Genomic DNA, 144179 nt, shown 5'->3' with positions numbered 1-144179 from the left:
GAATACCAGTATGACCTTTGATTCTTCTAATGCGAATATTTCTTTAAATATAGATCAGATTAACATGAAATTTTCTCATTATGAAAGTAGACTTAAATAAATTTCATCTAAGTATAACTTCTCTTCATAATATAATTATTATAAGATAAATAATCTGAAAATTTTCGGTCTCTGTCATCTGGCCGAACTAAGTGTTGTTTCTCATTTGTTTCCAGAATGACCATCGACTCTTCCAAGAACAATATCTCCATATAAAATTTTTTTATAGAGAATTGGTTGAGTAGGTAAGAAAATAGACTTACGTGTGTTTCTTTTGATATATAATTCTCCATATAAAGTCTCTTTTTTAATAGCATAAAATACTTCGAAAGTTGAGGCTTTCTACTGCAGCTCGAACCTCTTTTTCAATCTGATATTTGCTGCTTCAAATATCGATTTCTCTTTACAGATAACTCAGATAAAAAATTGGTTGAATAGGTAAAAGAGTAGACTTACAGATATTTCTTTTGATATATCTTTATCCATACAAAGTCTAGTTCTTTATAGCAAAAAATACCTCAAAATCTGAAGATTTCTACTGCTGCTCAAACCTTATCACAATCTGACCTTCACTCATTCAAATATAGACATCTCTCTGTAGATAACTCCGATTGGAACAAATAGTTTTTTTTTGGAAATTAGACTCAAATATATTTCCATAAGTATATAATTTTCAATATTAAAAACTCCTTATAGAGGCAAAAAACGAAAATTAATCTTTGAATATATGGACTAAAATAATAACTACAAACCTAGACTTAGGGTTTAGGGTTTAGAGAAAAGGATCACATTACCTCCGTGATTTGACCAAGTCAACTCATAGAACCTGCTCTGATACCATGTTGAATTTATTGAAAAGTAAAATACTTCATTGACATCAATAACTTGTTGCAATCAGAGTACATGAACCTCTATTTATAATTGAAGAAGGTAGTTGAGTCCAATTACAATAAAAGTACCCTTGTCCCATTTACACCCAAACTCTAACACTTAAAGATAAGTCCTATCATAATTAAATAACTCAATATAGATAAAAGACAAACATAACTCAAACTAAAACTCTTCTTTGACGTGACTATAAGATAAGATACATTTGTGAGTCCTTCTTGATCTTCCAACTGATGTGATAAGGATGTCAGCTCATGGTAATCATTGTGGGTCCTACTTGTTATAGGCTTGGGCCCATCTTGTGGGCCTTCCTTGGTCATGTGGGCCTTCCTTGGTCGTGAGGGCTTGAGCTTATCTTCCAACACTAGTCACACTGGTAAAGGTGGTGTGTTGGTTTAGGATCATCGTGTGGTGGTTCTTGACCATCAAACCCATCAAAAGAGGCTCATGAACTGATCAAGATCTGAACCAACCCTCCAGTAGTTCCCACTCAGTTGAATCAGGTGGAAATACTTCAACAAAAACTGCAAATTTGATGTTCTGCCGAGTTCAATCAGCTGAACAAGGACTGGACTCATATTAATTTGATGAACTCTGCTTCTTGTATAAGTTGAAATAATCTCATCCTTCGTAAAACTGTCAACTTGTCTAATGGAGAGAGCTCGCCAATGATTGGTTCTATGGGTCAACTCAGATTGGACTGGATAATTTGAAGAGAAAAAAATTGAGAATTCAAAAAACATTAGGAGACGATGTGAAGGCATGCAGCCAATATAAAAAATTGGGAATTCTAAACACCATAGCTACGAGTCCTAAAAATCAATGTTCTGATACCATGTTGATTTTCAGGACTCCATGGATTTAGCTCATGGAGAAAAAGAGAGAGAGACACATTGGGAGAAAATGGGAGGAAGAAAAAGGGTTATGGATGTTAAGTTGTGGAGCCTAATCAATGCCTTGCATTGACTCGGTACGTGGGTTGACCTTCATAGTAAGGTCGCCATGGGGGTTGGTCGAGGGGCAGAGCCCCAGATCCACTATATATTGACTGTTATTTCATTAAGGGTAGTTTAGGGATTTTTACACTTGGAATTCGGTTCCCCTAATTTTATCTTTATATTTGTGGGTGCCGTCGTTAGGGTTTTATAACTTGGAAGAGGATCATTAGTTGCGACTGAGAGAGGTTAGAGAAAAAAACACATGTGAGTGTGTGCAATTTCTCTTGTAAACTATTTCATCTTTATAGTGGATTACTGCAGCGGCGGAAGACAAGACGTAGTCTCTCCTTGAGGCGAACCTGTATAAACCTTGTTTGTTCTCATGCTTGTTTTTTCCTTCTTCTATGTTTATTATTATTTCTCTTGCTAGTTTGGAATTAGGGCATCTAACTCCTAACAATGGACTTGTATCCTAACCCTCCCTCTGATGCTCAATTTATAGATGAATAAAATTACAATAATACAATAATACCCCTAAAACTTAAATTAATTACATTAATGTCATCTTTATGAGATGACTCTTTATTTACCATCAATCCATCACTATGTGGGCATGTGGACCTTCTTCTTGGTATGTGGCCCTTGAGTCCATCTTCCACCTCTCTTGGATGTGTGGGCCTTGTTCTTATGGGCTTGAGCCCATCTTCTAACACACTTGGACGTGTGGGTTGGACCCATCTTCCAACACTTTTGATAAAAAAAATAGTCTTTTAATTCAAAAAAACCTTAAATTTGCATACCATGTTTAATTTCATTGGTTTGTTATCATTAAAATTAGGGTCAAGAAAGAATCTTCTTTGGACTCCTAAAAATAAGAGATGTCATCAAGTCAATGAACGACCGTTGCACTTGAGATTAGAGACATGGACTTGCATCTCATTGAATGTTGTACAACAACCAAGGAGATTTTGGAAGCATTGAGCAACATATTTGACTCAAGTCCTCTTCTTATTCAAGAAGATAAATAAATTGAAAATGTGGTTTTCAAGGAGATCCTTTCGTCAAGGTATGAAAGAGATGTGGCCATCCAAGTCCCTTAAGAATCTACTTCATCAAAGAGATGATGAAAGTGAGATCCTTCAAATGTTTTCTTCCTCCAATGATGAAGAAGAAGTAGCTTTGTGCCCCTTAACCAGCTTGAAACAAAAATTTTAAATCGATTCTAGATGGTTCAAAATGAAAGCGAGGGTCACAAGCAAGAAATCAACCCACCTTAGGGGGGGTTAGTCCACAATGAAGTGGAATGAATTCCCCCCGCATTACCTAGTTCATCCCACTTATGGCGTTAGTCCAGAATGACTTGAATTGAAGTGAGATAATACCATTTCATCTCCTCAGGCAAAAACGACGGAAATATGATTCTGCCCTTTTTTTCAAGTCATCCAATTACTGCGAGTGACAGCGTCGCTTCTTCCCCCCCCCCCCGAAACTAAAAAATCACGCTCATTTCCTCTTCTTCTCTCCTCTCGCTCAGCCTTTGTCTCTGGACGAAATTTTTCGCCCGACTTCTTCTCTCTTTTTCGTTGTCTCTGCTCGCTCTGCTCCTCTCGCTCGGCTCTCGTCTGCTCGCTCTGCTCCTCTTGCTCGGCGCTCGTCTTCGTTCTCTGCTCCCTCTGCTGTATTTGCTCCCTCTCTCTTGTTATCTCTCATTTTCGCCCCATCTCCCTCTCTCGTCTCTTTCTCTCTCGACCTTTCTCTTCCCTCTCCCTCTCTCGTCTCCCTCTCTCTTTTCCCTCTAGGCCTCCATCTCTTTTCACTCTTAGCCTCCCTCTTCCTTCTCGTTCTCGCTCTTCTCTTTTCCTCCTCCCCCGATTTCATTTGATTTAACCTATTCCGGTTTCGATATCCTTCAATTTCCTTCAATCTTCTTCGATTTTCGACAGTAGGCATCGATTTCTTCCATTGGGCTTACATTTCCCCATTCGGCGGTGATTTCCCCCAAATTTCAGAAGGTAATCCGAAACCCAAATTTTTTTTCAACTAATTTAGTGTTGTGTTTGAGTTAATTTGAATTTTTGTGCGTAATTTATCTTGATTTTTTTTGCGTAATTTATCTGGATTTGATCATCCGTTGTTAACTTTACGCATATACATTGTAGAAAAGTCTTATTTTGTTGGAATCCCCCCTCTTTCTCTAGAATCTTGCCCAATTTCTTTTGTTAAGGTGCTAGAGAAACAGGTCCCTCTTCGAGCTCGATTTCCTCTCTTTGGTCCCATGCTGTGTTTAAATTAAAAACCCACCTCCCTGAACAAGCTACCTTCAGTCTCTCTAGTTGCTGTGTCACTGATAGATTTTGTGTAATATGCTTTATTCAAAGGGAATCAAATTACATGGTTGTGGGAACATGGAGAAGTTCATCTCTAGAACGAAGGACATATAGAAAAACTAAAAAAAAAAATGGATGAGTAAAAAATGATTGGCTCTTGGAGTGGTTAGTGTCGTTGACGATTATATAAATGAGAGCTTTCATCAATGGTGAGAACTACATCGGGCACTTCTGATTAATTCTTCCAACAACTAGAAGCCTTTCCACACCTCCTTGGTAAGATGACACCAGTGATTATCTCACCTTCTTGATGATTTTCAGCCATAACTATCTATTTCTCCTCATTCCACTACTCAATGTTGTAATTCCATTCTTCTGGAAGTCCTTTGCAGTAGTCTGGTCTGCAGATACTGTTGCCTTCTTCTTGATGTACGCATGGAAGGTATGCTTTTGCTTTCTTGATATGTCTACTTAATTCTAATATTAAAAACTTAAATCTTGTGTGATCTATTTTACATCTATATAGATTGGGAGGCTTCAAAATTTGGAGTAAGTTTACATCCAGCGTGCAGTTTTTTATCATGAAAAATCTTTTTGAGAATGCTGAAATGAATTCGTTTTTTGGTGGCTTCTTAATTGAAAAGTTTGAATAAGCTTTGCAGAATGGTGTGCTAGAAGCTAATGGATTAAGGCCAAATTGTATAGCGTATTACTAGATTAGCTGGATTTATGCAAGATGAACATTATTCAACAAAGAATGATGAATGGATATGTATTTTCCATCTGTTTTCTCATGTACTCAGTTATGAATTAGAAATTCTATAACAAAATTTTTGCAGACCAGTCTGACGCCAAGGATGAACCTTGCTTGAATATTTTAACACTTCCCAGTACTCAAGTTCACTGCAATATGTTTATTTCTGAGACAAACTATGTTTTGATCTTTCATGGTTCGTGGAGTCACATGCTTGTTGAGGTTTATAAAAAAATTAGAACTCCAAATATTCTTTCAATTTCGTTCTTCAATGTTGTATAATAGAAATTAAACAACTCTTTTGGATTTTACGAAAGAATATTGTTATACTTTCAAATGATATAAAAAATCCTACACGGGCGTCCATTAGCAAATCCTTTTTGATTTAATTTTATTTATTAAGTATTTTTATACTATATATTATGTTATTACAAAATAATTTATTTATTAATTATATTCATTTATGTTATTTTTAACTACTTTATGTAATTTAAATAATTTATTCTACTCACACGTAATTAGTTTAATAATTTATAATAAACTGTAATCATTAATTGGTTTAATTATGTAATTGCTATAATTAATTAAACAATTAGGTTTATTTATTATATTCCCTTATGTTATTTTTAATTTTTTATTAATTTTAAATAATTTATTCTACTCACACGTAATTAGTATAATAATTTATAATAAATTGTAATCATTAATTGGTTTAATTATGCAATTGCTATAATTAATTAAACAATTAGGTTTATTTATTATATTCCCTTATGTTATTTTTTAATTTTTTTAAAATTTTATATAATTTATTCATGTCACACGTAATTATTGTTTTAATTTATAATAAACTATAATCATTAATTGGTTTAACTATCCATAGAGCGATTTTCCCCTTGCCATAGAGCGATTTGCTATATGTAAGTCCATCCCTCAAGAAAAACTAAACTTTAGAAAAAGCGACATAAGAAGAAGAATATTGAGGGATGTTAAAGGACTTGTGTTGCAAAGGAAACAAAGGAGTCATTACATAGTGATGCATTCCATTATTGAGGATGCCATTGTCACTTCACATTTGAATATGAAGAATTTTGATGTAAAATTAAAGTACAAAATAAGAACTAAGAGGTGATTATTCTAGCTGTTGAATTTAGGACCCTATGAATAATACCTCAAGCAAGGGGAGAGAGAAAGAAAAAAAGGAAAAGAGGAGCACTCATGTAGAGAGAGAAGAGAAGGAAAATAAAGGAGAGTAGAGAGAGAACACTTCACAGGAGAGAGAAGAAAAAAATAAGAAACGTGTTTGATTATTTCCGAGTTACAATTTCCTCTATTTATAGTTGATGAGGTGATAGAGTCCATGTACAAGTAATCTTAGGACTCCTAATTACATTCTAACCAGAACTCTCTAAGATAAACCTATCATGATAAGATTACATTATCTATTTAAGAGACTACTTTAACTCAACTTCTAACTCTTCTTTAATCATGTGAACCAAGATAGAAAGCCAACTCGCGATCTTATCTTTGTGGGTCCTACATGATCTTCCAAATCATGTTGATAGAGATACCAGCTCGTGGTATCTTTGTGGGTCCTACTTGATCTTCAAATCTTCTATTTAATTCTAACACATGTTCCTTATCTCTTAGCTAGAACCAATTTGTATGAGGACTCTTGTTGACACCTCTCGAGCTCATGGTGGGTCCCACCACCTTGTGTAGCCATGGTGATTCCCACATTGTATCACTCCCCCTCAAGTTGGGGGTGAGAAAACATTGTAGATGCCCAACTTTCTGCAAATGTTGGACAAAATTTTGTGAGTGACTGGTTTGGTGAGAATATTTGCAACCTGGTTCTATGAAGATACATGCTGGAGATATAAGATGTTGGCAGTGAATATTTCTCATATGAAGTAGCAGTCTATTTCTATATGCTTTGTTCTCTCATGGAAGACTGGATTTGATGTGATGTGAATTGCAGCCTGATTATCGCACTATAGATTCAAAGGAGCTTCTTTGTAAAAACCCAGTTCAATTAGGAGAGATCTAATCCATAGGAGTTCACTGACTGTGTGTGTCATGGCTCTATACTCAACTTTTGCACTAGTCCTTGCAACTACATTCTGTTTTTTGCTCCTCCATGTAACCAAGTTTCCTCCAACCATCGTACAATATCCCGAAGTAGATTTTTGTCATCCGGGGATCCGGCCCAATCTACATCTAAGAATCCTTCAATGTTGAAGTGTCCATGATTTTTATAGAGGAGCCCTCTTCTTGGTGCTCCTTTTAGATATCGTAATATCCATTTGAGTGATTGCCAATGATTGAGTTGTGGTTTTTTCTTATATTGACTTACCACATTAACTGCATATGAAATATCTGGTCTCGTTATGCACAAATAAATAAGTTTTCCCACAAATCTTTGATACTTTTCAACAGATACTTCTTCTCCAATACCTGCACTTATAATTTTGTATTCGAGTCCATAGGAGTTTCTATTTGTCTACATCCCAGCATTTCGGTCTCCTCCAGTATGTCAAGGACATGCTTCCTTTGAGATAATATAATTCCATGTCTGGATTGTAGTACTTCAATACCCAAAAAATATTTGAGCAATCCGAGATCCTTTGTCTGAATTCAGTACATATCCTTTCTTTTGTCTTTTGGATGCCCTTAAGATCACTGCCAGTTATATTAATGTCATCCACACATACGACTAGAATTACCTTGCCCTTCGATGTGTCTTTAATAAAGACAAAGTGATAGCATCTGTGAAATCCGGCCCGTATGAGTGCTTGGCTAAAATTTTCAAACCATGCACGAGGCGATTGTTTAAGACCATAAATAGATTTTTGTAGTCGACATACGGACTCCCCCTCAACCACATACCCAGGTGGTTGCTGCATATAAATGTCCTCCTTTCTATCCCCATTCAAACAAGCATTTTTGACATCAAGTTGATAGACCTACCATGAAGAGTTAGCTGCCAGAGATAATAACAAACGTACCGAGTTTAATTTAGCCACTGAAGAGAAGGTTTCTTCATAATCAATTCCATAATATTGTGTATAGCTTTTAGCAACAAGGCAAGCTTTAAATCGAGCCACAGACCCATCCGAATTGTGTTTCACAGTAAATACTCATTTGCAACCGATGGGTTTCTTATATGAAGGAAGGGGGACTAGAGCCTATGTCTGATTTTCATAATGGGCCTGCATTTCTTCATCCATAGCTGCCTTCCACCCTGGATGTTTGAGAGTGTCCTGATAGGATTGTGGTATAATTATGGAGGAAATAGCCAATAGAAATTGACAAAAAATAGGGCATAGACGATGATGAGACACAAAGTTTGTTATAGGATGATAAGTAGAAGGCATGGTGCAAGATCTGGACTCTTTCCTAACTGCAATAGGATGAGTATCATATTCTGGGCCAAAATACTTACCTCGGTAGGATCCGACAACTCAGTAGATGTGGTGTCAACATGTGTTTCTAGGGGCTGAGTAGTTTCTGCAGCATGGGGCACAATAGGTTGTGGAGAAATTGGTACTAAAGATAAACCTGGAGCATTATTAGAATAATATGGAGAGTCTTAAAAAAATGTGACATCCGTAGACACAAGTAAACGCTGAAGAGAGGGATTATAGCAACCATAACCCTTTTGTGTGCGAGAATATCCTAAGAAGATACACTTTACATATTTGGGATCAAGTTTACTGTGTTTTGGGGATGAAATATGGACAAAACATTGACAGCCGAAGACTCTCAAGGGGAGTGAAAAGGGATTGTCATCAGGTAATAATAGAGAGTAGGTATATTTTTTACCAAGAAAGGAAGATGGTATCCGGTTTACAAGAAAACATGCGGTAAGAACTGCATGACATATAGTAAACCACGAGCTACCTCAAGAATATGACGGTTCTTCCGCTCAGCTACAACCTTTTGTTGAGGGGTGTAGGCACATGATGTCTGATGAATAATGCCATGTTCATGACAAAACGAGTCAAGATCTTTGGATGTGTATTCTTTGGCATTATCCGATTCAAGGACTTTAATTTTCTATCCAAACCGAGTGAGTACAATTGCATGAAAAGATTTAAATATCAATGGTATTTCTGAACACTCTTTAAAAATAATAACTAAGTGGTATAAGTGAAGTCATCAATGAATGTAATAAAATATTTCATTTGAGAAATGTTGGAGACACTCAAGGGTCCCCATACATCAGTATGAATTGACGAAAAAGGAGAGACACTTTTAATTTCTAAACGAGGTGAGTATGTTGACCTCTGATGTTTACTCATTTGCATGCTTCACAATGAAGGTCCGAACATGCTTTAGAAAAAATATGATGGTGAAATTGGGTGCACAGATGTCCCAACTAGTTGTGCCATAACCTAGTTTTAGTGTCACAGGTGGATGCACTATTTATTTGTAGCACATCTAGGTAGTAGATCCCCCCTTGTTCACGGCCTCCACCAATCACCCCCTTCATGGTAAGATCTTGAAACACACATGAAGTGGGTGAGAAAGTGATAGAGCAATTAAAATATTTGGTGAGTTGACTAATCGATAAAAGATTCGAAGGGAAAGTAGGAACGAAAAGGATATCAGTGAGCGAAAGTATTGGTGTAACAGAAGTGGATAATTTCCCTTGAATTTTATTTTGTGAACCATCAGCAATGGTAACAAATTTATGTGAAAGACATGGAGAAACTGAGTATAGTAGATATCTTTTACCTATAAGATGCTCGAAGGCTCCTGAGTCAATTATCCAGGATGAAGAGGAGGCAGAAAACATACCTTAAGCGGTGGTGGCAATAGTTGGTGAAGAAGTACTTGGGGAGGACCCCATCATGGTCTTTATTTTCTGGAATAGTTCATAGTCTTCATCAGTAAAAGTGTGCTTCGGAGTCGTTGCGGTAGGTTGCTATACCTTTGTATCACTCACTAATGCTTGGTTAGCCTTATTCTCATTAGCTTTATAACATCTTTCAAGAGAGTGGCCCAATCTAACATATAGAGTATTCTTTCAGGTGAAAGCATGTGTCTCTAGTGTGGCCATATCCCTAACAATGGGTGCATTCCTTACCATATGTTCGGTCAAAACCAGTCCTTCCACCTCTTCCTCTTCCTCCTCTATAAAATCTGCCTCAACCTCGGCCTTGGTCAGATGGTGTTCCCCTATGTCCAGAGTACATAGAGGATGGTATTTTAGTAGAGGGAGAAGCGTATGGAATATAGAGAAGTATAGCACATACATCATCAAAAGTGGGAACTGCGAAAGAACTAAGAAGGTGAATCTTAGCAACTTCAAGATGCGGTTTAATGTTAGCAAGGCATATGGTAGTTATCAAGGCCTCTTTCTGTTTATCTTGGACAAAGATATCTGTAGAGATTGGCTGGACAAGTTTCCATTCTTGAAGAAAACCTCGAAAGTGGGCCAAATATTCATGTATATTGTCTCCTTGTATGGTAGTAAGCATCTGTTGTAAAATATCATATGGACTTTATAAGTTGTCAGAGCTTGATTACAACTTGACACATGTCTCCCAAATTTTTTTAGCCATCTCTAGATGATTAACATTATTGGAGAGATGTTCTTCCATACTACTGATAAGCCAACTAATAACCAATGTATCCCCCTTTAACCATTTGGTATAGAATATATCATCTTCATCAATATGTGGTTCACGGTTTGTGAGATGACCAACTAGGTCCTTTGTGATAAGAAACCAACGAACCGAAGTGGACCAGGGTACAATGGTGATTCTGAGTAGGTCACTCTTGTGACTCATATTATCTTCAGCCATAGTAGGCAAATCAAGTAAAATTGTTCTCCAATCAAGTAATCAAAATATGACCATGTGGAAGGCTATAACCAACTCTATTAATGGAGATGCTTAGCATAAATGCCAAGTAATTAATTTTAATGGATAATGACTCATAAAAGGCTCAAAATAATCCTTATTTATCCAGGAATCTTTTTCCCATAGATTTATAAAAAAATCCAATATGCACTGGTCTCGGTCAAAGTATTGTGCTAACCGACAAAAACTGCCTTGATAATCTCTTCTAATCAAAGATAACCCAAGATGCATATATTCTCATAATTTTATAAGATAAAAACATGCACAAGGAAATTTCCAAACCATCTCTTAATATCTTAAACCAGTAGCATAAAATTAATAATATCATAAATAAATACTTATCTCTTGAGCTTCAATCTTGCTTCATTTGGAGCCTTCTGTGAGCAGCTTTTAATCATATCTTCATAGAGCATAATGGGGATCCTAAATTGGTAGCTCTGATACCATTTTGAATTTAGGACCCCATGAATAATACCTCTATTAAGGGAATAGAGGAAAAAAAAAAAAAAAAAGAGAAGAGCTCTCGGGTAGAGAGAGAAGAGAAGGAAAATAAAGGAGAGTAGAGAGAGAGCACTTCACAGGAGAGAAGAAAAAAAATAAGAAGCTTGCTTGATTATTTCCGAGTTACAATCTCCTATATTTATACTTGAGGAGGTGATCGAATCCATGTACAAGTAATCTTAGGACTCCTAATTATATTCCAACTAGAACTCTCTAAGATAAACCTATCATAATAAGATTACGTTATCTATTTAAGAGACTACTTTAACTCAACTTCTAACTCTTCTTTAATTGAGTGAACCAAGATAGAAAGCCAAATCGTGATCATATCTTCGTGGGTCCCACATGATCTTGCAGCTCATGTTGATAGAGATACCAGCTCGTGGTATCTTTATGGGTCCCACTTGATCTTCAAATCTTCTATTTAATTCCAGCACATGTTCCTTATCTCTAAGCTAGAGCCACTTTGTACGAGGACTCTTGTTGACACCTCTCGAGCTCATGGTGGGTCCCACCATCTTGTGTAGCCATGGTGGGTCCCACATTGTAACACTATTTAACAAGAGAGATGAAAAGAAGGAAGAGAAGAAGATGAACAAGAGTCGAGCTTTAGAATATCCGCCAAAAGAAGAGTAGGGCTTATCCACCTCTCGTGTTTCATTATCTTATGAAATGAAGAAAATTAAAAAAAAGGACAATAAGTCCATTAATTAGATACAATAGGAAATATATTCTCAAAACAAAAAATTACATCTTATGCTATGCTCTATAAGCTATAAATTAAAGACTTCAACCTTTATTCTAGCACTCCCCCTCAAGCTAAGGATGAACCATAAAAAACACCCAACTTGGAAATCGAATTAGAAATATAGTTCCATGTAGAACATCAGCAAAGATATCCCAAAGTTGATTCTCTGTCCTCACATGACTAGTAGTAATTTTCCAATTCAAAACTTGATCTTTGATAAGGTGATGATCACCTACGTATGTTTAGTTTGCTTGCAAAAAATTCATATTTATTAGCTAAAATTATGGTTTCTTGATTGTCGCATTTCATCACCATTGATAATTTCACTTCCACACCTAACTCACATAAGATTGAATGCACCCAAATTAGCTCAGATGTGGTATGTGCCATTGATCTATACTCGAATTCTGCACTAGACTTTGCTGCTGTATTTCCTTTTTAAATTCTATGTGTCATGAGATTTCCTCCAAGTAAATTACAAAAAGTAGAAGTAAACTTTCGGTCAATTTTGGACCCTACATAATCAGCATCAGAATAACCTTGTACCTCAGTGTGGCCATAACACTTATACAACAATTCCTTTACCTGGTGCACCTTTTAATCATCTATGAATCCTATGAACTATTCTAAATGAAGTTTTCAATGAGTCTTCTCAAATCTGCTTACCATTCCAAGACTATACAATATATCTAGTCTAGTGATTGTAGCATATACAAAATTTTCAACTAGGAAACTATGCCAAATTTATTTATATCAAAAGTTCCCCCTTAATTTGTGCATAGCTTGCTTTAATCCTTTTAATCCTTCTGATAATGAATTTAAACAAAAATTATAGAACAAAAAGTGGCCCAAAGGTCATATCATAAAGGATGTTACAATAATTAAAAAATGTGTACAAGTATAAAATAAAAACATACATAAAAATCATGTATATTGGGAGTAAAAAAATATGTGGATGCTAAGGTCAACTAAGTTGGAGGCGGAAGTCGGCTAAGAACAATGTCGAATAGCTACTCAATCCTACGTCGTCGTGCCTTCACCTCGTCAATGCTGGACATGATTGCTACTTGAGTAGCCTAAACATCATCTATGACTTCTTTGATAGTGGAGAGCCGATTAGTAGATGATGAAGTACTTTCTTCTATTATTCTCCTCTTTACGAATCCGTATTGATCTATGGGAGGCTCTAGATTCATCTTATCTCCGGAAGCAGCTGCGTGGGACTATTCCCTTAGGTTTCTTATCATTTTGAATCCAATGACAACACCACTTCGAAAAAAAAAATTCCAACCTATATTTCTCTTGTCGACATTTTCCTTGTCATGTCCATGGAAACTTCATCTTAGAGGGCCATGCCACAATGGAGATGGATAACAGTAATCTCTTGTGCAAATAGTAGATAGTCCGCCTTTGAGCTTACAACTATATTAGCCATCCTACTAGCCATGAAATATCCATAATCGAGAGGGAACTTATGGAAGTTAGCCATTGTTGGAAAATGAGCTCAAGCCCACAAGCTCAAGGCTAGAAGCCCACATGTCAAAGGAGTGGCAAAGTGGTTATTTATGGTATGTTCCATAAGGATGGCATGAAGATGTAAATATATTGTTTTAGTATGTCTTTTAATCTATTGAGTTGTAGCCCTAAGGGCTTTGTAACACTATAAATAAGAGCATTGGCTAAGAGATTAGGCATTCAAGCATTTTTCGCTCTTTGGAAAAACGTCCAACCACCCTCTCTTCTCCCTTGACGCATTCTCTCCTTACCTTAATCCAAACTCTCCTCTCTAACGTCCTTCTCCTTTTTACCTCTTCTCTTTCTTCTCTCCATCTTCTTCCACGTTAACCCAGAGTCATTGTTATGGGGTCCTAACTTCTACATAGTATCAGAGCTTGGAGGTTAGGATCCCTATTAAAGTAGTTATGTCATCCATTCAAGAAGTTATCTATAGAAGGAGTTCTACCATGAAGGGATAGGAAATATCTTTCTTTTTTTTTTTTTTTTTGCATATTCTCTCTTTACAGTTTCATTTTTTTTCTCTTCTTGAACTCTTGATTCATGTCAAGGCAAGATAATCTTCATCAACATTGTGAAGATCTATCTTGTATGACGAAAAGAATATTGTAGTCTTGATCATCTTGTAGCAAAATTACATGATTGATCAACGGTTGCTTTTTTCTATTTGTTATTTGGATTCAGTTACCTTTATGCAACGGGAGTCACACATTGTTGATATGGGATTCCAGCTATGTTGTTGTCAATTCTATAATCTAATGTTACTCATGGGAGTGTGTTATGTTGTTGGATGCCCGTTATATGTTTGATGAAATTCCAACACTCACTTATCCCTATTATTTTTTGCGTTTGAACTTTAGCAATTGAATCTTTTTTTGTGTTGAAGTATTCCCATGAGTTGGAATTTATTTTGCCAAGAAATTTCTCTCGATTTACCAAGAAAGTCCTTGTCTAAAGTTGCTCTCAGTTTTGTCGTTGAGTTTGGATTTAGGATAAGAGTTTCATCTATTCTCTTCTCTATATTTTTTTTGATAAATATAAAAGAAGTTGAGTAGTGGCTGGTTCTTGCTATCACTTGATAAAAGCACCAATTTTTCCATGATTTAGTGCTTATTCTCGTGAAAATAATCTCTACTTAGTTTTGGTGGCTAACTTGGTCTATGGTTGCTTCAAATTACGTTGTGTAATTTCTATTTGAGCACCTTTGATAATTGACCTTACTAGTTGATTTGCGTCAACATGGAGAGTGGACATATGAGTAATAAGAGTGACATACTCCGAATTACTACAATTCAACTAAGAGGTCTTTCCAATTACCTCAGTTAGTCACAATCGGTACGGAGGGTTCTCATTACTGGTGACCTTCTCAGTCATGTCATCAAAATCCCTCCTCCGATTGATGAAGAAGATGAAGTCTACCGTAATAGGGTAAAAAATGATAACATTGTTATCAATTGGCTTATTAATAGCATGGAAGAGCATGTCACTAACAATGTGGTCCACTTGGAAACTTCCAAGGATATTTGGGACACATATGTTAATCTCTATTCTTGTACCGCCTCCTTGCAAACAGTATATGATGTTTTCCAAAGTATGTTGGCTACCAAACAAGGAGATAATATTCATGAGTTTCTCGCCCGATTTCGTGACCTTCTCCAAGAATGGAAAATTGCTCAACCATACTCTACCGACATTGTTGTCCAAGAAAAATAGTGCGAGGCCCTGGCAGCGGCTATTTGATTTACCAATATTAAGTCGTATCTAGAGGTGGCTAAGACACAACTTCTTAGTTCCTCTGGCCTTCCCTCTTTTGATGACATCAGTGCTACGTTGTTACGGATTCCTGATTCATCTCCTCCTTCTTCGATTGATGCTCCATCAGTTATGTTCTCTGGTAATCGGGGTACATCATCCCCATTTCAAGGATACTGTAGAAATACAAGAGGAGGCCGCAATAGAGGTGGTCGAACGAGTCCAACCCATTCCCGTACTGAGCCTCGATAGTGCACTTACTGTGGTGGTCAGAACCACCTTGTGGATTCATGCTGGAAACTCCATGGTAAGCCTGATTAGGCGGCAGCCAATCCAGCCTCAGTTAATATTGAGAAAAAGGAGGATAGGAGTGATTCTTATTTCGGGAATGTGAATATTTCTGCGGAAGACTATGCTGTAATTCAAAAGCAAAAATCCTTATTGGATTAGTCCTCTACTCTACCAGGCCCTACTGCTGCCACTACCATTGCCTCAAGTATGTTTTCTTCCGCTTCAACCCCTTCATCTTGGATCATTGACTCTGGGGCTTCCAAACACTTGTCAGGTAACAAACACATGCTTCATTCATTGTCTCCATGTCTTCCTCATAAATTGGTCACTATTGCTAATGGTTCCCAAACCAAGGTACTTGGCAAGGGTTCCTCCTCTCTTACCACATCTATTCCTCTCCAAGATGTGTTATTTGTTCCTCAATTTCAGTTAAATTTTCTCTCCATTAGTCAATTAACCAAACAATTGAATTATTGTGTCACCTTCTCACCATCTTCGTGTATATTTCAGGATCTAACTACGAAACAGGTGATTGGTGGCGGCCATGAAAAAGGGGGTTTATACTATTTTACTCTTCCAACAGTAGCTGCTATTTCATCCACTATATTTGAGGCTCAATTGTGGCACAACCGGCTTGGTCATCCGTCTACCTCGTCACTTCATTCTTTAGTTCCATCTCTTAAATCTTTGTCTAATTTTAATTGTGAGGTATGTCAATTAAGTAAGCATGTTAGGAGTACATATTCTCCTCATCTTACAACTACTAGTACTGCTCCGTTTGCATTAATACATTCTGATGTATGGGGCCCTATAAAGGTCTCTAACATTTCTAAGGTTCAATATTTTGTTACTTTTGTGGATGATTTTACCCAAGTGACTTGGTTGTTTCTATTTAATGAACAATAAAAAATTCTTTCTATTTTTAAAAAAAATTCATGCAATGGTTCTTACACAATTTGGAAAAAAAAAATCAAATCCTTAGATCCAATAATGTTAAGGAATATTTGTTTAATGAGTTTAAATTATTTTGTGAGGGTAATGGGCTTCTGCATCAAACATCTTGTGCCTATACCCCACAACAAAATGGTGTTGCTGAAAGAAAGAATCGTCACCTCCTTGAACTTGCTCGAGGCTTCCTCTACTCCATGTAAGTACCCTACTTTTATTGGCCTCATGCTATTCTTACATCATGCTCTCTCATCAATACGTTGCCTTCATCAGTACTTATAAATCAAACTCCATTTTCTGTTTTGTTTCATGGTGAAGATCCTTTTTCTTTTCCTCTTAAATTATTTGGTTGCACATGTTGTGTTCATGATACTTCAACACATAAAAGTAAACTTGATCCTCGGTCTCTGAGGTGTATTTTTTTGGGGTATTCTCGAACTCAGAAAGGATATATTTGGTATAATCCTACACTTTGGAGGTTGATGATTTCTTGGGATGTGACTTTCTTTGAAGACACTTCCTTCGACTCCTCACATGAGGCTCCTCTAGGGTTTAGATTTCCTCCTACCACTCCATGCCCACTTGTGCCATTTCAAGAAGATATTACTCAACCCCCTGAAGCACCAGTCATCCCCTCACCTATGGGTTGTCCGATCCACCTGAAGTAAGTCTTTCTCCTCCTCCTATGTTTGGGCCTGAATTTGATACTCAGCCTATTGCATTACGAAAGGAATCCCGTTCTTGCACTACGTCTCATCCAATTGCCAATTTTATGTCTTCTCATCGTTTATTTTCTGAGTGTGTTCAGTTTCTTGCTTCTCTTTCGTCTGTTTCCATACCACAATCCTATTAGGAGGCCCTGAAGCATTCAAGATGGAAAGCAGCTATGGATGAAGAAATGTATGCATTATATGAAAATCAAACATGGACATTGACATCACTCCCAAAAAGGAAAAGACCGGTTGGTTGTAGATGGCGTTTTTTGGTGAAACACAACCCAGATGGGTCGGTTGCTCGCCTTCAAACACGCCTGGTTGCAAAAGGTTATACTCAGTGTTATGGGATAGATTACGAAGAGACTTTTTCTCCAGTTGCAAAACTAAACTCGATACGTATCATCCTCTCTATTGTTGCTAACTCATCTTGGCCAGTATATCAACTCGATGTAAAAAATACATGTTAAATGGTGATATATGCGACGAAATTTATATGGTACAACCACTAGGATATGTGGTTGAGGGGGAGTCTGTATGCCGGTTAAAGAAATCTTATATGGGCATAAACTGTCCCCTCTGGCCTGGTTTGATAAATTCAATCAAGCGTTTCTACGATTTGGCTTTCATAGGTGCTCGGTTGATCACTCAGTATATGTTAAAGATACTATCAAGGGAAGATATTATTGGTCATGTATGTTGATGATATTATCTTGACTGGAAATGATGCTCATAGTATACAAGAAGTGAAGAATATGATATGTAAAGATTTCAAGACTAAAGATTTGGGTAAACTCAAATATTTTCTTGGTATAGAAGTCCTTCAGTCAAATCATGGAATAGTATTGTCTCAAAAAAATACGTCTTGGATCTTCTTGAAGAAACAGGAATGAAGGGTTGTAGACCAGTTGATACACAGATGGATGCGAATGAAAAATTGTGTGCCACAACTGGAGAAGATGTTGACACTAGCAAATATCAAAGACTTGTGGGAAAATTTATCTATCTCACGGTAACTGGCCAAATATATCATATGTTGTGAGTGTGGTAAGCCAATTCATGCACAAACCACAAATTACTCATTGGTAGGCACTGGAGAGAATACTACGATACTTAAAAGGTGCTCCAAGAAGAGGGTTACTATATAAACAACATGGTCACTTGAATATAGAAGGCTTCTCATATGTAGATTGGGTTGGATCACCCGATGATAGAAAATCTACGTCTGGGTATTGTACCCTTGTTGGGGGGAACTTGGTCACATGGAAAAGAAAAAAGTAAAACTTAGTTGCAAGATCTAGTGCTGAAGCAGAATACCGAGCAATGGCCCACACTATAAGTGAACTTTTATGGATAAAGACTCTTCTTACCGAATTGGGATTTTATAAAGGAGGCTCTATGGGCATACATTGTGATAATCAAGCAGCTATTCACATTACGTCAAATCCAGTCTTCCATGAAAGAACTAAACATATCGAAGTGGATTGTCATTTTATATGAGAAAAGTTTCAAGCAGGAATAATTTCTCTTAAGTATGTTTCATCTCAAGTGCAATTAGCTGATATCTTCACCAAACCGGTAACATCCAAAATTTTATCTTATATAGGTGGCAAGCTGGGTATTTATGATGTATTTTCTCCTCCAGCTTGAGGGGAGTGTTGGAAGATGGGCTCAAGCCCACAAGCTCAAGGCTAGAAGCCCACAAGTCAGAGTGACAAAGTGGTTATTTATGGTATGTTCCCTAAGGATGACATGAAGATGTAAATACATTTTTTTTGTATATATTTTAATCTATTGAGTTGTAACCCTAAGGACTTTGTAACACTATAAATAAGAGCATTGGCTAAGAGGTTGGGCAATCAAGCCTTTTCCTCTCTTTGGAAAAATGTCCAGCCAGCCTCTCTTCTCCCTTGACACATTCTCTCCTTCCCTTAATCCAAACTCTCCTCTCTAACGTCCTTCACCTTTCTCACTCTTTTTTCTCTTCTCTCCTTCTTCTTCCACGTTAACCTAGAGTCATTCCCATGGGGTCCTAAATTCTACAGCCATCAACTAGAGAATATAGGTTGTGATGAGCCGACAGAAAGTTCCTTAGGATTCAAAACATGAGTCACTATTTCCATGGCGACTCTTTGTGGCATGGTGAGGTCCCATATACTCACCTAGTAGAAACTCCTTATTGTCTTGTTACAATGCGGGGCCCACCATGGTGCTCGAGCTAGTGGGACCCACCATGTGGACGTAGGCCATCAAGAAGAATCCTAGAGGACTTGGGACACCAATAAGAGTCCTCTCACAAAGCAAGCACGAGTTATGGAATCTAGAAGACTTGAAGATCAAGTGGGACCCACAAAGATCTCACGAGCTGGCACTCTTATCAAGGTGGGCTGGAGGATCATGGGGGTCCCACAAGGATAAGGCCACGCGCTGGCTTATCCATTATGTGCACGTGAATAATAAAGGACTCCTAGTTCTACTCAAGTTAATCTTCTAGTTGTTTAGTTTAAATAGACTTACTTATATTGAAGAGTTAGAGTTGGAATGTAATTAGGATTGAATAATAAGTTGTGTAAGGACTCTACCTCCTCCTCTACTATAAATAGAGGTCTTATAAGTTTAAATAAATCAAGTCACACATTCAATCCCGAGTTGGTTCTCTCTCTCCCTCTCCTTGCTTGAAGCAGCTCACTCTTTTCCTCTTTATTTTCTGCTCTACCCGAGAGCTTCTCCCCTTTTCTCTTTTTTCCTTTCTTCTTTCTCTTGTCCGTGATCATGGAAAAGGGATCCTAAATTCAACATGGTATCAGAGCAACATATTTAGGATCCCTCGACAAAAGAATGCTTCAGAGAAGTGATGATCAACACCACTCAAAGAAGGCTCTTGTACGAAGGAAGAACACTAGCCGAGTGATAAGTGTTCAAAAAAAAATTATGCTACTAGTTCTCGAATTAAATGATGATTTAAGGATGAATATGTGAATACTTTTATCTTATTATGTTATGGATATGCATGCCCCTCTATCTGGAAGGAGCTATCAAAACAGTTTTATCGGTTTGGAAATTCTATTTGTCGAGACCAGTCCAATTCTGTTTGCCGAGACCAGTCCATACTCAGATTATTGAATTTTTTTCTCTCATGGGATAAGAGTTCCCTGATATAGAAGATTTCTATGGAACCTCTTATGATTGGTTTCCTGAAGAAAAAAAAATTATAATTTAGCATTGATGCTATATTACATATACTAAGTTGATTGAAGAAGTGCTACTTGATGTTATTATTTGAAGTCTTTGAAGAGCCTATCATGGCTAATGATAATATGAATATCAAAGGTAATATACTAAAAATCACCACCATATGCTTACGTGGGGTATCAAATTCTATGAGTTGGTCCACCTCGGTTAGGAGGTTTCTCATAACCAAAGACCTACTTGGTCACCTCACTACCCGATGACCACCAGTTGATGAAGATGATATTTTTTATATGAAATGGTTGAAGAATGATACTTTGGTAATTGGTTGGCTGATAAATAGCATGGAAGAACATGTCTCTAGTAATGTTATTCATCTTGACACTGCTAAACATATTTGGGAGACATGTACTAAACTATATTCATGCCTTGACACAAAGGTTTTATTAGCTTTTGTCAAGTCTAAGTTTCCGTTGGCAGTATAACATATTTCTCCATAGTGACCATTTTTTCCATAGTAACTCCTTTCCTTGTAATAGCATGTATCGATGGTGTGGTCATATCTCTCACAATGACTGCATTCTTTCCATAATTTTTCCATGCTTTTGATTAGCAACTAATCTCAATGGTATCATTTTTTAACCATTTGTTATAAAAAAAATTTCTTCTGCATCAATTGGTGGTCCACGGTTGGTGAGATGACCGAGTAGATCCTTTGTTATAAGAAACCTCCAAACCGATGTGGGCCAACTCATAAAATTTGATAGCTTTCATAAGGGTATTATGGTAATTCTGAGTATAGCACCTTTGCTACTCACATTTTCTTTAGCCATAATAGGCACTTCAACGAAAATAATTCTTCAAAAAATTGTAATCAAAATATCCAAGTATTATTCTTTAAACAACTTGGTGCATGGAGAAATTTAGCATTGACGCTAAACAATCATTATTCTGATTTTTTCTGAGTAAATAACCACTCATAATAAGCTTAATATCAATCTTCTATATCAAGGGAAAAAATTTCCCACGAAAAAAAAAAATCAACAATCTAATCATGGACTGGTCTCGATTAGCGGAAATTTCAAACCGACAAAACTGCTTTGATAACTTCTTCTAGATCGAGAGGCACTCATATCCACAATCTCATAAGATGAAAACATTCACGTACTCATCTATAAATTATCTACTAAAAATGGAAACCAGTAACATGAAGTAATAAAAAAATAATGAAGGAACTTATCTCATGCTTTTTAATCTTCCTTCACAAGGAGCCTTCTATGAGTGGTGTTGATCATATCTTCTTAGAGCATTCCTTTTGATGTAGGGATCCTAAATTTAATGCTTTGATACCATGTTGAATTTAGGATCCCTTTTCCAATATTCTAAGCAAGGGAAGAGAGAAAGAAAAAGGAGAAAAGGAGAAGAAGGCTCTCGGGTAAAGAGAAGAAGAGAAGAGGAACAAGGTGTGCACCAAGCAAAGAGAGAGAGATTTACTCAAGAGAGGATTATATAACTTGATTAATTTTGAATTACAACACCTCTATTTATAGTAGAGGAAGTTATAGAGTCCTTATACAATTAACCTTTAAATCTCCTAATTACATTCCAATTCTAACTCTCTAAGATAAGTTTATCATGAAAGGAAAACACAATCTAATAGAGTTCTAATATAAGATGAACTATAACTTTTCTTCAATAACATAGAAATAAGGGAGGAGGCCAGCTCGTGGCCTTATCCTTGTGGGTCCCACATGATCTTTCAGCTCATATTGATAAGATTCTAACTTGTGGTATCTTTGTGGTCCCACTTGATCTTCAAGTCTTCTAACTCATTTCATCTTGTGCTTCTTAACTCATGCTAGCTAGGGTGAGGACTCTTCTTGGCATCCCACATCCTCATGGTGAGTCCCACTAGCTCGTGCACCATAATGGGTTCCACATTGTAACAACCCTCAAGGTAAAATTAAAACTGGGAGAGAAACTCATGAAACTATGGCAAATAGTGCTTACGTCTCTCAAGTAGATCCCAAAAGCTTTGTCGAGGCCGAAAAGGATTATTTTTGAATCATGACCATACAAGACGAATTAAATAAATTTGAAAGAAACAAAGTTTGGACTTTTGTTCCTAGACCCAAAAATCAATAAGTCATAGGAACAAAATGGGTCTTTAGGAACAAATAAAAGAAGAAGATCAAGTAGTGGGAAACAAAGATAGATTAGTTGCCGAAGGATATAACCAAGAAAAAGGTATTGACTTCGAAGAAACCTATGCACCCATGGCAAGAGTAGAGGCAATTCGAATCCTTTCTACCTATGTTTGTCACATGATGTACAAACTATTCCACATGGATGTAAAGAGTGCATTCTTAAACAGATACATTCAACAAGAAGTATATGTCAACCCAGAGGTTTTGAAGATTTGGGCAAGCTTGACCATGTATAAAAATTACATAAAGCTTTATATCGGTTAAACCAACATGCTAGAGTGTGGTATGGAAGATTAAGCAACTTATTAGAGAAGAATGGCTATAAGAGAGGAAGCGTAGATTCTTCACTATTCACTAAGAACCATTATCAAAACTTAATTATCATTGGTTCTACAAAACCCTCTCAATGGCTAGAATTTTCTAGTGTTATGAAGAATGAGTTCGAAATTAGTTTAATGGGTGAACTCACATTCTTCCTTGAACTTCAAGTAATGTAAACCAAAAATGGCACATTTATAATACACTAAGGGATTTCTTAAGAGATTCAACATTGAAAATCTTAAGTCAATTAGCACATGCATGAGTTCACCCTTGAAATTTGACTCAAACAACTCCAGTAGAGCAATAGATCAAAAATTGTATATAAGCATGATAGGAACGCTACGATATCTTTAAGCGAGTAGGCTAGGCACAATGTTCTCGATATGCCTATGTGCTAGAATTCAATCCAATCCTAGAGAATCGCACTTAGTGGCAATGAAAATAATTTTCTATTATCTACTTGGGACACCGAACTTAGATCTTTGGAACTCAAATTGTTAAACCATTGATCTAGTAGGATACTCGGATGCTAATTTTTTTGGTTGAAAAATTGATAGAAATAGTACAAGTGGTACTTGCCAATTACTAGGAAATATGCTTCTCTTGGTCTTCCAAGAAACAACATTTGGTTGCACTATCTACTACCGATGTTGAATACATCGCATGCGGAAGTTGGTATGTTCAAGTTCTCTGGATGAAACAACAACTAGATGACTACGACTTAGGGTAACAAGAAATTATAGTCTATTGTGACAACATGAGCGCCATAAGTCTCAGTAAGAACCCGGTACACCACTCTCAATCAAAACACATAGATATTTGACATCACTTGATCAGATAGTTGGTTCAAACTAAGGTTATTAAAATTGAGTTTGTCCCCATTGAAAATCAGTTAGCAGATATTTTTGCAAAGCCATTAGGACTTAATAGTTTCTCCAAGCTTTGGACAAAACTAGGCATAAGAAACCCGCCTTAGTTCACTTAGGCTGAAAAATATTAGCTTAATGAACACATCCCACCATAATAGTACTAAAAGAGTGAAGTGGAAATCAAAGATTACATTTTTGTCACTTTACTTAGGTCATTGATCGATCAATGCCTATTGGTTGATAGATCAACTTGAAGGATTGGGCGATCGATCTACATGGAATGATCAAATGATTCACGGCATGGATAGAGAAGTTGAAAAAACACAAACGATTTCTAACCTAATGTTTTCACTCCAAATCATTCCAAACCCCATTTCAATGATTTCCCAGAACTCCAGAGCCCTATCCTCCCTTCCATTCTATTTGTGATTATTCCCAATCAAATCTGATGTTAAAATATCTTTTCACCCTCTTCTCTCTCAAAACCGATTTCTACAGTGTTGAGGACGAAGGTTATGGCAACCTGAAAATTGTGAGGAAATGCCCAATTGCAGGGAGCACTTCTGGACAAAAGAACACTGGGGTAAGTACTTTACAAGTTTCACCTCCAAAAGTATCGTAGTGCCTTGTCAGATTGATCTGGCTTTTTGTGAAAGAGAAATCTATGATTTTGAAAGATTATTTAGGGCATGCATGGGCCTTTTGACTAGTGATGAAGGCATTTACCCACTTTTGGTGAAGGTCCTCTACACTGATCTTGAGGTTGTGGAAGTCACCGCCTATAACTTGGGGCTCACTAGCTATGTTAAAAAGAAAGCTATCTCCATTGAGACTAGTGAGATCAATACGATACTTCGGATGACATCTTCAAGATTCGCCAAATTTTTCAATGAGGGATGGCCTATGGACTTCCATAGCGACAGCCCTAACAATATTCAAGACACCATCCAAATTATCTTTGGTTAAAATGCCAAAAGCTCCTATGAAGTAAAGATAAAAGATCTCAGTATGGAGTAGTGTTTCTTCATGGAGATTGTTTCTCATATCCTCAATCGTGGAAAGAAACATCCTCCTGCCTCACCACCACAAACATCTTTTGGCTATGGGTGACCATTCGAAAGTTCGACTTGGATTATGGTTATTTTATGGTGAGCCATATGAAGGATAAGTTCCTAGTTCCTAAGCCGACGGCCTCTCGTTCACTCAAGAGATCACTACTATCCTACTTCACTATGGAGTTGATTAGTAGGATGAGGAGACAATGGATATCACCAAAAAGATGTCCATTGTGGAGACAAAGGTTGGAAAGTTTGACTTTGCCAAGTGGCGAAGTCAATCAGTTAAAAAAACATCATTCAGAGGGAAGTCATCCCATAGCCAGTTGCATCTGGAGATGAGTTGAGTCTGAAGCCTCAAACGGATTAGTTTGAATTCATGAAGAGGAGACATAGTAAAGAAGACACCTCTTCATTCACCGATCATCTCTCGGCACTTGAAGAAGCATTGGATGACATTCGGGCAACTCAAGTAGTTGTTCTTCCTAAATAAGAACAATTGAAAGCAGGACAAATAGACCTTTAGCAGAGCTAGGATAGGATTAAAAGGCTTCCTGAGACTATCCTCGGCCACCTATTGCCTCCAGCCCATCTACCCCTCTCTTTAGTCCTTTCTATGAACTTCCTCCGCGAGAATGGTATCCCAAACATCATTAAAGATCAACTTCTCATTGCCTACAGAATTGCTAACCACATCCCTTATAGGCTCCCAACAATTTGGAAGAGATGCCAAAAGAATTAAAGTACAAACTTCATCATCAAATCTAATTTGAGCAGGTGTCAATTGATTGACAATCGTACTAAACTCATTCAAATGTGATGCAATTGATGTATTTTTTGTCATTTTTAAATTGAAGAGTTTTTTCATGAGATGTACTTTATTATTTGCAGAAGGCTTCTCATACATGTCGGACAGAATCTTCATCATCCCCACTGTGGTTTTCTCTGATGCCACGTTATGAGCAACTTTCTTTGACAGTGTTAATCGGACTACTCCCAACACTTGTCTATCGAGGAGATTCCACTCATCATCTTTCATACCTTCCGATTTCATATCCAAAAGTAGTGAGTGCAACTTTTTACTGTACAGATAATCTTCGATTTGAATCCTCTAGAACGCAAAATCCATACCATCAAAATTATTGATCTCTAGTGCCAATCCTTCTCCGCTAGCCGTTGCTCTCATTTACGAACCAAAGCTTTGATACCACTTGTTAGGAATTAAATGCCCTAAATCCAAAATAACAAGAACAATAATAATAATCGTGGAAGAAAGGAAAAGCAAGCACAAAAACAAAGAACAAGATTTATACAGGTTTGCCTCAAGGTGAGACAACGTCTTGTCTTCTTACATTGCAGTAATCACTATGAAGATGAAATAGTTTACAAGAGAAATTGCACATTTTCAGGTGTTTCTCTCTAACCTCTCGGGCTGCAACTCGAGATGCTCCTCCAAAACATACCTAACAGGTCTTCTTCCGTGTTTATTATTATTGCTCTCGTTAGTTTGGAATTAGGGTGTCCAATGTTAGATTTATGGTCTGGGTTAAGTACTTGGCTTTCCGCTCCCTAGCAGACTAGTCTATTGGGTTGTATTGGCTACGCGTTTGACATGGTATCAGAGTTGGGCACCACGTTTCACGTTTGAATCCCGGGTGAACCGGTAGGGAATGGGAACGGTGGGTGTCAGAGCTGGATGGTTCCGTTGTTATGGACTCCATACCATATAGAGTAATTAGTAGACGCAGGGGTTAAATTATGTAATTTCCATGTTTTTTCCAATTAGCAGGTTTAGATGTAATTTCCTTCAAATTAGTGGCCCTTTGTTTGGGCTTTGCTGGTGTGCGTCAACCCTAATCCTCTTATATGGATGACGGGTTCTAGAATGAAGTTAAGCGATTGATCATTAGTCTAAAGTCTGAGAATGGATTCTCTCTCTAATGAGGTCCAAGGTGCAAGCTTCCTTCAAAGCTTGATCTCTCTCTCTCAAATCATTGGTCGTTCGAAAACTCCCAACACCTCAAAATGGATTACAATCTAGAAGCCAGAGGAGATCGTGGGGTGACTCGATCCATGGCAAGGGAGCTTAACAACGTGGTATCAGATAGGACCACTATCAGCGATTCCTCTTCTCCCAATGACTTGCGTAATCTCATTGAAGAAGTTCAGATTGAAGGCCAAAATTGGACAGATGCACTCCGAAACAAAATGCTGGAAATGAAGGAGACTCTTCTTCAAATAAATCTTCGAATGGGGGAATGGTTTGCTAGGGATGCTGCTCTACCGGGAAGCTCCAATAGACCTACCGATCAGTCACCTCTTCATCCACCTCCTCCTCATATGCCAATGTGTCAACCACACCCATCAGTAGGGGGTGTCCACACCACCGTTACCAGGTATACCAAATTAGATTTTCCAACTTATGATGGGTCCTCCAACCCTCTGGTATGGTTACATAGGTGTGACCAATTTTTTTTTAACCAAAGAACACAAGCCGATGACAGAGTTCCTTTAGCCACCTTCCACATACTCGACGAAGCATAGCTATGGTAGCATCAGTTTCATTCGGAGCACCATATCCACAATTGGAATATTTTTAAGGATTATTGCATACTGAGATTCAGTTCCCTAGCCCGCAGTAACCCTTTGGGTGATTTGGTCAACTTAAAACAGACTGATTTCATCAAGGTATATCAGAAACAATTTTAGGAACACCTAGCATGCGCCAGTAGGTATGTGCGTCCTACACAATATGTGCCTTTATTTACTACGGGACTAATGGAGGCATTTCGTCTGGAAGTGGAATTACATGACCCACTGGACCTAGTACATGCCATGAATCTTGCCTGTAGTCTAGATGCTAAACAACAGGTCTTGAAAGAGTCCCTCGGGTGTAGGCCTCCATGGCCAGGCCAGGTAGCCACTGCTTCACCACCCACCTACCCCCCCCCCCCCCCCCCCCCCCCCCCCCCCCCCCCCCCCCCTCCAACCAATGCACCAAGGAAACAATACTTATCACATATCCAAACCACCCAAGGCACCACCGCCACAATTCATTCATCACCTTTCTAAACCAGAGATGGAACAGAGGAGAGCCAAAAACCTCTATTATAATTGTGATGAGACATACACACAGGGTCACATATGCAAAAGCCTGTTTTGGTTAGAGGTGGATGATTCCGAGGAGACCCCACCATTGGAAGAAGAGCTTGAGATGGATGAACTAGCTATTTCCCTCCATTCTATGTCAAGGTTGCATAGCACAAACACCATGCAGGTCCGAGATGGCCTCCGACACCTACAGTTGCTGGCCTTAGTGGATTTAGGTAGTACCCACAACTTTATTAACCAACCAGCAATACAAAAACTCGGCTTACCAATTCAGCAGAACACTGGCCTTTTGATATTGAAGGCAACACATTTGTGACGGACTTCTTAGTCATTCCACTCGCTGGATTTGACTTGGTGTTGGGTATTAAATGATTGCAGCAGTTGGGTCCAATTTTATAGGATTTCAAGTCCCTCACTATGAGTTTTACGTAAGACCAGCAACAAATCACCCTTCATGGGACTCAAGCTCCGTTACCGTGCTCTCTCCAGAATATCCAACTGATGGACTCCGATTGTTGTAAATTAAACTCACTCCTTACAGAATTTGTTGATTTATTTCAAGAGTCTGATGCGCTCCCACCGATCCGAACTTATGATCATCGGATACGTTTAAAGTTAGGCATTGAGCCTGTAGTGGTGCGCCCATACCGCTCCCCCATTTTCAGAAAGATCAGATAGAGCGCCAATGTCAGCTTATGTTAGCACAAGGCATTCTTCAGCCCAGCGGTCTCCATTTTCTTCCCCAGTGTTGTTGGTGCAAAAACATGACCACTCTTGGCGATTTTGTGTTGACTACAGAGAGCTCAATGCTCGTACGGTTAAGGATAAATTTCCAATACCCGTGGTAGACGAACTCTTGGATGAATTGCATGGGACAGAATTATTTACTAAGCTGGATTTGAAATCTGGGTACCACCATATTCGGGTACACCTTGCAGATGTGGAGAAAACTGTCTTCCGCACGCATCATGGCCATTTTGAATTCTTAGTCATGCCATTTGGGATCTCCAACGCCCCTTCCACTTTTCAGGCCCTGATGAACGAGGTCTTTCACCTTCTCTTACGAAAAAATATTATGGTATTCTTTGATGATATTATGATTTATAGCAAGCACTGGGAAGACCATATTCAGCATTTATGCCAGGTATTTAACCTCCTGCGTTCCCATCATTTGTTTCTCAACCAAACCAAATGCTCTTTGGGTACCTCAGAGGTAGCTTATCTGGGTCATGTCATCTCAGCCTTTGGTGTTAAAGTAGACAGTAGCAAAATACAGGCAGTGGTTGACTGGCCCACTCCACATTCAGTCACTGCTTTATGGAGATTTGTAGGCCTAGCCGGGTATTACTGGAAGTTCATTCGCGATTATGGCCAAATCACGGCTCCGCTCAATAGCTTACTTAAGCGTAACACCTTCACATGGCCAGACATTGCGGCTTCATCCTTTGAGTAGTTGAAACACGCCTTAACCTTTACCTCGGTTCTCCAACTCCCCAATTTTGAAGAATCGTTTGTTATTGAATGTGATGCTTCCGGAGGGGGCATTGGCGCAGTCTTACAACAGCAGGGCCATCCCATTGCATATTTCAACAGGCACCTCACCCCGCACCAACTCAAATTAGCTGCTTATAAAAAGGAACTTATCGGCTTAGCCAAAGCCATTCAGCATTGGCGGCCCTATCTTTGGGGTCGACACTTCGTGATCCGGACAGACCACTGCAGTTTGAAATATTTATTGGAGCAATGTATCACTACTTCACCACAATAGCATTGGTTGAGTAAATTGATGTGTTTTGATTTTAAGGTGGGGTATAAACTAGGCCACCTTAATATTGGGGTTGATGCCTTGTCTCGCCGGGACATGTCAGAACCACAACTACACGCAATCAATCAACCACGGTTTCATTTGCTCGATTCAATTAGGGATGAAATTCAGCAACATCCCGAGCTCATTGCCTTGTATCACAGCATTGAGCAAATCACCATGGACAGCAATTGGGCACTTCAGGACTGTCTCATATTGTATAAGAATCAGATTTATCTCCATCCTACTTCAGCCCTACTCAACAGCATCCTATCCACATTTCACGACAACACTCATGAAGGCCAACAAAAGACATATTTCCGGCTAAGTCGTGACTTCTATTGGAGGGGCATGAAACGTATGGTGGTTGACTATGTATCTGCGTGCCAGGTTTGCCAATGAAACAAGGCGGAGACATTAAACCCAATAGGCCTTCTTCAACCTCTTCAACTCCCTTCACAGGTAATGGTAGATATATCCATGGACTTTATAGATGGCCTCCCAACGTCTTCAGGCAAATCTATTATTTTTTGTAGTGGTGGATCGGTTCTCTAAATATGGGCACTTCCTACCCCTGGCTCATCCTTAGACAGCAACACATGTGGCTCAGATCTTCATGGACCAGATTGTCCGCCTCCATGGCTTACCGGAGTCCATCACCAGTGACAGAGATGCGGTATTCACAAGTACCTTTTGGAAAGAGCTCTTCAAATTACAGGGCACAAAATTGGCTTTCTCATCAGCCTACCACCCTCAGACATATGGGCAAATGGAAGTAGTCAACCGCACTATTGAGATGTACTTACGCTATTTCGTGGGGGATACTCCCAAAAGTTGGGTCCGCTGGCTTGCCTGGGCGGAGTTTTGTTATAATACCTCCTACCACACTGCACTTTGCACTACACCCTTCAAGGTGGTGTATGGGCAAGACCCCCCTCATCTCTTATCTTACGAGCCTGGCTCATCTCGGGTGGCGGTGCTAGACCAGGCTTTGCGGGAATGGGATACTATGCTCGCACAGGTCAAAGCTCACTTGTAGAAAGCTCATGACACTATCAAGAGCACCTACGACGAGGGTCATCGTGACCTTTCATTTGCTCCGGGATATTATGTATGGCTTCGACTTCAACATTACTGCCAGCTTTCCCTTACGGCCTCCAAACGTCACAAAATTTCACAGAAGTTCTATGGGCCATTTCAGGTGTTGCATCGTATTAGTAGTGTGGCTTATCGCCTGCAACTCCCACAAGACGCCAAAATCCATGATGTCTTCCATGTCTCCCTATTGAAGTCGTTAAGGGGAGACTTGCCTATGCTCCACATGTCGTTGCCACTAGTACAAGATGGTTGTGTTCTACCTACTCCAGAGAAGGTTTTTCAAGTTTGTCGGGTCCAAGGGTCGTGGGAGATTTCAGTCCAGTGGGCCGACACAAATCCTGTTGAAGTTTCCTGGGAATCCTTAGAGGCTTTCAGTGCCCTCTACCCTACCTTTGAGCTTGAGAACAAGCACTTTCTCCAGGAGGGGGGTGATGTTATGGACTCCATAGCATCTAGAGTAATTATGTTATGGACTCAATAACACTGAGTCATCTACTTTACTTTTATTATTTATGTTGCTTTTAATTTCAAATTTTATTGATTTGTAATAAGACTTAAAGGTTGGGGTAGAATTGGGTTTTATAACCCTAACCTATGTTGATATTAATTACCCTATTTAAGGCGTAAGGATGGAGAAATAAAGCAAGTTCGAAATTAGCATAATCTAGGGTAATTTAGGTTCCTTCTAGGCTCTCTATTCTAGGGTTCTTGGTGTGAACTCTCTTGGGGGTTTGCTGCATCCATTGGGGAGTCTTTGAGGAGATCTTGGAAGGAAAAGGAGAAGGAATCAGCCTTCTCTTCCATACTGCAATAGTCATCCATCTCTTCCACGAACCAGCAGTGAGGGAAGGAGGATTTGCGTGAGCCGTAGCATCAAGAAAGGGATTTTCGAGTTGCTGAATTGAAGGAGGTCTTCAAGAGGTATTTTTATCTATCTTTTCCGAGTTTAGAAGAGCTAGAGACTGCCCTCTTTACATTCAGCATTGGTAGTTGCATGAATTTAGAAACCCTATTCATTGACGTGAGGAATAAAGTGGGGTTTCATAATTGGATCATTAAAACAGTCTCTTGATTGAATTGGTGCATCTATAATTGAGAAAAGGAAACTTCTTTTCAATTAGAACGTGAAAGGAGAAGTATAAGAGAGTTCTTTTCAAAAAAACGTGATAAGAAACCCTCAAACAGGGCTGGATTCATAATCAACTCGCCGAATTACTAGATCCATGGCTAGGGACCATAACAAATTAGTAGACGCAGGGGTTAAATTATGTAATTTCCAGGTTTTTGCAATTAACAAGTTTACATGTAATTTCCTTCAAATTAGTGGGCCTTTTTTTGGCCTTTGCTGGTGTGTGTCAACCCTAATCCTCTTATATGGATGGCGGGTTTTGGAATGAAGTTAAGCAATTGATCATTAGTTTAAAGTCTGAGATCGGATTCTCTCTCTAACGAGGTCCAAGGTGCAAGCTTCCTTCAAAGCTTGATCTCTCTCTCTCTCAAATCATTGGTCGTTCGAAAAATCTGAAACACCTCAAAACGGATGACAATCTGGAAGTCAAAGGAGATAGTCGGGTGACTCGATCCATGGCAAGGGAGCATAAAATCCGTCCACCTGGGTAGTTACGTCCACCACTGATGGGTAGGTACTTGGCTTTTCGCACTTAACAGACAGGTTTTTTTGGTTGTATTGGTTAGGCGTTTGACATCTAATTCCTAACAAGTGATATCAGAGCTTTGGTTCATGATTGAGAGTAATGGCTAGCGGAGAAGGATCGGCAGTAGGAATCAACAAGTTTGACGGTATGGATTTTGCATTCTGGAGGATGCAAATCAAAGATTAATTGTACAGTAAAAAGCTACACACGCCACTTCTGGATATGAAACTAGAGGTATGAACGATGATGAGTAGAATCTTCTCGATAGACAAGTGTTGGGAGTAGTCCGATTAACATTGTCAAAGAACGTTGCTCACAACGTGGCATCGGAGAAACCCACGACGGGGATGATGAAGTTTCTGTCTGACATGTATAAGAAGCCTTCCACAAATAATAAGGTACATCTCATGAAAAAAACTCTTCAATTTAAAGATGACATAAAATACATCAGTTGCATCGCATTTGAATGAATTTAGCATGATTTTCAATCAATTGACATTTTTTCAAATTAAATTTAACGATGAAGTTCGTGCTTTAATTCTTTTGGCATCTCTGCTAAATTTTTGGAAACCTAGAGGGTTGCGGTCAAAAACTCTGTAGGCAATGGGAAGTTGATCTTTAATGATTCTCGGGATACCATTCTCGTGGAGGAAATTCGTAGAAAGGACTCTGGAGAATCGTTGACATCTAATTTTTCCCTAAGTGTGATATTAGGGACAGGAACTTCGAGAGGAATTCCAATAAGGGCAATGGTAGAAGGAAGTCAAGGAATGGTAGAAGCAAGTCCAAATTTGGAAGGAATGTGAAATGCTGGAATTGTGGCAAGTTTGGTCACATAAAGAAGAATTACAGAGCACTGAAGAAGGATGAAAAGAAAATTGATGCTGCAAATGCAGTGACTAAAGAGGTACAAGATTATTTACACTTCTTGGTTGATAGCCCTATTAACTCTTGGGTGTTAGATTCAGGAGTTTCTTCTCACACCACCACACATCATGAGATCTTGGAAAATTATGTTGTTGGAGATCACAGGAAGGTGCATCTTGTTGATGGAGAATCTTTAGATATTTTTGGTATTTGTAATGTCAGTTTGAGGATGTCAAAGGGGACGAAGTGGAAAATTCATAAGGTGTGACATGTACCAAAACTTATGCATAATCTTATCTCAGTAGGGCAACTTGATGATGAAGGTCATAATGGGACTTTTAATGGGGCTACCTAGAAAGTCACAAAGGGATCCATGGTTGTTGCATGAGGAGTTAAAACTGCAACTCTTTCTGTTGGAAGATAGGGCCCAAGCCCACACGACCAAAGAAGACCCACATATCAAAGAGTATTATAAGATGGACCACACAACCAAAGAAGACCCACAAGATGGGCCCAAGCACAAAAGAAGTAAGACCCTCAATGATTACCATGAGCTGACATCCTTATCACATCAGTTGGAAGATCAAGAAGGACTCACAAAAGTATCTTTATCTTAGGGTCACACCAAAGAAGACTTTGAGTTTGAGTTATGTTTGTCTTTTATCTATATTGTGTTATTTAATTATACTAGGACTTATCTTTAAGTGTTAGAGTTTGGGTGTAATTGAGACAAAGGTAGTTTTATTGTAATTGGAATCTACTACCTTCCTCTATTATAAATAGAGGTTCATGTACTCTGATTATAATAAGTCAATGAAGTATTTTTCTTTTCCATAAATTCAACACTTTACATCACTTCCATTTGCAAAGACACGGTTGCATTTGCTGATGTTGTTACTGATTCTGACTTGTGGCATTATAGGCTCGACCACATGAGTGAGAAGGAAATGAAAATGTTTCAGTCCAAAGGGAAGCTACCAGGGTTGAAAATTGCAAATAACAGTTTGTGTGAAGGTTGTATTTTTGGCAAGCATAAAAGGGTTTAACTTTTCTAAGGCAGGAAAGGAACAAAGGACAAAAAAATTGGAGTTAGTTGACACAGATGTGTGGAGGCTTCAGTTGTTACTTCCCTTGGTGGTTCTAACTACTATGTAACATGTATTGATGATGTAAGCATAAATGTATGGGTTTATTTGCTGAAAAAGAAATCTTATGTCTTTGATACCTTCAAGAGATGGAGAACAATAGTTGACAATGAGACAAATTTGAAGGTGAAATGCTTGCAGTCAGATAATGGGGGAAAATATGTAGATGATGATTTCAAGCGGTACTGTGCTGATAATGGAATCAAAATGAAGAAGTCCATTCCTAGAAAATCTCAACAAAATGGTGTGGCTGAGAGGATGAACAGAACATTGAATGAGTGTGCTATGAGCATGAGATTACATGTGAGATTGCCAAAGATGTTCTGTTCTGAAGTTATTAGCACTGTGCCTATTTGATCAACAGAGGTCCCTCAACACCATTGGATAGCAAAATACCAGAAGAGGTATGGAGTGGCAAAGAGGTAAAGTTTTATTTTTTTAAAGTGTTTGGTTGTGTTTCTTATATTCACATTGATTATGTTGCTGGAAGTAAACTTGATGCTAAATCTAAATTATGTTTCTTTATTGGCTATGGTGGTACCGAGTTTGGTTATCGCTTCTGGGATGACCAAAGTCATAAGGTTATCAGAAGCAAGGACGTGATCTTCAATGAAGGTGCCTTGTATAAAGATAGGTTAAGAATAGAGTTTGAGAGCACAAGAGATGAAGTTATGAAGTCTAAAGTGATTCGGTTGAGAGATCTTCCAGCTATTGAGGTGGAGAATATTGCTCAAAAAGACCAAGAGAACATACCCCCAAAAGTAAATCAGAACATTCTTGTGACTGAACTCAGGAGATCTGCTAGAACTAGCAGACAACCAAAGAGGTACTCCCCTGCACTAAATTATATTTTATTGACTGATAAAGGTGAACCAAAGAGTTATGAGGAAGTTGTGTAAGTCGATGAATCAACCAAGTGGGAGTTGGTCATGTGGGATGAGCTGGATTCATTGTTATCCAATCAGACATGGCAGTTGACCGAGCTACCAAAAGGAAATAAGGCCTTGCAGAATAAATGGGTGTACCGAGTAAACGAAGAACATGATGGCAGCAAGAGGTATAAGGCAAGACCGGTGGTAAATGGCTTTCAACAAAAAGAAGGCATTGACTACACTGAGATTTTCTCTCCCGGAGTGAAATTGACTACTATTAGAACGGTCCTTGGACTAGTGGCAAATAAAGATTTGCACTTAGAGCAGTTGGATATAAAGACAACCTTTCTTCATGGTGATTTGGAGGAAGAAATTTATATCATGCAGCCACAAGGTTTCAAAGCACAAGGACAGGAGAAAATAGTGGGCAAACTTCAAAAGAGCATGTATGGTCTTAAACAAGCTCCAAGACAATGGTATAAGTAGTTTGACACCTTTATGAGTGGTAATGGTTTCTTGAGGTTGTTTGAAGACAGGGCCCAAGCCCACACTACCAACGAAGACTCACATATTGAAGTGTATTAGAAGATGGGTCCAAACTTATAAGACCAAGGAAGACCCATGCATCTAAGAGAGATTGAAGACGGGCTTAAGGCCCACAAATCAAGGAGAAGGCCCACATACATTGATGACAGGGTAGTAAATAAATGGTCATCTCATAGATATGACATTGATATAATTATGTTAAAGTTCCAGGGTTAAAATCCTAAACCCTAAACTCTAAATTCAGGGTATTATTATAATATTGTAGTTTAATAAATCTATAAATAGAGTTTCGAGGGGAGGGTAAGGAATAATCAATTTCATAACCCTTCTTCCTCTAGTTTTTCTCCCAATGGGTTTCTTTCCTTTTTTCTCCATGAGCTAAATTCATGAAGTCCTGAAAATCAACATGGTATCAGAGGTTTGATTTTAAAGACTCCGACTATGGTTTTCATGATTCAAGAAATCCATTATTTTTTTCTCATATTGATTCTTTCTATAGTTGCTGGAATTTTTTTATTTGTGTTAGTCTTTTTCCGTCCAGTTTCAGTTGTTATTATTTTTATTTTTTATAGTTGCATACAGCTCATCCTTAACAATTGAATAAAATCAGAGCTACATGCCCGATATCTTCTCTGTTTTATTTAGAATACTTGTTGTAGCTGTCGAGTAGCAGCAGAATAAGGACTGGATTTGACTTCTTGATTCATTACGTTTCAGCGAGCTCTCTGTTTTTCTTGAAGAAATGTTGGCAGCAGACGTTGGTTCTTTACAGCAGAAAAGAATGGTTTCCTGCTGAAAGTATAGACTTTCGGAAGTATCTTACACCAGTGATCTCATACTCGACGAAAGGGAAGAGCGAGCCTCCGGCGGCTTAGGTGACGGCCAAATATTTTAGTAGCCGTTGGGAAGCAGCAGAAATACAGTCTGTTACCCAGCACTCTCTGTTTGCCGCTGCCGAAGAAGAAGAAGATGACCCAACGTCGCCGGAGAAGACGACTCTGGTTCTGTTTCTGTTTTCGAGTTATCTGTCCGCATTACGAACAGCGTTGATCGTTTGGAAGTCGGCGTTGCGACGGAGTTGTTTCCGGTTTTTTGGAGGCCGAAGACGACGACATCCTGCCAAAAAACGCTGCCAAATTGATCCCGCCGTGTTGCCGTTTCTGGACGGCGAACCAGCCACTCTGCGCGGGGAAGAAGACGTTTCTGCTGCTCTAGAGGAAATTTTCCTTCATTGCTGCTGCTTATTATCTTCCAGAAAGCCCGTTCTCTGCTGGAAATATCTATTTCGGAAAGTCCTTCGCTGGTTATTTCCGGAAACTTTTGATTCCCGCGATGAAACATATTTGTAGCCTCTGGTTTTTTTCCGATCTCTTCGTCGCGGGGAAGAAGAAGACGCTGGTGGTCTGCTGACATCTTCCAGAAATCTTTGTTGTTTTTTTTCGGAAGCTCCTTTGGGCCGCTTTGGGAAAGTTTCCTCCCGCCAATTTCTGTTTACGCCTGGAGGAAGACGAACCACTGTTATACATTTTTCCTGTTATACATTTTTCCTAAGGAAAAATTTAATCTGGCGCCGGATTCAGCGCATGCCGAAACCCGGACTCGCCCGAGTCAAGTCAGCGCAGCCCACGCTCGTTCCAGCCCAACTCGACCGAACCGAGTTCATAGCCGACCCGAGGGTACTTCTTCTGCAACAAAGAAGACCAAGTCAACTCAGTCCAAGTCAACCTGACTTGGGCCACTTATTTTCTACCTCGGTATACGTATCCAAGATTTTGGCGCGACTCAGGTAAATTTTTTATCTCTGGCTGGATTATTATTTTTGAAGAATTGATAGATTATTCCTTGGTCGACATATCATTTGGTCTAGATATATGCATTGGATCATTGCATGGGCTATTTTACAAGAATTATTTTGGGTGGTGTTGTGTAGGCCCAAGCCAAGTCCATTTAAACTGTTGATTCTATGTCTCTTTTGATGAGACATTATTATTAAAGAAGAGGTAGCCTCATACCATTATTTATTGTTAACCCTGTAAAAAATATTAAATTTTTTTTTGGTTGGGAGTCCTTGACAGAGGAACTTCATCTCCGTAAAAAATATCAATTTTTTTTTGTAGTTGGGTGTCCATGACAGAGGAATTTCACCCCTGTCAAAAATATCAAATTTTTTTGTGGTTAGAAGTCCATGACGAAGGAACTTCATCCTCGTAAAAAATATCACATTTTTGTGGTTGGAAATCCATGACGGCGGATCTTATTATTATATTTATGTTATTTTATCCCATTAATATCATATATTACTCTACTACTTGAGAGTCGTTGTCCTGTGGAGGGATACGGTGGTGGAGGTGGACACTTTAAGGCAATGTCTTAGCGGCTAAGAGTGATTTACTCTCACTAATATTATACCAGCTGGGCCTCATGAACGAGAGCACCAACGTGAGGGGGAGTGTTGGAAGATGAAGGCATATTATACAAAAAAAAAAAATTATACATCATGTGTAGCTAGTTGGGAGTTCATGTTGTTCTCTCACCCCTAGCTTGAGGGGGAGTGTTGGCAGATAGGGTCCAAGCCCACACGACCAAGGAAGACTCACATATTGAAGTATGTTAGAAGATGGGCTCAAGCCCATAAGACCAAGGAAGACCCATGCATCTAAGAGAGATTTGAAGAAGGGCTCAAGGTCCACAAATCATGGAGAAGGCCCATAGGCCCACATACATTGATGGCAAGATGGTAAATAAAGGGTCATCTCATAGATATGTCATTGATATAATTATGTTAAAATTCTAGGGTTAAAACCATAAACCCTAAGTTTAGGGGTATTATTATAATATTGTAGTTTCATAAATCTATAAATAGAGTTTTAGGGGGAGGGTAAGCAATAATCAATTCCATAACCCTTCTTCCTCCAGTTTTTCTCCCAATGGGTTTCTTTCCCTTTTTCTCCATGGGCTAAATTCATGGAATCTTGAAAATCAACAGAGGTTCAGGCATATCATTGCTATTATGTGAAGAAGTTTGATGACTCCTACATCATTTTACTGCTATATGTTGAGGACATGTTGATAGCAGGTGCTTGCAAACAGGAAACAGATAATTCTAAAAGGGAGTTGTCAAAGAAGTTTGCAATGAACGATTTGGGTGCTGCAAAACAAATCCTTAGGATGAGGATTACTAGAGATACTGATGTCTTGGAATTGTCACAAGAAGAATATCTGAAGAAGGTGCTGAGAAAATTCAACACGAATGATGAAAAACTAGTGAGTACTCCTTTGGCTAGACACTTTAGGTCATCTAAGGAGCAGGATCGAGCCAGCATGGCCAGTGTGCCTTATGCTTCTGCTATTGGCAGTCTCATGTATGTTTTGGTGTGTACTAGACTAGACATAGCTCATGCAGTGGGAGTTGTGAGCAGATATATGAGTAGTCTGGGTGAATAATAGTCGGAAGCAATGAAGTGGATTCTCAATTATTTGAGAGGCACTGCAGACTCAACTTTATGTTTCAAAAAGTCAAGACTTTGGATTACAGGGTTATGTAGATGCTGACATGGCTAGAGAAATTGATGGCAGAAAGAGTACCATTGGGTGGTACACCAATTAGCTGGGTTTCAAAGTTACAAAAGATAGTTGTTTTTTCCACCACTGAGGCAGAATACATCACTGTGACCGAAGACAACAAAGAGATGGTATGGTTGCAGTCTTTCTGGGAAGAATTAGGTCTCAAACATAGGAAGAATGTGTTATATTGTGACAATCAGAGTGAAATTCATTTAGCAAAGAATCATGTTTATCATGCAAAAACAAAGCACATACAGGTGCGTTATCACTTCATCAGATTGACTCTGGAGGATGGAGTCTTAAAACTTGATAAGATTCAAGGGAGTCAGAATCCGGCTGATATGTTGATAAAGATTGTTACAATCGTGAAACTGAAGTTGAGTTCAACTTCAGTTTGACTTCTCTCTGAGGACTAAAAAGTTGTTGCCGTTGCAGAGGAGATATTGATGATGGATTAGTCTCCAAGTGGGAGATTATTAAGTTGTGGAGCCTAATTAATGCCCTACGCTGAAGGGCGTTGCTATTAGGGTTTTAATCATCTTAATCCAAGGAGCATCTCGAGTAGCTGCCCAAGAGGTTAGAGAGAAACACTTGTAAGTCTGCTATTTCTCTTGTAAACTATTTCATCTTCATAGTGGGTTACTGTTGCGGCAAAAGGCAAGACTTAGTCTCACTTTGAGGCAAACCTATATCAATCTTGTTGTGCTTTTCTATGTTTATTTTTTTTTCTTTTTTCGTGTTTATTATTATTGTTCTCGTTAGTTTGGAATTAGGGCATCTAATTCCTAACAGTGAGGACTGCATGATGCATTACTCCTAATTTCATCGACAAAAATAGAAAAGGAAAGTGAAACCCAACCTAAATAAAAAAAAAATCAAAAGCTATTTGGAGACAAATACAAATTAGTAAAATAAAATTTTAAATTCGAGATTAGAAAAACTCGATCTCAAAAGTGGACAACAGTTCTCGGCTGCACTCTGTAGTCGAGAAAGTTAGAGGAGATAAAGGAGAGAGAGGAGAGAGAGGAGTGGAGAGGGAGGAGAGTGAGATAGAGTACCTATTAGACTAAGACGTTGGAAGAAGCTACATTTTGAGTGGAGGAAGAAGAGGAAGAAGGTGTCTACGATTTTTTATTAGGTCGAAGTATGACCTTTTTCTAGGATACGGTTTTTCAGTCCGTCTTGGCTGGAAAACCTTAGCTGGAAAATTATATGATTCTTTTGGTAAAAAAAATCTAGGTAGATATGTGCTTTCAAGAAACAGGAGGGTGCAAATGGTTCCTGAAAATGTATTTCTACCAAGAAATATATTTCCAATATTTCCTGGAAAGGGCATTAACAGGACCTTATATTTTTTATTTTTTATTTTCCTAGTTGAGATAAAAAGTATGAAGATAAATTAGCTAGAGATCAAATTACCTTGCTTATCAGACACATCTTGATGAATAGATAAGGACTTGTCATTTTTTGTTGCCCTGTTGTTTTTATGACAGATGATAGAAATTAGCACATGGATAACAGTCACCATGAGTGGCTCTTATTAAGCTAATCTTTCTTTATAGTCTTACCCATGCATAAGTTAGGTCAAATTATATCCATATTTTTTTTATTAACCCATACATGTAAGCACCAAACAAATCGATGATTTTGACAAAAAATATGTTGATGAAAATAATTTCTATGGATATTGCTTCCTTCACTACTAAACAATGTATTTATTTCGATGGATCTAATGTATGCTTGTATTTTCTCATGAACTTCCAAGTGTGTCGAATTCAAAACTTTTCCGAAAAATGCACTTGGAAATTCATACGCAAATACAAACATTTATAGAGTATAAGACCTTAATAGCTCACGAGTTTGAATTTGCTATGAACCTGTAGTTGCAAATTCCATAAATAATAGATCTATCACTAGATATCCCTTAATGCATTAAAATATCACATAAAATATTTTTAATATGAAAATTGAGAAATAAATAAATAAAATTGGTTTTTCTTACAAGATTTGCTAACAACAATTCACATAAAATCCAATTTGATAGCTATCATCCTCATAAAAGAGCATGTTTTGTGGTAGCAAACTAGAATAACTTCCATATTTTGTCAATTGAGTATGAATTATGAACTTTTTTGTTTTATTTAATGTTGTTTTTTTTTTCTGAATAGACCATGAATTAGTATTTTATTTAATAATCACCTCAACTTTTGAGCAAAATAAACGATTGAATGATGCAACTTGGGCTTTTCTGTGGCAAATTCAAAATTAGTATTTACTCAGATTGACGATTTACCATATATTTATGTTTACTTGTTTTGGTTTGAGAGGGAATAGTGATTTAAGTTTTAATAAAGTGAATCATTTTCATGGTGTTAAATTTAGATTACTCTAAGAAAGAAAGGATAAGTGTGATGAAAGAGAAATACATTAATGGTAGGAGAAGGGTAGGTGACAAAAAATGTCAATGGTACAAAGAAAGGGGCACTAACAGTAGAAATAGGGAAAGAAAGATGCAAGAGAAAGAGAGGATAGAAAAAAAGGTCAACTAAAGAACAACAAAGTCATAAATTTAAAACTGGAAGAGATGAATGTTAGAAATGTTATTTTTTAAGTTGACCCATTATTAGGTAGTTTCCCTTAGATGTAGGAATAGTGGGACAATTGTAACTACCCATCATTTCGTTAGTATACGAAAGTTTTTCACTGTGAAGAGAAAGAGGATATGGTCTAGCAAAGTGGTATATGATTCCGTCAAGTGCACTTTTAATAGACTAGACATTTGTTATTGGAAATTCCTGGAATTAGTCTACCATGGCTTCCGCTTTCAGTTGTTTTATGAAATTAGATACGTGTATTCAGAAATTCTTCTTACATTTAGTATCATAGCAAAATCTCTGGTATGGCTGGCATTCCATTACATGTTATGGAAAAAAGGCTCGTCTCTTTTCATTCTGCCATAGAAAATTTCTTTTCTTTTTGTTTGGGAATCGAGGGAGGTTCTCTAGAGAGGCGACGTTGTTTCTGGATAGCGTCCCTGACTAGACATCGTCGTCTAGTTTCGATGAGACAATCTGAGGATCGCCGTGGACAATGGCCTATGAGCCCGCATGAGGGGAATGTCGTCGGTTGTCATTCGGATCCATGGATGGGATCGTCAATGAGAAGAGCTGAAAACGGGTGCTCACTGTATGTGCCGGCATCGACACCGGCCGATCCTTTCGACAGCACAAACCGACACAGTCGTACAGCGCATCAAAGGCACAGTGTGGGCCAATGTGGAGCTCTCGACAATCGACTTTAAGAGCCATGAGAGATCATTAATTTTCAGAGAGATGATGAGAGGGGTGTCGTGTGCGCCGGCAGTGTCAAATTCTCAACAATTGTAGATTCCCCCCATGCAAACCAGCGTCAAAGGAAGAGAGGTGTCATAATAGAGCGTTGTGTGCACCGGTGTGGTGCATCAGAAGAGGTTGTAGCCCCGATGGGTGGGTCCAAGCGAAGCCAAGGCCAGTGCAAAGTGCGTTGGCATTGAGCACACAACAGAGAATGTTGTCTGGACTCCCTTCATCCGATGCATCCTTGGCTCAGTGCATCGGAACAGAGCTAAGAGCTACATTGTGTGCACCAGCGGTGAGCTCATGTCGAAGCACAGCCAAAGCCGAGACCGTCGGCATCGTGGTCTCCAACTGTCTCACAGCGTTGTACATGCCAGAGCACCAAGAGGTGTTGTCTGCATATTGCATATGGCTGGAGGTTGAAGACAACCTCCCACACAGAGAAATATAAAAAAATTAAAAAATTTACATTGTGTCACATTGATGTGACACAGGTGTGTTGTGTTAGCCTGATACAACACGTGTCACACATGGATATATGTGATTAAACAATTAAAAATAAAAAAAATAAAAAAATGGGAATTTTGGTATTGAGAGAGGGATTTGAATCCACCTGAAACTAGCGGCTTAGACCCACTTTTCCCTCTCAATAGGAGTGTTATACTTGAAAACATTTAATCTATATAAGTATAACGGGAAAAAAACATATTTTGGTTTTAATGCTCTTTTCCCCTTATACATATGAATTAAATAGTTATGCATGCATATATGAATGTTTAATATGCATATTTTAGTTAATATTTTATTTATGAAAATTTTTATTTAAGTTTTATGCCTATTTTTGGTTGACCTAAATATAAGAAATTAATAATTGGCATAAATTTTAGTCAACTATTTTGATGTCATAATTTTTTTTTCATTTGAATAATTAAGTAATAGCCACAACATTCTTAATTATGAAAATGTCTAGTGACATTAAACTTAGTCACATATAGTTAATGACAATAAAATTTGTGATTAACTAGGGAAATATAATAATTTAACCCTATTGGATAATTTTTAAAGTTAAGTTATTAATTAGGAAGGGATATAAATATTTTAAAAAAAATTCTAGTTGCCCATAGGTCTAGAAAATTCCTTTAGAAATTTTTTTTAGCCCATCATAAAGTAATATAAAGCACTTATGTTTTATAATCTAAGCCCACAGGAAATATTATAATGACATGTTGATTTATTTATTTGAATTTATTGACATAAATATTCACTATGTAGTTTCATTACATGTTTTAGTAAGTATTGTTGTCAATTTTGCAGTTGTTCAAACTTTATTTGTTCCAAAGTTTGATTTCTCCAATATTATTCCTCTGAATATTGATAATTATGCACATTAGAAGGAGAAAATCCTCCTTGCATTAGGGTGTGTGGACCTTGATTTGGCACTTCGAGTGGATGAACCTCCAAGGCCCACAAAATCAAGTAGCCAAGTTGAGAAAACATCATATGATCTTTGGGAGGGATCCAATCGCTTAAGTTTGATGTTTCTCAAGTCTCACATTGGGAAGATTATTTGTCGGTTCATCCCTGATTGTACCAAAGCAAAAGAATATCTTTGTTGGAAGACACATCAAGATGCATCAAGGTAATATCCTTGCCCTCGTCAAGGAGGTGACACAAAGGGTAATTAAGTGCTCTTCTCATAAGGATGACACAAGGGTGTAATTATGTAAGATGATGTATGTCTACTTATGTCTTTTCCTTTTGAAAGTTTGTAACCTGAGGGGCATTGTAGTCATTGTAAACTTCCTTTACAAACTATAAATAGAGGCTCAAGGTAAGGGGTAGATCATCCCCTCTTCTCTCTAATCCATCCCTAGCCTTTCTCTCTTCTCCCTAGCTCTCTCGAGCTCCATCTCTCTCTAGTCGTCCCTCTCTTTCTCTCTTCTTCTTTCTTCCTCTTCTTTCTTCTCTTCTTTTTCTTCCTCTCCTCTATTTCACCCTCTACTCGAAGAACTTATCATGGGATCCTAAATCCAACATGGAATCAGAGCATTGGGCTTAGGATCTCGATATTAAGGTGGTGATTAAGATTATCTAGTCTCAGTTGGAGTACTTTCGAAGAAGCAAGGATTAGTTAAAAAAAAATTTGTTCTCTCCAATGACATTGGTACAAAGGCTCTGATCTCAGAAAAAGATGATAATTATGGTTTGATCCAGATAGAAACTTGAGAGTTATTTCTTTTTCTTTGATGGTAACTCTTTCATGGTGTATTGTTATACTCGGTTTGCAAATTCTGGTTCCATTAATTAAGCTCAGTTATGTTATTGATCTTGTGCATAAAAGTTTGTTGGAAGATAGGCCCCAAGCCTACACGACCAAGGAAGGCCCACATATCTAAGAGTATTATAAGATGGGCCAAACGACCAAAGAAGCCCCATAAGATGGGCCCAAGCCCATAAGAAGTAGGACCCACAATGATTACCATGAGTTGGCATCCTTGTCACATCAGTTGGAAGATCAAGAAGGACTCAAGAAAGTATCTTTATCTAATGGTCACGTCCAAGAAGAGTTTTAGTTTGAGTTAGGTTTGTCTTTTATCCATATTGAGTTATTTAATTCTGTTAGGACTTATCTTTAAGTGTTAGAGTTTGGGTGTAATTGGGACAAGGGTAGTTTTATTGTAATTGGACTCTTCTACGTTCCTCTTTTATAAATAGTGGTTCATGTACTCTGATTATAATAAGTCAATAAAATATTTATCTCTTCCATAAATTCAACATGGTATCAGAGCAGGTTCTGTGAGTTGACATGGTCAACCCACAAAGGTAATGTGATCCTTTTCTCTAAACCCTAAACCCTATGTCTAGGTTCGTAGTTATTTTTTTAAGTCCCTACACCCGTAGTTTGCTTTACGTTTTTCACCTCCATACTGAGCTTTTCATATTGCAAATAATATATCGACGAAAATATATTTGAGTCTAATTTCCAAAGATTTTTTTTCCAATTGGAGTTACCTACAAAAAGATCGATATTTGAATGAGTGAAGGTCAGATTACAAAAAAGCTCGAGCAGCAGTACAAAGCTTCAGATTCTGAGGTACTTTATGCTATAAAAAACTAGAGTTTATATGGAGAAATATATATCAAAAAAAATATTTGTAAGTATAATCTTTTACCTATTCAATTCATTTGTTATCTGAGCTATCTACAAAGAGAAATTGATATTTGAAGCTGCAAAGGTCAGATTACAAAAGAGGTTTGAGCAGTAGTAGAAAGCTTCAAATTCCGAGGTATTTTATGCTATCAAGAAAGAGAGAAGTATATATCAAAATAAATATATGTACATCTAATTTCTTACATATTCAACCAATTCTTGGTATGATTTTTCTATAAGGAGATATTGATCTTGGAAGAGTCAATGGTCATTTTGGAAAAAAAGGAGAAACAGTACTTAGTTCAGCCAAATGACAGAGAGCGAAATCTATTAGATTATTTATCTTCTGATAATTATATTTTTTGAAGTGAATTTATACTTGGATGAAAGGTTTTTAAGTCTAGTTTCAAAATGAAAAAATATCATGTCAATCTGATATATATTGAAAGATATATTCGAATTGGAAGAATCAAAGGTCATGTTGATATTCTGTTGCATTGAAAAATCATAATTTAAGCCCATTGTTTTGTGTCACTTTTTGAGTTGATATATCCGAAAAATATCTCACTTCTCCCTAGTTTGAGGGTTTATTTATGCATCTCTATTATATGGGCTTATTGCTACATCTATGATATTTGGTTCAAGCTGGGTTCACTGCCATTACCTCCCAGCTTGAGGGGGAGAAGTAGAAGAAGTACAAGAAAGAGGTATTTTATTCCATATGTTTTGGATAAGTTTATGTGACCAAAATATTCAAGAAAGGGAAACACAAAAGATGAAGCGTCTGCATCTAAGAAAAAATATTTATATCAGGATTATGATTATTTCATGGGTCCTTCTATAAGGTTTATTATTTTGGTTCATGTTATATGTGTTGGAAGATGATCGTGTTATATTCAGCTGCAGTTATTATGTCTCTTTGGGGACATTACTATTGAAGAAGTGGTGGCCTCATATCATCATTTATTTTTCCCCATAAAAAAGATCAAAATTATTTGTGGTTGGGAGTCCATGACAGAGGAACTTCATCCTCGTAAAAAATATCAAAATTATTTGTGGTTGGAAGTCTATGACGAAGGAACTTATTATTGCATTTATGTTATACCCCCCTGAATTTACCAACTGGGTCTCAAGGAAGAGAGCACCAGCATGAGGGGGAGTGTTGGAAGATTGGAGGACTACCATTTTATACAAAAAGATATTATATATCATTTGTAGTAAATTGGGAGTTCTTGATGTTCTCCCACCCCCATCTTGAAGGGGAGTGTTGGATGATAGGGCTCAAACCCACACAACCAAGGAAGGCCCATATATCTAAGAGTATTATAAGATGGGCCAAACGACCAAAAAAGGCCCACAAGATGGGCTCAAACCCATAAGAAGTAGGACCCACAATGATTACCATGAGCTAGCATCCTTATCACATCAGTTGGAAGATCAAGAAGGACTCAAGAAAGTATCTTTATCTAATGATCACGTCCAAGAAGAGTTTTTGTTTGAGTAAGGTTTGTCTTTTATCTTTATTGAGTTATTTAATTATGTTAGGACTTATCTTTAATTTTTAGAGTTTGGGTATAAATGGGACAAGGGTAGTTTTATTGTAATTGGACTCTACTACCTTCCTCTACTATAAATAAAGGTTCATGCACTCTGATTATAATAAGTCAATAAAGTATTTCTCTTTTCCATAAATTCAACAAAGTTGATTTTGTTGCTTAGAAAAAATACCTATAAACAAGCTCTTATGGTTTACATAATTGAAGCTCATTGATCTCATGTGTTTTTTGCACTGTTGATTTGGTTATATGCTGCTTATTAGATGTGCTACCAAGACCTCCCTTGGAATTTGGAAGAAGAATATGAATCCAGAAAATAATTTAAACCTTCTATAATTGAGTTATTTCCTGGATCATCTTGCCAAAAATCTCTCAAAGATAAAGGAAAGTTAAAGGTGGGATGCATGTTGGCATGTTCAACATAGAAGGAAAGTTTCCTTCTTAAAAGAGATTTGATTTGGGGTTAATTGTTGTTTTGAAGATTGAGTATCTTCCTACATGGTATGATAATACGTGGATTACCCAAATTTTCCACTCTTTGAATGCTTGCATGAGTCAAGATTGATGTTGAATGCAACTTACCTTAAGTATCTCTCATTTGATGCCTGAAATAAGTATTCCTTCCTTGCTCAGCTAAGGGTTAATGTTAAGACTTCCATGCTTAGAAATTTATGAGATCCACCTTCTATTTGATATAGATTCTTTCTATTTGATGAAATATTGTTGATTAAAATAAAGCTTGGGTTGCCACTAGCTTGGGTTGGTTCCTCTTTCCCCTCTCGGCTGGGTAAATTGCTTTGAGTGGTTGGGTTGGATCAAGTTGGTGAAACAAGTGCATTGAATATTTACTGGTGATGGATGAAGATCATATGAACATGAGGGGTAAAAGTGACTTACTAAATATTACCACAATACCCTTGAGAGGGTTATCAAATTACTTGACTTGAGCTCATTCGGTTAAGAGATTCCTTATCAGTAGAGATCTCTTAGAACATTTGTCTAAATTAGCTTCACCCATAGGAGAAGATGATAGTTCCTATGTTAAATGACTCAAAATGACACACTTGTCATTAGTTGGCTCATTAATAGTATGGAGGAACATGTGGCTAATAATGTTATCCAACTTGAGACCGCAAGGAAAATATGGGACACTTGCTCCAAGTTGTATTCTAGTATCGAAAATTTACAAAATTTATATGATGTGTTTCAAAACATGTTTACTAAAAAAATAATGAGAGAGACTGCTTGAGTTCTTGGCTAGATTAAGAGGGTTGATTTAGGAGTGGAAACTTTCTCATCCCTATTCAACCAATATATCAATTCAAGAAAAGCAAAGGGAGGTCATAGCAACTACTATTTGTTTGCCCAATATTAAGCCATATCTTGAAGTGGCCAAAATCCAACTACTTAGCTCCTCTTCACTTCCATCATTTGATGACATCACTAAAACTTTACTTCCAATACCAAATATTTCCTCCACCTCTCATACTAAAGTATCATTAGCTATGTACTCAAGAAATAGGGGTACAATTTCTACCACCCAAGAGCACGGTTGAAATTATAGAAGTTGAGCAAGAGGTGGCAAGAGTGACTCTGGTCCTTCAAGGTCAGACCACCGAGTATCCACTCACTGTGGTGGACTGAACCACCTGGTGGATACCTGTTGGAAGCTTCATAGCCAACCATGCCTCAGTTCAAAATGAGAAAAATTCTACCCAATTCAAGTCACAATGAGGAAAGCAGACTCTCACCAATGATGATTATGATCTCTTCTAGAGGATGAAAACTCTGATGGTATCTCCTCCATTTTCTCCAACACCTTCAACTATTGTTGCTGCCACCACTGCTTCAGGTATGCTTTTTATCACTTCCTCCTCATCATCCTGGATTATCGGCTTGGGGGTTTCGAGCAAGTTACAGGTAATAACAGTCTGTTACATTCCCCATCTACTTGTCTAGCAAGTAAGTTTGTTACCATGCTCGACTGATCCCAAACCAAAGTTCTTGGAAAAGGATCCTCCTGTGTTACACCATCTCTTCAACTTATCGATGTTTTATTTGTCCCTCAATTTCCTTCAAATTTTTTATCTATAAACCATATAACCAAACGTTTTAATTGCTCTATCACCTTCTCACCTTCTTCTTGTGTCTTTTAGGATCTCACTATGAAATAGGTGATTGGTGGCGGCCATGAATAGGGGGACTTTATTACTTGAACGTGCCTCTAGTTACTGCGATTGCCACTTCTCAAACAGAGGCAAGGTTATGGCATAATCAACATGGTCATCCATCCACAACATCACTGCAACACTTACTTCGATCCTTTAAAACTTTACCAACTTTCAATTGTGAAGCCTGTCAATTGAGCATATACTAGAGGACACCATATTCTCCTCAAACCAAACTTAAAGTGTTGAATTTAGGACCACTTTAGTGAAATCTCGAGCAAGGTGGGAGAGGGAAAAAGAAAGAGAGAGAGAGCTCTCGGGTAGAGAGGAGAGAAGAGAGAGAAAAAGAAAAAGAGTTTAGGCTAGAGATGAAGTCTTCATGAGAGAGAGAAGAAAAGTGGAAAACTGCTTCTCTTTCTTATATTAATTTGAGTACAAACACCTCTATTTATAGTAGATAAAAGTAGTAGAGTCCAAGTACAATTAAACTACCATTCTCCTAATTACATCCAAACTATAACTCATAAAGATATGTCTATCATAATAAAATAACTCAACATAATTTAGAAGACTAACATAACTCGAACTAAAACTCTTCTATGAGGACGTGATCATATGATAAAGATGTTAGCTCGTGGTTATCATTGTGGATTCCACTTGATCTTCAAATCTTCCAACTCATGTGATAAGGATACCAACTCGTGGTTATCTTTGTGGGTCCCACTTGATCTTCAAATCTTCCAACTCATTCCAGCTCGTGCTTCATGTTGGAAGACAGGGCCCAAGCCGACACGACCAAGGAAGGATCACTTATCCAAGTGTATTAGAAGATAGGCCCAAACCCATAAGACCAAGGAAGACCCATGCAACCAAGAGATATAGTAGACGGGCTCAAGGTCCACATATAAAAGAGAAGGCCCATAGGCCCACATACAAGATGGCTAGATGGTAAATAAAGGGTCCTCTCATAGAGATGACATTGATGTAATTAAGTTAAAGTTCCAAGGTTAAACCCTAAACCTTAAACCCTAAGTTCAGGGGTATTATTGTAATATAATAGTTTCATAAATCTATAAATAGAGCTTCAGGGGGAGGGTAAGGAAAATCAATTGCATAACCATTTTTTCTCCTGTTTTCTCCCAATGGGTTTCCTTCCCTTTTTCTTCATGAGCTAAATTCATTGAGTCCTGAAAATCAACATGGTATCAGAGCTATGAATTTCAAGACTCCCATCTATGGTTTCAGATTCAAAGAAATCCCTTATTTTTTTCTTTGCTCATATTGTTGTTATTTGTTTTTTCTCCCGTAGTTGTTTCATAGTGCCCTGGTTTTTATTGCTTCCATACTCAAGCCAAGCCCATCTCAAAGTATTGCTTTTCTTCCTCTCTTTGTGGCTATTTCTTCTTAGCAGCCCTCCTCTCTTTGTCGGTGTCATACGAAAAACAGAAAGAAGAAAACTGGAGAAGAGCGAAGGGTGAAGAGTTTGCAGTGAAGGCGCTGTTTAAATCTCTCCATCTCCATGGTTAAATACTCAAAGGAAAATTATTTTATGTGTTGTTTGTGAAGGCTATGATCAGTGTCTTGTTCTCCATGGAAGCCATCCTCAGCGCGCTCTTGAGCCAATCTCGTTGGCTGCACCTTCGTTGCTGGTCATTTACAGCACTCTGAGCGCTAGGGAACAACGAGGAGCCTAGCGTCTAATCTTCCCTCTTTGACACTAGCCAAAGAGATCGGAAAACCAGAGATGCAGCCGAGAAAGTTTCGGCTTCTAGCCAGAGAAGAAATATACGATTCTTTATAAACCAAGAGAGCGACTTAAAACGACATCTTTCTAGATTTCAGGCAGGAGTAGAAATGGATATCTCGGTAAACTGGTGCTACTTGGTTTTCAAGTGGCAGCAAAACAATCTAGAAAAGAAATCTTGAAGACGAAAACGTACAAGGAAATTTTTGAAATCTACTATTAACACTTCCGAAAATAGCAATGAGATATGATTTTCTACCGCTTAACAAAAATTGAGACCTTCCAAAAATAAGCAGAGCGTTGTCAGATGGCAACCTTCCAAACAGCAACGCAAAATAATTCATCTAACATAGATGGCAGCTATGTTCGTCCAGAAACGGCAACATAATCCGTCCAGAAACAGTGACACAACAACTCAGAAGATAAATTTTGAAAGAGCGTCCAAAACAGAGATAAGAAAATTCATGGAGTTTGCAGCATGAGGTGGTATTTGTGCTCTATTTCCATAAATGATTAAGATAGAGATGGCAGCAACAAATATATTCTTAGGAAATCATGGTAGGAATTCTCGACGACTTCCTCGTCGTGAGAAGTCATCGTCTTTAACATAGATAACGTCTCTAATTTTCCAGCTAGCACAAGGTTGCTGGAAAAATATTCAGAGGATAACTTCAGAATTCTCGGAAGATGAGAGGCAGCAACAAAGAAATTCCTGGTTGCTAGCTTGATGAAGGAGATACAGGCTTCAGTGATTGATAAATAGTGGCAATAGAGAACCAAGAAAAAACTAACAAGATGACGGAAATAAAAAAACTAAGCAACGATAGAACAAAGAAAAAAATATGGGTTTTTTTTAATCCCTAAAAACCATATATGTGAATTTTGAAAATCAATGCTTTGATACCATATTGATTTTCAGGACTCCATGGATATAGCTCATGGAAAAGAGAGAGACCCATTGGGAGAAAACTGGAGGAAGAAGAGGTTAAGGACTTGATGTCCTAACCCTTCCCCTAAAGTTCAATTTATAGATTAATCAAACTATTGTATTACAATAATACCCCTAAACTTAGGGTTTAGGGTTTTAACCCTGAAACTTTTACCAAATTATATCAATGCCATCTCTATGAGATGACCCTTTATTTACCATCCTGCCATCATTGTATGGACTTATGGGCCTTCTACTTGATCTATGGACCTTGAGCTCATCTTCCACATCTCTTGGATGTGTGAGTCTTCTGATACTATGTTGATTTTTCAAGACTTCATGGATTTAACTCATGAAGAAAAAAAGAGAAAGACCCATTGGGAGAAAACTGGAGGAAGAAGAGGTTATGGACTTGATGTCCTAACCCTTCCCCTAAAGCTCAATTTATAGATTAATCAATCAACTGTATTACAATAATACCCCTAAACTTAGGGTTTAGGGTTTTATCCCTGGAACTTTAACCAAATTACATCAATGTCATCTCTATGAGATGACCCTTTATTTACCATCCTATCATCATTGTATGGGCCTATGGGTCTTCTCCTTGATCTATGGACCTTGAGCCCATCTTTCACATCTCTTGGATGTGTGGGTCTACTGATACCATGTTGATTTTCAGGACTCCATGAATTTAGCTCATGGAAAAAAAAAAAAAAAAGACCCATTGGGAGAAAACTGGAGGAAGAAGAGGTTATGGACTTGATGTCCTAACCCTTCCCCGAAAGCTCAATTTATAGATTAATCAAACTATTGTATTACAATAATACCCCTAAACTTAGGGTTTAGGGTTTTAACCCTGAAACTTTAACCTAATTACATCAATGCCATCTCTATGAGATGACCTTTTGTTTTCCATCCTGCCATCATTGTATGGGCATGTGGGCCTTCTCTTTGATATATGGGCCTTGAGCCCATCTTCCACATCTCTTGGATGTGTGGGTCTTCCTTGGTCTTATGGGCTTGGGCCCATCTTCCAATACACTTGGATATGTGGGTTTTCCTTGGTCGTGTGGACTGGGGCCCTATCTTCCAACATAAAGCTATGTGCATGCTCTAGAGAAGTTGATATAGGTAAATATTTGAGGCTTGTGGGAAAGCTTATCTACATCAAAGTGACTAGATCAGATATATCATATACAGTGAGTGTGGTGAGTCAGTATATGCACAAACCACAACTTACCCATTGGCAAGCCTTGGAAAAGATACTAAGATATTTAAAAGGAGCCATGGGAAAAGAGTTTCTCAATAAGAATCATTGCCACTAAAACATAGAAGAATTTTTAGATGTAGATTGGGTTTAATCACCTGATGATAGCAAGTCCACTTCAGGGTATTATACCTTAGTTGGAGGTGAGCTAGTTACATGGAGAAACAAAAAGCAAAATGTGGTTGCAAGGTCCAGTGCAAAGGCAAAATACAGAGCTATGGCCCACACAGTCAGTGAGCTCCTATGGATTAGATCTTTTTTTATTGAATTGGGATTCTATAAAGGAGCTTCAATGGAATTATATTGTGACAACCAGACGACCATTCATATCACTTCAAATCTTGTCTTGCATGAGAGGACAAAACACAATAACGTAGACTGCCATTTTATACGAGAGAAATTTCAGGTTGGTATCTTATCTCGCAGTCATGTTTCATCACAAGGGCAGGTGGTAGACATTCTTACAAAACCTGTCACATTCAAGATCTTAACCACTATATACGGCAAGCTGGGTATCTATAATGTTTTCTCCCCACCAACTTGAGGGGGAGTGTTGGAAGACACCTAAAGTGGCATCAAAGTAATAACCTTACCCACGTCAAGGAGGTGGCATAAAGGGTAATTAAGTACTCTTCTCATAAGGATGGCACAAGGGTGTAATTATATAAGATGATGTATGTCTACTTATGTCTTTTCCTTTTGAAATCTTGTAGCCCTAAGGGCATTGTAATCACTGTAACCTTCCTTCATAAAATATAAATAGAAGGTCAAGGTAAGGGTTAGATCATTCAATTCTCCCCTCTTTTATCAAATTCGTCCCTAGCCTTTCTCTCTTCTTCTTTCTTCCTTTTTTTTTCTTCTCCTCTTCTTCTTCCTCTCCTCTCTTTCACCCTCTACTCAATGACCTTATCATAGGATCCTAAATCCAACAATCTTCAAGCTATTCAGGACCAGTTTGAAACTTCTAACAAGGCATTAGCAATCACCTTGATGAGGAAAATGTGTTCCATGAAGTTGAATTGCACCAAAGGTGTGTGAGCACATCATGCAGATGGCGGACATAGCCGCTAGACTGAAATCATTAGAGATTGAGATTTCTGAGTCATTTTTGGTTCACTTCATCCTTTACTCACGCCCGTTTGCTTACAAACCCTTTAAGATCTCTTGCAACACACATAAGGAGAAATGGTCAATTAATGAACTTTTAACCATGTGTATACAAGATGAAGGGAGGCTTGAATCATGAGAGGATTGAAAGTGCACATTTGATAACTTGTGGCAAGAAGCCATTTAAGAAAGGGAAGGGAAAAACACCTCTTAATCAAGTTAATAAGAAAGATGTCAAATGCTTCTTTTGCAAGAAGAAAGGACATATAAAGAAGACTTATCCCAAATTCAAGCATTGACTTGAAAATAAAGGTAATCTCATTTCTTTATTGTGTTTTGAATCTAATATGGTTAATGTTTCTTATAACACTTGGTGGATTGATTCTGGTACTACAATCCATCTTGATAGCACCATGTAGGGCTTCCTAAACCAACGAAAACCGATGAAAAGTGAATGTGTCATCTATTCAGGAAATAAAATGGGTTCACATGTTGAGGCGATTGGAACCTATAAACTTGTCCTTAAATCTAATTTTGTTTTATGATCTTGAAAGGACTTTTTATGTTCTATCCTTTTCAAGAAACCTTATTTCAGTTTCTAGACTTTTACCTTGTGGTTTCAGTTTCAATTCCATTGGTAATTCCGTTCATTTGTATAAAGACAAAATATTCTTGGTGGAAAAGGTATTTTGGATGATGGGTTATTTAAACTTCTTTTAGATTTACTCTTGATTGTAGTCTTACAATTGTGCGTGGTACTAATATTGGCAATAAACGTGGTGTTATAAATGAGAAATCTTCCATGTTGTGGCATAAGAGATTAGGTCATATCTCCATTGATAGGATTAAGAGATTAGTAAATGATGGAGTCCTTGAGGCTATTGATTTTACTAATTTTGGTACTTGTGTGGATTGCATTAAATAAAATCAGACTAAAAAGTACAAGAAATGTACCAGGTGAACTTATGATATTTTAGAGATTATACAAACTGATATTTTACGTCCTTATAATGCATATTTTAATGGTCAAAGATATTTCTTTACATTTATTGATGACTATACATGATATATGTATCTCTATTTGCTTTATGATAGAAGTGAAACACTATTTGCATTTAAGGTCTATAAAACAACAATAGAGAAACAATTCGGGAAATATATTAATATCATGAAGTCAGATAGAGGTGGTGAATATTATAGTAGGTACACTCAAAAGGAACAATTGTCAAGTCTATTTTCAAAGTTTCTTGAGGAAAAAGGTATTGTGGTACAATACACAATGTCGGGCTCACTATCTCAAAATGGTGTGGATAAAAGGAGAAACTGAACATTAATGGACATGGTGAGGAGTATGGTTAGTAACTCCGATCTCCCATTGTCTTTAAGGAGTGACGCTCTAAAAATTGCAACATATGTACTAAATAGGGTTCCAACCAAGGTAGTTCACACAATGTCGATTGAGTTATTAAAAGGTTGGAAACCTAGTTTAAGGCATGTACATGTTTGGGGTAGCCCAACTAAAGTTTGAATCTATAATCCACATGAGACAAAGTAAGACTCTAGAACAATCAATGGATATTTCATTAGCTATGAAGAAAAATCTTAAGGGGAATAAGTTTTATTGTCCATCTCGTGCAACGAAAATTGTGGAATCTAAGAATGCAAGGATCCTTGCAAATGAGGAAATTAGTGGGAGTAGCCAACCTCGAAACTTAGTTTTTGAGGAGCATAGCAGTTATCAACCTACTCCTACATCTTCACATAGATTGGTTGTGTTTCATTATAATCATCAGGATTCGATTACTCAAACCAAATAATAGTTGAAGAACCACATCATCATGAGGATATTCCTATAGATCCAGTTACTCAACATTCGCAACCTAAAAAAGTTGAAGTAACATTAAGAAGGTTTTCAAGAGTTAGGAAACTTGCAATTTCTTCAGATTATGTTGTGTACCTTTAAGAATCTGACATGGACATTAGTGTTGAAGATGATCCTATTACGTTTTCACAAGCTGTATGTGGAAATACATCCCCAATATGGAATGATGCCATGAGAGAAGAGTTGGATTCAATGGCTAATAACCAAGTACAAGATCTTATTGAATTGCCTAAAAGGGGGAAGGCCATGCCTCTTTAAGCAATATTAAAAGATACAAGTCAAGACTTGTAGCCAAAGGATTTAATCAACAAGAAAGAATTGATTATCATGATACCTTCTTTCCTATTTCAAAGAATGTTTAATTTCAGACGAATATGGCATTGGAAGCTCATTTTGATATGGAGTTACATCAAATGGATGTGAAAACGGTTTTCCTCAATGGATACCTAGAGGAAGAGATTTATATGAAATAACTTGAATGTCACATTTCAAAGGGGAATGATCACTTGGTTTGTAACCTGAATAAATCTATATATGGGCTAAAACAAGCCTCCAGTCAATGGTATTTAAAATTTCATGATGTGATTTCTTCATTTGGTTTTACAAAGAATATCATGGATCATTGTATGTACTATAAGATTAGTGGGAGCAAAACAATTTTTGAAGTCCTATATGTAGATGGTATTCTATTTGCTTCAAGTGATTTAGGTTTATTTCATGAGATTAAACGATTTCTCTTGATGCAATTTGATATGAAGGATATGGGTGAAACTTCTTATGTCATAGGCATAAAGATTGAAAGAAACAGATTCCGAGGGACATTAGGATTGTCTCAAGAAACCTATATTAATACAGTTTTAGAGAGATTTTATAAGAAGAATTGTTAATCTAGTGTTGCACCTATTGTCAAGTGTGACAAGTTCAATTTGGAAAGGTCCAAGATGTGGTTTGGAGAAGGAACAAATGAAAAAAAACATTCTTTATACTTCCACAGTTGGGAGTTTAATGTATGCTCAGGTTTGCACAAGACCTGACATTGCACATGCAGTTGGAATGTTAGGCAGATATCAAAGTAACCCAGGTTTTGACCATTGGAGAACTGCAAAGAAAGTCATGAAATATCTTTAAGGGACTAAAGACTACAAGCTTACATATAAGTGATTTGATCATCTGGAGGTGATTGGATATTTAGACTCTGATTTTGTTGATTGCCTTGACTTGAGAAAGTCAACATCATGATAAATTTTCTTATTAACTGGAGGGGCCATTTCTTAGAGAATGTAAAAACAATCTTTGATTGCTATTTCTACCACATAAGCAAAGTTTGTAGCAGGTTTTGAAGCTATATGGTTGTGGGGTTTTATTTATGGGTTTGAAATCGTTGATACAATTTCCAAGCCATTGAGGATTTGCTACGATAATTCCACTACAGTATTTTTGGCCAAGAACAATAAGAGCGAAAGTCATAGTAAACACATTTGATATTAAGTATTTAGCTATTCGAGAACATGTTAAAACAAACAAAATGGTTGTGGAGCACATCAACACTGGATTGATAATTGTAGACCCGTTGACAAAAGGTCTACCACCTATTACAAAGGACACATTAAACATATGAAACTCAGTTCTACTATGTAGTTTTTATGTGATTGAGATACCCTTTATATTTGTCTCAATTTTTGTCAATTGAAAAAAAATATCTATTAATTTCATGTTTGTCTTCTCTTATTTAGTCGTATACATGAAGTTTAGATAATGACAATGTATGTTTAAATTTTGGTGATCCTAAATGAGCATTTGGAAGTTCATCCATAAATAAATGTGCAATATATGGTTCTCATTTAAAGGAAAAAGTTGCATTGTAATACAAAGGTAATACCTGCTCTAAAGGACTTTTACTGTCACGATTCATGCAATTTAAATTTTTTTTTGGGTATAAGGATATTATACTCATAGGAAATTTTTTGACGATGTAACAATATTGAATAGTACATATTAAGTATTGAATGGTTAAATGGGAGAATGTTAGAAACGTTTTCTTTTTAAGTTGACTTATTAGTTTCCATTAGATGTAGGGATAGTAGGACAATTGTAATTGCCCATCACTTCCAACTTCTCGTCTTTTTATGGGAAAGAGAATTTGAGAAGTTGTGTGTGAACTAGCAAAGTTGCTAGTGATTCCATCAATTGCACTTTAGATAGATTAGACATTTGTTTATGAAAATTCCTGGAATTTGTCTGCCATGGCTGGAGTTATGTATCTCGGCTTCCACTTTTCAGTCGTTTTATGAATTTCATACATGTATTTAAAAATTCTACTTCTAATGAAAAGAATGAACAAAATTTAGAAATTGGAATGGTTAAAATTGAAAGTACAATGACCTTCCTTACAAGAAGAAAGTATACAAAATTAGAAAACGTCTTACAAGGTTAACCAAGGCGTAGTGATATCAATGATGCATTTTTGTGTATTATTAGATACTTTTTATATTTTGAAAAAATCCCAAATAATACACAATATATGTCATATCATAATTCTTATTTTTAGTAATTTTTTGCATGAAGCGTACAACTTGATAGATTTTATTGGATTTTAAAGATCTCGATATAAAACACAATATCAAGATACACAACCCTATATATGGGCCACAAAATTCTAAGGAATCTTGCCTTAAGTGCACTTAGCATTTTGGTATAAAAGCTACTGGCAAGTATCTAAATGTGATTCAATATCTGTCATGAACAATTATTATTCCATTCTCTACATTCTATTGCTGTTTTTAAAATGCTACATATTTAATTATGCATATTTGATTGATACAACCATCAATATACCATTTATACACATTTTATTGGAAGTGTTAATCCATTATCTAAAATTAGGTGCAACCAACTTTTAATTTGACTATAAAGTTTTAATTGAATAGTTAAATGCTTGATTTTTTAAGTTTTTTAATCAAATTTTAATGATACGATAAAAAATAATGGTATTGTTGTTAAATTCTGTTGACTAATGAATGATATTGTTGATTCATTGTACACTAACCCCTTAGTCTAATGAAGGGGGGGTTAGTCCACAATGAAGTGGAAAATTGAATTGAAGTGAGATAATTGTTTCCACTTCAACTCATGTTTGGGTGTTAGTCCAGGCCAGTTGAAGTGGCTGGAAAATAGATTCCAATGTTAGTGCTTGGAAAACAGATTTCAATGTCCTTTTCTAAATAAATGATTATAGTTTATTATAAATTAAAACAATAATTACGTGTGACTACAATAAATTATATAAAATTAATAAAAAATTTAAAAATAACATAAGGAAATATAATAAATAAACATAATGGTTTAATTAATTATAAAAATTGGATAGTTAAACCAATTAATGATTATAGTTTATTATAAATTAAAACAATAATTACGTGTGACATGAATAAATTATATAAAATTAATAAAAAATAAAAAATAACATAAGGGAATATAATAAATAAACCTAATGGTTTAATTAATTATAGCAATTGGATAATTAACCAATTAACGATTACAATTCATTATAAATTAATATACTAATTACATGACTAGAATATATTATATAAAATTATTAAAAATTAAAAAATAGCATAAGGGAATATAATAAATAAACATAATGGTTTAATTAATTTTAGCAATTGGATAATTAACCTATTAATGATTAAAATTAATATAGAATCTGCAACAGGTTGGAAGAGGGAGAATTTTGATAGAGGGTGAACGAGTGGCTCTTTTGGGCTATGGAACAGCAGTGCAAAATTGTTTGGCTGCGGCATCTCTTATTAAACAACATGGTTTACAAATCACAGTTGCAGACGCACACTTCTGCAAGCCATTAGATCAAGCTCTTGTTCGCAGCTTAGCTAAATCACATGAGGTTTTGATTACTGTAGAAGAAGAAGGATCCATTGGTGGGTTTGGTTCCCATGTTGTTCAGTTCATGGCTCTTGACGGACTTCTTGATGGTTCTGTAAAGGTAACATGCCCATATTCTTCCTATGCAATGCAATATTTCTCTTTGTACTTGATGTCTACTAACAATGTGGCTCCCCCATGCAGTGGAGACCATTGGTTTTACCTGATAAGTACATCGACCATGGATCACCGGGTGATCAAATGGTAGAGGCCGGCCTAACACCATCTAATATAGCTGCAACTGTGTTCAATATTTTGGGACAAACAAGAGAGGCCCTTGCAATCATGACCTAGGGAAAGAAAGATTACAGGAGGCAAAAACTGCCCTCAAAAGTGTAAAATACAAGTTCAACAGGAAGATATCAAACTTTTTTTACTTTACTTATGATGTGTACAATTTAGTTGGCAATGAACCTTTGTTGAAGAAAGTTAATGCACCAAAACCATTTCACTCGATCCAATGCACAATGGGCTTTGAGTTTTCAAAATACCTTCTCCAAATTTCTAATAGAAATTCTACAATCTTCATTGGTTTTATTTAATCCTCAAAGTAGACCGTATATAAAAACCAAACATTTAACTAAAAACATGAATAAATACCCAAATTGACAGATACATCTGTAATGCCCCCTTGCAACCATCAGACAGATTTAATCTCTTCTCCACCACTGCGAGAGAGGGTGAATGAAATTTCTGTAATCCAGTTCCATCAAAACAAGACAGCTATAGAAAGCCACTCTTAGGAAGTATTGGCCAGTGATTCAATTAAGAGCTGGTATCCCTCTGGAACAGGAGTTTGAACTTGCACACACTCCGCCAATGCAGGTACATCAGAATTGACATCCAGAAACTTAGCCAACAACAGCAGCAAATGGAAATCAGAAATTCTTTTTACAAATGGAAGGCTTTTTGCATGGTCTAAGTGGGTCTTCAGTGCCCTCATGGTGACTGGATTTATTTGGTTCTCAATTGGAAAAGAGGGCCCTGCATCCAACATCAACATTGTGGGTGAAACATATTATGATAATGGATCTAAAGATAAGTAAGAGTGGAACCAGAAATGAAAGATCAGCTACCACTAGATTAAATATCCATCGTGGCATCCAGATTCCAGAAACCTGCCTCGTATAAAACTGGCCAACAGAATAATAAGCTTCCAAAGTTGTCTAACGTTTTAAAATTAGGCACAATCAAGATAAATTACGCACAAAAATTAAAATTAACTCAAACACAAAACTAAATTAGTTGAAAAAAAAATTAGGGTTTTGGATTACCTTCTGAAATTTGGGGGAAATGTAAGCCCAATGGAAGAAATCGACGCCTAACTGTCGAAAATCGAAGAAGATTGAAGGAAATCGAAGGATATCGAAACCGGAATAGGTTAAATCAAAGGAAATCGGGGGAGGAGGAAAGAGAAGAGCGAGAACGAGAAGGAAGAGGGAGGCCGAGAGTGAAAAGAGATGGAGGCCTAGAGGGAAAAGAGAGAGGGAGACGAGAGAGGGAGAGGGAAGAGAAAGGCCGAGAGAGAAAGAGACGAGAGCGGGAGATGGGGCGAAAATGAGAGATAACAAGAGAGAGGGAGCAGATACAGCAGAGGGATCAGAGAACGAAGACTAGCGCCGAGCGAGCAGACGAGAGCCGAGTGAGAGGAGCAGAGCGAGCAGAGACAGCGAAAAAAAGAGAAGAAGTCGGGCGAAAAAAATCGTCTAGAGACGAAGGCTGAGTGAGAGGAAATGAGCGTGGTTTTTTAGTTTCGGGGGGGGGGGGGGGGGGGGGGGGGGGAAGAAGCGACGCCGTCGCTCGCGGTAATTGGATGACTTGAAAAAAAGGGCGGAAACAGATTTCTGTCGTTTTTGCCTGAGGAGATGAAATGGTATTATCTCACTGCAATTCAAGTCATTCTGGACTAACGCCATAAGTGGGATGAACTAGGTAATGCGGGGGGAATTCATTCCACTTCATTGTGGACTAACCCCCCCGAAGTGTAATTCACTTGAAGTGTAATTCATTGTTCAACCCCTTAACTAATGAACTAAGTTAATTCACTTGAAGTGTAATTCATTGTTCAACCCCTTAACTAATGAACTAAGTAATGCCCAAAGTCTAATGAGAGTAATTGATCTCACTTTATTTTGGACTAACCCCTATGGGTTTGAGAATACCCAAAGTTTTATTCATTTTGACTAATTACTTTGGCTTTTTGGTCCGGTTCACTCTGGTCAGTGGTTGGCTCGGTCCAGTTTAGCAATAGTTATAATCAAGTACAATGACTTTTGGTATTGGACTGTTAAAATTTAATTTGATCTTTGAAGTTTAATCCTTTTCTTTAATGGTTCCTCTGGAAAGGCCTACACAGGAGAACAAAGCCGGAAGAAAGGCCTTAATGGCCTGAAGGTGAGGACTGAGTACCCCCTAAACAATAAATGGTAAGGTTCCATTTGTCAAACCTGTAAAAAATAGAAAAATTATGCAAAATAATTTGATGGGGGCGGTTCCTACCTAGCTCGAACTGAAATTCTATCGCTTTTTCCACGTATCTTTTTGTTGTATCTGAATAGGGTCAATTTTTACTCCGACCAGCACTAAACCCCTGTAGGATTAGGGTTTCTGCTCCATCGTTGTCGCCGTTCTTTAGTTTTCCCCCTTCTTGTTTATGTATTGTGTATCCCAAACATATTCCGTGTCTATTCTGGTAATTGAGCCTGTATTTGTTCTGTTCTGTTTGTTCTTTTCTTTTTTAATGGTTTTTCTACTTCTATTTTGAGGCATTATGTTCATCTGCCCTTGTGTCTATGTACTCTGATCAGGGATTTTCTTCGATATACTTTGTAGAATCTGGGAGTAGGTTAGATCTTCAAGAACCGAGTTATCCCTTTTTTTTTTTTTCTTTTTTCGTTTTACCAATTTGTCTCTATTATAGTATTCCTAATTAACCTGCTCTTGATTCTTCATATTGTTTTTTTTTTCTATTTGATTATATTTTGAAACGGCTGATGAATTCAGCTTCTATGACGCAAAGTGGGATTTGAGTTCTTCAAGAATTTGTAAGTAAAGGATTTGTTGGATTTCAGTCAAACTTCTTGTTTTGCCACATGTTGTTTATCTAAGTAATGCAATTGGACCTGAGGTTTTGAGCAATTGTAAGCATGGATTCTTCTAATAGAAATATCTAGTTATTTGTTATGAACTGTGGCTGTCAAAATGTGGACTCCTTAATAACTTTTGATTGACAAGCATGGGTTCTGTGAATGGGGAAATGGGCCTGATGGTGATTCATTTTCAGGATTCTTAATGTTTCCTTATTTGCTATATCTTCGGGTTTCTTGTGGTGATTACTACTGTTGCATGAGATTGTATATTCGTGATTGAAGAATCTTATATTTTTGAACTTCTGCAATCTTTAAGCATTATAATCAAATGTTCTGTTTCCTATTTCTATGCTTATTGCAGAAGAAGTCTTTAGTACATATGATATCTGATCCACCTTGGTCAGACTTGGGCTACTTCTCCTAGAATCCTCTATCCATTTATGACATCTGAGACAGAGAAACAAGGTTGAGTGGGGTTTAAAATGTATTATTTGCTACAGGAGGGTGCTATGGTAAGGTGTCTAATGAAATGCTCTTTTGTGTATCTACAAACAGGGATTTTCCATTAACTAAACTGATACTTTCTTTTTCAGCATTGATGGGGACAGAATGCATCCATACACATGTTAAAGAAGAGAAATCTGAGATACCTTTGGTCCCACCAGGTTTTGGGTCCACAACATCATTTGTCTTGAAGAAGGTCCGTGAGGGTATGACACCTAACATGGAGCCTTCACACTCTTCTAATCTCCAAATGGATAATGTTCATAGCAGCATAATCACTGACGATGAGAAGCTCACAAGGACTCTCAGGCGTAAACCGTGGATAAATTACAGTGAATTTGGAAGTAGCTCAGAGGATGAATCAGAGTCTGAGCAGTTTGATCAGGTCAGTGATCTTTTTCAGTTGTCATGGCTATGGTGTGAAAGTGACTTTATGGGCATATGTTCTCGTTTAGGGTAAGAGATTTTATTTAGGATTTCTTTTGCATTCTACAAAATTTAAATCTAAGTCAAGAAAATCAATGAAATAAAAACCTGACCAAGAAAAATGGAATTGAAATTCTTATTTGTCAGTGGGAACAATCTTAAATGGATTAATATCAAGAAAAGTCATGTTTTTAATAACTTAATAAGGCCTCCCAACTTTGGGTAGTCATTTTGGGATGGCCTAGATCCAACTTCAACATGGTACCAGATTAGGCCTTGTCTGTGCCTTGTGGTTTCTATCTTCTTTACGTTGTTCATGTCTAACTTCCCTTGTTCGTTTGAGGGAACAATGCTACATGTGTTAAAGATAAGGAAAAGTCACGCAGTTATTAATTGGGAAAAGACTATTTCAAAAAAATTAATTGGGAAAAGACTTCCTAATTTTGGCTAGTCATCTTAGGGTGGACCTGAACCCAATTTTTAATGTTATTTGTCTTTTCCATTACACATTTCTTTAGATACAAAATTTGAATGTAAGATGTAAAATCTTTAACAACTTTTTATTATTTTTATCTTCTCTGAAAAAAAATCGACAAAGGGAAAAGAAGGAGAGATTTTTTTTTTTTCAAACTGATTTTTTATTTTTCTAATTATTATTATTATTTTTAAAATTTAAGAGTGAACTACATTTTCATGAGGTTTCTCAAATATAAAACATGTGCAAGCTGCAGGGTTGACAATAAGAGTAGTTTTCGCCCTTGATGAAAACCAGAGTATAGAGATAGCTTACCTGTGGGAAGCTGCCCAGAACTATCTAGACTTCGAGGTTCTAGATCCTTCAAGTTCCTCCTATCTTCCTTTCCCCCCCTCTTATTCCCATTATTCTCTGCTGTAACTAACTGTCACTCGGAGGACAGTACTAGTGCTGCCAGGTGGAGCTTTCGGTGGGCTCCTGAGGTCTTTCCATATGTCCTCCAACTTGATTTACCCCCTCTTTCAGTGCCACCATGTCCTCAAGGTGGAAGGAAGGAAATTGGGACCGGATAGTATCATAAGTTTCCCATGTGGCCTCGAAACTTTGGAAGTTCCTTCCATTGGACCAATACCTCCAAGTTCCGACCAGGAAGTTGCCGAGTACAGAGGAATTGTGCTGGTTGAGCAGAGAGGATCAAGTCATCCGTGAAACAAAGGGAAAAAAAAGGAGAAATTTTTTTTCAAACTGATTTTGTATTCTTCTAATTTTTCTATTTTATTTTAAGTTTAAGAGTGAACTACATTTTCATGAGGTTTCTCAAATATAAAACATGTGCAAGCTGCAGGGTTGACAATAAGAGTGGTTTTGGCACTTGATGAAAACCAGAGGTATACTGATAGCATACCTGTAGGAAGCTGCCCGAAACTATCTAGACTTCGAGGGTCTAGAGCCTCCTAGTTCCTCCTATCTTCCTTCCTCCTCATTTTCTTCCTTTTCCCCTTCTTATTCCCATTATTCTCTGCTGTAACCAACTGTCCCTCGGAGGACAGTACCAGTGCTGCCAGGTGGAGCTTTTTGCAGTGGGCTCCTGATCAATTTGAGGGTTGGGATGAGCAGTTGGACAATTTCGATTTTTCTGTGGTGGAGAAGGCGTACCTTGGTTTTTAGCAATGTCTGAAATAGTTTCCCTCAACCCTCTCCAATAGAAGGAGGATCTGAAAACCTCAGGGAGGTAGATGTGCGCCATTATAAGCGTTACCCTCCTTTGGATAATTTTGAATTCCCTTATCCCCCTCTTTTGGAATACAAAGAGGGAAAAGGAGACTTTGCCGACTCGTATTTCGCATAGCCTTGGCTCTCTTGCCGATTCACCCTCCTTTAGACATTGGACGAAGTCTGCCACCACGGCCATCGGAATCGAAATGAAAGACCTCTTCGTCCCATTCCTAAGAGTTAGATGAAGAATCCTTTCGTTACGACCATGCTTTAGTTCTAGTAGGATTTCTAAATCTCCACAAACCCACGAAGAATCCACACCTTTTTCCTTTCTCACCGTATTTCTACCTCCTACCTTCGTCCGGAGCCCGCTATCCTCTTTCTCCAGAAATTTCCCATTGTTGTTGTGCCTCTGTTGCGATATTGCGACAACAGTCTCCTCTCTGGCGATTCTAGATTGGGTGGAGGAGGTAGGAAGAGCGTCGACCAGTTCCCCCTCCGCAGTTGAGGGCTGAGAAGAGGCGAAACTGATATTTGCTGATTCTCGACGCGAAACCTCGAGAGGGGTTCTTTCCTCCCGTCGCCCACGCATCAAGGCAATTCCTTGTTGACCTACCTAAAATTATCCACTTATAGAGCTCCAAAAGACGCTACTAAAAAGGCCCTACATGTAAGGGGGAGCGTTAAGAAATAGTCCCACATGGATTAGTGAGTATAAAGATCTTGAGTTTATTAGTTGGGAAATAGGTTTCCGAAGTTGTCTAGTCATTGTGGGATGGGCCTTGGACCCAACTTCGCACCCATTGCTCGGTGATATGTGGTATTGTACCAAAACTCAGCCCAAGGAGTCCATTTAGGACAAGGCTTTGGATGGTCCCCTACAAAACATTGGAGTTAGATTGCCAAACATGGGTTCACTACTTCGGTTTGGCTGTCCGTCTGAGGATGATACATAGAGCTCATCTGAAGTTGAGTGCTTGGAAAGCTCCTTCCAGAAAGAGCTAATGAACACGTGGTCCCTGTTTAACACAATTGACCCTAAAGACCCATGTAACTTTATGATTTATTTGACAAACAAGTTAGCTACCTACATGGTGTTGTAGGGGTGATTGAGGACTATGAAATGGTTGTATTTAGTCAATCTGTCCATGCTCACCAGAACTGTATAGAAGCCATGAGCCCTGGGAAGTCCTCCTAAGAAATCGAGTGACAAACCCGCTGGAGTAAGGAATCTGTATTTGCTTCGTTTGCAAATATCACAAGATTCGACAAACCGTTGCACGTCTTTTTTAAGGCTGATCTGAGGTACCATGTTGGCAATCTTTTTATAGGTTCGAAAGTACCTTGAATGGCCCCCTGAGGGAGTGGAGTGGAATTCTTTGAGTATTCTTGGCATGTATGCTGAGGTGGGGGACAATACTAGGCAGTTTTTGAACATTAAAAAACCTTTAACAAATGCTGTAACGAGTGTGGCGGGAGCTGTCTACCAGCAACTCCTGTCGGATCTTTCGAAGACCGTCGTCTTGCTGTATTTCCTGTTCCATATCCCCTAATCCCTTGAAACAGACAAAAGATATAGCCGAAATCACTAGGGAACCCTCCTTGCGGGAGAGTGCATCAGCCACCTTGTTATCACGATCCGGTTTGTACTGTATTTCGAAGTCCAATTCCATTAGTTTGGTCACCCATTTTTGCAGTTCCTCGATCATCAATTGTTGGTCGATTAGGAGTTGCTAACTTTATTGATTGGTTTTGATAATGAAATGGCTCCCTATAAGATAGTGCCTCCATTTTTGGACGGCTAGAACGATGGCCATGAGCTCCCCTTCATAGACTGGTTTTAAACGAGCTCTCTCGAATAATGCTTGGCTCAAGTAAGCGAAGGGTTTGCCTTCTTGCATGAGGACAACTGCGATGCCCTTCTTGGATGCATCAGTCTCGACAATGAATATTTTAGAGAAATCTAGCATGGCTAGAATTAGCATTGAGGTCATCGCTTGTTTTAAGTTGTCAAATGCTGTTTAAGCCTCCTTGTCCCAATGGAAGGCTTCTTTCTTGAGTAATCTCATGTGGGGTTCCGCAATCTTACTGTAACCTTACTATTTCAAAATAAAATAAAATCTTACTGTAACTTTCCACAACCAAACGGTAATAACCCGTAAGCCCAAGGAACCCATGAAGGCCCTTTATATCTCAGGGAGCCCCCACTAGAGCGTGTCCTCAACCTTGGAAGGATCAGCTGAGACACCATCGTTTGAAATTAAATGACTCTAAGTAGTCCAATTGTTGTTTGCAGAAAGAGCATTTCTTGTGATCACCAAGAACTACTAGGTGATTGACCCCTATTATTTTGAGGGCTAACATCAAATGGACCAAGTGGACAACAAAATCAGAACTGTAAATGAGTATATCATCAAGGAAAACTAGAATGAACTTACGAACATGGAGGGGGCGTCAGTGAAGCCAAATAGCATCACCAAGAACTCATAATGCCCATCATGAGCGCGGAAGACTGTCTTATGTGCATCATCCTCTTTGACTCTGATTTGGTGATATCCAAATTTGAGGTTCAACTAGGTAAACACTCTGGCTCCTCCCAGTTCATCCAGGAGCTCCTCTATGGTGGGAATAGGGAACTTATCTAGGATTGTGATCTTGTTGAGTGCTCTGTAATCTACACAAAAACGCCATACCCCCATTTTTCTTCCTTACCAGTAGCACTAGACTGGAACAAGGATTGCTACTGGATCTTATAATTCTGGTTGACAACATTTTCCTTATGATCCTCTCAATTTCGGTCTTTTGATAGAATGGGTATCTGTAAGGTCGAATTGGGGGGAGGGGGGTGTTCTTTGCCAGATTTTAATAGTATGGAGTGGTCATATGACCGTGTTGGTGGGAGCCCTTTGGAGATTCAAGCATGTGTTGGAGCTCAACAAGCAGTCGAGTAAGCTTTGGGGGGAGCTTCTGCTGTGGTGGGCTCATTTATTGTTGGAATCCATTGTATTCTAGTGGGCAGCCATGTCCTTCATGTGCTAGGATTTTCGTCATCATCTTTAGAGACACTTCGACCGTGGCTAGCACATGATTGCCTTGGAACTTTAACCTTTCTCCCATTAAGTTCGAATTTCATGGAGAGATTCCTCCAATTCAAACAAACATCGGTGCTCTCCATGGTGAACAAATAGAAATGCTATTTGATTTGAAGCCCTTGAATGTCAATTTCAAGGTTGGGGTAGAGTGTCACCAGGGATAAAAGATTCAGCAGCCACGGTGATGGTCAAGGGCCTACTATGCACCACTGGCAGGTCCAATTCCTAGACTAGTGAGGAGCTGACGAAGTTATAGGATGCCCCGTTGTCAATGAGGACCACTACTTCCCGCTCACCAATGAAGCCTCGCAGTTTAAGTGCGTTGCTTGTGGTAATGCCGCCATACAAGGTGTTTAGGGACATGGTGACTAGATGCTGAGTGAGATGTTCCTCCTCTGTTGTGCTTGCGTCTGTGGTCCTGTGCGACTCATCCTCTTCCTCTTCTGATATGAACAGTATGTTCATTTGGCAAAGCCGATCTCGGTGGTCAGGGGAGTACTTCTCATTGCAGCAAAAAAAGAGGCTACTCTCCCTCTTTTCCTAAGCTTCTGCCTAGGAAAGCCATCGAAAAGGGTGCCTACGTTTCGTTGTCGTCACCTGAGGAGGGTTTGGCAATGGGTTGTGTTGCAACGGTATCGTCGGGAGGGTAGGGGGAGATGATTTGTTGGCTTGTGACCCGTTCTGGTACCACATACCTGGGCCCACACCACTTAGTATCCAGCGTCTGATCCAACATTGAGTTTCGCTCGTCAATTTGGGACTGGTTCACTCGTAACACGGCTTGGACGACTTCCTTCACCCCATTGATAAAGGCTCCCATCAGCACTTTGTTGGATGTGTCTACCAGAGGGGCCGACAACAAGGCACTTCTCCTGGTACTCCGTCATGGAGCCGTCCTGTCGGAGAGCGAGGAGAACCTTGTACAAGCTCCCCATCTATGATGGCTTGAATAGGTGAAAGATGGCAACTCGGAATTGCGGCTAGGTCGTTAGTGGTGCACGATGTTCCATCATTTGGAACCAGTGCAATGCTTCTACCTCCAAGCACACAACCAATGCTGGAATTATGTCATCGTCTTCGATGCGGTTCAAACATAAATAATGCTCGGGTACAAACAAGCACTCATACGGGTTCTCTTCCGAAAATACCAGTAAGTCTAGCCTTTGCCCTCTCACCTCTGCAATTTCTGACCCTCTGTGTGCTTCTCCGATGCCACTGCCTGTGCGGTTTGCCGAGGTCTCCCACATGGGGGATTTCCCTTTTCTCCTCCTTGCATCCCTTCTCTGACCTCCATTACCAATTCTTGGATCGGTAGCATGTCTGATTTCAACTCCTCTACTTCATTCTTCAAACCCGAAACCTCTTTCTCCATCTATGCAACTCGTCCTTCCATTTATCTTCATCACGCCCATGCTTTGAACAACTTTGATACCACCTGATGAAAACCAGACGATAGTGTTGCATACTTGTAGGAAGCTGCTCAGAACTATCTAGACTTCAAGGGTTTAGAGCCTCCAAGTTCCTCCTATCTTCCGTCCCACTCTTCCTTTTCTCCCTTTATTCCCATTATTCTCTGCTGTAACTAACTGTCCCTCAGAGGACAGTACCAGAGCTGCCAGGTGGAGCGTCCGCAGTGGGCTCCTGGGCTCTTTCCATACGTCCTCCTACCTGATTTCCTCTTAGCCCTCCTGCTATAGACTTGGGTTATTGGAGGTCTATCAGTATTGTTAAAGAGTTTCTTTATATCAACTATCCTGTTAATGAATTTGTAAAGTTGGGTCCAAGGCCTATCCCAAAATGACTAGCCAACTTAGGAAACCTCTTTCCCAGCTAATAAATTCAAGATCTTTTGTACTCAGTAATCCATGTGGGACTATTCCTTAACACTCCCCCTCACATGTAGACCCTCTTTTGTGGCTCTACAAGTGGATAATTTAGGAGTAGGCAGGTTAGGTGTAGGCCCTTTTTTGTGGCTTTGCAAGTGGATAGTTTAGGTGTAGGCCCTCTTTTGTGGCTCTACAAGTAGATAGTTTTTAGGTGCAGGCCCACATATGACATACTCTGATACCATGTAAAGTTTGGTCCAAGGCCTATCCCAAAATGACTAACCAACCTAGGAAACCTTTTTCCCAGCTAATAAACTCAAGATCTTTTGTACTCAGTAATCCATGTAGGACTATTCCTTAACAGAATTTACACACTTCTTCTTCTTCTTAAAAAAAAAAAACTATCCTGTTAATGATTTTATTTATTTATTTATTTTTGTTTTTGTTTTTGTTGTTGCAGAATGCCCCTCCTGTAGTCTGCCTGCCGAAAGGTGTTATTCGTGGATGCCCAGAATGTGCAAACTGCCAAAAGGTTATATTGACTTTGACACATTCACTAGTTCTCAAGTTATCATGCTAGACAAATTTTGAGCTCTTTCTTCCTGGTTGTTTGGTATTTTCTCCATTTAAATGCATCTGTGATAATTGTATTTGTTGGAAGCAGGTCACTGCAAAGTGGCGTCCAGAGGATGCTCTCAGGCCTACCCTTGATGAGGCTCCTGTATTTTATCCAAATGAAGAGGTTTTTTCTCATATTGAGAGAATATTTTTCATCTGTTACCATATTTAGTTGCATCTAAAATTTTTGAAGTTTTATTATTTCAGGAGTTTAGGGACACTCTGAAGTATATAGCAAGTATTCGCAGCAGGGCAGAGCCTTATGGGATTTGCCGAATTGTTCCTCCCCCTTCCTGGAACCCCCCTTGTCCTCTAAAAGAAAAATCCATGTGGGAGAATGCTAAATTTGCTACTAGAATCCAAAGAATTGACAAGCTTCAAAATCGAATTTCTGTCAAAAAGATGTCCAGCTATAACAGAAATATGATGAAAAAACAGAGAAAACGCTTGAAAATGGGAGCTGAATGCAATACAACTATGGAGGGTGTAAAAACTATTGACTTTGGTCACCATAATTCTGGTGAGAAGTTTGGATTTGAACCTGGTTCACTGTTCACTTTGGAAGCCTTCCAGAAGTATGCTGATGAGTTCAAAGAGCAGTACTTTGGCCTGAAAGACTTCAAGTTGGATACAAAGTGTGACGGGGTTGAGCATCAAAAACAGTGGGAGCCATCTGTGGAGAATATTGAAGGTGAATACTGGAGGCTTGTTGAGAAGCCTACAGAAGAGATTGAAGTGAGTTTATAAGCCCATCTGTTGACCGTTTTATTCCTTTTCCTCTCATTTTTTTTAAAATAATTCTCTTTATTTACATCTCTTTTTCTGTATGTTGACTTAAAAGGTTGGAATTGTGTGCATTGCTTGATTTCCATGTGATGATTTTTTATTTTAATATGGCTGAATTGAGATTATAACTTTAAGAAGAAAGTTTTGTCATTTAAAATTGTGGACCAGAACCTGGAAGAGTGATCATTTCTTACTCGACTAGAAGCTCAACTACAATCATATGAATGTAGTAAGATTCTAGAGAGGTAAACATAGATAGTTTTTTCTACCCATTTATTTAGCATACCAATTTACAATTTTCTTTTATGAGAAATGGATTATTATGGCTATTTTCTAATGGAATTTAGTTATGCATCGGTATTTTCAGGTGCTTTATGGAGCAGACATTGAAACTGGCACATTTGGTAGTGGGTTTCCCAAATCAATGTCGATACAAGGGAGTTATGGCCTCAACAATCAATACGTAAAATCTGGTTGGAGCTTGAATAATTTATCTAGACTTCCAGGATCTCTACTTGCATTTGAAAGTGGTGATATCTCTGGTGTTCAAGTGCCATGGTTATATGTTGGAATGTGCTTTTCATCATTTTGTTGGGTAAGTTTTAGATAAAATGCATAAATCATTTTATTAGTATCTCTATTCATTTAATAGATAGATCAGATGTGAGACGGGATCATAATTAGCCACAAAATAGTATGACTGGTTTTGATTACAGTAAAACCTGTTATGTGGTTCGTAGGACTCAATTTGGGTATAGGCCTCGGGTTTGGTCAGGTTAGTACTGATAAGTTTGAGGGCTTATTTTTGTGTATTCAGTCAGCTGTGAATTTATTGGCACATATTGGTCAAGTACCTAACTTTTTGGTAGTAAAGCCTTCCATCCCTTGTTTTGAATTGCAAAGGAGGGATCCTATGGATGTGTTGTGTAGAAGTTAGGATCCCATGTGAAGGACTCTAGGTTAACGTGGAAGAAGAAGGAGAGAAGAGAGAGGAGAGAGGAAGGAGAAGGGCATGAGAGAGGAGAGTTTGGATTAAGGGAAGGAGATAATGCTTCAAGGGAGAAGAGAGGGTGGCTGGACGATTTCTGAAAGAGAGGAGAAGGCTTCAATACCTTACCTCTTAGCCAAAGCTCTTATTTATAGTGTTACAATGCCCTTAGGGCTACAACTCAATAGATTAAAAAACATAATTAGACAATGTATTTACATCTTTATGCCATCCTTATGGAACTTATCATAAATTACCTCTTTGCCACTCCTTTGACGGGTGGGCTTCTAGTCTTGAGCTTGTGGGCTTGACCCCATCGAAAATTCATCATAAATACCCAGCTTGCCAAATATATAAGATAGAATTTGGATGTAACCGGTTTGGTGAGGATATCAGCTACTTGCTCTTGAGAAGAAACATATTAGGAGAGATTATTCCTACTTGAAACTTTTCCTGTATAAAATGACAATCTACCTCAATATGTATAGTTCTTTCATGGAAGACTAGATTTGACGTAATGTGAATAACTGCTTGATTATCACAATGTAGGTCCATGAAGCCTCCTTTATAAAATCCCAATTCGGTAAGAAAAGTCTTTATCCATAAAAGTTCACTTACTGTGTGGGCCATAGCTCGGTATTCTGCTTCAGCACTAGATCTTGCAACCACGTTTTGCTTTTTGCTTTTCCATGTGACCAAGTTTCCCCCAACAAGATGGCTGGACGAGAGGTCGGTCAAGGAGTAATTTCCTCCCACCAACCATCTGGGGAACGAAGTAACTCCCATTCAACGACCACTCTCTCTGATCCAGCACCTCTAGTAGGACAGCATCCAGGAAGAGGCGAAGATCGAACCAGTCTGGGGAAGCAGCACCGGCAGCAGCAGCAACGAAGAGGTAAACAACCGGAAGAAGAAGAAAAGAGGGAAAAGGAAGTTATTGAATCTGAAGATAGTTCAGGCGAGAGATGGCAAACTGTAATCTCGAAATCCTCACGCCGAAGGATCCTTGTGGAGGATCCGACCATATACGAATTCCGGAATGGAAAAGCAAAGCTGACTTTTCAAAAGAGAAAGGAGAAGAGTGGGGAGGCCATCCAGATTCATGCGCAAGAGGGGAAAAAGAAATCATACATCTCCCTCCCGATCTCCGCAGTCAGATTATTCCTAGACATTTTTAGGAAAGTCCAAGTAGGAAACATGGGAAGAAAATACAGCAGATCACTCCTCACTGGCGATCTGGAATTCCAAGTTCACAGCCAGTATCATGGAGGCCTTCTTCATTGCGTCATCCACCAAAGACGTGGACAAATGATAATGGGTATGATTTTCCTCCCACAGCCCTCCACTTCTGGAATGGGTTGGAAACGATTTGATCAAATTCTTCAGCAGCTAGCCACCCCACCAAAAATCCACTCACAACCTAGCACTTCACACCAGACAACTCTGTCGCTCCCACCGGATCCTCCACTAGAGAAGACTCAGACCTGCAAAACCAATTATCCAATACCACCATCAACACCACTCCCCCAATTTTCACCCCAGAAAAAACAATTCTTTATATCCCTGCCAGCCCACATTGAAACTGAGGGCAAGCGCAAAATGTCCCTGGCAGTCCTCTTGGAAGACCCGGAAAATTTTTTCACCAGAAGACAACTCCAAGAATGGCTGCAAAAACGAAATATCACGTTCACAGCCATCATCAAAGCTCATAAGAGGAGCTGGATCATCAACTGCCATTCGGAGGAGGACCGCAAGAGACTTCATTCACTAAAGGCAGAGACTATTTCAACGATCCTCCACATGACCAATTGGAGCCCAGAACTCACAACCCCCATCTCGGGGCAATGGGTGATCGTCAAAGGTCTTCCGGTGGAAATCCGATGCCGGCATACTCTGGAATGCCTCACAAAAGAATTCGGAGAGGTTATTTGGGCCGAAAGCCAGCCAACGCAGCTTCACAGAGAAAAAATTTTCATCCGGCCAAAATCACCGGTAAGTGGTTTACAATTTTTTCATATCTCCTGCGGAAAAACCATGATCTGGGTCTCCATGGAATTCGGAGATCTGGAAACCCTTCCGGCAGCCAACTCGGAAGAAACCTCACGAAACACAACCCAGACTCAGCAGATCCGTCAGTTACTGACTCGGAAGCCGCACTCGGAGTTCAATCGGACATGGGTTCCGAAAAAACAAAAACAAAAAAAAAATCCAACCACACAACATCAATCCCCATATCCCGAAACAATCCAATCAACACCAGTTCACAGTAACCCTTTCACTGCCCCCGCCGAAAAAGATCCTATCCACATAAGTGCATCCGCAGACAAAATCTCATCTCTGAAATCGCCCTTGGCAACAGTGCCAATCCCCAATTCCAAAACACCTGCAATACACCATTCCCCAAATCCAAAAGCTGATAGGATCTTTCAAACCGATGTGCAGACACATCCGGACAAGGGGATTATTACTTCCCTTTGTTCACATCCATCACTGTCAAACTCTAACCCGCCTCGAAACAAAAAACACTTTCCCCCACATACCTACCTCTCCATTTACCAAAATCCATCATCACCTTCTCAACCTCGAGCCCCGCACCATACTCTTACACAAAAAAAAAAAAAAAAAAAAACCACCTTTTCAACCATCAAATCCACAGTCGACCTCTACAACTTCCAAAGCGCCTCAGCCCACATCACACCGTCGCCCCGTCATGTCCTTTCTACATCAACCCTTTCCCCAACGCCGCACCTCGAGTCCCGAACTCGCCTGCCATACATCAACCTCCAACACCCTTCAGTCGACATCACACCCCGTCCTTCCCTTTCTACATCAACCTTTTCACCTCTGCCGCTTTTCATTTCCCGAAACAGTACCCATCTTTCTATCTTTAAATCCCTCCCATCCCCTCCGCCACCAAATCTTCCTCTTCCCGAAGCCTACCGTACGCCAATCCCTCAGTCCAAATCACGCCACCATCAACCCTTTCCCCAACGCCACACCTCGAGTCCCGAACTCGCTTGCCATACATCAACCTCCAACACCCTTCAGTCGACATCACGCCCCGCCCTTCCCTTTCTACATCAACCTTTTCACCTCCGCCGCTTTTCATTTCCCGAAGCAGTACCCATCTTTCCATCTTTAAATCCCTCCCATCCCCTCCGCCACCCAAATCTTCCTCTTCCCGAAGCCTACCGTACGCCAATTTCTCAGTCCAAATCACGCCACCCTCCCGTCCTTTCACTTTTAAATCCCTCTCCTTCCCTCCGCCGCCTAAATCTTCCTTTTCCCGAAGCCGCACCCCTCACTTGTCATCCCCGTCCCGCAGCTTCTCTAACTCGATAAATCCCCTTTCCCCCCCACTTCCACCCACATTCTCGGCTCGTTATCGAGGATCTCCCTCTGCGACCCCCCCGACCTCAAACCTTCCTCATCACCCATCCCATCCATCCCAGCAACCAACTCCTCTCGCCGTCCCATCAAACCCTCCCTCTCTGACTCAAATCTCCCCTTATACGGCCACCCCTCGAGCCCCGTTAAGGCCATCCCTCTTCTCTAATGAATCCACTTGGGATTTCGAACCCCCCTCTCACTCCCCTTCCCCCTTATATAATCACTCTCCCACTATCCTCTGCCCCACCCCCCTTCGTATTATTTACCCCCACTCCGACACCATGGAAAACTCAAACCCCAAAACCTTCACCCCTCCCTTCCACACCAATACTGAAAAACAAATTGCCACCACCCCTTTCCGATATACCTACTCCAGGAAAAAAGAAGCAGGGAAAACTAAAGCCAAACTCGGTAACCCCACACCTTCCGAGACAAACAAGGACAAAGATAAAATCAAAGACACTACCCCCCCACCTTCCCCCCCTCCAAATTCCCCTCCTGTCCTTCCAATGGAATTTCCGCATGATTGGTACGATCTCCCCCCTGCTTTCCCCTATGGAATCCCTCCAATTTGGTCCGACCTCCCCCCAACTATAACCTCTGAATCTACCCTAGCCAAGGCCTTCACTCCCAATCCGCGCGATGAGCTCCTCCTATTCCTGCTGGAATAGGAACAATCCTTTCCTCGAGAAGAATTTTCAGAAATGACGGAGCTTGCCAACATATTTTGTGCGGGATACACTGAAGCTGGAGCCGTGGAGCGAAACATCAACTCCCACCGTTCCCCATGATCATTCTATCATGGAATGTAAGAGGTCTCGGCTCTCTGGCCAAGCGTGCTCTCGTCAGAGCAGCGCTTTTTGATGTTAAACCAAAAATAGCTATACTTCTTGAAACGAAGATACAGTCTTTTGATTATTCAATTGTGTGTAATATATGGTATGACTCCAACCCAGCGTGGGCGCATGTAGCTGCAATTGGCCATTCTGGGGGCATTATTGTCATCTGGGATCCAATTGCTTTTGATGCTATTTCCGTCCTTCCGGGGCGATACTCAATAGGTATCCAGCTCCGGGATCACAACCTCGGTACTTGTTGGGCTCTTGCTGGCATATATGGGCCTACTCGGTACCATGACCGAGCATCTTTCTGGGAGGAAATCTTTCAGCTTGTCCAATTGTGGGACCTCCCTTGGCTCATTGGAGGAGACTTTAATGCGACATTATCTTGCTCTGACAAATGTCCTCCTGCTTCCCGAACCTCATCAACCATGAGAGCCTTTTCTGACTTTATCAATAGTGTTGCTCTCTCCGAGATTCCTCTTTCGGGGAAAAAATTCACCTGGACAAATTGTCAGAACCCCCCCATTTTGTCTAAATTGGACAGATTTTTTTCAAATATAGAATGGAACCTTCTTTTTCCCAACACCTCTGGCCAAGTCCTAAACAAAATTGGATCTGACCATTGGCCTATCCAACTCAATTCCCGGCCTCTTGCGTGGGAAAAATCTCCCTTTCGGTTTGAGAATGCCTGGTTATTAACCACGGCTTTCATCCCTTCTTTGAAATCTTGGTGGCTCGAATTGGAAAATCATCCGAACCCGGGCTGGGCCCTCCCTCGGAAACTGAAAGCCCTCAAAGCAAAGATCAGAATGTGGGATAAAAATCACCGTGTTTCTGCTGCTTCCCAGAAAGATTCGATTCGCCGCCGCATTTCTGAGCTGGATCTACTGGAGGAACAAAGGTTAATCTCTCCTATTGAATTTTTGCTTAGAAATAAATTAAATGCTGAATACCGTACATTTCTTCATTCTGATTCTGTCCGTTGGAAACAACGTTCAAGATTTCGTTGGATGGCTGAGGGTGATGGAAACACAAAGTTTTTTCATTCCATCGCCTCGGCCAGGAGGAGGACTAACCGTATCACTGCTCTCTGTAACGGAGACCAAGTGGTAACGGATAGTGCCTCCATTTCTAACCTTTTGGTGAAGTATTTCTCAGAGCTATATTCAGAAGTCTGTTTCAGAAGACCAAAAATCCATCAGCTCAATTTCGAGCGCATCTCAACTGAAGACGCAATTGATCTTGAAAAACCATTCTCCTCAGAAGAAATTGAACGGGCTGTGCTGGGCCTTCCTAAAGATAAAGCCCCCGGACCAGATGGCTTTAATGGTGAGTTTTATCACTGTTTTTGGGATCTGTTAAAAAATGATGTATGTGCCTTCGTTCACAATTTTCACCAAATGGGAATTACTCACTCTGGAATTGGTGCATCTTTTATTGCGCTTATTCCTAAAAAAACAAATTCAGAGGAGCCTAAAGATTTCCGGCCCATCAGTCTCATTTCCAGTTCATATAAAATTATTGGTCGTCTGTTGGCTAATCGGCTAAAAGCTGTCCTTTACAAGGTAATTAATCCTTGTCAAAGTGCTTTTATCCGAGACAGAAACATCCTGGACTCTTCTCTTACTGCTCATGAACTTCTTCATTCGTTCAAAAAATCTTCCCTTCCTAGGTTTGTTCTGAAAATTGATTTTGAGAAAGCCTTTGACCGGGTTGACTGGAAACTGGTGGATTATCTTTTTGACCGTATGGGTTTTGGTACCAGATGGAAATTCTGGATGAGGAGTTGTATTTCTTCCCCTTCTTATTCTGTTTTGGTAAATGGGAAACCCCGAGGATACTTCAAATCCTCTAGAGGGATCAGACAAGGAGACCCCCTTTCTCCATTTATTTTTACTCTCATTGGAGAATACCTTACCTCTATGATCCGGTTTGCTAAACGTTCGGGTTGGCTCAGTCCTATTTTTTCTGATCCAATCCAAGACGTCCCCATTCTTCAGTTTGCAGATGATTCTATTCTTTTTGGAGAAGGGTCCATGAGACAAATAAAACGCATGAAAGCTATCTTGAATATCTTTGAATTGACGTCTGGTCAAAAGATAAGCTGGGAGAAAACCACAATCTTTGGTTTTAATATTGATGCATCTATTCTCAACTCAATGGCGAACTATCTGGGTTGTAAGGTAGCATCAATTCCGAGTACATATCTGGGCTTACCTTTGACTCCTTTCCTGCCTTCGAAAAATTCCTGGTTTCCGGTTGTTGAGAGGCTTGAGAAGCGTCTGGCTTCTTGGAAAGGAAAATTTTTATCCAAAGCTGGTAAACTGGTTCTAATTAAATCATGCCTTCATGGAATACCTTCCTATTTCTTATCTTTGTACAATTGTCCAGCTTCTATTCGGGATAGAATTGAATTTTTGAAAAGAAGATTTTTATGGGATGGGCCAAATGGGGAAAAAAAGGTTAATCTTGTAAAATGGGTTGATGTTTGTAAACCAATTGTAATGGGGGGCCTCGGGATTCGTGACGTTGCTACCACCAACAAGTCTCTGCTACTAAAGTGGGTTTGGAAGTACAACATGCAACCCAATCTACTGTGGCGCCGAATGGTTGCAAGTAAATCAGGAAAAGAGAGAGGTTGGTGGACGGAGGGGGGAAGATTTTACAAGTTATCCCCTGTTTGGAAGAAAATTGCCAAACTCTTACCTTGCTTCAAAGCCGCCGTCAAATGCTATATTGGAAGTGGTGAAAATACTCTTTTCTGGTCCGATTGGTGGATCGGGACTAGTTCCTTAGAGGAAAGTTATCCTCTTTTATTCCAGCTGTCAAGATCTCGAAGTTCAATGATTTCTGACCATTGGCAGTCCTCGGGTGGGTGGAATCTGCATCTCAGACGGGCATTAAATGACTCTGAAACTGTTGAAGCAACTGGCCTGATCAATTTACTTTCTGGTGTGGCCTTAAAAAATTCTTCCGATATCCTCATCTGGACACCCAACAAACAAGGTATGTTCTCTTCAGCCTCAACGTACCATCATTTGATTTCCTACCATCCTCTTCACGCAGAACATCCTGTTACTTTTGCTTGGTCGCTCCCGATTCCTCCTCGCATCAAATTTTTCATCTGGACGGTATGTCTTAAAAAAATTTTAACTTCTGACGCTTTGCAAAGACGAGGCATTAATATTCCCAATCCAGAATGCCCATTTTGCAACACATCTCCTGAAACAGCAGATCATACGCTTCTGCATTGCGAATATGCTCATAAGATTTGGACCGAATTAATGGACAAGATCGGTTTATTATATTGCCCTTCGCAATATTTGCTAAACACTATTTATACTTTGGTTAGCTCCCATCTTCCGAAGTTAGGGAAAATCTTAATATCTTGTTGTATTGGACACATTGTGTGGAATTTATGGAAAGAAAGAAATAATCGCAAATTCAATCAGAAATCTATTCCTCGGAATATTCTCTGTGATCAGATAGTCGGTCAAGTTAGCTCTTGGGTTCTCCTTCGCAAAGAATTCTGTGATCTAAGAGCAACAAATATGAGGGAAAATTGGAGAAATGTTGCGAAAATGTCTCTTATTTCGAAGGCTCCTATTATGATAGAATGGACTAGACCTCCTCCTGGACACTTTAAATTAAATTTTGATGGAAGTGCTTTCGGTTGTCCGGGCCCAGCCGGATTTGGTGGAGTAATTCACGATGATCAAGCAAATCTTCTCTACACTTATGCGGGTCCAATTGGAGTATCAGACTCTACTTGTGCGGAATTACATGGCTTGCTCAACGGGCTGAAACTCTTCAAACAAAAAAAGGACGGTGCTCTCTTGATTGAAGGGGATTCTCAAGTTATTATAAATTGGTGCTCCAAGCCTTCAAAACCTCCTTGGCGTCATTGGAAGATTTATGATGAAATCTGTAATTTAACTTCTGATTTATTATGTACTTGGAAACATGTACCAAGATCTGCTAATCATTTAGCCGATGTTCAAGCTAAAAAAGGCGTTACCCTCCAACATCTTGTTGTGGAGGAAATGTCTTTTTAGTTTTTTAGTTTGTATTTTATCTCTTTTGAATGCATTTACAACTCTTCTCAAAAAAAAAAGTTTCCCCCAACAAGGGTACAATACCCAGACGTAGATTTTCTATCATCGGGTGATCCAGCCCAATCTGTATCTGAGAAGCCTTCTATATTGAAGTGCCCATGTTTTTTATATAGCAATCCTCTTCCTAGAGCACCTTTTAGGTATCGTAGTATTCTCTCCAAATCTTGCTAGTGAGTAATTTGTGGTTTGTGCATGAATTGACTTATCATGCTCATAGCATATGATATATTTGGCTTGGTTACAGTGAGATAGATCAATTTTCCCATGAGTCTTTGATGTTTGCCAGTGTTAACATCTTCTCCAGTCGTAACACACAATTTTTCATTCGCATCCATAGGTGTATCAACTGGTCTACATCCATTCATTCCTGTTTCTTCAAGAAGATCCAAGGTGTATTTTCTTTGAGACAATACTATCCCATGTTTTGATTGAAGAACTTCTATACCCAGAAAATATTTGAGCTTACCTAGATCTTTAGTCTTGAACTCTTGACATATCATATTCTTCACTTCTTGTATACTATGAGTATCATTCCCGGTCAAGATAATATCATCAACATACACAGCCAATAATATCTTCCCTTTGATAGTATCTTTAACATATATTGAGTGATCAACCTTGCATCGATGAAAGCCAAATCGTAGAAGCGCTTGACTGAATTTATTAAACCAAGCTCGAGGGGACTGTTTAAGCCCATATAAAGATTTCTTTAACCGACATATGAACTTCCACTCAACCACATATCCTGGTGGGTAGACCATATAAATTTCTTCGCGTATATCATCATTTAAAAATGCATTTTCTACATCAAGTTGATATACGGGCCATGATGTGTTAGCAACAATAGATAGGATGATACGTATCGAGTTCAGTTTTGCAACTGGAGAGAAAGTCTCTTCATAACCTATCCGATAGCATTGAGTGTAACCTTTTGCAACGAGTCGTGCTTTAAGACGAGCAATTGACCCATCTGGGTTTTGTTTCATCGTAAATACCCATTTACAACCAACTGGTCTTTTCCCTTTCGGGAGTGAGGCCAATGTCCAGGTTTGATTTTCATATAATGCATGCATTTCTTCATCCATAGCCGCCTTCCATCCTGGATGCTTCAGGGCCTCCTGCTGATAGGATTGTGGAATGGAAACAGATGAAAGAGAAGCAAGAAATTGAACACACTCAAAAGAAAAGCGATGAGAAGATATAAAATTGGCAATTGGATGAGACGTAGTACAAGAATGGCGTTCCTTTTGCAACGCAATAGGCCGAGTATCAAATTCAGGCCCAAACATAGGAGGAGAAATACTTACCTCGGGTGGATCCGACAACTCCACAGGTGAGGGGACGACCGACGCTTTAGGGGGTTGAGTAATATCTCCAGTAAACAGCATGAGCGGGCATGGAGTGATGGGAGGAAATGTAAATTCTGGAGGAGACTCATGAGAGGAGTAGAAGGAAGTGTCTTCAAAGAAAGTCACATCCCTCCGAAGGGTAGGATTGTAACAAATATATCCTTTTTGAGTTCGAGAATACCCCAAAAAAATACACCTCAGAGACTGAGGATCAAGTTTACTCTTTTGTGGTGAAGTATCATGAACAGAATATGTACAACCAAACACTTCAATAGGAAGAGAAAAAGGATCTTCACCATGAAACAAAATAGAATGCAGAGTTTGATTGCTAAGCACTAATGAAGGTAACCTATTGATGAGAAAGTATGCTGTAAGAATAGCATGAGGCCATAAAAGTAGGGGTACCTTCATGGAGTAGAGGAGGCCCCAAGCAACTTCAAGGAGGTGACAATTTTTTCTTTCAGCAGCACCATTTTGTTGAGGGGTATAGGCACATGATGTTTGATGAACAAACCCATTACCCTCACAAAATGATTTAAACTCATTAGACAAGTTTCCTTAGCATTATCGGATCTAAGGATTTGAATTTTCTTCCCAAATTGTCATGACCATTGCATGAAATTTTGTAAAAATAGAAAGAATTTCTGATCGTTCTTTAAATAAAAACAACCAAGTCACTTGGGTAAAATCATCAACAAAAGTAACAAATTATTGAACTTGAGAAATGTTAGAGACCTTTAAAGGTCCACATACATCAGAGTGTATTAATGTAAACGGAGCAGCACTGGTAGTGGTAAGACGAGGAGAATATGCACTCCTAATATGTTTACTTAATTGACATGCCTCACAATTGAAAGTAGACAAAGATTTAAGAGATGGAACTAAAGAACCAAGTAATGAAATAGATGGATGACCAAGCCAGTTGTGCCAAAGTTGAGCCTTGGATGTAATGGATGAAATAACAACTACTGGTGGAAGAGTAAAATAGTATAATCACCCTTTTTCATGGCCGCCACCAATCACCTGTTTCGTAGTTAGATCCTGAAATATACACGAAGATGGTGAGAAGGTGACAGAGCAATTCAATTGTTTGGTTAATTGACTAACGGAGAGCAAATTTAACGAAAATTGAGGAACAAACAACACATCTCGAAGAGGAATAGACGCGGTAAGAGAGGAGGAACCCTTGCCAAACACCTTGGTTTGGGAAAGACATGGAGATAATGAATGAAGCATGTGTTTGTTACCTGACAAGTGTTCGGAAGCCCCGGAGTCAATGATCCAAGAGGAAGGGGTTGAAGAGGAAGAAAGCATACCTGAGGCAATGGTAGTGGCAGCAATAGGTCCTGGTGGAGTAGAGGACTCCAATAAGGATTTCAACTTCTGAATTGCAGCATAGTCTTCTGTAGTAATAGTCACATTTCCGAAAGGAGAATCAGCCATTTCCTCCTTTTTGTCAACATTAACTGAGGCTGGATTTACTGTGGCCCAATCAGGCTTGCCATGAAGTTTCCAACATGAATCTGTTACGGTCCCTGGTCATGGATCGTGTAAAACGGCGTTGGCGAGATAAATCCAGAGTTAAGTGGACGAGTTCCAGCACTGTTGAGGATGGTTGTGCTGGACGGTTTAACCTAGAACCAGTGCACAACTCTTTAAATCCCAATCCAAGATCAGCCTCTCTAATTCTATTTGATGAAACCATAGATGTGCTTCATCGAGTAGATGGAAGGCTGCCAAGCCCACCTTATCATTTTTTGTTGTCCCTTGGTTAGAAATTTTTTTTCACATCTATGTAACCAAATTAATGGTTCGTCAGACCCAATGAATGTAGGAAAATTTAATTTTGTGTACCTGGGTACTGAGCCTCTTTCCTGGCTGAAATCTCTACCCTGTGTCGGTAAACCAGTGCTCCCAAGGGACTGTTCCTCTTGCCTGTTGTGCGAGCTGTTTTCCCCCCTCCGGTTTGGGGGTGGATGTCTTTCATCGAATATCACTGAAATCATGCTGGTAAGTCTCTCCAGTTGTTGGTCTATATTAGCAAACCTCTGCTCATTTCCGGCTTGCACCCTTTCAGACCTTTCTCTCAGCTTGTCAATGCTGCATGAATCCCCCATGTTACCCTGCTCTGATACCAAGATGTTACGGTCCCTAGTTATGGATCGAGTAACACGACGTTGGGGAGATAAATCCAGAGCTGAGTGGACGAGTTCCAACACTGTTGAGGTTGGTTGTGCTGGACGGTTTAACCCAGAACCAGTGCACGAGTTTAGCACTGCTGTGTTCGTCTTGGGCTCAGTGAAACGGAAAGGGGAAAGAAAGGAGGTAGATGGAAGAAGATGGGAGAAAAAAGAGCTCATTGAGGAGAACTCCAAACCTTAGAGCTCGTTGAGGAGAACTCCAAATACCAGAGCTTGTCAAGGAGAACTCCACACCCTGTTTAGGCTAAAATGATGCTTGCCCTTTCATATTCCACTTTCCCTCCTACATAAGGCTGGCGCCAACACGAGTTCAGGCTGAAAATTACAATAGTACCCCTGTGGCATATTTACTCTTAAATTGAGATAAAGGTACAGAAAAATAAAACTAAAAGAAACTTAATACTTGGTGACTCAGCCACAATGCTTCTGAATGACTTGGCCCGCTATTGAGTTCATAACAGAATCCACAAAGTGGTTCTAACCACCACAGTAAGTGCACAATCGAGGTTTAGTACCGGAATGAGTTAGACCCGTTCGACCACCCCTATTGCGGCCTCTGCTTGTATTTCTGCCTCGTCCTCGGGATTGGGATGATGTACCCCGATTACTAGAGAACATAGCTGATGGAGCATCAATCGGAGGAGAAGATGGATCAGGAATCCGTAACAATATAGCACTGATGTCATCAAATGAGGGAAGAGTAGAGGAACTAAGAAGCTGAATCTTAACCACCTCTAGATAAGGCTTAATATTTGTATGGCAAATAGCTGCTGCTAGGGTCTCTCATTGTTTTTCTTGAACAACAATGTCGGTAGAGTATGATTGAGCAATTTTCCATTATTGGAGAAGGCCACAAAACCGGGGCCAAAAACTCATGAATATTATCTCCTTGTTTGGTAGCTATCATACTTCGGAAAACATCATATACTCTTTGCAAGGAAGCGGTACTTGAATAAAGCTTAGCACATGTGTCCCAAATATCCTTGGATGTTTCCAAGTGGACCACATTGTTAGCTACATACTCTACCATACTATTAATAAGCCAACTGATAACCATATTATCGTTTTTAACTTACTTGTGGTAGACTTCATCTTCTTCATCAATCGGAAGAGGGATTTTGATAACATGATTGAGAGGTCACGAGTAATGAGAACCCTCCGTACCGATTGTGACCAGCTGAGGCAATTGGAAAGACCTCTTAGTGGAATAGTAGTAATTCGGAGTATGTCACTCTTATTACTCATATGTCCACTCTCCATGTTGACACAAATCAACTGTTGAGGTCAATTTTCAAAGGACTTCTTCAAATAACAATTACACAACGTAATTTGAAGCACCTGTAGAACAAAATAGCCACCAACGAAAAATAAGTAGAGAATATTTTCGTGAGAATAAGCACCAAATCATGGAAAAAATTTGTGCTTTTGTCAAGTGATAACAAGAACCAGCCACTACTCAACTTCTCTTATATGTATCTAACAAATAGAGAGAAGAGAATAGATGCAACTCTCATCCTTAATCCAAACTCAACCACAAAACCGAGAGTAAATTTAGACAAGGTCTTTCTTGGCAAATCAAGAGCAATTTCTTGGCAAAATAATTTCCAACTCATAGGAATACTTCAACAAAAAAATTCAATTGTTGAGTTCAAAAGTAGAAAGAAACCATAGGAATAAGTAAATGCTAGAATTCTAACCAAATGACGGTAATCCAACAACATAACCCAATCCCATGAGTAACGTTAGATTATAAAATTGACAACAACATATGCTAGAATCCCATATCAATGATGTTTGATCCAAGTTACATAAAGGTTACTGAATCCAAATCATAAAAAAACAACTTTTGATCAATCATGTAATTTTGCTACAAGATGATCAAGACTATAACATCCTTTTAGTCATAAAAGATAGATCTTCACAATGTTTATAAAGATTATCCTGACTTGATGTGACTCAAGAATTCAAGAATAGAAAAAAATAGAAACCGTAAAGATGGAATATGAAATTTTTTTTTACCTATCTCTTCATGGCAAAACTCTTTCTATAAACAACTTCTTGAATGGATGACATAACTACTTGAATAGGAATCCTAAACTCCAAGCTCTGATACCATGTAGAAGTTAGGATCCCATGAGAAGGACTTTAGGTTAACGTGGAAGAAGAAGGAGAGGTGAGAGAGGAGAGAGGAAGGAGAAGGACGTGAGAGAGGAGAGTTTGGATTAAGGGAAGGAGAGAATGCGTCAAGGGAGAAGAGAGGGTGGCTGGACGATTTCTGAAAGAGAGAAGGGTTGAATACCTTACCTCTTAGCCAAAACTCTTATTTATAATGTTACAATGCCCTTAGGGCTACAACTCAATAGATTAAAAGACATAATCAGACAACGTATTTACATTTTTATGCCATCCTTATGGAACTTATCATAAATTACCACTTTGCCACTCCTTTGACATGTGGGTTTCTAGCTTTGAGCTTGTGAGCTTGAGCCCATCTTCCAACATGTTGGAAAGGGCTTCTTAGGGCTAAAGAGCTCCATTGGGTGTGCAGATGTTAGTGTTGAATTGTGCTGGTATGTGTTATTCTCAGTTGGGCACAATTTATGTTTTTGGCATTGAGTTGGGTTAAGCCTAATATGAGCTAGGCTACGGGCTTAGCTGCTCGTGTTCTATCTATTTCGAAGTTTTTCATATCATAGTTGGGAACCTAAGGTGGGAGAGAAGTTTTAGAAAAAGAGATTTGGCGTATTGGCTCTTGCGGGCGTCATGCTTGAGCCCCAATCTCTTTTATTAAGTGAATTGAGGTTAATTTACAGAAATACTACTATACTTCAAATCACTTAAACCCTTATATCTCCCTCTATGCATACTCAAATTACATGAAAATAAAACTAGAGACAAATCTAATCACATAGACTAAGATAGTATAAACTCTGGACATCACAGTTAATGTCAAAAGATGAAACTTCCCTTCAATGGATTTTTTAACTCTCCCCCTCAAGCGGGAGCAATATCCATTAAGCTCCAATTGTTACAAAATATCCCAGGCTCGCTTTTGCCCAAAACTTTAGTAAACACGTCTCTTATTTGATCACTATTTCGCATATAGGGAGTGACAACCTTCTTCTTCATCACCAAATCTCGAATAAAGTGACAATCTACCTCATTCTGTTAATTCTTTCATAAAATATTGGATTCCAGCAATGAATATGGCTGTCTGATTGTCACATTACAATAGTTATAGGTTCATCACTTTGTAGATTTAATTCTCTCACCACATATCTTACCCACATCAATTCATTGGACGTATGAGCCATGACTCAATACTCAGTTTTAACACTGGATCAAGCTACAATTTTTTTTCTTGCTATTCCAATAACACTGGATCAAGCTACAAATTTTTTTTCTTGCTATTCCAACTGATCAAATTTCCTCCTAGAGATACACAATAACTTGTGGTAGACTTCTTGTCAAGCTTAGATCCTGCATAGTCCACATTTGAAAACACTTCTATATTCATGTGATCATTAGGCTTGAAGAATAATCTCTTTAAAATATCTTAGGATCCTATGTGCAATTCGAGACGAATCTTGTGAGGGCAATCCATGAATTGATTAACAACACTGACAGTAAAATATGTTAGGATGAGTAAAAGTAGCATAAATGAGTTTTTCGACTAATCGATGATATACAATTTTATCATGGAGCTCATCATGAAGATCATGACCAACCTCTATGGGAGTCTCAACTGGCTTAGCACCTAACAACCCATACTCTTGCAATATATCTACGATATATTTGCTCTATGTCAGAACAAGTCTTGCGTGACTTCTAGCTACTTCAGTGCCCATAAAATATTTTAATGAATCTGGGTTTTTAGTTTGAAAATATTTGGCTAGATGTGTCTTTACCTTCTCAATGTTTGTCACATCACTACCAAATAAGATAATGTCATCTACATATACTAGTAGTACCACAAGACCAGATGATCTTCTTCATGACAGAGAGCGAATGATCACAGTGACTTTTGAAAAATCCAATAGACATAATAACCTGACTAAATTTTTCAAACCATGCTCGAGCACTTTCTTGAGCTTGCACACCTTGTCAATCTCTCCCTAAGCAACATATCCAGGAGATTTCTCCATATATACTTCATCTAGGTCATCATACAAAAAGGGTATTTTTAATGTCAAGTTAACATAGTGGCCACCCTTGGTTTATTGCTATAGATATCAAAATATGGACAGAAGATAGTTGGACAACTGGAGAGGTCTCAAATACATCAACTTCATAAGTCTATGTGTAGCACTTGGCTAACGAGCTTTGTATTTCTCAATAGATCCATCGGCTTTATACTTCACAGTATATACCCATCTACACCCAACAACTGTAGCACTGAGGAGGCAAGTCACACAACAGCCAGATGCCTCTGTCCAGTAGTGCGTCCATCTCGGCATCCATAGTCTGCTTCCGCTGAGGAGAAGAAAAGGCATCCTCGTAGAAGAAGAAATAGACAAGAGGACAAAGACAAGGCAAATTATTTGTATCGGTCAAATAGTGAATCAAAGGAAAGGAAGAGAGGATAACAAGTACCTTTTTGGACACGATTTTGAAGAGCAATAGGAAGTTATAGATCACTTACCTTAGGATCAGTAGACAAAGAGGGTTCATGGTCCGCTATGAAAGAGGGAATTGTCTTATGTGGAGTCACACACCGTCTGTGATATACCTGTAATGGTTTTTTAGTAGTGGCACCTGATGAGGGACTAGAAACCTCCTCCATCGGAGCGGAGACAACAATCTCTAGACCTATAGTAGATGGAGACACATCTATTGAGGATGAATTGAAGAATGGAGTATTCTAAAAAATGTCACATCAGCTGATACAAATGTCTTCTTAGTAGAAGAACAGAAAAATTTGTATACCTTCTATGTACATGAATTATCCCAAGAAAATACATTTCAATGCACGATGGGACATTATGTCCCTGGAAGTACCAAAGACGTGCCAACCATACGTAGCCAAAAACACAAGGAAACAATTGATATAATGTGATAGATGGTATAAACATCTGATAGGGATTTCACCACCTAGATCAAAGGAAGACATTCTGTTGATGAGAAAGCAAATAATGACCTGCATTACCCCATTATGCTTTGGGTACATTCATATATATGAGCATGGTACAAGCTACTTTCAAGAGATGACTATTCTTACATTCAACAATACCATTTTATTGTGGGGTAAAGACATAGGATGATGGGTGTATATTACCATGATTCTGATAAAACAAATCAAACTTCAAACCATTATCAGTGTGAAGTACACGAATAGAGGTATCAAAACTGAACCGACTTCGTAGGAAAAGGATGACCTAATTATAGATGCCACTGTAAATGAGAGGCTGCATAGTGCAATGCCTGTAAAGAATCCTTTGAGTAACTCCCCAAATAGTATAGTCTACCTTTCTCACATACAGAATCAATCATCCTCGTTGTAAGATCCTAGAACATAGAGTGAAAAGGATAAAAAGTTACAAAACAATTCATAGATTTGGTAAGTTAACTAACTGACATTAGATTGAGAGGAAATTTAGGGACAAGTAGTATAGTTGAGGTGACATGAATGGAGATGGAATTAATGTACCCATTCATCGAACTGATGAATGGACCCATTAGCCAACATGACATGTTTAAGAGCGCCAGACTCTTTTAAATCAGAAAACAAGGAGGACATACTTGACATGTAGGTAGTAGCTCCCAAATTAAGGACCTAGGTGAAGGAAGGACACACATGAAGGGTAGATGTAGTTGAATTGTCCAAAGTTGTTGTAGGAGTTGAAGTCTGAGCCACAAATGCTGAAGATGAGGCTGCGCCATACACTAAGCTAGTTGTTGTATTTCATTAGATGCCCCAGGTACAATATTTACTATAGGCCCAATAGATGTTTTTGTGCCCTCATAAACAAGAGTGTTAGATAAGATAGTTTTTTCGAATTTTGCCAACACTTATCGGAAAAATGGTTGGAGCGGCCACACTGAATACATTTTCTTAGGTCTAGTATCACTTCTGCCTCTAACTCTGCCTTCGGTATCTCTTCCTCTACCTCTAGTACTTCCACCTCGACCTCTAGATGAATCTGTGGTACCCAAGGTATTAAACGTAGATATATTAACTCTAGTCACATTGCTTCCATGAAATATAATGGCAGATCTTGCTCGTAAGACTTTGCTAAATGCTGTGGATAAAGATTGTACATCCTCTAAGCTAACAGTTGTGCTCTAACAACATCAAATTCTGGCCTCAAACCATCCATAAATTTTGCAATATGCAATTTCCATGCTGTTTTCTAGATTCCCTTTCATCAACGATAAAAGGATGAAAAGCACTAATCTCTTGCCGTATATCCATGAGTTCATTGTAGTATTCTGTAACGGATCTCTGACCTCTCTTGAGACTACATAGTTTAGCAAATAACTCATAAACTCATGACAAATTGCTTTCCTGAGTATAGATAGATTCTATCCACATCTCTTTAGCAGTGTCACAGTTCATAATTTGATTCCTTAGATTGGAATCAATACTATTAATCAGCCAAGTCATCACCTGATTATCTTCAGCTTCCTAGTTATCATTCAGAGAGACAGGAGGGTTCACCCTAATGAACTTGGAGTTCCTCTTAGCCTTCAGATACATTCGAACTGACTTGGACCAACTTAGATAGTTTTGACCAATCAACCTCTCGATGTAATCAAAATTGCATATTTTCTTTCTGAATTTTCAGATTCCCATGATAGGGTTATAATCTCACCAGAATTAGCCATTGGAGTAAGCTAATACTCAATTCAACCCTATCTTCACTTCCCACACACTTGTACAAATACCAACTATGGTGCGGCCCACTTCGAAAATAGGGTTCTAAATTGTAATGTGTGCCAACCACAAGTATAGAACAATCCACAATTATGTTATCGAACAAGAATAAACCATGAAGACACCAAAAATTAGGGCTGACATCAGCTAATTGATGGATGATGCAGGCAAAGAACCCGGTAAGGGGGTGCGCACAGTGCAAAAGGGGTATAGTTCAATTCAATAACCCCTCATCGGACAGTAATCAGGCACAAAACTGCTAAATGTGCAGTATGAACCATCAACCTTAGGGTTAATGCAGGAAAGGAACACAAAAAATCAGATTTTTACCAACCAGACCACACCAGACTTGAAATCTGAGATTGCTGGCTCCAATGAAAAGGAGGGAGGATTCACAAGCTTGTCTGGATCGGCTGCTCTGATTCCATTTAAAAGTATAGAATAAAGAAGATTCAGAGAGGAAGAAGAAGAGAAAGGAGGGAGAGAAGTTTCAGAAAAAGAGAGCTGAAGAATTGGCTCTCATTAGGGGTCGTGCTCGACTGCTGATGTCTTTTATTAAGTGAGTTGAGGTCAATTTACAGAAATGCCCCTATGCACTTAAAATCACTTAAACCCCTATTTCTCCTACTATACATACTCAAATTACATGAAAATAAAACTAGAGACAGATCTAATCATGTAGAATAAGATAATATATACTCTAGACATCACAGTTAATATAAAAAGATGAAACTACCTTCCATTACATTTTCTAACAGCATTATATGACATTCGTTACTTTGTGCTGTAAACAATTCCAGAAATAGAACTTGTTTGTGTGGCCTACTAGGTTATTATATATGCTAATTCATGCACACCCCTTTTTTGCTAGATTTCATGTCATCTTTTTTGTGTCACAGCATGTTGAAGACCATCACTTCTATTCTATGAATTACATGCACTGGGGTGCTCCAAAATTGTGGTATGGTGTGCCCGGAAAAGATGCCTTGAAGTTGGAAGAAGCTATGAAGAAGCATTTGCCTGACTTATTTGAAGAACAGACTGACTTGCTTCATAAGCTTGTATGTGGTGTCTGTTTCTACAACATGTCAATATAATGCTTCCATTGTCAGAAAATGTGTATTGGTTCATTTCGGATGTCCATTAGCAAAAAATCACTCATCATTTTGAATTTATTACTATCCTATTGTTCAGGTCACACAATTATCACCTTCCATATTGAAATCTGAAGGTGTACCTGTTTATCGGTGTATTCAAAGTCCAAGGGAGTTTATTGTCACCTTCCCCAGGGCATATCACTCAGGATTCAATTGTGGGTTTAATTGTGCAGAGGCAGTAAATGTAGCTCCTGTTGATTGGCTGCCTCATGGGCAAAGTGCTGCAGAGCTTTACCGGGATCAGGGCCGGAAAACGTCTGTATCACATGACAAGTTATTGCTTGGTGCAGCTAGGGAAGCAGTAAGGGCACATTGGGAACTGTTACTACTGAGGAAGAACACAATAGATAATTTGAGATGGAAGGATGTGTGTGGAAAGGATGGTATCCTAGTGAAGGCACTCAAGGTACTCTTACAATACACTTTGGTGTTTCTTGGGCTTAGTACAAAGAGGTGTAATAGTGCACTTGTACCTTACTTTGAGAGTTACAGTGCTGTCATGTCCTGTGGCACACGTGGAATTGTTCCTGCTAGTTATTAACCATAGACAAATAATTTCCCAACTGTACTATACTGAATTATATATAGATATGAGTGAATTGATTGTATTGTTGCGATAACCAATTTGGTCAAGGATTTTAACCATGGCCTAGGCACAGTGGGACCTATAATGCGAGTCATTGTGTTCTTATAATTTATCTGGGTCTACTTGGTGTCCTATTCATTTTGATTCATTCCATTTGTTCTGTACTTAAAAAACTTAGTTGTGATATGACTAGCTGAATTCTAGAGCAAGACTTTGTCTGATATAGCAAAATTCTGGAGCAAGATTTGTCTATCATACCTGAATTCTGGAACAAGATTTGTCATTCTGACTTTAGCTTTTTCTCTTTGAATAGACCCGTGTTGAGATGGAGCATGTGCGAAGAGAATCCCTTTCCAGTCCTTCACAATCAAGGAAGATGGATAGCAGTTTTGATGCTATGAGTGAGAGGGAATGCATTATATGTTTCTATGATTTGCATCTCTCTGCAGCAGGTTGTACCTGTTCTCCTGATCGATTTGTTTGCTTGAACCATGCAAAACAGCTTTGCAAATGTCCATGGAGCTCAAGATTTTTCCTCTTTCGATATGAAATTAGTGAATTAAATATCTTGATGGAGGCTTTGTGTGGGAAACTTAGTGCAGTACACCGATGGGCATATCTAGATTTGGGACTGACATTAAGCTCCTTTGTCACAAAGGACAAATCACAAGAAGCTTCTCCCTTGAGACAAGTAGCCGAGCAGAAAAGGCAGGAAGATGCATCAAATTCTTCAAATTCAATAGATAGAGGACAAAGAACACATAATGTGTTTAATCAAAGTGATGCTCAGTTTTTGCAGAGAGGGGCTCAACCTTTTCTATCTGTTTTACCTTCCAAAGAGGGTCAAAGTAATCAGACAAAACATATGAAAGAGGCAGTCTGTACAATCAATCCACCTGGACTAGGTGGGATTTTACCTAAAATCAAGGCAGAAAAGCAGGAATCCCCTGGTTGTCCGCTAACTCTAGATGACAAATTTTTCTCAAAACCTTCTCAAGACATTTCTACAACTCTTGGATTAGCAACCTCATTATGTAGGGTCCATGATTTTAGGAGCTCAGATGCAACACAAATGGAAATGGCCACAAGTTCATCTCTTGGAGTTGGTGATGTTATTGTTCTTAGTGATGATGATGGTGAAAAACTAGTTTCAAAGGATCCAGATATTTCCTTACAGTTACCGGATGTGGATGATAAGGTTTCCACCTGTAATGATCAGAAGGTCCTAGTTCTAAATGTACCTGAGACTTATGCTGCCGTGATGAGTGAGAAAGATGCTAGGTTACTTCCAGTTGTGGAGAAGAAGAGCAGTTTGCATCCAGTGACTACAGAAGTTGAGGACTTCTGCCAAGCTAAAGTGTCATTGGAGTACAACTTCATTATGCCAAATGCACCTTTTGTGAGAACTCCACAAAACCCGTCTCATAATGTAAATTCAAAAGCAGTAACTTCTGATTCTGTACGAGAACCCTCGAGTACTGAGGTGAGTATTGTTGGTAGTCATGTTAAACATCCCCTGCTACTTGGAACTGGAAAATCATATAGTGAGTACAAAAATGAAGGGCCAGAACCGGGTTCTGGCTTGAGAGTAAAGGATGGTGTAGGGTCTTTAAGGGATAATATATTAGGATCATCAAACAATTTAGAAAGACATTTTCACCAAAAGGGTCCTCGGATAGCAAAGGTGGTGCGGAGGGTCATTTCTGTTGTAGAGCCCCTGCAGTTTGGGGTTGTGTTATCTGGAAAGTTGTGGTCCAACTCCCAGGCCATATTTCCAAAAGGTAAGCCTCTTAGTGAGCTTGCATGAACATATATGCGCTGTGTGTATGTTTTGATTTGCTTCTTTTATTTTATCATTTTTAAAGCTTCTGTTCTGTTTATGCAGGCTTCCGAAGTAGAGTTCAATACTTAAGTGTTCTAGAACCAACAAAAAAGTGTTATTATGTGTCAGAAATACTGGATGCAGGGCTTCTTGGGCCTTTATTTATGGTAATTGAATTCTTTGTTCTATAGATGATAAACTATATTGTTTCACCTGTTTTTCCTGACTGTTTTTTATATTATTTTCAAAGAAAAGGGCCAATATTCTTTTATATGAAAAAGTAAGCTGCAAGTATCTCTGGGATGGTGTAATGCTGTGTTTTGGTCATTTGATGTGTACAAATCCAAGGAAGTTGTTAAGGAGAAATTTGACAGTATTTCATTATTTTGGCTTTTTAGGTTACTGTAGAGCAGTGCCCTAGTGAGGTGTTCATACATGTCTCAGTTACTAAATGTTGGGATATGGTGAGAGAAAGAGTGAATCTTGAAATTAGGAAACAACACAATATGGGGAGAATTGGTCTCCCACATTTGCAGCCTCCAGGATGCATCGATGGATTAGAAATGTTTGGTCTTACTTCACCAATTATCATTCAGGTAATAAAATGCAGTCTCATCCACAGATACCCCTTGATCACTTTGTTGTAAGTAATGCTGTTGTTATTTGTTATTCTTCATTTATTTTTTTTGTTCTGAGTGATTGTATTTGCTACATTGATGAATTAACCTTGAAAGTAAAAGTGAATGCTCGCAATCTTTATTTCTGGCAGGCTATTGAGGAACTTGATCGGGATCACATCTGCTTGGATTACTGGAATTCCAGTGTGGAGCAGAAAAACTCTGAGCCTTCTCCCCCTGTAATCTTATCCAATGATCTCAAACAGTGGTTTGAGGAACCCAAAAGTTACCAAGCATCAGCTTCTGATCGAGCAAAACAGTCTTCACTGGGAGCTAAAACAGTGCTCAGAGGCCTGTTCAAAAAGGCCAACTTGGTAGAACTAAATACATTGCATAGCTCGCTGAGTGACGACAAAAGTACTTCCAGTCGAGAAACAGTCTGTGAACTTCTTGCAGAAGAGTTCCATAACCGGCAAAAGTTAAATTCTTCAAAACTGACGTGAAGGCTCCAGTGTTTTCTTCTCTATGCGGATTTCTTAATGTATATACTAATTCTCCCTTACTACCCTCGAGTTTGGTGACCAAGTGAATCCATTGTCACAGGCAATACTGCCTACAAGATTTGACGTGGCCCCTGGAGTTGTACATGTTCAAAATAAGAAGATAACAAAGATGAGACGATGTATACATTTCATCCATTCTTTTTGAGAAGATCGGGCTTCCTGACCCTTTTGCACATATTAGTATTGTTCTCTCATTTGAATGTCTACTATTCATGTCTTCGCTTTGTTTTCACTTTTAATAAGTTTCATATGATTTTTTTTATGCATTTAGAGGTCTCATAAGTTTCTGTAAACCCTATTCATCATTGTGCTCTTTTTCATTTTTCATTCTATGTCGAGGATAAAATAAGAGAGAAAAGAAGAAAAAGACGACCAAAGGAGGAAAAAAAAAAAAAAAAAAAAATGGGGGAAACGTGAGTATTTGCGAACTGGTTCAATAGGTTTGTTGCGTATTAATCTGAGTATACATAATTAGAACCAAAATTTGGACAACTGCTCACCTTCTTTTTGTGGAAAATGGCGGAAATAAACAATTTCTCATAACATAAGAAGAGCTACGGCAGCGTGAGAGAAAGATACATGGGATTACAATGATGGGTCTTCAGGTGCAACAAAAAATATAATGAATCGGAGGTCACAACAGAATCAAGGAGGGAGTGATGGTTTTCACAACCCTATGGATACCAGGCCATGCAAGGTGATAATACCAATCACCACATTTTGACAGTCAATTACAGGGAGGAATTGCACCGGCGATGGTGGTGACTCCATCTTTTTCATCGCCTCCACTGCCATTGCATCAGGTCCAATCGTTCTGGGATTTCTGCAACGGAAAATGAAGGGCATCATCAACACACAGCAAACAACCAGAAGCTCCAACACAGACCTGGGTTCGGAAGTGCACGACAATCTGCTGATTCCATTACCTGTTGCATATTTCTCCCACTGTAAGCTTGAAGATTGCTTCACCATTAGCCTTGAGTGTTCGTCGTAAGTCACCATCTGTGAATGTCCCGATCAGACATTGGTTGTCATCTACAACCAGGAGGCAGCCACATCCTTTGCTAGTTAGCTCCATGAGTTGATTGATCCATTATCTGGTCTCCTTCTTTGCAAAGGGGGAGTTCCTCCTGCTTTTTCATAACATCCTTTACCTGCATAAATGTGATATAATTTGAACAAATCTTCTTGAAAGTGACAGAATAATATGGTTATCCTTTCAATTGAATTATTTAAGAAATCTCGAGCAAGAAAAGAATCCAGGTTCTTATTTCTTGAATTTCAAACTCAACCAGGAAACAACTGAAGCTCATATTTTGTTACTCCCTAACCGGATTAATAACCTGAAGAACTGCACATAGAAGGGGCAGAAACAAGATTTAAATCACGGAGCGACAATACACTGATCCATCATTGAAAATCGATCAAACTAACAGAAAGCACAGCGCTCACAAAACTAGAAAGGGTATGCGTGTTAGAGGAGAGAACATTTAGCCGAAAAGGAAACAAAATTATACAGAAATGGAAATATATAGCAGACTAAATCACGACCAAAGAGTTACAATAAAAATTTAAAGCCTTCACGCATGACAGAATCAGAGTTAACAGTGAAGTATTGATTTGTCGCATAAGGCTGTGATAAGCCAATTCTTCTCTGAATATAGTTGCTAAAAATTTCACCAACCTTGAAAATCAAGCTCTTCCCAATCCTCCCAGCCGGATGATTGGCTGCATAATCTTCCTTGGTCAATTTCCTAGCCTCCATTAACGCAATCGCCACGGTATCTCCAAAAACCATCTGAATCGCCGTGGAAGTGACGGGCGCCAAATCAAAAGGGCACGATTCCCTCTCCACCGGCAAATGCACGTTCATGTGGCACACATTCTCCAGCAAGTTGCCCTTCACCGAGGTAATCGAGATCAGGAACACCCCTTTGGCCTTGGCGCAAGGGACCAATTTGAGGAGCTCCTCGGTGTTTCCCGACTTGCTGAAAAGCACGAGAACGTTATTGGAAGAAAGGATACCGATATCCCCATGGAGCGCATCGACTGGAGAAAGGAAGGCGGAGGGAATGCTGAGCGAGACGAGGGTCTGGGAGATCTTTCTGGCGACGAAGCCGGATTTTCCGACTCCAGTGAAGAAAATGGTGCCGAAGGAGTTGAGGAGAATTTGAGTGAATTCGAGGGTCTGAGAGAGGTCGAGGTTTCGGAAGAAGTAGTTGAGGTATTTTTGTTGGGATTGGAAGAGGTGGAGGAGATCGGTAGGGTTTATCAGGGGTTGGGTCTTCGACGAGGACGGCAAAGGAGGGAGAGATCCCATTTTCTCGGTGCTTGTCAGATACACAAACGAGGAGAAAGCTAGCGTTCGTTCGAGGGGGGGGGGAGAGGGGCGCAGAAGAAACAGGACGACGGAAGAAGCGTGCGTTGTTCCACGCGGTTTCTAAAAGGCGCCCGTGGTTGTTCTACGCGGGTTTGTCGTTTTAAATTGAATCTAACGAAGTAAGGCGCCCGTGCTTGTCCCGCGGGGGTGTGTCGTTTTAAGGTGAATCTAATAAAGTTAACTTAACGAATAAATTTAACTTACGAAAAGTTATTTGATGCAAACAGATCAATGGCTATCTCAGCTGTCTGATTAAGATACAGCTAGGCCTATAATAGAGATAAAGATAAATAATGATAAATATAAAGATAATGATAGAGATAAAGATAACTAGTGATTGAATTAGAGATAGACTCAAATTATAGAGTTCTAATCACTTATAATCTCTATGTAATTATATAAATAGTTTACACCTGATAAATGATAATCACAATAATATTATTCTTTATTCCTATATTCTACATGGTATCAGAGTTTTTGCTCGATTAATCAGAACCAATCTGTAGCATATTCTACATTGGAGCACCCTTATACAACAACAACCGTAGCACATATGTTCTTCTCTAATATTGTTCACTTCCACAGTATTCTGGAATCAATTGTAAGTGATCGCGATATAGTCTTTACAAGTCAATTCTGGAAAGACCTTTTTAGGCTATGTGGCACCAAACTCAATTATTCCTCTGCTTATCACCCTCAATCGGATGGCCAGACCGAAGTGGTGAACTGCACCATTGAGATGTATTTAAGGTGTTTGGTGGGAGACTGCCCTCAATGGTGGGTGGACTGCATTCCCTAGGTGGAATACTGCTACAATACATTCCTCCACACGGCCTTACAAGAGACCCCATTCCGGATATTATATGGCCGGGATCCCCTTCGTTTGCTTTCTTATGCTCATGGTTCAACCAGAGTGGAGGCCGTTGACCAAGCTCTAATGGATCGGGATCAATTGTTGCAATCTAGTCTCCAACTGCTTTGGAAAGTTCAAGCACGCATGAAGGACTATTACGATCAAAGCCACAAGGATGTTTAATACAATCCGGGTGATATAGTATGGCTCCGGCTATAGCCTTACCGTCAAAATTCACTGGCAGGCAGTTGGCACAAACTTTCTTCGAAATATTTTGGGTCATTCAACATTATCCAGCGCATGAGCCAGGTAGCATATAAGCTGCAACTTCCTCTAGAGTCCAAGTTTCACAATATTTTTCATGTCTTTCTTCGCATGCCATTCAAAGGACCAAATCCACCTCCTACTCCCTCTTTACCACCGATTGTGGATGGAAAAGTTCCTCTCATGTCAACCAAAATTTTGAATACTTGCCAGAATAAGAATAGGAGGGAAGTACTAGTTCAGTGGACACACACAGATGACACAAATGCTACTTGGGAGGATCAAGATGTCTTTCAACATGTATACCCTACATTCGAGCTTGGGGACAAGCTTGTTTTCTAGGGGGGAGTGATGTTGTGGACTCGATAGCGGAACAAGTCAAGCGAAGGCGACTCGGGTGAGTGGTAACTCAGTAGGACATTCAAGTACATTAGGATTTATAAGTTTACTTTATTTAATTATGTGGTAAGATGTAAGCTAACGATGGCATTATTGTAAAACTCTCAATCGGGTGCCTTGGCGTGATTAGCCTTTAAGGGGCTCACAGGGGTGAAGGAAAGGCAAGCCGAGTTTAACCTAATTCAGGATCGGCGTTCTCCTTCATTAAACCCTAGGATCAGCATTCTCCTTGACGAACCCAAGGGTAAAGGTCTTCCCTTGACTAGCTTGATCATTTCATTCCCGTCAATTCCGTTTCCCATCACAATTTCGCCATCATAGGTCCCCCAGGTAGATTAGGATGCCCTGGTTTAGCCTCTAATCATCTAAACGACCTCTCCCTTCGCCGAATCACACGATCCATGGTCAGGGACCACAACAATTTGGTATCAGAGCAGGCCAGCATGGGGGAGTCTTCCAGGAGAGGAATTGATAGCCAAGCTCGGAGAGATGATACACGTAGGGCAAGAAGAGAGTGAAAATCAAATGGCTGCAAGGCAAGAAGAAAGCGAGGGTCAACTGGCTGCATTGTTGGACAACATAGTCTCTCACCAGGTAAATTTACAAGTTGAAGCTTTGTCTAATAGATTATATGAATTAATTGGGGGGAAGAAACCGAACCCCACGGGAAGGGGAAAGAAGCCCTGCGACCAGGCAGGGGGAGAAATATGTTGGATGCGCAGAACATCCATCACACGGAGGGGGTTATAGTCTAGGAAGAGGGACAATTCCTAGATACACAAAACTAGACTTCCTTATGTTTAACAGGTCTGAGGACCCTCTGATTTGGCTTTATGGGTGTGAATTTTTTTTTCTCATCAAAGGACGATTGAAATAGACAAGGTGTGGTTGGCCGCCTTTCACATGCTCGATGAAGCATAGTTATGGGGCCATCATTTGGAATTGGAAAACCCGAGTTTAGATTGGGATGAATTTAAAGAGTTGTGTACAATTCGGGTTGGGCCACCTGCTAAAAGTAACCCATTAGGAGATTTAGTGTTGCTGAGACAAACGGTAGTGTCGAGAAATATAAAAATATATTCCAAGAAAAATTGGCTAGGGCCAGTAAAGTTGTGAGGGTGGACCAAGAAGTAGGTCTGTTTATAGCTGGCTTGACAAAAGCCCTATGACTAGAAGTGGAACTACTTACTCCTACAAATCTAGCAAGAGCAATTAATTTGGCCCGAGCCTTAGAAGCCAAGCAAAAGATTCGAAACTGAAGGCCAACTTGGCAGATGGGCGGGGCGCGAAGAGGGGGGGGGGGGGGGGGGTGCGTGATAATGGTGGAGTGACCACCATAGCACCACCGTGGAGAACTAATCGGACTACCGGTGCTCCTCAAGCCCCTAAGCCCCTAAGCCCATTCCTTCTAACCCGACATTGTAAGAAACTAGTGCTCTAAAAGGAGAACTCAATAGTTAAGACAACCCCACAAAACCAGAGCTCCTCAAGCCCCTAAGCCCATTCCTTCTAACCCGACATTGTAAGAAACCAGTGCTCTAAAAGGAGAGCTCCTTAATAGTGAAGACAACCCCCACAAACCAAATACAATAACTAAACACCCCCCCCCCCCCCCCCCCCCCCCCCCCCCCCCCCGCCAAATGCAAAGTCCAAACCAAATCCAAACCAAATGCAATGTTCCCACGGGGATTCGAACGTGGGTGGGCCAAACAAACTTGCTCTGATACCATGTAACTAACCATTGCGCCAAAAGACCGGTCTGTTAGTAAAGGCGCAATATGCATATTAAAGACAAGCCATTCCAATACTCCCTCGCACGGGGAACACCCGTGTACAAATGCAAATGCACAATCCCGCCTATACGGGGACGGCCAAAGACAAAGTCCCACCTATGCGAGGACGAAACAAACGGGGGGCAGTAACTAACAGGCATACATCAAGAAATTGAACCGGGTAGAGATGGAAGATAGATGATCGAAAGGATTATGTTATAATTGTGATATATGTTTGGTTATCAATGTAAAAAATTATTCTAGTTGGAAGTGGATGATGAGGACGAAGAAGCCCCAGAGGTTGAAGACCCTGCCATTTCCCTACACGTCATAACAAGACTCCAGTCCACCAAAACAATGCAAGTGGGTGCCCTAGTCAGCGATCAACCAATCTTAAGTCTTGTGGACTCAGGGAGTACTCATAATTTTTTGAGTTTCAATGCCGCCAAACATTTATAACTTCATATTCAACCTCGGCCAATAGCTTCAGTTTTGGTGGCAAATGGGGAAAATGTTCCAGCTATGGGGACAACAAGGCAATTATGTTTTCGGTTGATGGTAACCAATTTTCTGCGGAATTTTTTATCATTCCACTAGTGGGATTTGATATGGTTTTTGGCATCAAATGGCTTCAAACATTGGGGCCAATCTTGTGGGATTTCCCAGCATTGACCATGACCTTTGACTTTGAAGGTCACACGGTTACCTTACAGGGTCGCAAGGTTGAGGTTACATCACATTGACATGGATTCCAACAACAGCAACATACGGCTACTACTTTAGACAACTTGTTGGAGGAGTTTACTGACCTCTTTCAGGAACCCACCCATGACTCTACCGCCATTGAGACATTGTGACCATCAGATTTGTTTGAAGGGCGGGTCCGAAGTGGTAGTTGTGCGACCATATAGGTACCCACACCTCCAAAAGGATGAAATTGAAGGTCAATGCAAAGTTATGCTCGAACAAGGCCTCATCAGACCGAGTAAGTTTCCTTTCTCCTCTCCAGTCTTATTGGTGAAGAAACATGACAATACTTGGAGGTTTTGCGTGGATTACCGAGAATTAAATGCCAATACCATCAAAGACAAGTTCCCTATTCCAGTAGTGGATGAGTTATTAGATGAATTACATGGGGCTACATTTTTCACTAAGTTGGACTTGCGCTCGGGGTATCATAAAGTCAGAATGTTTCCTCCGGATATTGAGAAGACAACATTCTGTACTCACCATGGCCACTTTGAGTTCATCGTGATCTCCTTCGGTTTGTCCAATGCTTCTTCAACTTTCTAGGCCCTAATGAATGAAGTATTTAGTGCTTAACTCAGAAAGTTTGTTTTAGTATTCTTCGTTGATATATTAATCTTCAGCAAGTCATGGAATCAGCATTTAGAAGACTTATGTCTGGTTTTCCAACTTATTCGAGCACATCATCTTTACTTACAACGATCCAAGTGCTCCTTTGGGTCACAGTGGACCCGAAAAAAATTGCAGCTATCACACATTGGCGTCCATAGAGAAACATTTCAGCATTAAGGGGATTTTTGGGCTTAGCGAGATACTATAGAAAGTTCATTCCTAATTATGTGCCACTAGCAGCTCCTTTATCCAACCTTCTCCAACGCAATGCCTTTCAGTGGAATGAAGACACCAACCAAGCATTCCAGACACTCAAGCAAGCATTGGCCTCTACGCCGATATTACAGTTACCAGATTTTGAGGCTGTATTTGTGGTAGAATGTGATGCATCGGGAGGAGGTATTGGGGTGGTGTTTTAACAATCTCAACACCCTATTGCCTATTTCAGCCATCAACTTGCACTCCACCATCACAAATTACCAGCCTACGAACGAGAACTCATTGGCTTAGTGAAGGCGATCAGCCATTGGGGACCTTACTTGTGGGGCAAATATTTTATCATCCGCACTGACCACTACAGTTTAATTTTTTTTGTTGGAATAGCGTATATCAACTTCCCCCCAACGACATTGGATTAGCAAATTAATGGGGTTTGATTTTACAGTGGAACATAAGGCACGTACATTGAACAAAGCTGCTGATGCACTCTCACGCAGGTCTGAAGACCTAGCGCAACTGTGTGCAATTAGTCATTCAAAACCCCTAATTTTGGAGTCCATAAAGAAGGAAAACTGACACACACTAGAATTGCAGGAGTTGTCTCACCAAATTGCCATAGGGACACTACCTAAAAAATGGTCCTTCCATGACAACCTTATTTGTATAACTAGCGGATTTATTTATCTCACTCTTCTCCTTTGGTGCCAGTGGTGTTATTCTCTTATCATGACAGTTCTCATGAAGGCACTCAGAAACATTACATCGGATTCGCGGGGATTTTTATTGGGAAGGGGTGAAATCCTCAATTGCAACATATGTGGCTGCTTGTCAAGTGTGTCAGCGGAACAAGGCAGATCATTTAAGCCCTGTGGGAGTGCTGCAACCACTTGATCTTCCCACCCAGGTTTGGTCGGATATCTCTATAGATTTTATTGAGGGCCTCCCTAAGGATTTGGGGAAATCTATTCTTTTTGTGGTCGTGGACAGATTTTCAAAATATGCCCACTTCATTCCATTGGAGCACCCTTATACAACGGCGACCGTAGCACATGTGTTCTTCTCCAATATTGTTCGCTTCCATGGTATTCCGGAATCAATTGTAAGTGATCGGGATGTAGTCTTTACAAGTTAATTATGGAGAGACCTTTTTAGGCTGTGTGGCACCAAACTCAATTATTCCTCCACTTATTATCCTCAATCGGATGGCCAGACCGAAGTGGTGAACTGCATCATTGAGATGTATTTAAGGTGTTTGGTGGGAGACCGCCCTCAACGGTGGGTGGATTGCATTCCATGGGCGGAGTACTGCTACAACACATTCTTCCACACGGCCTTACAGGAGACCCCATTCCAAATATTATATGGCCGGGATCCCCCTCGTTTGCTTTCTTATGCTCATGGTTCAACCAGAGTGGAGGTTGTTGACCAAGCTCTTATGGATCAAGATCAATTGCTGCAATATGCTCTCCAACTGCTTTGGAAAGCTCAAGCACGCATGAAGGACTATTACGATCAGGGCCACAAGGATGTTTAGTACAATTCGGGTGATATAGTATCGCTTCGGCTATAGCCTTACCGTCAAAATTCATTGGAGGGCAGTCGACACAAGCTTTCTCCGAAATATTTTGGGCCATTCAACATTATCCAAAGCGTGGGCCAGGTAGCATATAAGCTGCAACTTCCTCCAAAGTCCAAGCTTCACAATGTTTTTCATGTCTCTCTTCTCAAGCCATTCAAAGGACCAAATCCACCTTCTACTCCCTCTTTACCACTGATTGAGGACGGAAAAGTTTCTCTCATGCCAACAAAAATTTTGAATACTCACCAGAATCTGAATAGGAGGAAAGTACTAGTTCATTGGACACACATAGATGTCACAAATGCTACTTGGGAGGATCAAGGCATCTTTCAACATGTATACCCTACGTTCGAGCTTGGGGACAAGCTCGTTTTCGAAGGGGAGTGATGTTGTTGACTCGATAGCGGAATGAGTCATGCAAAGGTGACGCGGGTGAGTGGTAACTCAGTAGGACATTCAAGTACATTAGGATTTATAAGTTTACTTTATTTAATTATGTGGTTAGATGTAAGCCAACGATGACATTATTTTAAAACTCTCAGTCGGGTGCCTTGGCGTGATTAGCCTTTAAGGGGCTCACGGGGGTGAAGGAAAGGCAAGCCAAGTTTAACCTAATTCAGGATCAGCGTTCTCCTTCATTGAACCCTAGGATCGGTGTTCTCCTTGACGAACCCAAGGGTACAAGTCTCCCCTTGACGAGCCTGATCATTTCATTCCCATCCATTTCGTTTCCCATCACAATTTCACCATCATAGGTTGCTCAGGTAGATCAGGACACCTTGGTTTAGCCTCTGATCATCTAAACGACCTCTCCCTTCGTCGAATCACACGATCCATGGTTAGGGACCACAACAGACTTCTTCGAGCCACTAAAAATGGCCAGATGATGAAGAAGCGTTGTCGGTACACTTCCTCTTGACAGATTAAAATTGATCGGGTTGTGACCGTTCCGGACTTAGCTCATCTTAGGAGCCCACTTCTTTATGAGGTGCCTTGCCTGTGGTTTCCTTCTACACCCACTGGCCTCTCTACTTGGCAAATCTAAATATCCCGGCCTTCTCTCACCAATGGACATCTTCTTTGTCAAATTAATGCTCCCATCCTCGGTGAGGTCTACTTGGAATAAATGAAGAATAATGGTGATTTTCTAAGCAAAAGGTAGACCGTCTGCCGTTGTGCTTGATGCAATATCCATCATTCTAAGGGCCATAAAATAGCCGAAATCCAAAATGATGCCTTGAACAATAACCCACATCCAAAAGATATTGATGATAGTCAATCTTGAGAATGTGCCCTTGGATTGAGGACACAAGCCTCAATAAACTAAAATAGAGCTTCCTGCCGTCTGTCCAAATACTTGGAGGATGGCATCATGTATATTTTGTGGCCCATCCTCCAAGAAGTCTTGTGGCCAACTGTCTTTTATACCTCTTGATGCCCATGAATGTGGTGCCTAAGATTTTATTCAATGTGCTGGAGTGTAGTAAAATTGGTATCTTCTTCACATACGAAGTAACATTCAAATTCCCTGGTGATTCTTCTTCTACCTCAAGATTTGTGTAAAAGACCTTTACTAGTAGATGGTAGACTTCTTCCTTACTCTCCAACAGACACATGTAGGACCATAATGCATCCTCAAAGCCATTGATTTCTCTCTTGCAAAAATCTACATCTACTAGGCTCTATGATGCTCTTTGACACAAAATTTTTTAAATACTTACTCTGAATTTTAGTCTGGAAATGCTCGCTCCAATTGGGTATTTTCTCGCAAATGTTACTATCCTTGAATGTAATTGTTTTCATTGCCAAAACTTTTTCCCACAATTCGGTTTTTGTTCAAAGGTGAAGTGGAATGCTTTTAGGAGGCAAAAGACAAGCCCTTTTTTGGATTTGAGGGTTAGGAGCCAAGGAAGTCGACAAAAATCAATGGATAAAGGAGGTTTAGGGGTAGTGATGATTAAGTCATACTTGAGTGAAGAGTTTGAAATGAGAAAAATGGAGTGAAAGGTTTCTTAAAACTCTTCACCTTCTCATTTTGTACCTTGAATGACTGATCAATTTGCTTCGATTGATCAATCAACCGCTTAAGTTGATCGACCAATCCATTTCATTGATTGATTAATGCCTTTTGAAAAGTGATTCAAAAGTGATCTTTTGGCTTTCTAATTACTCACATAGCATAAATTTTATGGGATATTTCATATAAGCTCAAATTTATCAGCTAAAAATAGACTAAGATAGGTTACACATGCCTAGTTCTCTTCAAAGCTTTGAAAACTGATCGAATCCTAATGGCTTTGTGAAAATATATGATAATTTATTTTCAGTGGAAACAAATTCAATTTTAATCACTTTGGTTTGAACCAACTCGCATATGAATTGATGCTAATTTTAATGTGTTTGGATCGAAATAGGTGAATTGGATTCTTACTTAGACTTATGGGACTCATGTTTGTCATAATGGGTTGGAATTTCATTTTTCTCTAAGCCATAATCCTCTTATTGTTGTTTGATCCATAGAAGTTGTTCACAACAACTTCCACATGCTATGTATGCTGCCTCGATGGTAGATAAGGTAACTGAGTGTTGTTTCTTGGTAAATCAAGAGACAAAAATGTTTCCAATTAATTGAAAACTATCACTCATACTCTTTCTATCAATTCTGCTTCCAGAAAAATTGACATCGAAGTAACCTACTATATGTATGGTAGGGGAATTTTGAGTACCTAGGTCCTAAGTTCGGTGTTCCAAGTAGATATCGAGTTTTTTTTTTTTCAAAACCACTAAGTGAGATTCTTTGGGGTCGGATTGAAATATAGTACATAGGCATACTGAGACCAAAATATTTGGTCTACTAGGTAATAAATAAATTAGGAATCCTTTCACACTCCTATAAATTTTTTTATTTATACCACAAGTGGGTTAAGGATGATAACATGGTGATAAGTTGGCTCATTAATAGCATGGAAGAGCAGGTGGCCAACAATGTGATCCACTTGGAAACCACCAAGAACATATGGGACACTTGTGCTAAGCTTTACTCAAGCATTGCTTCATTACAAAAAATATATGATGTCTTTCAAAACATGTTGCATACGAAACATGGAGATAATATCCACGAATTTTTGGCACATTTTTGAGGTCTTCTTCAAGAATGGAAACTAGCTCAGCCATATTCCACTGATATTGCCGATCAAGAATGACAAAGAGAAGCTTTGGCAGTAGCCATTTGCTTATTGAAGATTAAACCATACCTTGAGGTGGCCAAAACTCAGCTTCTGAGTTCTTTTGCTCTTCCATCCTTCGATGATATGCTACAATACTTCGGATACCAGATCCATCCCCTCCTCCTATTGATGCTCCATCGGTGATGTTCTTTGGCAATCGGGGAACATCTTCCTCATCCCGAGGACAGGGCAGAAATATGAGAGGGGCTGAAAATAGAGGTGGTAGAACGGGTCAAAATTCTTTCCGTACTGAGCCCCAACTTTGCACTTATTGTGGCCATCAGAACCACCTTGTGGCATCATGCTGGAAACTTCATGGCAAGCCTGATTGGGCCACAGCTAACCCAGTCTCAGTTAACGTTGAGAAAAATGACGATAAGGCTGAATCATCATCCAGAAATGTGACTCTTACGGCTGAGGACTATGCTGCATTTCAGAAAATGAAGTCCTTCATGGAATCATCTATTCCCTCATCATCTACTGCTGCCACTACTATTGCCTCAGGTATGCTTTCTTCCTCTTCTTCCTCTTCCTCTTGGATCATCGACTGCGGGGCCTTCGAACATCTATCAGGTAACAAACACTTGTTGTAGTCCTTATCTCCTTGTTATCCTCATAAATTCGTTACTATTGCTGATGGTACCCAAACCAAGGTCCTTGGCAAAGGTTCCTCCTCTCTTACTTCATCTATTCCCCTTCAAGATGTTTTGTTTGTTCCTCAATTTCCTTTAAATTTTCTCTCGGTTAGTCAATTGACCAAACAATTAAATTGCTCTATCACCTTCTCACTGTCTTCTTGTGTCTTTCAGGATCTCACTACGAAGCAGGTGATTGGTGGCGGCCATGAAAAGGGGGGTTTGTACTACTTCACTCTTCCAGCATTAGCTGCATTATCATCCACTACATTTGAGGCCAACTTTGGCACAACCGACTTGGTCATTCGTCTACCCCTTCACTTTGTTCTTTGGTTCCATCTTTAAAAGGACTTTCTAATTTCAGTTGTGAGGTATGTCAATTAAGTAAACATGTCAGGAGTACATATTCTCCTCATCTTACAACTATAAGTACTACTCTGTTTGAGCTAATACATTCTGATGTATGTGGCCCTTTATGTGTCTCAAATATTTCCCAAGTTAAATATTTTGTCATTTTTGTTGATTATTTTACTCGAGTGACTTGGTTATATCTATTTAAAGAGCGTTCCAAAATTATTCCTTTGTTTAAAATTTTTTATGCTATGGTCTTGACACAATTTGGGAAGAAAATTCAAACCCTTAGATCTGATAATTCTAAGGAATACATGTCTCATGACTTCAAATTTTGTGAGAGTAATGGGCTTATCCATCAAACATCATGTGCCTATACTCAATAAAATGGTGTTGTTGAAAGGAAAAATCGTCATCTTCTTGAAGTTGCTCGGGGTCTTCTCTACTCCCTGAAGGTACCCTATTTCTACTGGCCTCATGCTATACATACAATATGCGTTCTCATTAATGGGTTACTGATAGATGCCAGATTTTGACATGAGAACTAGGTTAATTATAATAGAATAGCCCTTATAATTGTGTTATAGGTGGGTATTTATCGGTTTTCAAATGAAACGTGCATTTATTGAATTTGGCATTAATCACTATCTATATTGCATATTTTTGTCTCCTGAATTATATTTCATTGATTTTAGGGTTTATTTCTTCCTGAAATGATTTTTATGGATTCAATTATGAAATTTCAGGAGAATTTTGGTGGAGAAGGAGATATTTACCAAAATGCCATTAGTGAAAGAGGGAGATTTTTTGGGTAACAACGTTTTGAAAGAAAGGGGGGCTCGAGGGGGAAAAATAGGGGAGACCGTCGACCGAAACAGGGGAGGCCGCCGACCAAAAGAAGGGAGACCTGAGAGGATTTCTAGCCGTTGTTCACCGCGCCACCATCGTCCACAGTCGTCCGGCAACCGAGGATAGACCCGAGGAGAGCTCAAGAGAGTCTCTGTCGCGGTGAGTTCGACACTACCAGTTTCTGCTCGCCAGGCTGAGAGGTGACCCGAGAGGGCTCCTCTGGCGACGATTCCGCATTCCGACCATCCTCCGACGTCGATTACACATTTTCGACCATTTCGGAAGCTATTCCGACTCCGACCGAGACTCGAGAGAGCCGGTCAAAGAACTTCGGCTCCATTCCATCGTCCGTCTACCACCTCCATCCGTGGGTTTCTATCCTTCTTCGCCGGCGTCGTCTCTATCTCCGGCCACTCGCTCTTGCAACCCGAAGCCATCAATTTCTGGAAATTGCAGCACCCGTGAGAACGAGCTGTGATGCCCGAGCGAGAGGAAGGAGAAGGGGAGTAATCCATCATTTTGTAACTTAATTTTCCTATAGTTTGAACTTAGGTTTTGAATGTTTATTAAATTTGATTTGAGAATTAATGTTTATCGAATATTTATTTTCTGGATATTTGATTAAATTAGCTAGTTGGGGTAGGATTGTAATTTTGGTATTTTAATCCGATTTCTGTCTTTCACTCTATGCGCCCAAGAGGGGCTAGACGCAATGATTGAGAAATCGGATTCATGATTACATGGCGTTCGAGAGGCACGAATCACGATAAAATCCAAAATTGATAATTTCAGCATCATCACAATAGGAAATTGATTCTCTGCATTCTATTGTAATCTGATCTCTATCATTAACTCTAGGTGCCCAAGAGGGGCTAGACGCAAGGATTGAGAATCCGGATTCGTGGTTACATGGTGCTCGAGAGAGGCACGAATCATGGTAAAATCCAGAGTTGACATTTCCTGTTGTGCAAGTAGTTACTTAGATTATTGCTTGATAATTTAGGATATAATTAGTGTTTAGTTCAGATTAATTCATCATATTTGGTTAGACTAGTTGACTGAAGAATAAATAAAATTCAGTCCTCCCTGTGGATATGACCCTCGCTTCCTGCATGATTACATGAACGATTTGTACGCTTGTGAGATATACAAGCCGATGTAAACAAAATTTCACATCAAGTTTTTGCTGCCGCTGCCGAGGAGGCACATATTAAGTGTATTTCTTTGTTCTCCATGGTCTTAGGTTAGATTTTTTTTTTTTGCTTTAATAATTTTATCTTGATGATTTTGTATGGAGTTATTGTTATTTCTTCTAGTTAGTTCGTATTTTCAGTAGTTAGTTTGTTAGCATAATTTTGATAGTTAGTTTTGTTTCTTTTTGAGTTTTTATGCATGGTCGCCCCTCCCTTTTTTGAAGAGGTAGAACATATTTTTAGGAAAACACCAGAAGTCAAGTTAGGAGTTACCATGGCCAATCAGGGTGAACCATTACAGTTACCTGCAGCCGGTGACTGTAGAGCCCTGAGGGATTATTCTATCCCATCTCACTTCATATCACCTTCTTGCATTATATTGCCATCCACTACTGCCGCCAGTTATGATTTGAAACCGGGTGTGATCCAATAGTCCCTACATTCTATGGGTTGTAGAAGGAGGACTCTTATTACCACATCAAGAAATTCTTAGATATTTGTGCAACTTTCAAATTCGAGAATTTCTCAGATGACTCTTTCTGGTTAAGACTTTTTCCATTTTCACTTAAAGATAAGGCCAAGTCTTGGCTTAATTCTTTGGAGGTGGGCAGCATTACTTCATGGGACACATTAGTCACAAAATTTTTATCCAAGTACTTTCCCATTCAGAGAACTACAACCCTCAGGAGAGAAATCTCCAACTTTATGCAGTAGGAGGGTGAATACTTTTATGAGGCTTGGGAGAAATGGAAGGATTTGATCCGTAGGTGTCCGCATCATGGGTTTGAGAAATGGCATTTAGTTCAATACTTTTATCAAGGTCTTATACACCAGGTTAGATCCATGGTAGATGCAACGAGTGGTGGGAGTTTGATGGGTAAGAGTGCTAGTGAGGCGTGGGACTTCTTTGAAACGTTGAGTGATCAATCTCAGCAATGGGGTTCATCATTTAATGTTGACAGGAGATCCCATGAAGCCAAAATAGGGGGTCTCTACGAGGTTAGTGAAACACCCATGCTCATGGCCAAGATTGAGGGGTTGACTAGAAAAATTGGTGCCCTTATGGTCTCTAAGAGTTCACCTCCTTCTAACCCATCTACTGTCTGTGCCATATGCTCTAGTTCATCTCATCCCACACAAATGTGTCCATCTAGTTCATCCTACCCGGAGCTCATTGAGGACTTGAATGCAGTTCAGAATTTTCATAGACCAAAGCGAAATGATCCTTTTTTGGAAACATATAATCCGGGTTGGGCTAGGCACTCAAATTTCTCTTGGTTCAAGGGCCCACAGGTTGGGGGTCCTCTAGGGTTTACTCAACCCCAAGCTCCGCGCCCACACTTCATGCAAGAACCATTGATTCCACAAAAACCTTCACTTGAGGATACACTTTAATTATTCATGCAGAATACACAGTCCTCCATTGCTAAACTTGAAATGCAAGTGAGTCAGTTGGCCAGCCACATGAATGAACAGACACAAAATAGACTCCCGAGTCAAACCATTCCTAACCCAAAAGCACATATGAGAGTGGGTCGAATTCCAATCCCCACTGATAGAGGCCAGATTCTGACATGAGAACTAGGTTAATTATAATAGAATAACCCTTATAATTGTGTTATAGGTGCTTATTTATCGGTTTTCAAATGAAACGTGCATTTATTGAATTTGGCATTAATCACTGTCTATATTGCATATTTTTCTCTCCTGAATTATATTTCACTGCTTTTAGGGTTTATTTCTTCCTGAAATGATTTTTATAGATTCAATTATGGAATTTCAGGAAAATTTTGGTGGAGAAGGAGATATTTACCAAAATGCCATTAGTCAAAGGGAGGTGATTTTTTAGGGCAAATCGTATTGAAAAGCCGGAGACCATCGACTGAAACAGGGGAGGCCATCGACCGAAAACAAGGAGACCCAAGAGGATTTCCAGCCGTCGTTCACCGCGACACTGTCGTCCACCGCCGTTCGGCAACCGAGAACAGACCCGAGGAGAGCTCGAGAGAGTCTCTGTCGTGGCAAGTTTGACAGTGCTAGTTTATGCTCGCCAGGACGAGAGGTGACCCGAGAGGGCTCCTCCTGCGTCGATTCCACATTCCGACCATCCTCCGGCATCGATTACCCATTTTCGACCATTTCTGGAGCCATTCGGACTCTGACCGAGACTCGAGAGAGCCGGTCAGAGGACTTTGGCTCCATTCCGTCGTCCGCTGGACCACCTTCATCTGTGGGTTTCTATCCTTCTTCACCGGCGTCGTCTCTACCTCCGGCCACTCGCGCTTGCATCCCGAAGCCATGAATTTCTAAAAATTTCAGCCGTGAGAACGAGCCTTTGCTGCCCGAGCGAGAGGAAGGAGAAGGGGAGTAATCTGTCATTTTGTAATTTAAATTTTTCTATAGTTTGAGCTTAGGTTTTGAATGTTTATTAAATTTGATTTGAGAATTAATGTTTATTGAATATTTGTTTTTCGGATATTTGATTAAATTAGCTAGTTAGGGTAAAATTGTAATTTAGGTTGGATTTTGGTATTTTAATCCGATTTCTGTCTTTCACTCTATGCGCCCGAGAGGGGCAAGACGCAAGGATTGAGAAATTGGATTCGTGATTACGTGGCGCTCGAGAGAGGCACAAATCACGATAAAATCCAGAGTTGATAATTTTAGCATCATCACAATATGAAATTAATTCTTTGCATTCTATTGTAATCCGATCTCTGTCATTAACTCTAGGTGGCCGAGAGGGGCTAGACGCAAGGATTGAGAATCCGGATTCGTGGTTACATGGCGCTCGAGAGAGGCACAAATCACGATAAAATCCAGAGTTGACGTTTCCTGTTGTGTAAATAGTTAATTAGATTATTGCTTGATAATTTAGAATATAATTAGTGTATAGTTCATATTAATTCATCATTTTTTATTAGGCTAGTTGACTGAAGAATACACAAAATTCAGTCCTCCCTGTGGATATGACCCTCGCTTCCCGCTAGATTACATGAACGATTCATACACTTGCGAGGTATAAAAGCCGATGTAATTAAATTTCACATCAAGTTTTTGGCGTCATTGCCGGGGAGGCACATATTAAGTGTATTTCTTTGTTCTCCATGGTCTTAGGTTTTGCTTTAATAATTTTGTCTTGATGATTTTGTATGGAGTTATTGTTATTTCTTCTAGTTAGTTTGTATTTTCAGTAGTTAGTTTGTTAGAATAATTTTGATAGTTAGTTTTGTTTCTTTTTGTGTTTTTGTGCATGACCGCCGCTCCCTAGGTGAAACATTAGCTCCCTTTGTTGAAGAAGTAGAACATATTTGTAGGAAAATACCATAAGTCAAGTTAGGAGCTACCATGGCCAATCAGGGTGAACCATTACATTTACCTGCAGCCGGTGACTGTAGAGCCCTGTGGGATTATTCTATCCCATCCCACTTCACATCACCTTCTTGCATTATATTGCCACCCCTACTGCCGCCAGTTATGAGTTGAAACCGGGTGTGATCCAACTCCTCCCTACATTCTATGGGTTGGAGAAGGAGGACCCTTATTACCACATCAAGGAATTTTTAGATATTTGTGCAACTTTGAAATTCCAGAATTTCTCAGATGACTCTATCCGGTTAAGAATTTTTCCATTTAAGGCCAAGTCTTGGCTTAATTCTTTGGAGGTGGGCAGCATTACTTCATGGGACACATTAGTCACAAATTTTTTAACCAAGTACTTTCCCATTCAGAGAACTACAGCCCTCAGGAGAGAAATCTCCAACTTTATGCAGCAGGAGGGTGAACACTTTTATGAGGCTTGGGAGAAATGGAAGGATTTGATCCGTAGGTGTCCGCATCATGGGTTTGAGAAATGGCATTTAGTGCAATAATTTTAGCAACGTCTTCCACCCCAGGTTAGATCCATGGTCGATGCAACGAGTGGTGGGAGTTTGATGGGTAAGAGTGCCGGTGAGGCGTGGGACTTCTTTGAAATGTTGAGTGATCAATCTGAGCAATGGGGTTCGTCATTTAATGTTGATAGGAGATCCCATGAAGCCAAAAAAGGGGGTCTCTACGAGGTTAGTGAAACACCCATGCTCATGGCCAAGATTGAGGGGTTGACTAGAAAAATTGATGCCCTGATGGTGTCTAAGAGTTCACCTGCTCCTAACCCATCTACTGTCTGTGCCATATGCTCTAGTTCATCTCATCCCACACAAATGTGTCCATCTAGTTCATCCTACCCGGAGCTCATTGAGGACTTGAATGCAGTCCAGAATTTTCATAGACCAAACCGAAACGATCCTTTTTCAGAAACATATAATCTGGGTTGGGCTAGGCACCCAAATTTCTCATGGTCCAAGGGCCCACAGGTTGGGGGTCCTCTAGGGTTTACTCAACCCCAAGCTATGCGCCCACACTTCACTCAACAACCATTGATTCCACAAAAACCTTCACTTGAGGATACACTTCAATTATTCATGCAGAATACACAGTCCTCCATTGCTAAACTTGAAATGCAGGTGAGTCAGTTGGCCAGCTACATGAGTGAACAAGCACAAAATAGACTCCCGAGTAACACCATTCCTAACCCAAAAAGCACATATGAGAGTGGGTCGAATTCCAATCCCCACCACGAGCAAGCGGCCAAAACCACCCTTAGGAGTGGTCGTGAGTTGAACAATGGGGTAGGGATCACTAAGTCTAAGGATTCAAAGGATGACAATGGGGACACATCATTGAGTAAAGAACCTCCAAGTTCTCCACCAACAGCGAGGCAGATCCCTAACCAAGTCCCACCAGCTCCTTATCTGCAGAGGTTATCGGGCCCACCTAGGAAAGGAGATAGCATGCATGAAATGTTGGGACTGTTTAGTAAGGTTCACATTAACATTCCAACTTCTTGATGCCATTAGACAAGTCCCTGCTTATGCTCGAGTTTTGAAAGATCTTTTGTACATAGAAGAGAAAACAACATCTTAACAAAAAAGTCTTTCTTACTGAGAATGTAAGCTCAATTCTGAAGCACAACACTCCTCCTAAAGTTAAAGATCTTGGATGCCCCACAATTTCATGTCAATTGTGAACATACCATCCAGAGAGCTCTTCTAGACTTAGGGGCAAGTGTGAATTTGCTTCATTTCTTTGTGTGCCAACAATTAGGTTTGGGGTAATTGAAGCCTACCCCCATCACACTTCAACTAGCTGACCGTTCTGTCAAGATACCACCAGGAATAGTTGAAGATGTTTTGATAAAAGTGGTCAAATTTGTGTTCCTGGTTGATTTCATTGTTCTTGATACAAAGCCAGTAGTCAATGTGACCAACCAAATTCCTGTCATCCTAGGACGTCCCTTCTTAGTCACATCTAATGCTGTTAGTCATTTTAAAAGTGGTGAGTTGGAGTTGTCTTTTGGAAATTTTAAGGTCTCGTTGAATGTGTTTAATGCCGGGTACCACCCACTTGAGTCTAATGATCTGACTCCTGCATTTAAGATAGAGACTGTTATGCATGATGACGAATCTACTCTTGAATCTTTTGAGTCTTGCATAACATCTTTAGACATGGATTATTTTGATGAGGAAACATATTTCCGAGAGGTTGACTCTTTACTCAGTTCTGTACCTCTGTTGGAGGAAACTTATGAGGTTGTCACAACCGATCATCCATAGGATCTTCATCTTGACTTGGACAAACCTCTTGAAACTTCCAAGCCAGATCTGAAGCCACTTCCTCCCACGTTGAAGTATGCATTCTTGGGGCCCATGAACTCATTGCCAGTCATTATTGCCTTTGATTTGAGTACGGAGTAGGAGGAACAATTGACTGAAGTTTTACAAGTACATAGAGAGGCATTGGGGTGGACTCTTGATGGCTTAAAAGGGATTAGCCCCTCCATATGCAAGCATCGTATTCATTTGGAGGACGGGACTACAGCCTCACTTGAGATGCAATTAAATCCCCATATGCTGGAGGTTGTGAGAGAAGAAGTGATCAGGTTGCTTGTGACATGCATCATTTACCCTATTTCTGATAGCACCTGGGTGAGTCCAATTCAAGTTGTCCCTAAGAAAGGAGGGATAATGATAATGAAAAATGAGAGTGGTGAATTGATTCCACAAGAACTACCACTAAGTGGCGTGTCTTCATTGACTATAGAAAACTTAATTCCGCCACTAGGAAGGATCACTTCCCACTACCTTTCATTGATCAGGTGCTAGAGCGATTGGCCGGCCACAATTTTTATTGCTTCTTAGATGGATACTCCGGTTACAATCAAATTCCTATTGATCCAGAAGACCAGGAAAAGACCACATTCACGTGTCCATTTGTCACCTATGCTTACAGATGCATGCCTTTTGGTTTATGCAATGCGCCCGCCACTTTCCAACGGTGCATGATGAGTATCTTTTATGACATGATTGGTGACTTTTTAGAGTTCTTTATAGATGACTTTTCTGTGTTTGGTTCTAGATGTTATTTCTTTTGTAGTCGTTATGGTGTTTTAACTTTTCCCCATTGAGGACAATTTCAGGTTTAGGTTTGGTGGGGGGGGGGGGGGAACGGCTCTTTTATGTCTCAGCAATGATTTTCTTTTGATTTTTGTTCGTGGTTTTCAAATTACTCCTCTTACTATGTGGTTAACTTTAGTAGAGTTAAAATAAGTTGCTCAAATGTGTTTCAAAATTTTTCGTAAAACTGTGTAGAATATGCCTATTAGAAATCTGATATCATTTGTTGTGATCCTTGAGAATTCAGTGTGATAACTTACTATTGCATTAGACTTGGAACTTAGTTTCAAAAGAGAAAATTTAAATCTAGTGTTGATCTATGTTAGTCTGAATAGTCTTGTATGCCTATTTGAACTCATTTCTTTTTATCTCTCAGTGAAATTCCTTGTTGTAATGTATGAATGCAAATGGAAATGCTCTTGCTTGCAAAAGACAAATAACTTCAGAAACAGCCTGGGTAAACCCAGGGACATGCACCGGAACAGTCGATTACTTAAAAATAAGTGCATGTGTAGTGAAGACGAATACGGAATGGTTGTAATACCAAAAGTATTCAGTGAAACAAAAATTACGCTGGTAATAGCAAAAATGCGCTGGTAATAGCGTAAAATGGGTTTAAATCTGGAAGCAATGAGTTTCCTTAACTTTGATGATGAAGGTCAAGATTGAAATTGGTATACTTCTTTTGTGAGATTGTCAGACAACAGACTTACTCTACTATTTTCTCTTAATTGTGATTTGACCAGCATTTTATTGTTATTTGTTGCCTCTTTGTTCTGTTGAAATAATTGCATATGGGTCACATTGGTTTAGGTGCAGTAAAAATGAGTGTATTTGGATTGATAATGTGCTATATTTTACACAGGTTTTCAAATTGAGCAGGGTTTCAAATGATTTTCAGATATTTTACGATATTAAGTGTTAGTCATATGCTAATGAGGAGTAAATTTTATTCACTTTTCTTTTTATATTATTGATTTAGATGAATTTTGTGGGTAAATTCCATGCAAACCCTCACGAGACACAACTCGTCCACTACTGTAAAGTAGGGGTTTAATGGATTGTTGCATGCGCTAAATGCAATCGTGTTCTCTACGAAAGTGACATTTTGTTTTCCTAGGCTTAATTTTGGTTCTATTGTTGTTTTGCTAGGGACTAGCAAAGATTTAGGATTGGGGGTATGATAGATGCCAGATTCTGACATGAGAACTAGGTTAATTATAATAGAATTTCCCTTATAATTGTGTTATAAGTGGTTATTTATCGGTTTTCAAATGAAATGTGCATTTATTGAATTTGGCATTAATCACTGTCTATATTGCATATTTTTCTCTCCTGAATTTATTTCACTATTTTTACAGTTTGTTTCTTCCTGAAATGATTTTTATGGATTCAATTATGGAATTTCAGGAAAATTTTGGTGGAGAAGGAGATATTTACCAAAATGCCATTAGTGAAAGAGAGGTGATTTTTTAGGGCAAATCGTATTGAAAAGCCGGAGACCGTCGACCGAAACAGGGGAGACCGTTGATCAAAACAGGGGAGGCCGTCGACCGAAAGCAGGGAGACCCGAGAGGATTTCCAGCCGTCATTCGCCATGCCACCGTTGTCCACCACCGTCCGGCAATCGAGAACAGACCCGAGGAGAGCTTGAGAGTGTCTCTGTCGCGCCGAGTTTGACAGTGCCAGATTCTGCTCGCCAGGCTGAGAGGTGACCCGAGAGGGCTCCTTCGGCGCCGATCCCACATTCCGACCATCCTTCGGCGTCGATTACCCATTTTTGACCATTTTTGGAGCCATTCCGACTCCGACCGAGACTCGAGAGAGCCAGTCAGAGGACTTCGGCTCCATTCCATCGTCTGCCGCACCACCTCCATATGTGGGTTTCTATCCTTCTTCACCGGTGTCGTCTCTACCTCCGACCACTCGCTCTTGCAACCCGAAGCCATCAATTTCTAGAAATTGCAGCACCCATGAGAACGAGCCTTTGCTGCCCGAGCGAGAGGAAGGAGAAGGGGAGTAATCTGTCATTTTGTAATTTAAATTTTTCTATAGTTTGAACTTAGGTTTTGAATGTTTATTAAATTTGATTTGAGAATTAATGTTTATCGAATATTTATTTTCCAGATATTTGATTAACTTAGCTAGTTAGGGTAAGATTGAAATTTAGGTTGGATTTTGGTATTTTAATCCGATTTCTGTCTTTCACTCTATGCGCCCGAGAGGGGCTAGACGTAAGGATTGAGAAATCGGATTCGTGATTACGTGGCGCTCGAGAGAGGCACGAATCACGGTAAAATCTAGAGTTGATAATTTTAGCATCATCACAATAGGAAATTGATTCTTTGCATTCTATTGTAATATGTTCTTTGTCATTAACTCTAGGGGCCCGAGAGGGGCTATACGCAAGGATTGAGAATCCGGATTTGTGGTTACGTGGTGCTCGAGAGAAGCACGAATCACGATAAAATCCAGAGTTGACGTTTCTTGTTGTGCAAATAGTTAATTAGATTATTGCTTGATAATTTAGAATATAATTAGTGTTTAGTTCAGATTAATTCATCATATTTGATTAGGCTAGTTGATCGAAGAATACACAAAATTCAGTCCTCCCTGTGGATATGACCCTCGCTTTACATGAATGATTCGTACACTTGCGAGGTGTAAAAGCCGATGTAATTAAATTTCACATCACCCACTATGAGCAAGCCAAAGCCATAACCACCCTTAGGAGTGGTCGTGAGTTGAACAATGGGGTAGGGACCACTAAGTCTAAGGAGTCAAAGGATGACAATGGGGACATATCATTGAGTGAGGAACCTCCAAGTCCTCCACCAACAGCGAGGCAGATCCCTAATCAAGTCCCACCAGCTCCTTATCCGTAGAGGTTATCGGGCCCACCTAGGAAAGGAGATAGCATGCATGAAACTTTGGAACTGTTTATTACGGTTCACATTAACATTCCACTTCTTGATGCTATTAGGCAAGTCCTTGCCTATGCCCGATTTTTGAAAGACCTTTGTACACAGAAGAGAAAACAACATGTTCACAAAAGTCTTTCTTAATGAGAATGTAAGCTCAATACTCCTCCTAAAGTTAAAGATCCTGGATGCCCCACAATTTCATGTGTCACTGGTGAACATACCATCCAGAGAGCTCTTCTTGGTTTACGGGAAAGTGTGAATTTGCTTCCTTTCTTTGTATACCAACAATTAGGTTTGGGGGAATTGAAGCCTACCCCCATCACACTTCAACTAGCTGACCATTCTGTCAAGATACCACGAGGAATAGTTGAAGATGTTTTGATAAAAGCGGACAAATTTCTATTCCTGGTTGATTTCATTGTTCTTGATACAGAACCAGTAATCAATGTGACCAACCAAATTCCTGTCATCCTAGGACGTCCCTTCTTAGCCACATCTAATGCTATCATTCATTGTAAAAGTGGTGAGTTGGAGTTGTCTTTTGGAAATTTTAAGGTCTCGTTGAATGTGTTTAATGCCGGGCACCACCCACTTGAGTCTGATGATCTGAGTCTTGCATTTAAGATAGAGACTTTTATGCTCGATGACGAATCCACTCTTCAATCTTTTAAGTCTTGCATAATATCTTTAGACATGGACTATTTTGATGTGGAAACATATTTCCGAGAGGTTGACTCTTTACTCAGTTCTGTACCTCTGTTGGAGGAAGCTTATGAGGTTGTCACAACTGATCATCCACAGGATCTTCATATTGACTTGGACAAACCTCTTGAAACTTCCAAGCTAGATCTTAAGCCACTTCCTCCCATGTTGAAGTATGCATTCTTGGGGCCCATGAACTCATTGCCAGTCATTATTGCCTCTGATTTGAGTACTGAGCAGGAGGAACAATTGACTGAAGTTTTACAAGTACACAGAGAGGCATTGAGGTGGACTCTTGATGGCTTAAAAGGGATTAGCCCCTCCATATGCAAGCATCATATTCATTTGGAGGAGGGGACTAAAGCCTCATGTGAGATGCAATTAAATCCCCATATGTTGGAGGTTGTGAGAGAAGAAGTCATTAGGTTGCTTGTGACAGACATCATTTACCCTATTTCTGATAGCACCTGGGTGAGTCCAATTCAAGTTGTCCCTAAGAAAGGACGGATAACGATAATGAAAAATGAGAGTGGTGAATTGATTCCCACAAGAACTTCCACTAAGTGGCGTGTCTGCATTGACTATAGAAAACTTAATTCCGCCACTAGGAAGGATCACTTCCGACTACCTTTCATTGATCTGGTGTTAGAGCGATTGGCCGGCCACGATTTTTATTGCTTCTTAGATGGATACTTCGGCTCCAATCAAATTCACATTGCTCCATAAGACTAGGAAAGGACCACATTCACGTCTCCGTTTGGCACCTACCCATGCCTTGTGGTTTATGCAATGTGCCCGCCACTTTCCAATGGTGCATGATGAGTATCTTTTCTGACATGATTGGTGATTTTTTAGAGGTCTTTATGGATGACTTTTCTGTGTTTGGATCTAGCTTTGAGACATGTCTGCACAATCTTTCACTCGTATTATCCCATTGAATTAAGTCTAATTTAGTCTTGAATTGAGAGAAATGCCACTTCATGGTAAAAGAAGGAATTGTTTTAGGACATGTAGTGTCTGAGCGGGGTGTAGAAGTGGACAAAGCCAAAGTTGACCTAATTGCCAATTTTCCACCACCTACTTCTGTGACGGGGTGCATTCTTTCCTTGGCCATGTTGGGTTCTATAGGCGCTTCATTAAGGACTTTAGCAAAATTTCTCGTTCTTTGACGAATTTGCTTGCTCAAGATGTTGCTTTTGTCTTTGATGATGCCTGCATTAATGCTTTTGAGACACTAAAGAAATGTTTGTCCACTGCACCCATTGTCCAACCCCCTACTTGGTATTTGCCTTTTGAGTTGATGTGTGATGCCTCTGATTATGCATTGGGGGCTGTTTTGGGGCAAAAGACGGATAAAATTCCCTGTGTCATTCAGTATGCTACCCGCACTCTTCATGATGCTCAATTGAATTACACTACCACTGAGAAGGAGTTGCTAGCTGTTGTGCTTGCCTTGAACAAATTCAGATCCTATCTATTAGGGTCAAAGGTTATAGTGTTCACTGATCCTTTTTCTTTGATGTACTTATTATCCATCAAGGACACTAAACCTCGCTTGATTAGATGGATCTACCAATTGTAAGAATTTGACCTTGAGATTCGAGATAAGAAGGGTTGTGAGAATGTTGTTGCTGATCATCTATCTAGGATCTGTGTAGCACCTCAAGAAGGATCCCTTCCCTGATGAATAACTTCTCCAAGTATCCCAGTTGCCTTGGTTTGCTGGCACAGTCAACTATCTTGTAACTCGTAAGATTCCTGATTATTGGAGTAAACAAGATCGGTTGAAATTCTTTTCCCAAGTCAAACATTTTTTTTTGGGATGACCCTTATTTGTCCAAGGTGTGTCTTGACCAAGTCAATAGGCATTGTGTACCTGAACAAGACTTTGCCAACATTCTTGAATTTTGTCATTCCCACGCATGCGGTGGACATTTTGGTGCTAGAAAGACCGCGGCTAAAGTCTTGCAATGTGGTTTCTATTGGCCTTCATTATTTAGAGATGCCCATGAGTTTTGTCGTGTGTGTGATAGATGCCAACGGACTGGTTGTTTGTCTAGGAAGAACATGATGTCTCTTAACCCCATTCTTATTGTTGAATTGTTTGATGTGTGGGGTATTGACTTCATGGGTCATTTTCCTGTCTCGTTCGGCTATCAATATATCCCTGTTGCTGTTGAATATGTCTCTAGATGGATTGAAGCTATTGCATGTAAGATAAATGATCACAAAGTGGTGGTAAAGTTTTTAAAAGAAAACATCTTTAATCGGTTTGGTACCCCGAGAGCGATCATCACTGATGGGGGATCTCATTTTTGTAACAGAGCATTTGAGACCTTATTGAAGAAATACTCCATCACTCATCGGGTGTCCACTCCGTACCACCCACAAACTTGTGGTCAAGTGGAAATCTCTAATAGGGAGATCAAACGGATTTTGGAGAAGTTGGTTCGCTTTGATAGGAAAGATTGGTCCACTCGATTGGACGATGCTTTATGGGCCTATCGAACTGCTTATAAGACTCCTATTGGGATGTCTCCATTTCGCCTAGTGTTCGGCAAAACATGTCATCTACCTGTTGAGCTTGAGCATAGAGCTTATTGGGCCATTAAGGCTTTGAATTTTGATTTGACTCAAGCGGGTGAAGAGAGGAAATTGCAATTGAATGAGTTGGAGGAGATACGTCATGATGCTTATGAGAATGCCAAACTATATAAGGAGCGAACAAAGCTTTTACATGATAAATCTATTTTTCGCAAGTCTTTTACTATTGGGCAGAATATTTTACTTTATAACTCACAATTGCATTTGTTTCCAGGGAAGCTAAGATCCAGGTGGTCCGGTCCATTTGAGGTTACACAGGTGTTTCCTTATGGCGCTATTGAGATCCACAATCACGGAGATGGGTCGGTCTTCAAAGTTAATGGTTAGAGGCTCAAACTGTATCTTGAGAATGTCCCCACACTGGAGGAGGTGATGGTGATTTTCTTGGAGGAACCTGTCCTTTCATCTTGACTGCGTCAGAGTCTTGCTTACGACTATAAACTTAGCACATTGTGGGCAATCCCCACATTTCTATCCCTTTGTACATTACAATTTTAATTTTGGTTTATTCATTCATATTGGGATAACCTTTGGTGTACTCTGGTCTTGATTGATTGGAGGTCCCCTGGAAATGCCGGCCCCGTCATGGACTCGGGGTACTCTTTTGCTGGCTGAGAGCATAAATGGTTCCGGTAGTCGATGACCAGACTTTTGATCCCTAGTTTGAGAAGTCTGTACTCAAACAACCGTTCTGGGATTGACCAGTTCGATCTTGAAGTATTGAATGAAAACCTTATGGTGAGTAACTCAAGGACTTGTGTTCAGCGCTTGATTCCTGCTGCCTTCAGTGGCCAGTCACACGGAGATTTCTTCAAAGTGTGATGTGGGATAGTGGTTTCATCTACGGATGATTACCTACGGGTACAACTGATACAAGTAAACCTTCTTCGAGGGAGACTATGTATCATTCCTGGGGGTCTTTATTGACTCTTTGGTATTATTGTTGATGACCAAACACATATGGTCCCACATATGGATTTAGGAGCCCTGAGGGAGCTTAACCCTTACTCTGCTGGACTATAGCTAGCTAAGTTGTGAGTCAACTGGAGTAGTAGCTACTAGACGAGAAGACTGGCACCAGAACTGACGTTAAAGCCAACAATAAATCATCTAGTAAATCAGATATTTTTGTGATTGTTAATTGGTTTGTTTGATGATGTGTCATGCTCTAGGTTTGGGGGTGTTTGCTGATATCTCTTTTCCTCGCACTGTTTTGGCTTTTCTTTACTTCTTGAGTGCCAATGGAGCATGTGGTTTCCATGAGTTTTATTATTCTTTAGATGTTATTCCTTTTTGTAGTCGTTCTGGTGTTTTAACTTTTCCCCATTGAGGACAATGTCAGGTTTAGGTTTGGGGGGGAGGGGGGGGGGGAACGACTCTTTTATGTCTTAGCAATGATTTTCTTTTGATTTTTGTTCATGGTTTTCAAATTACTCCTCTTAGTATGTGGTTAACTTTAGTAGAGTTAAAATAAGTTGCTAAATGTGATTCAAAATTTTTCGTAAAACTATGTAGAATATGCCTATTAGAAATCTGATATTATTTGTTGTGATTAATGAGAATTCAGTGGGATAACTTACTATTGCATTAGACTTGGAACTTAGTTGCAAAAGAGAACATGTAAATCTAGCGTTGATCTATGTTAGTCTGAATAGTCTTGTGTGCCTATTTGAACTCATTCCTTTTTATCTCTCAGTGAAATTCCTTGTTGTAATGTATGAATGCAAATGGAAATGCTCTTGCTTGCAAAAGACAGATAACCTCAGAAACAGCCTAGACAAACCCAGGGACATGCATTGGAACAGTCGGTTACTTAAAAATAAGTGCATGTGCAGTGAAGACGAATACAAAATGGTGGTAATACCAAAAGTATTCAGTGAAACAAAAATTACGCTAGTAATAGCAAAAATGCACTGGTAATAGCGAAGAATGGGTTTAAATCTGGAAGCAATGAGTTTCCTTAACTTTGATGATGAATTGTAAGTTGAAAGAAGTTGCAGGTCAAGATTAAAATTTGTATACTCCTTTTGTGAGATTGTCAGACAACAGGTTTACTCTACTATTATCTCTTAATTGTGATGTGACCAGGATTTTATTGTTATTTGTTGCCTCTTTGTTCTATTGAAGTAATTGCGTATGGGTCACATTGGTTCCGGTGGAGTAACAATGAGTGCATTTGGATTGATAATGTGCTATATTTTACACAAGTTTTCAATTTGAGCAAGGTTTCAAATGATTTTCAGATATTTTATGATACTAAGTGTTAGTCATATGCTAATGAGGAGTAAATTTTCTTCAATTTTCTTTTTATATTGTTGATTTAGATGAATTTTGTGGGTAAATTCCATGTAAACCCTCACGAGACACATCTCATCCACTATCGTCAAGTAGGGGTTTAACGGCTTGTTGCATACGCTAAATGCAATCGCGTTCCCTACAAAAGTGGTATTTTGTTTTCCTAGGCTTAATTTTGGTTCTATTGTTGCTTTACTAGGGACTAGCAAAGATTTAGGTTTGGGGGTGTGATAGATGCCAGATTCTGACATGAGAACTAGGTTAATTATAATAGAATAACCCTTATAATTGGATTATAGGGGGGTATTTATCGTTTTTCAAATGAAACATGCATTTATTGAATTTGGCATTAATCACTGTCTATATTGCATATTTTTCTTTCCTGAATTATATTTCATTGGTTTTAGGGTTTATTTCTTTCTGAAATGATTTTTATGGATTCAATTATGGAATTTCAGGAGAATTTTGGTGGAGAAGGAGATATTTACCAAAATGCCATTAGTGAAAAAGGGAGATTTTTAGGGTAACAACGTTTTGAAAGAAAGGGGGCACGAGGGGGAAAAATAGGGGAGACCGTCGACCGAAACAGGGGAGGCCACCGACCGAAAGAAGGGAGACCCGAGAGGATTTCCAGTCGTCGTTCGCCACGCCACCGTCATCCATCAACCGAGAATAGACCCGAGGAGAGCTCGATAGAGTCTCCATCGCGGCGAGTTCGACACTGCCAGTTTCTGCTCGCCAGGCCGAGAGGTGACCCGAGAGGGCTCCTCCGGCGCCAATTCCGCATTCAGACCATCCTCCGGCGTCAATTACCCATTTCCGACCATTTTCAAAGCTATTCCGACTGCGATCGAGACTCGAGAGAGCTGGTCAGAGGACTTCAGATCCATTCCATCATCCGCCGCACCACCTCCATCTGTGGGTTTCTATCCTTCTTCGCCGACGTCGTCTCTATCTCCGGCAACTCGCTCTTGCAACCCGAAGCCATCAATTTCTGGAAATTGCAACACCTGTGAGAACGAGCTGTGCTGCCCGAGCGAGAGGAAGGAGAAGGGGAGTAATCCATCATTTTGTAATTTAATTTTCCTATAGTTTGAACTTAGGTTTTGAATGTTTATTAAATTTGATTTGAGAATTAATGTTTATCGAATATTTATTTTTTGGATATTTGATTAAATTAGCTAGTTAGGGTAGGATTGTAATTTAGGTTGGATTTTGGTATTTTAATCTGATTTCTATCTTTCACTCTATGCGCCTGGGAGGGGCTAGACGCAAGGATTGAGAAATCAGAATCGTGATTACATGGCGCTCGAGAGAGGCACGAATCACAGTAAAATCCAGAGTTGATAATTTCAGCATCATCACAATAGGAAATTGATTCTCTGCATTCTATTGTAAGCTGATCTCTGTCATTAACTTTAGGCACCCGAGAGGGGCTAGACGTAAGGATTGAGAATCCAGATTCGTGGTTACGTGGCGCTCGAGAGAGGCACTAATCACAATAAAATCCAGATTTGATGTTTCCTGTTGTGCAAGTAGTTAATTAGATTATTGCATGATAATTTAGGATATAATTAATGTTTAGTTCAGATTAATTCATCATATTTGGTTAGGTTAGTTGACTGAAGAATAAATAAAATTCAGTCCTCCCTGTGGATATGACCCTTGCTTCCCGCTAGATTACATGAACAATTCGTACGCTTGCGAGGTATAAAAGCCGATGTAAACAAAATTTCACATCAGTTACCTTCATCAGTCCTTCATCATAAAACTCCTTACTCTGTGTTATTTATTGGTGAATATCCTTTTTCTCTTCCTTTGAAAGTGTTTGGATGTACGTGTTTTGTTCATGTTACATCCCCACATAAAAATAAACTTGATCCTTGGTCTGTGAGGTGCACTTTTTTGGGGTACTCTCGCACCCAGAAAGATTATGTCTGTTACAATCCTACCCTTCGGAGGATGTTTATATCTAGGGATGTGACTTTCTTTGAGGTTACCCCCTTCTACTCCTCCCATGATGCTCCTCCAGGATGGACTTGTCCTTCTACTACTCCTTGTTTGCTTGTGCCATTCAATCTTGAAGTGGATCCATCCTCTGATGCACCGACCGTACCTTCACATGTGGAGTTGTCGGATCCACCCGAGGTAAGTCCTTCTCCTCCTATGTATGGGCCTGAATTTGATACTCGGCCTATTGCTTTAAGAAAAGAATGTCACTCCTACACTACTTCGCATCCTATCTCAAATTTTATGTCTCACCATCGCTTGTCTTCCAAGTGTTTTCAGTTTCTTGCGTCCCTTTCTTCTACTTCCGTTCTGCAGTCGTATTAGGAGGCCCTGAGACATCTAGGATGGAAGATGGCTATGGATGAAGAAATGCACACCTTATACGAAAACCAATCCTGGTACTTAACATCACTCCCAAAAGGTAAAAGACCGATTAGTTGTCGATGGGTTTTTTCGGTGAAACATAATTCAGATGGATCGGTTGCTCGTCTTAAAGCTCGACTGGTTGCAAAGGGCTATACACAGTGCTATGGGATAGATTATGAGGAGACCTTCTCTCCTGTTGCAAAATTGAATTCGGTACGCATCATCTTATCTATTGCTGCTAACTCCTCATGGCCCGTCTATCAGTTGGATGTTAAAAATGCTTTTTTAAATGGTGATAACAGTGAGGAAATTTATATGATTCAACCACCTGGTTATGTGGTTGAGGGGGAGTCAGTATGCCAGTTAAAAAAGTCTTTATATGGGCTTAAGCAGTCCCCTTCGGCTTGGTTTGAAAAATTTAGTCAAACACTTCTACGGTTTGGTTTTCATTGGTGCTCAATTGATCATTCCGTATATCATAAAGATATGGTCAAAGGGGAAATATTATTGGCCATATATGTGGATGATATTATCTTAACCGGTGATGTTGCTTTGAGCATTCAACAGGTGAAGCAAATGATATGTCAAGAATTCAAGACTAAAGACCTTGGTATGCTTAAATATTTTTTAGGTATAGAAGTTCTTCAATCCAAACATGGGATAATATTGTCTCAAAGGAAATATGTCTTGGATCTCCTTGAAGAAACAAGAATGAATGTTAGGTTCTTCCCTTGCCATGGATCGAGTCACCCTTCTTTCCTCTCTTCCCTCCATGGATGATCTTGACGTTGGAAGAGAATTCTTGTTTCTTGAACGAGTAATGGTGGAACTCAATTAGAACAAAGGAGCTTTGGAGGAAGCTCAACCTTGGACCTCAAAGGGAGAAATCCGACCTAGACCTCTGAGGGAGAATCTGACCTGTAAAATATAATTTTCTCAATACTTGCCTCTCTTTTTCTTCACGTCCCCCTAAATAGGGTTGAGGACGAAAAATACAAAGATGACCCATAGGTCAAGTGGTTCATGCCACATTACATTGAACCAACCCAAAGTAAACCAAACCAAATAAAATAAACCAAATCAAATTGAAATTACATGAAAAGTAAATTGACATAATTTAATTCCTATACCTATGGATAACTCGTGATGCTATAGAGTCCATAACATCACCCCCACCCCCTTGGAGAAAGAGCTTGTCCTCAAGCTCAAAGTATGGGTAGAGGGTGCGAAACGCCGCTAATGGCTCCCATGTTGTGTCACTGGGGTCAGCATCTGCCCATTGCACTAAGATCTCCCAATCACCCTGAATACAGCGAGTTTGTAATACCTGTGCCGGGGTAGAAAGTACACATCCCTCATGGAGTGGGGGCAGCGGGGTGTGCAGCAATGGCGAATCACCTTGGAAGGCCTTTAGTTGTGAGACATGAAAGACGTTGTGAATTCTGGCCTCTGGCGGAAGCTGCAATCTGTAGGCCATTGTCCCAATGCGGTCCATCACCTGAAAGGGACCATAATATTTTGGAGAGAGCTTGTGACGTTTGGAGGTTGTCAACGACAATTGCCTGTAGTGTTGGAGACACAACCAAACATAATCTCCAGGAGAAAAGAAGACTTCCCGGTGCTTCTTGTCATAATGTTTTTTCATAAAATGTTGTGCCTTCTATAGATGAGTGCGTACCTCAGTGATGAATGTCGCTTTTAGCTAATGCTTGGTCCAAAGTGGCGACTTTAGAGGCCCTTGGTTCATAGGCCAAAAGATAGGGAGGTTCTCTACCATATACCATCTTGAATGGGGTTGTGCCGAGTGCGCTGTGGTAGGAGGTGTTGTAACAGAACTCAGCCCAGGCGAGCCACTTAACCCACCTCTTAGGTGAGTCCCCCACGAAACAGCGGAGATACATTTCAATGGTTCTGTGTACAACCTCTGTCTGACCATCAGTTTGTGGATGGTAGGCTGACGAAAAGGCTAACGTTGTGCCTTGTAACTTGAAGAGTTATTTCCAGAAGGTACTTGTAAAGATTGCATCCCTATCACTGGTAATTGAATTAGGCATCCCATGTAATCGTACAATGTTATCCATAAAAAGTTGAGCGACCTGAGTTGCAGTGTAAGGATGTGCCAGAGGAATGAAATGCCTATATTTAGAGAAACAATCCACCGCTACAAGGATAACAGATTTACCCGACGAAGAGGGAAGTCCATCTATGAAGTCCATAGAAATATCAGACCAGACCTGTGACGGAATCTGAAGTGGTTGGAGCAACCCCGCTGGACTTAATGTTTCAGCTTTATTCAGTTGACAAGTCTGACAAGCCGCCACATAATCAGCTATACTGCACTTCGTGCCCCTCCAATAAAATTCCCTACTGATCCGGAAATATGTTTTCTGTCGGCCCTCATGTGTACTGTCATGGAAGGAGGCTAAATGCTGTTAATCAGAGGGGATGTGTGGTGTAGAAAAAATTTGTTTTTGTAGAGGACGAGATTGTCCTGAACCATCCAATGTGGTGCCGCTGTCCCCTGCTGGATATCCTGGCATAAGGAGATAATATCCGGGTACTATTGTGCCTCTTCCCGTATAGAATCCAACAAGAGAGCTCTGGGCTGACTGATGGCATTTAATTGCGGCTCTGGAACGTCCCGACAAGATAAGGCATCAACCCCTACATTCAAACTTCTCGGTTTATACTGGACAGAAAAGTCAAACCCCATAAGCTTACTTAACCAATGCTGTTGTGGTGAAGTAGTGAGATGCTGCTCAAGAAGATACTTGAGGCTGCAATGATCAGTGCGAATAAAAAACGAACGTCCCCATAGATAAGGGCGCCAATGCTGTATAGCTTTCGCTAATCCGATCAATTCCCTCTCATAAGCTGCCAACTTGTGGTGGTGTTCGCCCAGTTGACGGCTAAAATAAGCAATCGGGTGGCCCTGTTGGTGCAACATTGCGCCAATACCTCCCCCCGAAGCATCACATTCCACTACAAAGGACTCCTCAAAGTCGGCAAGCTGCAAAACTGGGGCTGATGATAAGGCATCTTTCAATTGCTGAAAGGAATGAGTTGCTGTCTCTGACCAGGTAAAAGCATTTTTCTTGAGGAGATTGTTGAGCGGAGCTGCAAACTGGCCATAACTATGAATAAATTTTCTATAATATCCAGCTAGGCCCAAAAATCCTCTTAAGGCTGTAATAGATGTAGGAATAGGCCAATCTGTGACCGCATGTATCTTACTCTGGTCTACCTTCACCCCCGATGCTGAAATAACATGGCCCAAATATGCCACTTCGGATGTGCCCATAGAACATTTTGACCGATTTAAAACCAAATGATGTGAACGTATAAGAGAAAATACCTGGTGAAGGTGCTGAAGATGTTCTTCCCAACTGTTGCTATAGACCAAAATATCGTCAAAAAATACCAATACATATTTTCTCAAGAGAGGAAAATACCTCATTCATGAGGGCCTGGAAGGTGGAAGGCGCATTTGACAGACCAGATGGCATTACGAGGAATTCAAAATGGTCGTGATGCGTGCGGAACGCTGTTTTCTCCACATCTGATGGATGAACTCGGATTTGATGATAGCTAGATTTCAAATCGAGTTTAGTAAAAATAGTAGCTCCATGTAGCTCGTCTAACAGCTCGTCCACCACTGGAATAGGAAATTTATCTTTAATCGTATGGCATTGAGTTGTCAGTAATCCACATAGAACCTCCGTGACTTATCATGCTTGCGGACTAGTAATACCGATGAAGAAAAAGGAGACCTGCTGGGCTGAATAATCCCCTGTGCTAACATCTGCTGGCACTGCCTTTCAATCTCATCCTTCTGTAAGTGAGGGTAATGATACGAACGCACCATTACCGGCTCGATACCCATTTTCAAACGGATACGGTGATCACAGTGCCTAAGTGGCGGTAAGGCAGTAGGGTCTTGAAAGATATCTTCAAATTTTGTAAGTGAGATAACTTACATGCGTTTGTGAACTGGACCTGGGCAACCTGTAGTGCGCAGATGAGTGGTGCTTGTGTGCCATGCAATATAATCTGATGTTGGTCTTCTATAAAAGACATGGTCAGAGCTTGGAAATCCCATAGCATTGGTCCCAACAATTGTAGCCATTTAATTCCTAGCACCAAATCGAATCCTGATAGTGGAATCACCAAAAAATCTGCAACAAATTCATATCCCTCAATATCAAAGTGTGTGGCCGGTGATATGCCTACACTAGTAATTTTAGCCCCATTGGCTACTGATACAGAAAGACCAGTTTGTTGATGTACTACTAACCCAAGTTGTTCTGCCGCCTGCTGACTGACAAAATTATGTGTACTACCCGAGTCAACTAAAGCCAGTAACTGTAAATGATGTAATTGGGCTTTAACCTGTATTGTGCTTGCACTGCGTAGACCAATCATAGCATGAAGGGAAATCTCTGGACCTTCTTGGTCAGTTTCCACAATTTCTTCCTCTAGTGGTATTTCTTCTCCATCCTCCCACAGACATATACTGAATAATCGTTTTCAGTGGTGACCAATGACATACTGTTCATCACAGTTAAAACAGAGGCCCTTGGCCTTTCTCTGGTCCATTTCCTGTCTAGTAAGTTTTTTGAAGTAAGGAGCAGGTGGAGCCGAATTAGAGATGTTTGGGCGTGGGGCTGCACTGTCTCTAAATCTTGGAGGTCCATAGGAAGGGTTTGGCGCAGAGGCATTGTGCCTCCCTCGCCAAGCTGGTTTTCTAACCAGTGACTCCTTTAGAACACACTGCTTGTGCTCAATTGCCCTGGGTAAATTCATAGCGTGATCTAAATCTGTAGGAGCATGTAATTCAACTTCCAAACGCAGAGCTTCTGTCAAACCAGCAGTAAAAATATGAACATACTGTGTGTGGCTAACAAACTGGTTTGCTCGGGCTAACCTTTCCTGGAAGGTCTTTTGGTACACCTCTAGTGTTTCAGTTTGTTTATAATTGATTAATTCTCCCAATGGATTGCTACTAGCTGGAGGACCAAATCTCATCATGCAAGACTGTCTAAAAGTTACCCAATCCTGAACCACTTGGTCATTTCGGAATTGGTGGTACCATAGAAGCGCTTCATCGATCATGTGGTAGGCGGCCAAATACACTTTCTCATCCGCATGTGTTTTTTGATGATAAAAGAACTGATCTCACTTGGCTAACCAAATCAAAGGGTCCTTAGACCCATCATATGTAGGAAAGTCAAGTTTTAAATACCTAGGCACAGTATTTGGTCCTTGAACGGCAGGCCCCAGATGGGGATGGTGTTGACGCATTGGTGGTTGTGGGGGAGGTGGTGGGTGGAATGGATGGTGGTCGGCCGGTGGAGAGTAGGCAGCTGGTGGTTGGGCGTGTGTATCATGGTCCTCTTGTCGCCGGAGAAGAGCTTGGATGGCAGCATCCATAGATTTTATTGCCTCATGCAAATCAGAGGTTGTTTGACTCACCTCTTCTAGGGCATGAGCCTAGTTGTCTGTCCTCTGCCTAGTATCTTCCACTAACTGTCTCAAATCGTCAGGGGAAGAGGAATCCCCAAGGGTGGACCTGTCTGATACGAAGATGTTAGGTTCTTCCCTTGCTATGGATCGAGTCACCCTTCTTTCCTCTCTTCCCTCCATGGATGATCTTGACGTTGGAAGAGAATTCTTGTTTCTTGAACGAGTAATGGTGGAACTCAATTAGAATGAAGGAGCTTTGGAGGAAGCTCAACCTGTTATGGTCCTGGGTTAAGTACTTATGTCTTCCGCTCCTAACAGGCCAGTCTTTTGGGTAGTATTGGCTTGGTGCTTAACATTTGGTATTAGAGCGGGCTCCCACGTCGCGAGTTCGAGTCCCGGGGCGTCCAAAGGCTGGATTAAAATTACTGGTAGGTTTAGAAGGGGCGACCTAGCGGAGGGGGCAACCTGGAGAACTGCGAAGGGGCACTAGGAGTAGGCCGTCGCTAGAGTAGGCCATCGGGTTGGGCCAGTGTCGTTACGCCACCGTGGTCGTCGGCTTGCGAAGGTGGGGTGTGATGTTATGGTCCTGGGTTAAGTACTTATGTCTTCCGCTCCTAACAGGCCGGTCTTTTGGGTAGTATTGGCTAGGTGCTTAACATTAGGTGTTACGCCCCGGATCGACACACGATGAAGACGATGAATAGGGAGGATTGTTGTGATGTTTTGAGCCTTTGAAGGGAGCTCAACCCTGGACCTCAAAGGGAGAATCCGACCTAGACCTCAGAGGGGAGAATCTAACCTGATTACAACTAATTAATTCAATGCTTACCTTCTCATTCATCTTACGCCCTTATATAGGGAATTAGGGAAATCATGCCAAAAGGCCATAAGTTCTACAAATTACAAATAAACCCCTAATGAATAGAAATTGAAAATAAACCCCTAATGAATAGAAATTACAAATAAACCCCTAATGAGTCCATAACATTACTTCCCTCTTGGAGAACGAGCTTGTCCTCAAGCTCAATGTAGAATTGCCTGTTCGTACAAAAATAGAGCAACCTAGCAGAGGAGCAAATTTTTTTTTTTTTTTACCATCAAAGATCGATCACAACAGCCTCACTTGGAGGTAGGGTATGTGAGTAGTTATTCCTGAACAGCAACATCATTGCATTTTGGCAGCTGAGGAGCGGCATGGAGGCATGGAGACAATTACCACCATGGAAGCTGGAGTAAGAGCTGGCAGCTGTTGTGAGCAGAGCACCATTAGAGCAAACACAACAGGTTGAGCAGGGGCATGTCTCCTTCTACCCCATCGAACTTGCAGAATCCTTTAAACCTCCCAAGCTTCTCTCGACCTCCCATAAAACCTGCCAAAATTCACTCCAGACAATGAAATCTGAACTGCATAAACGGTCAAGCTTGTCAGGGGGCAAATTGATCTTTGCTTTTCTGAGGATGTGGTGGACGACTTCAACACTAATGAAACTTCCTTCACCACTTTGATCTTGTGCATCAAACGCCCTCCAGAGTAGAGATTCCCACTGTTCCAATTCATTTTCATCGTGCACGGAGATATGCAGGGCCAACAGCACTGTATAGTGGGATTCACGGCCAACAACCCAGAGGTGCCACCTGGGGCATTTCAGGAGCTGCCCAACCTTGCAGAATTTCAGAGAGTCCAACAAACTGGAATCCAACCTCCACACTTGTTGGTATTCCATTCAGAGACATGCCTACTCTTAGATCCATATGGCTATCAAACACATTTGGAACACCTCAACCACAGAGCAGTAGGTTCACAATTTCCTGGGAAGCAGATAGAAGAAATAGCAGTGCCCCCAAACGACTTTGGAAAATGAGAAGCACAGATTTAAGGGGATGAAATGTCACTATTCTCAGAGTGACAACATTCACTGGTAACGCTTTCTGTAAGTATGAAGCTGAGTCAATTTGAAGACCAGCCAAGTTTGTAACCTATGTCTCAAGTGCTGCTTCTGCTGCCCTGTTAATCTTCGTTGCAGGTAGTGCTGGATAAACTTCCATGGGAGTTGCAGCAACATGTGCAAAAGAACCTATCAGACATTTCTCCTTCCTTGCTTGTGTAGGAATGCTTCCAAGCTCACTTGCTGCACAATGGCTATCACCAGCCACCTTGAACTGCACTCCTTCGAGCCACTTGCAAACTGTTAAAGATGCGTCCCCCAAATGTTCAACATATTGAGTCTACTGGATCCATGTTAGCTTTAGAATCATGCAAACTTTTTCAAGAACCAGGATGATAGTTTTAGCATCATCTACATGCATCCACAGGAAGAAAAGTGGCATTATCTCCAAAGGGAGAACCTTGGACCTCAAAGGGAGAAATCCAACTTAGACCTCTGAGGGAGAATCTGACCCGTAAAATATAATTTGCTCAATACATGCCTCTCTTTTCCTTCACGTCCCCCTAAATAGGGTTGAGGACGAAAATACAAAGATGACCCATAGGTCAAGTGGTTCACGCCACATTACACTGAACCAACCCAAAGTAAACCAAACCGAATTGAAATTACATGAAAAGTAAATTGGCATAATATAATTCCTATGCCTATGGATAACTCGTGATGCTATGGAGTCCATAACAGGTTGTAGACCAGTTGACACACCTATGGATACAAATGTAAAATTATGTGCCACAAATGAAGAAGATATTGATATTGGAAAATATCAAAGACTCATAGGAAAATTGATTTATCTCACGGTAACTAGGCTAGACATATCATATGTTGTAAGTGTGGTGAGTCAATTCATGCACAAACTACAAATTACCCATTGGCAGGCTTTAGAGAGAATATTAAGTTATCTAAAAGGAGCCCCAAGAAGAGGATTGCTGTATAAAAAACATGGGCACTTCAACATAGAAGGCTTCTCAGATGCAGATTGGGCTGGATCACCTGATGATAGAAAATCTACATCAGGATATTGTACTCTGGTTGGGGGAAACTTGGTTACATGGAAAAGTAAGAAGCAAAATGTGGTTGCAAGATCTAGCGTTGAAGTAGAATACAGAGCTATGGCCCATACCGTTACTGAACTTTTATGGGTCAGGACCCCTTCTTACCGAACTAGGTTTTTATAAAAAGGGGTCCATGAATTTGCTTTGTGATAATCAAGCAACCATTCATATCACTTCAAATCCAGTTTTTCATGAAAGAACTAAACATATTGAGGAGGATTGTCATTTTATACGGGAGAAGTTTCAAGCAGGAATAATTTCTCTCAAACATGTGTCATCTCAAGAACAAGTAGTTGATATTCTCACTAAACCCATTACATCTAAAATCCTATCGTTTATATGTGACAAGCTGGGTATTTATGATGTCTTTCCTCCTCCAGGTTGAGGGGGAGTGTTGGAAGATGGGCTCAAGCCCACACATCAAAGGAGTGGCATATGTGTAAAATATGGTATTTTCCATAAAGATGGCATAGAAGTGTAAATATGTGTTCCTTTTATGTCTTTTGTTTTATCAACTTTTAGCCCTAAGGGCATTGTAAAACTATAAATAAAGGCATTGGCTAAGAGGTAGGGCATTGAAGCACTCTCCTCTCTTTCCACAAATTCGTCCAACCCTCATTTTTCTTTTTGATGCAACCCTCATCTCCCTTAATCCAAAAACTCTCTCCTTCCTTGTTCTTCTTCTTCTCTTCTCCATCTCTCTTCTTCTTCTTCTTCGTTCTTGTTGATCTAAAGTTCCTTTCATGAGATCCTAAATTCTACAGAGAAGAACCCATCATTTTCTGAAACAACTCATATTCTTCATTAGTAAAATTTTTATTTTTAGTTGATTTTGTGGGTTGATCCTCCTTTGTATCACCTACCAAGGCTTGATTAGCCTTTGTCAAGTTTGATTTTTCGTTGGCATTATAACCTATTTCTCCATAGAGACCATTTTTTCCACAGTAATTCCTTTCCTTGTAATAGCATGTATCGATAGTGTGGCCAAATCTCCCACAATGAGTGCATTATTTCCATAATTTTCCATGCTTTTGATTAGCCAACTAATCACAATGGTTTCATTTTTTAACCATTTGTTATAAAAAACGTCTTCTTGATGAATAGGTGGTCCACGGTTGGTGAGATGACCAAGTAGGTCCTTTGTTATAAGAAAACTCCGAACCGATGTGGACCAACACATAAAATTTGATACCCTTCGTAAGGATATTGTGGTAATTATGAGTATACTACCTTTTCTACTCACATTTTCTTTAGCCATAATAGTCACTTCAACGAAAATAATTCTCCAAAAATTTCTAATCAAACTATCCAAGTAGTATTCTTTAAACAACTTGGTGCATGGAGAAATTTAGCATTGACGCTAAACAATCATTATTTTGATTTTTTATGAGTAAATAACCACTCATAATAGACTCAATATCAATTTTCTATATCAGGCGATTCTTTTTCCCATGAATTTTTTTTTCAACAATCTGATCATGGACTGGTTTCCGTAAATAGAAATTTCAAACCGACAAAACTGCTTTGATAGCTTCTTCTAGATCGAGAGGCATTCATATCCACAATCTCATAAGATGAAAAAAATTCACATACACCTCTTTAAATCATCTTCTAAATCTGGAAACTAGTGACATGAAGTAATAAAAATAATAATGAAAGAACTTATCTCACGCTTTTTAATCTTCCTTCACAAGGAGCCATTTATGAGTAGCGTTGATCATATCTTCTTAAAGCATTCCTTTTGATGTAGGGATCCTAAGTTTAATGATTTGATACCATGTTGAATTTAGGATCCCTTTTCCAATATTTCGAGCAAGGGAAGAGAGAAAGAAAAGAAGAAAAGGGGAAGAAGGCTCTCGGGTAGAGAGAAGAAGAGAAGTGGAACAAGGTGTGCGCCAAGCAAAGAGAGAGAGATTTACTCAAGAGAGAATTGTAGAACTTGATTAATTCCAAATTACAACACCTCTATTTATAGTAGAGGAAGTGATAGAGTCCTTATAAAAATAACCTTTAAATCTCCTAATTACATTCTAACTCTAACTCTCTAAGATAATTCTATCATGAAAGGATAACACAATCTAATAGAGTTCTAATATAAGTTGAACTATAACTCTTCTTCAAGAATGTGGACATAAGGGAGGAGGCCAGATCGTGGCCTTATTCTTGTGGGTCCCACATGATCTTCCAGCACATACTGATAAGATTCCAGCTCGTGGTATCTTTGTGGGTCCTACTTGATCTTTAAGTCTTCTAACTCATTTCAGTTTGTGCTTCTTATCTTCTTAACTCGTGCTAGCTTGGGTGAGGACTCTTCTTGGCATCCCACATCCTTATGGTGGGTCCCACCAGCTCATGAACAATGGTGGATCCCACTTTGTAACATAAACCAAATGAGATTAGAGATAGTAGTCGTCCAAACAACACTAGGATATCAGCTACAGAGATACCAAGTTAGCAATCTTCCAAAAATAACTCAAATGATATCAGAGTAATTTCCAAAGACAACAGTGAGAATCGGGAAGATGCCAACAGACAGAGAAAACTTCCGGAAATAAACAAATATGGGTTGATTGACGATAGGCACCAATTATGGGAACATTACGGAAAAAACCATAGTTCTTCCAAAAGTAGACATTCAGCAACGATCTGTTATGGATTCCATAGCATCACGAGTTATCCACAGGCATAGGAATTAAATTATGTCAATTTACTTTTAATTTAATTTCATTTGGTTTGGTTTGGTTTGGTTTAGATGTAATGTGGCATGAACCACTTGACCTATGGGTCACTTTTGTAATTCCGTCCTCAATCCTATTTAGGGGAACATCAAGGGAAAGAGAAAGGAAGTATTGAGAAAATTAGAGTAAACAGGTCAGATTCTCCCTCAGATGTCTAGGTTGGATTCTCCCTCTGTGGTCCAGGTTGAGCTTCCTTCGAAGCTCCATCATTCCACATTCTAGAAACAAGAATCCTCTTCCAGCATCAAGAACAACCATGGAGGGAAGAGAGGAAAGAAGGGTGACTCGATCCATGGCTCGGGAAGAACCTAACATCTTGGTATCAGACAGGTCCACCCTTGGGGATTCCTCTTCCCCTGAGGATTTGAGGCAATTAGTGGAAGATAATCGGCAAAGGACAGACCTTCAGGCTCAATCCGTGGAAGAAGTACGTCAGACAACCTCTGACCTGTGTGAGGCCATAAAATCCATGGATGCTGCCATCCAAGCTCTCCTTTGGCGACAAGATGACAATGGTACACGAGCACAACCACCGGCAGCCTACTCTCCCCTGGCCGACCACCATCCATTCCACCCACCACCTCCCCCACAACCACCAATGCATCAACACAATCCCCATCTGGGGCCTACAGCTCAGGGACCAAATATGGTTCCCAGGTATTTAAAACTTGACTTTCCTACGTATGATGGGTCTAAACACCCCTTGATTTGGTTAGCCAAGTGTGATCAGTTCTTTTATCATAAAAAAACACATGCGGATGAGAAAGTTTATTCTGCCACCTACCACATGCTCAATGAAGCGCTTCTATGGTACCACCAATTCCGAAATGACCAATTGGTTCAGGATTGGGCCACCTTTTGGCAGTCTTGCATGATGAGGTTTGGTCCTCCAGCTAGTAGCAATCCATTCGGCGAATTAATCAATTACAAGCAAACTGGATCACTAGAGGAGTACCAAAGGACCTCCAGGAAAGGTTAGCCCGAGCAAACTAGTTTGTTAGTCACACCCAGTATGTGCATATTTTTACTGTAGGTTTGACATAAGCTTTAAGAATGGAAGTGGAATTACATGGTCCTACAGATTTGGACCACGCTATGAATTTAGCCAGGTCCATTGAGCACAAGCAGCGTGTTCTAAAGGAGTCACTGGTCAGAAAACCAGCTTGGCCAGGAAGGCCCAATGCCACTGCGCCCACCGCTTATTATGGACCTCCACGTTCTGGAGCTAGTGCAGCCCCACGCCCAGACAACTCTACCTCGGCTCCACCTACTCCTTACTTCAAAAAACTGAACAGACAGGAAATGGATCAGAGAAAGGCCAAGGGCCTTTGTTTTAACTGTGATGAACAATATGTATATGGTCACCATTGCAAAAAGTTATTCAGTATATGTCTGTGGGAGGATGGTGACGACATACTACCAGAGGAGGAGAATGTGGAGAGAGACCAAGAGGGTCCAGAGATTTCCCTTCATGCCATGACTGGTCTACGCAGTTCTAGTACCATGCAGGTTAAAGCCTAGTTACATCATCTACAGTTACTGGCTTTAGTTGACTTAGGCAGAACAACTTGGGTTAGTATTCTAGCAACAGACTGGCCTTTCTGTATCAGTAGCCAATAGGGCTAAAATTACTTGTGTGGGCATATCTCCAGCCACACACTTTGATATTGAGGGACACACTTTTATTGCAGATTTCCTGGTGATTCCACTTTCAGGATTCGATTTGGTACTGGGAATTAAATGGCTACAACTATTGAGGCCAATACTATGGGATTTTCAAGCTCTGACCATGTCCTTTACAGAGGACCACCATCAGATTATATTGCATGGCACCCAAGCACCAATGCCCTGCGCACTATAGGTTGTTCAGGTCCAGACCACGGCCAACTATAAGTTATCTCAATTACTTACAGACTTTCAGGACATCTTTCAAGACCCTACTGCTCTACCGCCAATTAGGCATTGTGATCACCGTATCCATTTGAAAATGGGCAATGAGATTGAAAGGCAGTGCCACAAGATGCTAGCATAGGGTATTATTCAGCCCAACAGGTCTCCTTTTTCATCACTGGTATTACTGGTCCGCAAGCATGATAAGTCATGGAGGTTTTGTGTGGATTACAGGCAACTCAATGCGTATACCATTAAAGATAAATTTCCCATCTCAGTGGTGGACGAGTTGCTAGATGAGCTACATGGAGCTATTATTTTTACAGAACTCAATTTGAAATCTGGCTATCATCAAATCCGAGTTCACCCATCAGATGTGGAGAAAACAGCGTTTCGCACGCATCACGACCATTTCGATTTCCTCGTAATGCCATTTGGTCTCTCAAATGCGCCTTCCACCTTCCAGGCCCTCATGAATGAGGTATTTTCCTCTCTCTTGAGGAAATACATTTTGGTATTTTTCGACGATATTTGGTCTATAGCAACAGTTGGAAAGAGCATCTTTAGCACCTTCACCAGGTATTCTCTTATCCGCTCACATCGTTTGGTTTTAAATCAGTCCAAATGTTCTATGGGAACTTCAGAAGTGGCATACTTGGGCCATGTTATTTCAGCAGTTGGGGTGAAAGTAGACCTGAGTAAGATACATGCCATCACATATTGGCCTCCTCCCACATCCATTACAGCCTTAAGGGGATTTTTGGGCCTAGTTGGGTATTACAGAAAATTTATTCACAGCTATGGCCAGATTGCAGCTCCGCTCAACAAATGCCTTTACCTGGTCAGAGACAACAGCTCGTTCCTTTCAGTAGTTGAAAGAAGCCTTATCATCCGCCCCAGTTTTGCAGCTACCCGACTTTGATGAGTCATTTGTTGTGTGATGCTTCGGGGGGGGGGGGGGGGGGGGGGGGGGCGGTATTGGTGCAGTGTTACACCAACATGGACACCCGATTGCTTATTTTACCTGCCAACTTGGCCAGCACCACCACAAGTTAGCAGCTTATGAGAGGGAATTGATTGGATTAGCAAAATCTATACAGCATTGGCGGCCTTATCTCTGAGGGTGCCCATTTTTTATTCACACTGATCATTGCTGCCTCAAGTATCTGCTTGAGCAGCGCCTCACTACCACACCGCAACAGCATTGGTTAAGTAAACTTACAGGGTTTGACTTTACTGTAGAGTATAAACCTGGGATTTTGAATGTAGGGGCTGATGCTTTATCTCGCCAGGACATTCCAGAGCCGCAATTACATACCATAAGTCAGCCAAGAGCTCTGTTGGATTCTATATGGGAAGAGGTACAACAGTACCTGGAAATTATAACTTTATATCATGAGATCCAATAGGGGATAACAA

At 39.7% G+C, this 144179-nt stretch overlaps 3 protein-coding genes, 2 non-coding genes and 1 pseudogene across 8 annotated transcripts; 3 read left to right on the top strand and 3 right to left on the bottom strand.

Moving 5' to 3' along the window:
- The first annotated feature begins 14816 nt into the window (after positions 1 to 14816).
- Positions 14817 to 19195, top strand: LOC137963095 (uncharacterized). The gene is made up of 11 exons (XM_068810275.1): positions 14817 to 14880; positions 14983 to 15272; positions 15343 to 15636; positions 15780 to 15894; positions 16204 to 16309; positions 16603 to 16767; positions 17047 to 17232; positions 17281 to 17353; positions 17422 to 17733; positions 18927 to 19013; positions 19130 to 19195. Exons 1-11 carry the CDS (start codon positions 14817 to 14819, stop codon positions 19193 to 19195), a joined length of 1758 nt encoding a protein of 585 aa, XP_068666376.1.
- A 19993-nt stretch (positions 19196 to 39188) lies between these two features.
- On the top strand, positions 39189 to 60955 carry LOC137963094 (probable 1-deoxy-D-xylulose-5-phosphate synthase, chloroplastic). The gene is made up of 3 exons (XM_068810274.1): positions 39189 to 39392; positions 60435 to 60722; positions 60806 to 60955. Exons 1-3 carry the CDS (start codon positions 39189 to 39191, stop codon positions 60953 to 60955), a joined length of 642 nt encoding a protein of 213 aa, XP_068666375.1.
- Positions 60956 to 62997: 2042 nt separating this feature from the next.
- LOC137962631 (putative lysine-specific demethylase JMJ16) lies at positions 62998 to 97404 on the top strand. Of its 4 annotated transcripts, none has more exons than XM_068809622.1 (13): positions 62998 to 63087; positions 64112 to 64262; positions 64344 to 64639; positions 71749 to 71820; positions 71953 to 72030; positions 72114 to 72641; positions 73060 to 73287; positions 93351 to 93512; positions 93646 to 94014; positions 94508 to 95975; positions 96080 to 96183; positions 96415 to 96612; positions 96786 to 97404. In XM_068809622.1, the coding sequence occupies exons 3-13, from the start codon at positions 64349 to 64351 to the stop codon at positions 97134 to 97136; spliced, it is 3849 nt and encodes a 1282-aa protein (XP_068665723.1). In that variant the 5' UTR covers positions 62998 to 63087; positions 64112 to 64262; positions 64344 to 64348; the 3' UTR covers positions 97137 to 97404. The 4 variants fall into 4 exon arrangements, with proteins under 4 accessions (XP_068665723.1, XP_068665725.1, XP_068665724.1 ...); XM_068809624.1 differs by having other exon boundaries at positions 63013 to 63055; XM_068809623.1 differs by lacking the exon at positions 62998 to 63087 and adding an exon at positions 63231 to 63353.
- A 297-nt stretch (positions 97405 to 97701) lies between these two features.
- Positions 97702 to 99562, bottom strand: LOC137963856 (probable arabinose 5-phosphate isomerase; annotated as a pseudogene).
- Positions 99563 to 112954: 13392 nt separating this feature from the next.
- LOC137964315 (small nucleolar RNA R71) lies at positions 112955 to 113061 on the bottom strand. The gene has a single exon (XR_011115512.1). It is a non-coding gene; the product is annotated as a small nucleolar RNA R71 (small nucleolar RNA).
- A 2955-nt stretch (positions 113062 to 116016) lies between these two features.
- On the bottom strand, positions 116017 to 116123 carry LOC137964333 (small nucleolar RNA R71). The gene has a single exon (XR_011115530.1). It is a non-coding gene; the product is annotated as a small nucleolar RNA R71 (small nucleolar RNA).
- Between the last annotated feature and the right edge of the window lie 28056 nt (positions 116124 to 144179).

The sequence above is a fragment of the Aristolochia californica genome, unplaced genomic scaffold (assembly GCF_029961685.1).
Source record: "Aristolochia californica isolate CCGP_79_NKW_82.1479 unplaced genomic scaffold, dmAriCali1.0.hap1 SCAF_4, whole genome shotgun sequence".
In the NCBI taxonomy this organism is placed as follows: Eukaryota; Viridiplantae; Streptophyta; class Magnoliopsida; order Piperales; family Aristolochiaceae; genus Aristolochia; species Aristolochia californica.
The sequence above is the reverse complement of the archived record's forward strand: the minus strand, read 5'-3'. Positions and strand labels throughout refer to the sequence as shown.

What these genes read in the sequence shown, in the direction of transcription:
- LOC137963094 (XM_068810274.1), top strand. Translation starts at nt 39,189, where the DNA reads ATGAGGATTACTAGAGATACTGATGTCTTGGAATTGTCACAAGAAGAA. An exon ending in GCAGTCTCATGTATGTTTTG is followed by an intron (nt 39,393 to 60,434) that starts GTGTGTACTAGA and finishes AATCTGCAACAG; the next exon opens with GTTGGAAGAGGGAGAATTTT. An exon ending in TTCTTGATGGTTCTGTAAAG is followed by an intron (nt 60,723 to 60,805) that starts GTAACATGCCCA and finishes TCCCCCATGCAG; the next exon opens with TGGAGACCATTGGTTTTACC.
- LOC137963095 (XM_068810275.1), top strand. Translation starts at nt 14,817, where the DNA reads ATGGAGAGTGGACATATGAGTAATAAGAGTGACATACTCCGAATTACT. An exon ending in AACCATACTCTACCGACATT is followed by an intron (nt 15,273 to 15,342) that starts GTTGTCCAAGAA and finishes AGTCGTATCTAG; the next exon opens with AGGTGGCTAAGACACAACTT. An exon ending in CGAGGCTTCCTCTACTCCAT is followed by an intron (nt 16,768 to 17,046) that starts GTAAGTACCCTA and finishes TACACTTTGGAG; the next exon opens with GTTGATGATTTCTTGGGATG.
- LOC137962631 (XM_068809622.1), top strand. Translation starts at nt 64,349, where the DNA reads ATGGGGACAGAATGCATCCATACACATGTTAAAGAAGAGAAATCTGAG. An exon ending in TATTTTATCCAAATGAAGAG is followed by an intron (nt 72,031 to 72,113) that starts GTTTTTTCTCAT and finishes TTATTATTTCAG; the next exon opens with GAGTTTAGGGACACTCTGAA. An exon ending in CCAGGCCATATTTCCAAAAG is followed by an intron (nt 95,976 to 96,079) that starts GTAAGCCTCTTA and finishes CTGTTTATGCAG; the next exon opens with GCTTCCGAAGTAGAGTTCAA.